Source organism: Pleurodeles waltl, chromosome 2_1, assembly GCF_031143425.1.
Source record: "Pleurodeles waltl isolate 20211129_DDA chromosome 2_1, aPleWal1.hap1.20221129, whole genome shotgun sequence".
NCBI lineage: Eukaryota > Metazoa > Chordata > Amphibia > Caudata > Salamandridae > Pleurodeles > Pleurodeles waltl.
In genome coordinates this window covers 285379287-285523465 of record NC_090438.1, presented here as the reverse complement: position 1 = coordinate 285523465, position 144179 = coordinate 285379287, and the positions used below count along the sequence as shown (strand labels likewise).

The following is a 144179-nucleotide window of genomic DNA, read 5'->3' as shown; positions in this document are numbered from 1 at the left end:
CAAGATCGTTCACAGTGTGGGGGACTAAGTCTGACCCACGGCGAAGGACCCTTGTCACCCCAAATCCGGGTTGAGCTCCGGCTAACTAGCAGTGCCTTATCTCTCCCAAAAGGGAGAGACAATTGGGCAGCCGAGCGCATGACATCTTAGTGCTTCCCAGGGAAGTCGTGGTCACTCAGGTCACAACCAGTTCTCTCATACACAGTGCGATCTCATATATAAATGACAAAAGCAGTTTGAGTTTTAAAGATTGGTTTAATAAAACGACTGCATTTTAGATAACAAGGCGTGAGCCGCAATAACCAGTAGGATTGAAATAGTAACGAGGAGAGTGAAACATAAGAATAATGCTATCATAGTGCAACTAGGTTACGTTCTCTCTCTAAGTTATATTTTGAGCACAGCATGTGAAGCTCTAAGCCTGCCTTTCAGGTTCCCCCGGGAGGAAATCGACCCTCATACCTGAGCAAAAGCCTGTGATCTGGATCAGCATCTGCAACAGGGCAGTCAGCATCTAGTTGTGGGTTCCTGGTCGGAATCTTCCTCTTACATGTACCAGGACTAGAAAGTGTTTTTATAACTAGCACGCCGGTGTTCTAAGAAACGTCCCTACGTAAGAATGTGTACTTTCTACGAACCCTAAAGACTAAACTTCTACCACGTCTATCGGCAATGTACCAGACTGTATCCTTGACTGAAGCACAGAGCGAGCAAGAATGTATTGTTTGAGAACTTCAGTGCTGAAGTAAGCTGAACAGTGTGATAGAAGAAAATAAAACAAGACAGTGAAACTGGTTATTGTAAAATAACAGTGCGAGGCTAAATAAAATGCATCTAGGGCAAAGTGCACAGAGGCCTAATACCTTTAAGCAAACGCGTAGAAAGCTATATTAAAAATGTCCACACTACACTACGAAAGGTACATTTTTAATCAAGCAAGACAGCGAGCTCGTGAAACAATAGATATGTTTGTTGAAAGGCTTAACATGCTTACAAATACTGCAAGTTTAGTGAATTCAATGATGGAGAAGCCATGCGCCTCAGAGTCATTGATGACTGTCTTTCAGACACTTTCAGGAGACTCATGTTGAGAGAGACACTCAGTCTAAAGAAAATATTAATGACTGCAAGAGCCAATGAAAGAGAAAAGCGACAAGCTGCTGATAGGGAATCTGGAACAGCGTAAAAATGAATCAGCACTGGTCAAGAAAACCAAACGCAAGTACAAGGTAGATCCACAGCAGTCAACATCTTCAACAAAGAAAAAGTTATGTTTCCGATGTGGGTTTTTGTTTCCCCATGAAGGTAGATGCCCAGCCATGGAACAGACATGTAGAGGTTGTGGGAAAGAAAACCACTTTATAGCAGTTTGCAAAGCGAAAGAGAAACCAAATAGGTCACAGCGAGAAGGGAAAATGGATGCAAGAAAACACCAGATGCATTCTAACCATGCCCACAAGTGGAAACCTGACAGTCAATTGCCATCAAGCTTACTCTACACAGGTTCTTCAATGTAATTATCAAGCACCAGTGAAAAGAATGGATGTGCCATGATGATGTAGACCAAGAGACCAAAGGCACATGTTGGCTTGGCCACTTGCAAGTTAGAACAGGCAAAGGCAAACCATCAATTTATTTGGACGCTACCCCCAAATTACAATAAAAGTCAATGGTTGCCCCATAACCTTTATTATAGACAGTGGTGCGTCAATTAACATCTTGCAGGTTGAGAACATCAAGAGCCTGTCTCCCATGCCAAGCCTCAACCTATCAAACACGACTGTACACACGTGGGCTGCCTTCAAACAGGTGCAGTCAAAGGTCACTCATATCGACAAGGTGACATAAAGCAGTATCAGTGCAAGCACCAATTCACGTTTTTCAAGGAACTTCGTCTAGTGCGTGCCTGCTCAGTTTTGCCACTGCTGCTGACATGGGACTGACATCTCTCAATTACAACCTTCACACTCAATCTAAATTTATAAGTCGGTTTCAGTCGTTTCATGAACTAGGAAAGCTCAAGACAAGTGTGACTTCACATTAATGAGGACATTCGTCCTACTGAAGCATGACATTGAGTGCTCCACCTGTCCTACGCCATGGGTAATGCCAAAAAAGGACAGTGGAGGTGTGGGGCGTCTGTGTTGATATGCACCAGGCCAACAAAGCAATCAAGAGAGAACGTCATCCTGGTCCATACATAGGTGACATGATCATGCAACTGAACAGGGCCAAAGTCTTCTTCCATCTTGACCTGAAGAACAGATGCCATCAACTTGAGGTGGAAGAAACCTGCAGGTACATTACTACTTTTTTGACTCATGTTGGTGTATTTGGATACAAAAGGTTGAGTTTTGGAGTGTCATCAGCTGCTGAAATATTTCAGGGTGTTTGAGGATGCAAATCATTCATCCTATCACACATGTTTTCAATTACAGTTGTGACATACTGATATTTGGAGTAACGCGAGAGGAGCATGACAAGGCTCTTACACAAGTGTGCTAGTTACTTACGGCTCCAGATCTCACTTTGAGTGCAGCAAAGTGTGAGTTACACAAAACTAAACTTAAATTCTTTGGGCACATATTCTCTGATGGAGGGATGACTCCTGACTCACATAAAGTGCAAGCAGTGTCAGCTACTTGCCCACCACAGGATGCCATCATGCTGCGATCTTTCTTGGGCATGGTCAGTTATTGTTCAAGGTACATTTGTGACTTTGCTACAGTGAGTCCCCCATTTAGGGACTCGACAAACAAAAATGTGATCAAAGATTCAAAATAATAAAGCACACAATTGAGAATGCCACCAAAATGGCCTATTTTGACCCTACCTAATTTATATACTGAGATCACAGTAGATGCAAGCCTGGTGGGGCAGAGAACAATTCTTGCTTAACATAGTGGTCAGCCGAATGCTCAAGAGACTTGCAGCGTATGCCAGTGAAAGCCTGTCTGACACCGAGCATGCCTATTCTCAGCCAGAGTAGTAGTCTGGCTGTAGTGTGGGCTTGCAAACATTTTCATGTGGTTCTATACGAAAACACTAAGGAAAAGTACAGGGTCCCTATGCGAATAGGGAGAGAGATTCAGGGAAATATACAATAAGTAAACAGTACATCACTCTCCTATTAATTCCATAACAAAACTGGTTTTCAAAAAGGCCTTAACTGATATTGTCTTTGAGCAACAGACAGGATTGGACATCTAAGAAAATAGTCACTTTCTCTGATACTTCAGATTCTGAAGGTGAGGGTAGTTCCCATCATTTTGATACATACGGCAATAGACAAGATCAATCTGATTACTATCAGTCCAACACTTGTTTTTTAGGGAACAGAAGACACAACTTCAGACCCAGGTTCCGACAAAATCGAGGGAACAGACCTCCAAATTCAGATCCATCACCCCACTTCTTACAGACCAGGCGCAACCAATATTGGAGAGATTAGACAACATCCCAATCTTCAATTTGAGTACGATTGTTTTAGATAGCGCCTCTGTGCGTCTTTTAGAGAACGGTCTATCATTCGTTCCTAATACACACATCAACAGATTTGAACTTATGAGAAATCTGCAGGCTTTCTTCAGACGTATTTGTCTTAAGAAATACTTCCTTACATCTTCTCCTCCACCAGACCCCAGTAGATCAGGCTTGAAACCGCCATCATCTTTTGTTCCTAGCCTTGAATCCTTAGGCCCAGAAGTGGCCATCTTTGAGAAAGCTGTGGTACAAAAATTTGAGAACATGTTTAAACATATCCCCAAATCCAAGTTCAACCTGAATAAAGAAGAAAATTAAGCCTTACTAAGTTGAAAGGATAACAACAAGAACACGATAAAACCATGTGACAAAGGAGGTGGTATTGTGGTATTGGATATTACACACTACATTGAGAAGATGTTGAATATGCTCTTATGTCCTGAATCCTATAGAGTAATATCTGGTGACCTGGCGCCCCGTATTAAGAGAGAGATTAAGGTCAAGAACAGCAATGCATTAGAGTCGGGTCTTATCTGCAAGAAAGAGTTTGAGATTCTTACTCCTAAACATACTAGATTTCCCATCACATATGGACTTCTCAAGGTACATAAGAACTCTTTAGATCCCCTGTTACGCCCCATTGTCTTCACTATTGGTTCAGCCATTGAACCGTTATCTCAATATGTTGAAACTTTTCTGAAACCGTTATTGATTCAGCTACCCTCTTATGTTCGAGTCACAGGACATTTCATCTCTAAACTTGAAGGACTAGACTTCAACTCTAAACAAGAAATATTGGTCACTATGGACCTAGAGTCCCTGTATACTAACATTCCCCAACAACAGGCACTTGACTGCGTTGAGGCTTTTTTTGCAGACCTAGGTTCAGATCCCCTACATTCATTCATTTTAGAATGTCTTAAGACTGTTCTATTTAACAACTATTTGGAATTCAATGGAACGGTTTACCAACAAATTAAGGGAGTCAGTATGGGCGCTGCTTGCGCTCGCAGTGTAGCAAACTTATATGTTGGAGCCTTTGAGAAGAGACATATCTATAATGAGATTGCTCAGTTTTTTTAAAACATCCATGTATGGTGTAGATACATAGATGACGTCTTCTTTATCTGGAGAGGAGGAGAACAGGAACTGAACGAGTTCTTTTTATGGTTGAACCTCTGCGATGATAATCTAAAATTTACTATCAAGTGGGATTATAATCAGGTAGAGTTTTTAGATGTCTATATTAAACATCTGGATGGACGCCTTTTGGTGTCCCTGTTTACCAAACCCACAGCTCGAAACACCCTCCTACATTATGATAGTTTTCACCCCAGGAGTCAAAGGCAGGCCATTCCCTTCTCCCAGTTTTTGCGTTTGAGAAGGAATTGTACAGAGATGAAAGACTTTGTTAAACATGCAGGGGTCCTTTCCGACAAACTGCGGCAGAGAGGATACCCCATAAAAGTGATTAAAGATTCGCTTGAAAGAGCGAAATATTATAATCGCGAATCACTTTTCCAGGGTAATAAACCTACAAACAGCGACAGGCTGGCATGTGTGATCCATCATTCCAGTTTAAATGATAGAATTCGTAAGATCTTCAATTCAGAGTGGCATATTTTAAATACTAGTGAAGACTCTGTACATCTAGAGAAACCTTTATTTGTATTTAAGAGAAATAAAAACTTGCGCTATATCCTGGTTTGATCTGCGGTTACTTGTTCACAAGAACCGATGCAGAGATCAATTACAGGAATGGATTCCATTAAAGGCAATTTGAAATGTGGCAACTGTCATGCCTGTGAAGCGGCTATTGTTTCAAAAATTGTCATCTATAATGGAAAAACGATTGCCCTCAACACCATGACGAATTGTAGATCCAAAAATGTAATCTACCTTATCCTATGTCTGTGCAATCTAGGATACGTTGGTGCGACATCAAGGGAGTTTAGAGTTAGATTGTCCGAACACAAATCTTCCATTAGAACTCGGAAACCTAATGCTCCCTTAGTTACGCATTTGGTCACATTGAATCACAAGGAAGATGAGACTAGATGGACCATTTTGTTAAAAAATAACTTCAAGGGATGATTTGTTTTCTGAAAAACTTAGAAAAAAGAAGGAGGTGTTTTGGATTTTCTTCTTGGATACTTTTAAAAGGGGTTTGAACGAAGACATCCCTTGGCATAACGCCCTGTGAGTAGTTTGTCAGGCTTGCGATGTCTAGCCACACAAAAGCGGACAGCGAGAGTTACTGTTGAGTACTTGAGCCATGATTTCCCTTACCTTTATAGGTTATTACTTGTATTGAGGTTTTGTGATCACGTTTGAGGTCAGTGCCTCTGTCGGTTTTTGATCAAGCCGGCAGAGTTGCGGCCGCCATTTTTCCTCTCTGAAGGTGGGAACTTGACCGCCATTTTTAGAAGGGGGTCAGCGGTCTAGCTTTTCCCCGGAGCACTTTGTAGGGGGTGCATAATTTCTTTAAAATGCGCGATGTGGCGGACGCGCAGCGGATGTCGACCGACAGGGCGGTGAGCTCTGAAAGTCTGTGACGCTATTTCTCTTACTTTGCTAAAATTTTTAATGCAGATTGATTTTTTGTTTCATGATTTTATGTGATTTTAATGTGACGCTTTTTTTTTATATGTTCATTGCTGGGCGTTGCCGATATTTTTTTATGCTAGCTTTTACACTTTTTAAAAGTGAGGGAAGGGGTCTTACCTTTTACTCACGTTTAGGGTGGGCCGGAGCCGGTTGTTTTGAGGCTGCACAACTCCATCGGTGCCTCTGTCGGTTTTTGATCAAGCCGGCAGAGTTGCGGCGCCATTTTTCCTCTCTGAAGGTGGGAGCTTGACCGCCATTTTTGGAAGGGGGTCAGCGGTCTAGCTTTTCCCCGGAGCACTTTGTATGGGGTGCATAATTTCTTTAAAACGTGCGATGTGGCGGACGCGCAGCGGATGTGGACCGACAGGGCATGTGAGCTCGGAAAGTCTGTGACGCTATTTCTCTTACTTTGTTAAAATTTTTAATGCAGATTGATTTTTTGTTTCATGATTTTATGTGATTTTAATGTGACGCTTTTTTTTTATATGTTCATTGCTGGGCGTTGCCGATATTTTTTTATGCTAGATTTTACACTTTTTAAAAGTGAGGGAGGGGGTCTTACCTTTTACTCACGTTGAGGGTGGGCTGGAGCCGGTTATTTTGAGGCTGCACAACTCCGGTCGGTGCCTCTGTCGGTTTTTGATCAAGCCGGCAGAGTTGCGGCCACCATTTTTCCTCTCTGAAGGTGGGAGCTTGACCGCCATTTTTGGAAGGGGGTCAGCGGTCTAGCTTTTCCCCGGAGCACTTTGTAGGGGGTGCATAATTTCTTTAAAACACGCGATGTGGCGGACGCGCGCAGCGGGCGCACCAAAGGCAAGCCCGTCTGCGCCCGTCCGCGCCAGGTCGTGCCACAGGGCCTCTCCCTGTGTCCCTCCACTTGTTTTGGAGGCCATCAGCCCCAGGATCAGTTACACCTCGGAGGAGGTGCAGGCGCTTAGACCCCATAGGAATAGGGACTGTAGGGTCTGCACAAATCTTAGTCTACACACATGGCTCTGTTCTACTTGTCAATGGGGGTTCCACTCTAAGGCAGAAAGTTCCACACAAGTGCTTAGACCTTCAACAGAGTTTCTCTACACTAACTGTAGATCCTTGGCTGCACATAAATTGGACATTAACATACTTTTAACAGAGTTGAATCCTATGGCGCTGTTCCTTACAGAAACCTGGCTGCACGATGGCTCTAACTTGGATGTTAACTTAGCTCTTCCTCCGGGCTATTAGATCACCAGGGTGGATAGGGGGATCTCCAAAGGGGGCGGAATTGCTATTATATATAAGGAAGGTTCTAACCTAACTCATCAGCCCTTACATTTAGCTGAAGGGGAAGGGATGTCCTCCCTTGCCATCAATCCCAATTTTACTTTATCAGGGATTTTGCTCTACCGTCCTCCGGGCTCCCCAGACAAATTTTTAGAGTCACTTTTAGATTTCAATGCCAATGCCATCTGCTTAAGACCTAATTTCACTATTGTAGGTGATTTTAACATTCATGCCGAGGACCGAGAGTCACCCAATACCAGACGTTTGTTGGATGAGATGGAAGCATTAGGCTTGGCGCAACTGGCAAAGGGCCCCACTCATGAGAAAGGTCACACCATAGACCTTGTTTTTAGTAATTTATCCATTTTAACTTGCAAATTACCTATCCCTTTGGCCTGGACGGATCACTCTCTGATCACTATTGTTCTAGTTATGAATGTTTGGAGAGATAAGTTCAAACCGTCGGCTCAGGTTGGGAGACAATGGAGCAGGCTTAATGCTAGTATATTTTTAGCCACCTTGGAAACTCTCAAACCCCAACTGTTAGATGGCAGGGAGCTTAAAGCTGAGGTTTTCAGTGAGTGGATCATTGATAGCTTGGACAAAGTTCTTCCCAGTAAAAATAAGAGAGGGCCGTGTAGGAAGGCGACCGCTATGTGGTTTACACCCGAACTGTTGATCACTAAAAAGGAGTGCAAAAAACTAGAGAGTGTATGGAGGAAAACCTATGATACAGCAGATAAGGAGGCCTACAAACCAATGCTGGATCCCAGAAACCTAAACATTTCTGAAAAGTAGACAAAATTCTGAATTCAGCAAGGGGTAATTTGTGTAGATCCTACAAGGGTTTCCTACAGAAAATAACAACTGAAAAAAGAAATATTGAAATTGAGGTGAAACAAACAGCATTTTTTCTCTACGTTTTACTCTGTAACTTTTTCCTGCAATGTCAGATTTTTTAAAGCAATATACCGTTACGTCTGCTGGACTCTTCTGGTTGCAGTGGGTTTTCATTCTATACCGGGTATACAGCAATTCATTTGCTGAAATATAGAGTGAAAAATAGCTATCAAGGAAACCTTTGCATTTCCGAAATGGGCACAAGATAAGGTGTTGAGGAGCAGTGGTTATTTGCACATCTCTGAATTCTGGGGTGCCCATACTAGCATGTGAATTAAAGGGCATTCCTCAAATAGACGTCTTTTTTACACACTCTCTTATATTTGTGAGGAAAAAAATGTAGAGAAAGACAAGGGGCAATAACACTTGTTTTGCTATTCTATGTTCCCCCAAGTCTCCCGATAAAAATTATACCTCACTTGTGTGGGTAGGCCTAGCGCCCGCAACAGGAAATGCCCCAAACCACAACGTGGACACATCCCATTTTTTGACAGAAAACAGAGGTGTTTTTTGCAAAGTGCCTACCTGTAGATTTTGGCCTCTAGCTCAGCCGGCACTTAGGGAAATCTACCAAACCTGTGCATTTTTTAAAACTAGCGACCTAGGGGAATCCAAGATGGGGTAACTTGTGGGGCTCTGACCAGGTTCTGTTACCCAGAATCCTTTGCAAACCTCCAAATTTGGCTTAAAAAACACGTTTTCCTCACATTTCGGTGACAGAAAGTTCTGGAATCTGAGAGGAGCCACAAATTTCCTTCCACCCAGCGTTCCCCCAAGTCTCCCGATAAAAATGATACCTCACTTGTGTGGATAGGCCTAGCGCCCGCGACAGGAAATGCCTCAAAACACAACGTGGACACATCCCATTTTTTGACAGAAAACAGAGGTGTTTTTTGCAAAGTGCCTACCTGTAGATTTTGGCCTCTAGCTCAGCCGGCACCTAGGGAAACCTACCAAACCTGTGCATTTTTTCAAACTAGAGACCTAGGGGAATCCAAGATAGGGTGACTTGTGGGGCTCTGACCAGGTTCTGTTACCCAGAATCCTTTGCAAACCTCAAAATGTGGCTAAAAAACACGTTTTCCTCACATTTCGGTGACAGAAAGTTCTGGAATCAGAGAGGAGCCTCAAATTTCCTTCCAACCAGCGTTCCCTCAAGTCTCCCGATAAAAATGGTACCTCACTTGTGTGGGTAGGCCTAGCGCCCAAGAAAGGAAATGGCTCAAAACACAACGAGGACACATCACATTTTTTCACAGAAAACAGAGATGTTTTTTACAAAGTGCCTACCTGTGGATTTTGGCCTCTAGCTCAGCCGGCACCTGGGGAAACCTAGCAAACCAGCACATTTTTTAAAACTAGACACCTAGGAGAATCCAAGATGGGGTGACTTGTGGGGCTCTGACCAGGTTCTGTTACCCAGAATCCTCTACAAACCTCAAAATTTGGCCCCAAAAAAACTATTTCCTCTCGTTTCGGTGACAGAAAGTTCTGGAATCAGAGAGGAGCCTCAAATTTCCTTCCACCCAGCGTTCCCCCAAGTCTCCCGATAAAAATGGTACCTCACTTGTGTGGGTAGGCCAAGCGCCCAAGAAAGGAAATGGCTCAAAACACAACGTGGACACATCAAAATTATCAAATACAAAACTACCTGTTTTTGCAGGGGGGCGCCTGCGTTTTTGATCCTGGGCTCAGCAGCCTTCTAGGGAAACCTACCAAACCCAGACATTTCGCGTGGATCCCCCAATGTTTTCTTACCCATAATCTTCAGTAAACCTTAAATTTAGCTAAAAAAAAGCAAATTTTCCCCACATTTCTGTGTGGGATCACCGCACTGGGACACATTTCATACCACCCAATGTTCCCCTCAGTCTCCCGGTAAAAATGATACCTCATTTGTGTAGGTGGGCCAAGTGCTTGTTAAAGGAAAGAGCCAAAAACATGTCGATATTGAGGGGGAAAAAAGGGGGTCCAAAAGGGCAGTTTGCAAAAAACACATTTTTAGGCTGACAAGTGCAGCAGAATTTTTATCGGTATAGATGAGACAATGCTGGGTGGTAGGAATTTTGTGGATTTCTGCAGATTCCGGAAGGTTCCATCACAAAAACGTGGGAAAAATGTGTGATTTCCAGCAAAGGTGGAGGTTTGCAGGGGATTGTGGGTACAAAAATGGAATCACCCAGATGTTTAGATTTCAGATGTGTCTAGGTCTTGTGGATTTTTCTACATGGCAGCGTCCCAAAGTCCATAAAGTGCAGCCCTCACCATTCCAAGTGGGACGATTTTGAGAGTAAGCCAAGTTCTCATGGCCCAAATGTAAAACTAAAACCCAAAATAATCAAATGCCTTCTTGCTTGCTGTGGGATAAGATGTTTGAGTGCGGGGGAGAGCTGAAAGACTGTTACCCCCTTCAGTTGAGGAGGGGGCGTAACCAGGCCCATACTGGTTGGTAGCCCCCACCCCAATATATATATATATTTTTTTTTCATTCCCTGGCATCTAGTAGACTTTCTGCCCCCGGGGTGTGGATCAGGGGTAATTGCCTCATCTGCCCACTAGTGGGCAGAACAACTTTGGCCCCATTTATTTGGGGTGGGGGTATGGCCATACCCCCACCCTCTTATTTTTGGGAAAAAAACTTCCCTGGCCTCTGGTGGGCTTTCTGCCCCCCCTTGGGGCAGATGGGCCTTCCACAAATAGGCCTATCTGCCCCCAATGGGACGCAGATATGGCCAACAGTAACGTGCTCCCACTGGGAGCAAACCTTACCCAAGGGGCTGCCTCCTTAAAGAAAACACACGCATACACACACACCAATCCCTGGTGCCTAAGTGGTTTCTGGGGGCAGATTGGCCTAACAAAAATTGGCCGATTTGCCCCCAAGCGTGGGCAGAAACGGTCTAAATAAAATTTGCCCTGCAGGGGAGCGACCCTTGCCTAATGGGTCGCTCCCCATCTCTAAAAAAACAAACAAACAAAAAATTAGAACTGGCGCCTAGAGGTTTCGCCCTCCCCCCCCCGGGGCAGACCAGCCTAATAACAATAGGCTGATCTGCCCCCGGTGGGGGGGCAGAAATGGCCTAAAATAAATGTGCCCCCCCAATTCCCCAACCCCCCCCGGGGCAACCCTTGCCTATGGGGTCGCTCCCCTTGCGTGACATTGTCGCAAAAAAAAAAAAATCACTGGTGCCTAGTTGTTTCTGCCCCCCTTGGGGGCAGATTGACCTAAAATTGGCCAATCTGCCCTCAAGGGGGGCAGAAATGGTTTAAATACAATTTGCCCCCCAAGGGAGCGACCCTTGCCTAATGGGTCGCTCCCCATCTCTAAAAAAACAAACAAACATGAAATGGTCTAAATACAATTTCCCCCCCGGGAGCGACCCTTGCCTACAGGGTCGCTCCCCTTGCGTGACATTGGCGCAAAAAAAAGATCCCCGGTGCATAGTGGTTTCTGCCCCTTTTGGGGTCAGATTGACCTAAAATCGGCCGATCTGCCCCCAAAGGCGGCAGAAATGGCCTAAATACAATTTGCCCCTCCAGGGGAGCGACCCTTGCCTAAGGGGTTGCTCACCATCTGTAAAACAACAACAAAATCCCCGGTGCCTAGTGGTTTCTGCCCCACTTGAAGGCAGATCGGCCTAATTAAAATAGGCTGATCTGCCCCCCAGGGGGGCAGAAATGGCCTAAAATAAATTTGCCCCCCAGGGGAACGACCCTTGCCTAAGGGGTCGCTCCCCTTGCGTGAAATTCACGAAGTGTCAACACCAGAGCAGTACGCGGTCTATTGGCGACAAAAATGCAAAAACCCACAACTCTCATAACAACGTAATTTATGCATTGTGCTGATATGTTGTGGTTTTACCATTTGCCTTCCAGAGTTCAACCCTGAAAACGTATTTTTAATATGCTTACAAATACTGTTCCTTTGCAATGTATTGCTGCTGGTTTTCAGAGTGTGTAAGGGTATGGCCCCTTTCCAGGGCCTTCCAGAGACTTTCCCTGCAACATGCCTGGGCGTGGTTCTGGGCTGGGCCAAGACTCTATAAAAGAGAGCCAGCCCAACTCCCAGTGCTCACTATTCAGAGGTCCCGGTGCAGAGCAGCAGCTTCTTCCTGAGCTCCTGTCCCGGCGGCCTATTTAGATCTTCCAGTCTTCTGCCCTTCATCCTTCATTGGTGATCATTGTTCCAGGCGGTAAGACGGTGGTTGGACTGTTCCAACACCGTTATTGAGAATTTTCATATTCTTGGTTTAATTCTTAAATGAGTAAGAGATTACTTGCGCGCTACCATTTCTTGACATTTATATGGTAGTTTACAAATAGGCAAGACCCGCGATTTGTTTCATAAAGGTTTGACTTTGTTATTCATTGCGTGCTACCATTTCTTGACATTGGCATGGTGGCTTAAGAATCGGCAAGACGCGCGATTCGTTTTATGGTGTTTAAACATTGTTGTCCACTGCGCGCTACTATTTCTTGACATTTACATGATGTTTTACGAATTGGCAAGACGTGCAACTCGTTTCATGAGGATTTAACTTTGTTGTTCATTGCGCGCTACCATTTCTTGACATTTACATGGTGGCTTAAGAATCAACAAAAGAAGCGCGATTCGTTTCATTGTACTTTGATCTTGTTATTTATTGTGAGCTGTTATTTCTTGACATTTACATTGTGTTTTACGAATCGGCAAGACACGCGATTCCATTAATGATGATTTGACTTTGATATTCATTGCGTGCTACCATTTCTTGGTATTTTACATGGTGACACTCGAATCGGCAAGACGCACAATTCTCTCCTCGAGTTTATTTCATGTTGTTTATTGTATGCCACTATTCTAAGATATTTATTATGTAATATTCGAGTTGACAAGTTATGTGATTTGTTTCCTGAATCCATATTGTGTTATTCATGGTGCACAATCTTTTTATGGTGTTAACTATATATATATATATACATATATGTATGTATCTGCAATATGCGCAATTTGTGTTGAAACATTTTAAGAGTACACAGAAGGCCAGAGTTTCTAGATGCAATATTGTATGGTCCTAGTATACATTCTCAAAACAGGATTTATATGACTGGTTTAAAATTTTGTCAGAATGTTTTTTGATTCTCATGTAAAGGAAAGTACTTGAATAAGAAAGTTTTCATTTAATTCCCTTACAGGTATCCGGCCATCTTGAAACTTAGTCATTTTAAACTTAACTCTTAGATTGTTCATGTTTTCAGAGTGACTAGGCTTAGAATCATAGTCTAGTATTGATTTCAGGAGATATAATTTTCATATCGTGTGTTCTAACCTTTTTCTTACTACAGGTCTCCTTCCCAGCTGTTCCCTTCCTAATCCCCTCTTCCCCTCTTGAACTCTCTCAGTCTCTGTGATTTATCTATCAGAGTCTTGGAGCTGTTCAGTGGTGGACGTGTTGGGAACGTGCACAGACCCCGAGGATCTGGTGACTCTGACACGAAGCAGAAAAACAAAATGCCCTGGTGTCTAGTGGTTTCTGTCCCCCTTGGGGGCAGATTGGCCTCATAAAAATAGGCCAATGTGCCCCCAAGGGGGGCAGAAATGGCCTAAATGTAATTTGCCCCCTAGGGGAGCGACCCTTGCCTAAAGGGTCGCTCCCCACCTCTAAAAAAAAATAAAAAATAAAAATAATAAAATGAGCCCTGGTGCCTAGCGGTTTATGCCACCCCTGGGGGCAGATCAGCCTAGAAAAGGCCTTAAAAAAAAAATGCACCTCCCCGGAGCGACCCTTGCCCAAGGGGTCACCCCCTTATGCCAATTTCCACTTTCAAAATAAATCCCTGGTGTCTAGTGGGCGTTTCAAAAGCCGGATTGCTTTACAATCCGGGTTTTGAAACGCTGAGAGAGACTTCAAAGGGAAGGAAATTCATTTCCTTCCCTTTGAAGCCTCTCCGGCCTCCTCCACGTGATCGGAAGAGAAATGCTTTCCATTTCTGTAGGAAGTTGGCTCTGTATGTGCTATTTCAAAGTAAGGAATAGCATGCACAGAGTCCAAGGGTTCCCCTTAGAGGTAAAATAGTGGTAAAAATAGATAATACTAATGCTCTATTTTGTGGTAGTGTGGTCGAGCAGTAGGCTTATCCAAGGAGTAGTGTTAAGCATTTGTTGTACATACACATAGGCAATAAATGAGGTACACACACTCAGAGACAAATCCAGCCAATAGGTTTTTGTATAGAAAAATATCTTTTCTTAGTTTATTTTAAGAACCACAGGTTCAAATTCTACATGTAATATCTAATTCGAAAGGTATTGCAGGTAAGTACTTTAGGAACTTTAAATCATAAAAATTGCATGTATACTTTTCAAGTTATTGACAAATAGCTGTTTTAAAAGTGGACACAGTGCAATTTTCACAGTTCCTGGGGGAGGTACGTTTTTGTTAGTTTTACCAGGTAAGTAAGACACTTACAGGGTTCAGTTCTTGGTCCAAGGTAGCCCACCGTTGGGGGTTCAGAGCAACCCCAAAGTCACCACACCAGCAGCTCAGGGCCGGTCAGGTGCAGAGTTCAAAGTGGTGCCCAAAACACATAGGCTAGAATGGAGAGAAGGGGGTGCCCCGGTTCCGGTCTGCTTGCAGGTAAGTACCCGCGTCTTCGGAGGGCAGACCAGGGGGGTTTTGTAGGGCACCGGGGGGGACACAAGTCCACACAGAAATTTCACCCTCAGCGGCGCGGGGGCGGCCGGGTGCAGTGTAGAAACAAGCGTCGGGTTCGCAATGTTAGTCTATGAGAGATCTCGGGATCTCTTCAGCGCTGCAGGCAGGCAAGGGGGGGATTCCTCGGGGAAACCTCCACTTGGGCAAGGGAGAGGGACTCCTGGGGGTCACTTCTCCAGTGAAAGTCCGGTCCTTCAGGTCCTGGGGGCTGCGGGTGCAGGGTCTCTCCCAGGCGTCGGGACTTTGGATTCAAAGAGTCGCGGTCAGGGGAAGCCTCGGGATTCCCTCTGCAGGCGGCACTGTGGGGGCTCAGGGGGGACAGGTTTTGGTACTCACAGTATCAGAGTAGTCCTGGGGTCCCTCCTGAGGTGTTGGATCTCCACCAGCCGAGTCGGGGTCGCCGGGTGCAGTGTTGCAAGTCTCACGCTTCTTGCGGGGAGCTTGCAGGGTTCTTTCAAGGCTGCTGGAAACAAAGTTGCAGCCTTTCTTGGAGCAGGTCCGCTGTCCTCGGGAGTTTCTTGTCTTTTCGAAGCAGGGGCAGTCCTCAGAGGATGTCGAGGTCGCTGGTCCCTTTGGAAGGCGTCGCTGGAGCAGGATCTTTGGAAGGCAGGAGACAGGCCGGTGAGTTTCTGGAGCAAAGGCAGTAGTCGTCTTCTGGTCTTCCTCTGCAGGGGTTTTCAGCTAGGCAGTCCTTCTTCTTGTAGTTGCAGGAATCTAATTTTCTAGCGTTCAGGGTAGCCCTTAAATACTAAATTTAAGGGCGTGTTTAGGTCTGGGGGGTTAGTAGCCAATGGCTACTAGCCCTGAGGGTGGGTACACCCTCTTTGTGCCTCCTCCCAAGGGGAGGGGGTCACAATCCTAACCCTATTGGGGGAATCCTCCATCTGCAAGATGGAGGATTTCTAAAAGTTAGAGTCACCTCAGCTCAGGACACCTTAGGGGCTGTCCTGACTGGCCAGTGACTCCTCCTTGTTATTCTCATTATTTTCTCCGGCCTTGCCGCCAAAAGTGGGGGCCGGGGGCGGGCAACTCCACTAGCTGGAGTGTCCCGCGGTGCTGTGACAAAGGGGTGAGCCTTTGAGGCTCACCGCCAGGTGTTACAGCTCCTGCCTGGGGGAGGTGTTAGCATCTCCACCCAGTGCAGGCTTTGTTACTGGCCTCAGAGTGACAAAGGCACTCTCCCCATGGGGCCAGCAACATGTCTCTAGTGTGGCAGGCTGCTGGAACTAGTCAGCCTACACAGATAGTCGGTTAAGTTTCAGGGGGCACCTCTAAGGTGCCCTCTGGGGTGTATTTTGCAATAAAATGTACACTGGCATCAGTGTGCATTTATTGTGCTGAGAAGTTTGATACCAAACTTCCCAGTTTTCAGTGTAGCCATTATGGTGCTGTGGAGTTCGTGTTTGACAGACTCCCAGACCATATACTCTTATGGCTACCCTGCACTTACAATGTCTAAGGTTTTGTTTAGACACTGTAGGGGTACCATGCTCATGCACTGGTACCCTCACCTATGGTATAGTGCACCCTGCCTTAGGGCTGTAAGGCCTGCTAGAGGGGTGTCTTACCTATACTGCATAGGCAGTGAGAGGCTGGCATGGCACCCTGAGGGGAGTGCCATGTCGACTTACTCGTTTTGTCCTCACTAGCACACACAAGCTGGCAAGCAGGGTGTCTGTGCTGAGTGAGAGGTCTCCAGGGTGGCATAAAACATGCTGCAGCCCTTAGAGACCTTCCTTGGCATCAGGGCCCTTGGTACTAGAAGTACCAGTTACAAGGGACTTATCTGGATGCCAGGGTCTGCCAATTGTGGATACAAAAGTACAGGTTAGGGAAAGAACACTGGTGCTGGGGCCTGGTTAGCAGGCCTCAGCACACTTTCAATTGTAAACATAGCATCAGCAAAGGCAAAAAGTCAGGGGGCAACCATGCCAAGGAGGCATTTCCTTACAATTTCTCTTCCGATTGCGCTGATGGAGGAGGCCTCTGTGATTGTCAGCGCGCGATGCGCGCTGACGTCACCGGGGGGGTGGTGGAAGGGGAAGGGATTCCCCTTCCATCCACGACCAGGGGGTGTGGGTGGGGGGCCCATGGGGGGGAGCGTTAGTGCTCCTCCGAGTTCCCGGGTGCAAGACGAGGTGATCTCGTCCAAGGCACCCGGGAACCGGTGCCTTGGACGAGATCACCTCGTCCAAGGCACCGTAGCGGTTAATTTGTTTGTCTTTGCAGTGTCTTGGTATCTGTTTATATGTTTGTTTTATGTGCACTCGAAAGTCCATGGTCCTTATGTGTTGATTTATATGTTTATCAGTGAAGGTCTTGTGTTTGAGGGTCATCTGAGTGGACAGGTATTGATGGTCTACTTTAGAAATTGTATAGTTTGAAAACAATGATGTATATATACACACGTACCTGTGTTTGGATTAATACATTTTTGAATATCAGTTAAGGCCTTTTTGAAAACCAGTTTTGTTATGGAATTACTAGGAGAGTGATGTACTGTTTACTTATTCTATACGAAAACACTTCACCTTCATTACTGACCACCTAGCACTGCTCAGTTTTCGGAAACTCAAAAGCCAAGATGCCCCCACGCATCAAGAGGTGGGGATTGTAACTGCAAAAGTATGACTGTGCAATCATACACAAACCAGGTAAAGATCAGAACTCTGCTGATTACTTTTAACGAGTACCACTACATCGTCGCAATGTGACATCCAAAACAGCTATGGAGTACATTAACTTCATCATAAGGTCCAGTACACCAGTAGCCCTATCCATTGAACAGATTATTGCTGCCATTAATACTGATAAAAGCATGCTTATCCTCGAAGGCATCAATTCCACTCAGTCGTGGAACAGGGTCACTCAACCTTTTGCTGCCGATGTTGCGTTTCAAAAATGTACAAAATGAACTGTCCGTAACCAAGGAAGGTGTTGTATTGAGAGGCACAAGAATTGTCATACCTGAGAGCCTCAGACAGCAAATCATTTAAGTAGCCTATGAAGGACATCGGGGCATTGTAGCCACCAAAAGGGCCTTAAGAGATAGAGTGCGGTTCCCGCACTTACATTAGCGAGTTGAGAAGGGCCATATGTACGAACACATTTTCCCATTGACACAGAATGGGAAAAACCCTTTGCTACATCTGGCCCTAAGAGTGGCATCTTTGCAACTGCCTTTTCCACAGAGTGCCGCAGCATTCATTGACAATGTCTGTCCTTCCCACACAGGTCTGGGAACGAGTTGCAGTTGATTTCTTTGGGCCCCTAAGAAACAGACATCATCACATGGTAGTCATTGATGAGCACTAGTGTTTTCCATTAGTAGAGGAGCTATCATCAACAACCAATGACAAGGTCATTGAGCAGCGGGACGTCATCTTTGCAGCATGAGGTATTCCTGCCATTTTCAAATCTGACAATAGTCCACTGTTCAATAGCAAAGAATTCAAGGAGGTTCTAATAAGAGTAAATGTCAAGCATTACAAGAGCACACCTCTGTGGCCACAAGCCAATGGTGTCATTGAACTATCAAGGGTGTAGTGTCCTCCCCAGTCTGGATACCCGCCAATGAATACACCACAAATGGAACTATATATTACAAGCCTTTATTTATTTGCATGTAACCGCAGACAACATTCTAATCCTGCATTCACTTCACCATGTTCTAGCAAGTCACAGCTCCACAGAGTTCTTTGTGAGTCAAGAGTTCCATCATTCATACTCACACAACACTACATCTTCCCTCTTAAATAAAAAAAATTTTTTTTTTTTTTTTTTTTTTTTTTACAAATATCTACACAATCATAGCTCTTTGAAAAGCCATCTTGGTGCTTTGATTTCTCATCCCGCTCGTGTCTTCAGAAACTTGGAATCAGCAACAGAAGTGTCCATGTTCTACACTGGCACTGTAGGAGCAACTGCAGTCCGGGGTTTTTCTATTGTTCTTTCTGAACCAGTCTCTATGTTGACATCAGTACCTGACAAATGATGAACCGCCTGTCTAAAATGCAAGGAATCTCGTGTGATGGATTTCTCAGGAAGTTGGGCAGTCACCATTTATCCTTTGCTGCTTACAACATGGAATGGCTTTGCACCAAATTGAGCATCAGACTTACATTTTCTCGACTGACGGACAAGTGCGCAATCTCTTCTTGTGAACACAATCTCTTTTGCATGTCATTCCTTGTCTGTATACGCCTTCATTCTCTTTTTATGATCCAAGTTTTTGTACCAGTTTGTTCTTCAGTCCCCAATCTTGTGTTGGTCCATTGAAGTAACTTGTTTGTCATTGCTCTCCCAAACATCAACACTGCAGAGCTTTCACCTATGCTCAAGAAAGGAGTTGAATAGTAAGCTTGCAGCATAGAATTGAAGACAGTCTTGAGGTGGAGCTTTTGTAATGCAACATGCTGAACAGCTTTCTTTAATGTACTCGTGAAATGTTCAACAAGGCCATTATCCTGCAGCCCAACAAGTGTGCTCTTCTGATTCTTCACATTAAGCAGACGGAGGAAGTCTCTGAAATCTTGCCTATTTTAAGGTAGATCACTGTCAGATTTTAAAATTGCAGGTATGCCCCATGTCGCAAAGATGCCATCTAATCTTACAATGAATCTTTCCTGAGTGATAGATGAGAGATCTTCTAATATTAGAAAACAGGAGTATTCATCCACAGTCACAATCAAGTGATGTCCATTGTCAAGTGGACCTAAAAATTTACCATGCATGCTTTGGCAACTCTGACATGCTTTAGAGGTGTTTTCAATGACAGGCAGTTGCATTGATCGCAGGCCTTTAATTCTCTTTCAACATTTTCATCGAGATGAGGAAACCAAACTTGATCTCAGAGAGCTCGTTTTGTAGCATCGATTCCATGATGTCCTTCTTGGACCACTTCAATAATCTGTTGTTGTAGACTCTCCGGAATGACATTTCTTGAACCCCTCAGAATAATTTTGTGTCATGGACATTTCATCTTTGGTATGTTTAAGCTTCTGGTAGTCACTGTCACTGGTAAGAGGTCGAGTATATTGAAATGTTTATGTAGGCTTCTCCAAGAGCTGATTTATGGCCCAAGCTATGGGCTCCTTGTATTTCCCAAACCAGCAGAGCTTTCTGCAGAGGCCTGTGTAAGCAAAATGTCACTTACCCAGTGTACATCTGTTCGTGGCATTAGTCGCTGCAGATTCACATGCTGTGCATAGTCCGCCGTCTGGTGTTGGGTCGGAGTGTTACAAGTTGTTTTTCTTTGAAGAAGTCTTTTCGAGTCACAAGACCGAGGGACTCCTCCTCTTTGTTTCCATTGCGCATGGGCGTCGACTCCATCTTCGATTGTTTTCCCCGCAGAGGGTGAGGTAGGAGTTGTGTATGTTAGTAATAGTGCCCATGCAATGGAATGAATAAGTATGTACAGAATAAAGGTTAAGGTAATATATTTACAAATGTACAAATGTTGAATACTACTTCCAAACGGCTACAGGCTCCCGGGGAGGCGGGTGGGCGCATGTGAATCTGCAGCGACTAATGCCACGAACAGATGTACACTGGGTAAGTGACATTTTCCGTTCGGTGGCATGTGTAGCTGCAGATACACATGCTGTGCATAGACTAGTAAGCAGTTATCTCCCCAAAAGCGGTGGCTCAGCCTGTAGGAGTGGAAGTAGTTTGAAATAAAGTTCTTAGTACAGCTTGACCTACTGTGGCTTGTTGTGCAGATAGCACGTCTACACAGTAGTGCTTAGTAAATGTGTGAGGCGTAGACCATGTTGCTGCCTTACATATTTCGTTCATTGGAATATTTCCTAAGAAGGCCATGGTAGCGCCTTTCTTTCTGGTTGAGTGTGCCTTTGGTGTAATGGGCAGCTCTCTTTTTGCTTTAAGGTAGCAAGTTTGGATGCACTTAACTATCCATCTGGCTATACCTTGTTTCGATATTGGGTTACCTGTATGAGGTTTTTGGAATGCAATAAATAGTTGTTTTGTTTTCCTAATTAGTTTTGTTCTGTCAATGTAGTACATTAGTGCTCTTTTAATGTCTAATGTATGTAGCGCCCTTTCAGCTATTGAGTCTGGCTGTGGAAAGAACACTGGTAGTTCTGCTGTTTGATTTAAGTGGAACGGTGAGATTACTTTTGGTAAAAATTTTGGATTGGTTCTTAGAACTACCTTATTTTTGTGTATTTGAATAAATGGTTCTTGTATAGTAAACGCCTGAATTTCACTTACTCTTCTTAGAGATGTAATGGCAATGAGAAATGCAACCTTCCACGTTAGGTATTGTATTTCGCAAGAATGCATGGGTTCGAAAGGTGGACCCATGAGTCTTGTTAAGACAATGTTGAGGTTCCATGAAGGAACAGGTGGTGTTCTTGGTGGTATAATTCTCTTTAGGCCTTCCATAAACGCTTTAATGACAGGAATTCTAAACAGTGAGGTTGAATGGGTAATCTGTAGGCATGCAGATATTGCTGCGAGATGTATCTTTATGGAAGAGAAGGCCAGATTTGATTTCTGCAAATGTAGTAAGTATCCTACTACGTCTTTTGGAGATGCATGTAATGGTTGAACTTGATTATTATGGCAGTAGCAAACAAATCTTTTCCATTTACTTGCATAGCAGTGTCTAGTGGATGGCCTTCTAGCTTGTTTTATGACCTCCATACATTCTTGTGTGAGGTTTAAGTGTCCAAACTCTAGGATTTCAGGAGCCAGATTGCTAGATTCAGCGATGCTGGGTTTGGATGCCTGATCTGTTGTTTGTGCTGTGTTAACAGATCTGGTCTGTTGGGTAGTTTGATATGAGGCACTACTGACAGGTCTAGTAGTGTCGTATACCAAGGTTGTCTTGCCCATGTAGGTGCTATTAGTATGAGTTTGAGTTTGTTTTGACTCAATCTGTTTACTAGATATGGAAGGAGAGGGAGAGGGGGAAAAGCGTACGCAAATATCCCTGACCAATTCATCCATAGAGCATTGCCTTGAGACTGCCGGTGTGGGAACCTGGATGCGAAGTTTTGGCATTTTGCGTTCTCTTTTGTCGCAAATAGGTCTATTTGAGGTGTTCCCCAAATTTGGAAATAACTGTTTAGAATTTGGGGGTGAATCTCCCATTCGTGTACCTGTTGATGATCTCGAGAGAGATTGTCTGCTAGTTGATTCTGGATCCCTGGAATAAACTGTGCTATTAGGCGAATGTGGTTGTGAATCGCCCACTGCCATATCTTTTGTGCTAGGAGACACAGCTGTGTTGAGTGTGTTCCCCCCTGTTTGTTTAGATAATACATTGTTGTCATGTTGTCTGTTTTGACAAGAATGTATTTGTGGATTATGATGGGTTGAAATGTTTTCAACGCTAGGAATACTGCCAACAATTCGAGGTGATTTATATGATGCTTTCTTTGATGTACGTCCCATTGTCCTTGGATGCTGTGTTGATTGAGGTGTGCTCCCCACCCTGTCATGGAAGCATCTGTTGTTATCACGTATTGTGGCACTGGGTCTTGGAAAGGCCGCCCTTTGTTTAAATTTATACTGTTCCACCATAGAAGCGAGATGTATGTTTGGCGGTCTATCAACACCAGATCTAGAAGGTGACCCTGTGCATGTGACCATTGTGATGCTAGGCACTGTTGTAAGGGCCTCATGTTCAGTCTTGCGTTTGGGACAATGGTTATGCATGAGGACATCATGCCTAGGAGTTTTAACACCATCTTTGCATGTATCTTTTGTGTCGGATACATGGCCTGTAAAACTTTGTAAAAGTTTTGAACCCTTTGTGGACTTCGAGTGGCTATCCCTTTTGTTGTGTTGATTGTCGCTCCTAAGTATTGCTGTGTTTGGCACGGCAGAATGTGTGATTTTGTATAGTTGATGGAGAAACCCAGTTTGTAGAGGGTTTGTATGACATAATCTGTGTGTTGAGAACACCTTGTTAGGGAGGTGGTCTTGATTAGCCAATCGTCTAAGTAGGGGAACACATGTATTTGCTGTCTTCTGATATGTGCAGCTACTACTGCTAGGCATTTTGTAAAGACTCTTGGTGCGGTTGTAATGCCGAACGGCAACACTTTGAATTGGTAATGTATTCCCTTGAATACGAACCTTAGGTATTTCCTGTGTGAGGGATGTACCGGTATGTGGAAATACGCGTCTTTTAGATCTAAGGTTGTCATGTAGTCTTGTTGTTTCATCAGTGGTAATACGTCTTGTAGCGTGACCATGTTAAAGTGTTCCGATTTGATGTAGGTGTTTAGTGTTCTGAGATCTAAGATTGGTCTCAGTGTCTTGTCTTTTTTTGGTATTAGAAAGTACAGTGAGTAAACTCCTGTGTTCCTCTGTGTAGATGGTACGAATTCTATTGCGTCCTTTTGCAGTAATGCTTGAACTTCCAGTTCTAGAAGGTCTAAATGCTGTTTTGACATATTCTGTGTTTTTGGTGGGACATTTGGAGGGAGTTGGAGAAATTCAATGCAATAACCATGTCGGATAATTGCTAAGACCCAAGTGTCTGTTGTTATCTCCTCCCAAGATTTGTAGAACTGGCTTAGTCTTCCCCCCACTGGTGTTGTGTGAAGGGGTTGAGTGACTTGTAAGTCACTGTTTTGTCTGAGGGGTCTTTGAACTTTGAAATTTTCCCCGGTTTCTAGGGAATTGTCCCCCTCTGTATTGGCCCCAAAAGCCTCCCCTTTGGTACTGTCCCTGATAGGTAGACTGTGTTGTTTGTGAGGTACTGGCTTGTGTGGCTTGACCTCGAAACCCCCCTCTGAAGGTTGTTTTACGAAAGGTCCCGAAAGTGCCTCTGCCCTGCGGGGAATAGAGTGCGCCCATGGCCTTGGCTGTGTCCGTGTCTTTTTTCAATTTCTCAATTGCCGTGTCAACTTCGGGTCCAAACAATTGTTGTTCATTGAACGGCATATTGAGCACTGCCTGTTGTATCTCAGGCTTGAAGCCGGATGTGCGCAACCATGCATGTCTCCTTATGGTTACCGCAGTATTGATTGTTCTTGCAGCTGTATCCGCTGCATCCATAGAGGAACGTATTTGGTTGTTGGAGATATTTTGTCCCTCCTCAACCACTTGTTTTGCCTGTTTCTGGAGTTCTTTGGGTAGATGCTCGATGAGATGCTGCATCTCGTCCCAATGGGCTCTGTCATAACGCGCTAGGAGCGCCTGCGAGTTAGCGATGTGCCACTGGTTTGCAGCTTGTACTGCAACCCTTTTGCCAGCTGCGTCGAACTTGCGGCTCTCTTTGTCCGGTGGTGGTGCGTCGCCTGATGTGTGCGAGTTGGCCCTTTTACGAGCTGCTCCTACTACAACTGAATCTGGTGGCAGTTGTGATGTGATAAAAGCAGGGTCCGTGGGTGGTGCTTTATATTTCTTCTCCACCCTTGGAGTTATCGCTCTGCTTTTGACAGGTTTTTTAAAGATCTGTTTTGCGTGCCTTAGCATTCCTGGGAGCATAGGAAGGCTTTGATAATTGCTATGGGTGGAGGAGAGGGTGTTGAAAAGGAAGTCATCCTCGACAGGCTCTGAGTGTAACGACACGTTATGGAACTCTGCGGCCCTAGCTACCACCTGTGCATACGCTGTACTGTCCTCAGGTGGTGAGGGCTTGGTAGGGTACGCCTCAGGGCTATTGTCTGATACTGGGGCATCATAGAGATCCCACGCATCTTGGTCATCTTGGCTCATGGTGGTATGAGCCGGTGAATGTGACGGAGTCTGTGCTGGTGATGTATGAGTTATTTGTGGTGGAGAGGGTGGTGGAGTTACCTTCTTTACCACTTCTGCTTGTGGTGTCTTTTCATGAGTTTGGAAATCAAGTTTCCTTTTTCTCCTGATTGGGGGAAGAGTGCTGATCTTCCCTGTACCACTTTGTATGAAGATCTGTTTTTGGGTATGGTCTACATCTGTAGTTTGTAACTCTTCTTCAAACCTATGTTTGCGCATTTGGGAGGACAGTGATTGTTCCTCTGAGTACGAACTGGCTGTTGGTTCGGTTGCTGGGCGTTTTGGCACCGAAACGGTCTCTTTGGTTGTTTTCGGCTCCGAGGAGAATTTTCTCTTTTTCGGTGTCGAACTTTCTCGGCGTCGACCATCCTCGGTGCCGCTGTCTCTGGGCCGAGCAGCCTGGGTTCCGCTGTCTCGGTGACGACTTTTTTCAGCAGCACTTTCTCGGTCCCGAGAGTGCTGCGTGCCTGTGTCTCGACCCGAGTCGGACGACCTCGGCACCAGTTCGGCCTTTTTCAGTGCCGATGGACGGTCACCTACTTTATGGGTTGTGCCATGGCCTGCCGGCAGTGGCGTCCCCTGGGCCTTGTCTGTTTTTCCGTGTGGTGCTTGCTTCGACGTTTTACTCACGGTTTCCTTGACGTCGAATTCTTCCGAGTCCGATTCATGGATGGAGAAGGCTGCTTCTTCTTCTCCCTGTTCCTCGAACCCTCGTCGTTCTGTCGGCGTGGACGCCATCTGCAATCTTCTGGCTCTTCGGTCACGGAGCGTTTTCCTCGACCGAAACGCTCGACAGGCCTCACACGTCTCTTCCTTGTGCTCGGGCGACAGGCACAAGTTACAGACCAAATGTTGGTCTGTATATGGATATTTATTGGGGCATTTAGGACAGAATCGGAACGGGGTCCGTTCCATCAGCCTCGATGTTACACGCGGTCGGGCCGACCAGGCCCCGACGGGGGATCGAAATTACCCCGAAGGGCTTCCGGAGCTCTTCACGATTCGGTGTCGATTCTATCTAACCCGATCCCGAGCGAAACAATACCGACGTAGATTTCCGAAGTTCTGACTATTTTTCCGTCCCGAAACACGGAGCGAAAAGGAACACGTCCGAACCCGATGGCGGAAAAAAACCAATCGAAGATGGAGTCGACGCCCATGCGCAATGGAAACAAAGAGGAGGAGTCCCTCGGTCTCGTGACTCGAAAAGACTTCTTCGAAGAAAAACAACTTGTAACACTCCGACCCAACACCAGACGGCGGACTATGCACAGCATGTGTATCTGCAGCTACACATGCCACCGAACACAGAAAAACACATAGTTAAATAAAATGAAATGTTGTACAGCCTTGAATTCACTGGAAACAAACACACAGTTGCATTTCCTTTCCTCCATCTTCACCCAGCACATGCAATGAGAAGTACAGGATCCATTTTAGGACATCCTCATCCATCATCCTTACTTCTCATTATCCCTACTTCTCATCCATCATTCCTACTTCTCACCTCTACTATCCTTCCATCATCCCTACTTCTCATCCATCATACATCATCCTTACTTCTCTTACATCATTCCTACCGTTCAGCCCACATCCTTGCTTCTCATCCCTATTGCTCATCCATCTTCCATCATTCCTACTTCTCATGCATCATCCCTACTCATTCCTCATCACTCAGTCATACCAACACATTTTCAGTTTTGTGAAGCACACCTTCACACTGATTTGGCTGTTGCCAGCCAGAGTTATGAGAGAGAGCTGCATTTTAGTTCACTGAACTTCTCATTTCATGCGCTGGGTGAAGACAGAGGAGATGAAATGCAACTATGTGGTTGTTTCCGGTGAATTCAAGGCTGTACAACATTTCATTTAACTAAGTGTTTTCTGTTTACACAGGTTTCTGCAGAAAGGTCTGCTGGAATGTGAAATACAAGGAGCCCAAAGCTTGGGCCACAAATAGGCTCTTACAGAAAGAGTTATACAAGTCATCTTCAGTTCACCACCATATTCTAGACGTACAGTAAAAATCTTACATTTGAATGTCAGATTTTCTCACACAGGTACTTATACCTCATTTCTTAGCTAAATAGATTTAACCCTAATATGTAACAGATCTCAATGACGTCTACGTGCATGCCACCAGTTGTGTTTTGAATTGCTTATGCTGGTGCCCATCATATCGTGCATCTACTCTTCGTTCTTCTATATAGCCCCATGCTTGTTACAAATGCATATCTTTTTGCATTGGGATTATTAGTGCACGACAATGTGTTTTATATTCATTATATCCATTATATAAATTGTATATTCTAGAATTTTGATAGGAAGAAAGGAAAATAATTCTCATGAGGTTTTGCCAATGACATTTTACAAATGATATTTTTCTCACAGTGGTTTTGAGAACCAACATAAAAGCAGTGTTTTCATGGAGAGAACATTCTGATTTCTAGGGAAGTTGCCTTTCACTTGCAGCAACAGACTGAGAATATCCTGGCATCTATGGAATATAAACTTTCCTTGTGGACAGCTCCCGACCGTCTACCCTTGGCGCTAAGGCACAGAGTCAAGACTGTGCACCCCTCACAATGGGAAACCTTGCCTTGTTAACCACCATTAACCTTGATTTACTAAGAAGGGGATTAATTTAAAGCATTATGTTGTCTGCCTTCATATAATTTATTCTTTGATCATTAATTATGGCTGCACTTATTTTAATATCTGCAATCAATTTTACATGTGCTCTGCAGTAGATTAGCTCCAAATAGAAATTTTCATTTCGGAGTGAAAATGAAAAAAAAAGGAATCCATCAAATGGTATCATTTTATTAGTCTTAGGCATCAAATACAAACTTTACCTATGTAAATTTAGTAGAGATTTGTGGGATAACAGGTTTCCCACTAGGCTCTAGCCTCAAGGCAGACACAAAGACCAGTCATGTCCAAGCCATACAGTGAACTAAGTGGATTTTAGCCACATGATCTGACATTGTCACTACATTGGTCAATATTTGTTGCAGATCTATTCCAGATTAAGCACAGCAGTGGGCTACTCATTGGTGCCTGATCCTGTGCTTCCACCTGGTGGGGGTGAGAGGGAGGGGTTGGATACCACTGCTGTTAGACAATTGGTTGCAATAGGATTATTGAGCGCTGAGAGGGGTGCACTCCCTCCTCCCCCCATTATTGTATCACTTCTACTGTCCCAGACCTTGACAAGTGGGTACAAGGGATGGATAACTACAGTACATACGGTTTATAAGGCAAGAGGTTGTCCACAGAAAAATCGAAAAATAGGGGCCAGATGGTGTTTTCAAAGTGCTTGATATTAAGAGTGGATTATGGAAGAGGAGAGAAAATACCTGTGATTTATGCTAAGGTCCTCAAAATGCTATATTATCCCTTTAATGCAGAGTTTGGAACTGTGTGTGCTGATTTATTTGATTACTCAAAGTAGAATAAAGCATATATATATGGAAAATGTCACTTACCCAGTGTACATCTGTTTGTGGCATGAGACGCAGCATATTCACATGCTGTGCACATCCCGCCATCTAGTGTTGGGCTCGGAGTGTTACAAGTTGTTTTTCTTCGAAGAAGTCTTTTCGAGTCACGAGATCGAGCTCCATTGCGCATGGGCGTCGACTCCATCTTAGATTGTTTTCCCCGCAGAGGGGGAGGTAGGAGTTGTGTATATAGTAATAGTGCCCATGCAATGGAGTAAATATGTAGGTACATAATATGGTTAACAGTGATATATTTACAAATTTACAAATGTTCAAGACCTTTTCTCAACTTAAAACGGCTACAGGCTCCCGGGGAGGTGGGAGGGCGCATGTGAATCTGCAGCATCTCATGCCACGAACAGATGTACACTGGGTAAGTGACATTTTCCGTTCGATGGCATGTGTAGCTGCAGATACATATGCTCTGCATAGACTAGTAAGCAGTTATCTCCCCAAAAGCGGTGGTTCAGCCTGTAGGAGTTGAAGTTGTTTGAAACAAAGTTCGTAGTACTGCTTGTCCTATTGTGGCTTGCTGTGCTGTTAACACATCCACACAGTAATGCTTAGTAAATGTATGAGGCGTAGACCATGTAGCTGCCTTACAGATTTCCGTCATTGGTATGTTTCCTAGAAAGGCCATGGTAGCACCTTTCTGTCTAGTTGAGTGTGCCTTTGGTGTAATAGGCAGTTCTCTTTTTGCTTTTATATAACAGGTTTGAATACATTTAACTATCCATCTGGCAATGCCTTGTTTGGATATTGGATTCCCTGTATGAGGTTTTTGGAAAGCAACAAACAATTGTTTTGTTCTATCAATGTAGTACATTAGTGCCCTTTTGATGTCTAATGTATGTAATGCTCTCTCAGCTACAGAATCTGGTTCTGGAAAGAACACTGGGAGTTCCACTGTTTGATTTAAGTGGAACGGTGATATGACCTTAGGTAAGAATTTTGGATTTGTTCGTAGAACTACTTTATGCTTGTGTATTTGAATAAAGGGTTCTTGTACGGTAAAGGCTTGTATTTCACTTACTCTTCTGAGAGATGTGATAGCTATTAGAAATGCTACTTTCCGTGTTAAGTATTGTATCTCACATGAGTGCATGGGTTCAAAAGGTGGACCCATGAGTCGTGTTAATACAATGTTGAGGTTCCATGAAGGAACTGATGGTGTTCTTGGTGGGATAATTCTTTTCAGACCCTCCATAAATGCTTTTATGACTGGGATTCTGAATAATGAAGTGGAGTGCGTAATTTGCAGATAAGCTGAAATTGCAGTGAGGTGTATTTTTATGGATGAAAAAGCTATCTTTGACTTTTGTAAGTGAAGTAGGTAGCTTACGATATTTTTAGCAGATGCGTGTAATGGTTGAATTTGATTATTGTGGCAGTAATAAACAAATCTTTTCCACTTATTTGCGTAGCAATGTCTTGTGGTTGGTTTTATAGCTTGTTTTATGATCTCCATACATTCTTGTGTAAGGTCTAGGTGTCCGAATTCTAAGATTTCAGGAGCCAAATTGCTAGATTCAGCGATGCTGGATTTGGGTGTCTGATCTGTTGTTTGTGTTGAGTTAACAGATTTGGTCTGTTTGGCAGTTTGATATGAGGCACTACTGAGAGGTCGAGTAGTGTTGTGTACCAAGGTTGTCGTGCCCAAGTTGGTGCTATTAGTATGAGTTTGTTTTGACTCAATTTGTTTACTAGATATGGAAGGAGAGGGGGGAAAAGCGTATGCAAATATCCCTGACCTACTCATCCATAACGCATTGCCTTGAGAGTGAGCCTGTGGGTACCTGAATGCAAAGTTTTGGCATTTTGCGTTTTCTTTTGCTGCAAATAAGTCTATTTGCGGTGCTCCCCATCTTTGGAAGTAAGTCTTTAGTATTTGGGGATGAATTTCCCATTCGTGGATCTGTTGATGATCCCGAGAGAGATTGTCGGCTAACTGGTTTTGAATTCCTGGTATGAACTGCGCTATTAGGCGAATGTGGTTGTGAATCGCTCAATGCCATATCTTTTGTGCTAAGAGACACAACTGTGTCGAGTGTGTCCCTCCTTGTTTGTTCAGATAATACATTGTTGTCTGTTTTGACAAGAATGTGTTTGTGGGTTATTATAGGTTGAAATGCTTTCAACGCTAGAAATACTCCTAGTAGTTCTAAGTGATTTATATGAAGCGGTCTCTGCTGAGTGTCCCATTGTCCTTGGATGCTGTGTTGGTTGAGGTGTGCTCCCCACCCTATCATGGAAGCATCTGTTGTGATTACGTATTGAGGCACTGGGTCTTGAAAAGGCTGCCCTCTGTTTAAGTTTATAGTGTTCCAGCATTGAAGCGAGGTGTATGTTTGGCGGTCTATCAACACTAGATCTTGACGTTTACCCTGTGCTTGTGACCATTGTGATGCTAGGCACTGCTGTAAGGGCCGCATGTGTAATCTTGCGTTTAGGACAATGGCTATGCATGAGGACATCATGCCTAGTAACATCATCACTAATTTTACCGGGCACCTTTGTTTTGGGTGCATGGCTTGTATTACGTTTTGGAATGCCTGTACCCTTTGTGGACTTGGAGTGGCAATCCCTTTTGTTGTGTTGATTGTTGCTCCTAAGTACTGTTGTATCTGACACAGCTGTAGGTGTGATTTGTTGTAGTTGAGTGAGAAACCTAGCTTGTGAAGGGTTTCTATGACATACTTTGTGTGTTGTGAACACCGTTCTTGCGTATTGGTTTTGATTAACCAATCGTCTAGGTACGGGAAGACATGTATTTGCTGCCTTCTGATATGGGCTGCCACTACAGCCAGGCATTTTGTAAAAACTCTTGGCGCTGTTGTTATTCCAAATGGCAACACTTTGAACTGGTAATGTACCCCTTGGATTACAAACCTTAAGTACTTTCTGTGAGGACGACGTATAGGTATATGGAAATACGCATCCTTGAGGTCCAGTGTTGTCATGTAGTCTTGTTGTTTGAGCAATGGGATCACGTCTTGCAGTGTCATCATATGAAAGTGATCTGATTTGATGTAGATGTTTAATGTTCTGAGATCTAAGATGGGTCTTAGAGTTTTGTCTTTTTTAGGTATGAGAAAGTACAGGGAGTAAACTCCTGTTCCTTTCTGCTGTACTACCTCTATTGCATCTTTTTGCAACAACGCTTGGACATTGTAGAAATTCAATGCAATAACCATGTTGGATAATGGCTAGGACCCACGTGTCTGTTATTTCCTCCCAGTTTTTGTAAAAATTGGTTAGTCTCCCCCCCCTCTGGTGTTATGTGTTGGGGATTTGTGACGTTGAAGTCACTGTTTATTTTCTGGTGTTTTGGGGCTCTGGAACTTCCCTTTACTTTTGGGGAATTGTCCCCCTCTGTATTGCCCCCGAAAACTTCCCCTCTGATATTGACTCTAGTAAGTGGGTCTTGTTTGTGAGGTTGAGGCTTCTGTGCTCTGTCCCCGAAACCCCCCTCTAAACTGATTTACGAAATGTGCCTCTGCTCTGTGGGGAGTAGAGTGCACCCATGGCTTTGGCCGTATCTGTGTCCTTTTTAAGTTTTGATAGCAGTGTCCACCTCCGGCCCAAACAACTGCTGTCCGTTAAAAGGCATATTCAGCACCGCTGGTTGAATTTCCGGCTTGAATCCTGAGGTGCGTAGCCATGCGTGTCTCCGTATGGTGACTGCTGTATTTACAGTCCTAGCAGCTGTGTCTGCTGCATCCATTGCTGACCGTATCTGATTGTTAGAGATACTCTGGCCTTCTTCCACCACTTGTTGTGCTCTCTTTTGGAACTCTTTGGGTAGGTGTTCTATGAAATGTTGCATTTCGTCCCAATGAGCCCTATCATATCTAGCCAGCAAGGCCTGTGAGTTGGCAATGCGCCATTGGTGGGCTGCCTGTGCCGCGACCCTTTTCCCCACTGCGTCGAACTTGCAACTTTCCTTGTCTTGTGGTGGTGCATCTCCCGAGGTGTGCGAGTTCGCCCTTTTGCGAGCTGCCCCTACAACCACTGAGTCTGGTGTTAATTCCTGCGTGATGTGCGCAGGGTCTGTTGGTGGCGGTTTGTACTTTTTCTCCACCCTTGGAGTAATGGCCCTGCCTTTCACAGGCTCCTGAAACACCTGTTTTGAGTGTTTCAGCATTCCCGATAACATAGGGAGACTCTGGTACTGGCTATGTGTGCTCGACAGTGTATTAAACAGTAAGTCATCCTCTATTGGTTCTGCGTGCAGGGTGACATTGTGAAACGCAGCTGCTCTTGACACCACCTGTGTGTAGGCAGTACTGTCCTCAGGAGGTGACAGTCTCTCTGGATAACAGTCGGGACTGTTATCTGATACAGGCGCATCATAAAGATCCCATGCGTCAGGGTCATCCTGACTCATTCCTGTATGAGTTGAAGACTGCATCATTGGTGGAGTGGCTACCGGTGATGGTTGTGGTGAGCGTTGTGGTGATGGTGGCAGAGTTATTTGTTTTGCCACCTTTGCTTGTGGTTGCTTGTCTTTATCTTGGAAGGTTTCTTCTTCTTCCAAGTGTTGTTGTCCTGCCAGCGCCATTTGTAGTCTTCTTGCTCTTCGGTCTCTTAGCGTTTTCCTCGACCGAAACGCTCGACAGGCCTCGCAGGTATCCTCTTTGTGTTCGGGAGACAAACACAAATTACAGCCTAGATGCTGATTCGTGTAAGAATTCTTGTTGTGACATTCAGGGCAGAAGCGGAATGGGGTCCGATCCATTAGCCTTGAAGACGCACGAGGTCGGGCCGACCAGGCCCTGCCGGGGAATCGAAAACCCCGAAGGGCCACCGGAGCTCTTCAAAATTCAGTGTCGATCTGTTGTAACTAACCCGATACCGAACGCAAACAATACCGTCAAATTTTCCGAGATTTAACTAACTTTCTGAACCGAAACACGGAGCGAAGAGGAACACGTCCGAACCCGATGGCGGAAAGAAAACAATCTAAGATGGGAGTCGACGCCCATGCGTAATGGAGCCGAAAGGGGAAGAGTCCCTCGATCTCGTGACTCGAAAAGACTTCTTTGAAGAAAAACAACCTGTAACACTCCGAGCCCAACACTAGATGGCGGGATGTGCGCAGCATGTGTATCTGCAGCTACACATGCCATCGAACATATATATATATATATATAGGGTTTGTGGAAGTTTGGAGAGCGTCTCTAATCTTGCGCTGTTCAAGAGCTTAAGACCACAGTATCTCACTTGTCGGTGTCATCCAGGACCCTGGAAAACCATGCAGAAGATACCAAAAACAGAGCGAGGAGAAACAACCTCCGATCTGGGGTTGACAGTCCCTGAGAACCTCCTGGAGACATGGCTATTGTTGTAAATGCCAGCAGATAAACTCTCCATGAGTTTTATGAGCAAAAGAGCCCACAGATCACTAACTACAAGCACCTTTTGATAGCTAAACTACATAGGCACAGGTATAATCATCAAAAATGCACAGGCTGTGGTTCAAGCATTTCAATCTACCTATATTATATTTTTGGGCTATAAGCTCCAGGTCCAGTGGCAGTAGCAATCTCTGGACAGGGACAGTCAAGCAGATGGTAAGGACCATGATGATCCGAGATATGCTCCTAATACCTGGTCACACTCAAAGTCATAATTCTAAGATCATCGTCTTTGAAACCTCAGAGGACACCTGGGACTGGGCAACAGGTGGTGGTGGGTGGGGGGAGGTGGGGGAGTCCCCCTCATGGGGATTAACTGATAAACACAAGAACTCCAGAACACAGCATCAAACCACAAAGACACAAGAAATCGAGGGCAACGAGGATCAGCCCATGGATTGCTGAACTTCACAGAACACCCCCCCCCCCCCCTTTTTCACATGATACTGAGCTAAATCTCCACTCTAACTATGTGCAAGGCTTGCATTTGCCTCCCCATGCAAAGGAAATGAAAGACATGGGGAACACCTGATAACTAACTCTCATGTGCTCATTTTCCTTTTACACCAGCAACAACATATCCATCCTCAAGTTTCTTTCAGGAGCTGTTGGGGTGGCTCATCAAGATTAACACCTAGTTCTAGGGTTCCTTAGTTACTGATGGGGTGAAGATGCATCTGGTGAAGAAGCAGGTGGGGCGATAGCGTTTGTTCACATTCGTTAGTTTGCCACTTCAGCACATACTTTTTCACATGGAGTGCTTGACTCGATTCTTGATGCACGGGTGTAAGGAAATGCCTCCTTGGCATGGTTACCCCCTGACTTTTTGCCTTTGCTGATGCTATGTTTTGAATTGAAAGTGTGCTGAGGCCTGCTAACCAGGCACCAGCACCAGTGTTCTTTCCCTAACCTGTACTTTTGATTCCACAATTGGCACACCCTGGCATCCAGATAAGTCCCTTGTAACTGGTACCTCTGGTACCAAGGGCCCTGATGCCAGGGAAGGTCTCCAAGGGCTGCAGCATGTCTTATGCCACCCTGGAGACCCCTCACTCAGCACAGACACACTGCTTACCAGCTTGTGTGTGCTAGTGAGAACAAAATGAGTAAGTCGACATGGCACTCCCCTCAGGGTGCCATGCCAGCCTCTCACTGCCTATGCAGTATAGGTAAGACACCCCTCTAGCAGGCCTTACAGCCCTAAGGTAGGGTGCACTATACCATAGGTGAGGGTACGAGTGCATGAGCACTGTACCCCTACAGTGTCTAAGCAAAACCTTAGACATTGTAAGTGCAGGGTAGCCATAAGAGTATATGGTCTGGGAGTCTGTTTTACACGAACTCCACAGCACCATAATGGCTACACTGAAAACTGGGAAGTTTGGTATCAAACTTCTCAGCACAATAAATGCACACTGATGCCAGTGTACAATTTATTGTAAAATACACCACAGAGGGCACCTTAGAGGTGCCCCCTGAAACTTAACCGACTATCTGTGTAGGCTGACTGGTTCCAGCAGCCTGCCACACTAGAGACATGTTGCTGGCCCCATGGGGAGAGTGCCTTTGTCACTCTGAGGCCAGTAACAAAGCCTGCACTGGGTGGAGATGCTAACACCTCCCCCAGGCAGGAGCTGTAACACCTGGCGGTGAGCCTCAAAGGCTCACCCCTTTGTCACAGCACCGCAGGACACTCCAGCTTAGTGGAGTTGCCCACCCCCTCCGGCCACGGGCCCCACTTTTGGCGGCAAGGCTGGAGGAAACAAAGAAAACAACAAGGAGGAGTCACTGGCCAGTCAGGACAGCCCCTAAGGTGTCCTGAGCTGAAGTGACTGTAACTTTTAGAAATCCTCCATCTTGCAGATGGAGGATTCCCCCAATAGGATTAGGGATGTGCCCCCCTCCCCTTGGGAGGAGGCACAAAGAGGGTGTACCCACCCTCAGGGCTAGTAGCCATTGGCTACTAACCCCACAGACCTAAACACGCCCTTAAATTTAGTATTTAAGGGCTTCCCTGAACCTAAGATTTTAGATTCCTGCAACTAACAAGAAGAAGGACTGCTGAGCTGAAAAACCCCTGCAGAGGAAGAACAGAAGACACCAACTGCCTTGGCCCCAGACTTACCGGCCTGTCTCCTGCCTTCCAAAGAAACCTGCTCCAGCGACGCTTTCCAAGGGACCAGCGACCTCTGAATCCTCTGAGGACTGCCCTGCTTCGAAAAAGACAAGAAACTCCAGACGACAGCGGCACTGCTCCAAAAGAACTGCAACTTTGTTACAAGGAGCAGATTTAAAGGCCCCTGCAACTCCCCGCAAGAAGCGTGAGACTTGCAACACTGCACCCGGCGACCCCGACTCGACTGGTGGAGAACAACCAACTCAGGGAGGACCCTCCGGCGACTCTACGACCGTGAGTAACCAAAGTTGTCCCCCCTGAGCCCCCACAGCGACGCCTGCAGAGGGAATCCCCAGGCTCCCCCTGACCGCGACTGTCTGAACTCCATTTCCCCGACGGCTGGAAAAGACCCTGCACCCGCAGCCCCCAGCCCCCAAAGAAACGGAACTTCTGTGCAGGAGTGACCCCCAGGAGGCCCTCTCCCTTGCCCAGGTGGTGGCTACCCCGAGGAGCCCCCCCCTTGCCTGCATCGCTGAAGAGACCCCTTGGTCTCCCATTGACTCCTATTGGAAACCCGACGCGTGTTTGCACACTGCACCCGGCCGCCCCCGCGCTGCTGAGGGTGTACTTTCTGTGCTGACTTGTGTCCCCCCCCCGGTGCCCTACAAAACCCCCCTGGTCTGCCCTCCGAAGACGCGGGTACTTACCTGCTGGCAGACTGGAACCGGGGCACCCCCTTCTCTCCATTGAAGCCTATGTGTTTTGGGCACCTCTTTGACCTTTGCACCTGACCGGCCCTGAGCTGCTGGTGTGATAACTTTGGGGTTGTTCTGAACCCCCAACGGTAGGCTACCTTGGACCCAAACCTGAGACTTGTAAGTGATTTACTTACCTGACAAAACTAACAAAAACTTACCTCCCCCAGGAACTGTGAAAATTGCACGGTGTCCACTTTTAAAACAGCTTATTGTGTTTTATGTAAAAAGTATACATGCTAAAGTAATGATTCAAAGTTCCTAGAGTACTTACCTGCAATACCTTTCAAATGAGATATTACAAGTAAAATTTGAACCTGTGGTTCTTAAAATAAACTAAGAAAATATATTTTTCTATAACAAAACCTATTGGCTGGATTTGTCTCCGAGTGTGTACCTCACTTATTGCCTGTGTGTATGTACAACAAATGCTTAACACTACTCCTTGGATAAGCCTACTGCTCGACCACACTACCACAAAATAGAGCATTAGTATTATCTCTTTTTACCACTATTTTACCTCTAAGGGGAACCCTTGGACTCTGTGCATGCCATTCCTTACTTTGAAATAGCACATACAGAGCCAACTTCCTACAACGGGGCAATGCAATACTCTTGCTCACTGTACACAGTCCCGTTTTCATTCACCAATATTTAGTGCTGGGCCCATGCACATTCACTAACCTTACCAAAATGTGCGATTTTACAATAATGCCATGGAACGTTAACAGTCTAAACAACCATACCAACAAGGGGCAAAGCACAATGCAGCAGCCATTCTGATGTTACAAGAACTAACTTACTGGGCAACAAGTATCCTTTTCTCACCAGATATGGGTACAAAAGAACACACCGGAGGGGGTGGCAGTACTCCTACATAAAACCTTCCCCTCGTCTGTGGGTCTACAAAGGACCGCTGTGAAGATAGCTGGCAATTGAAGGCTCGCCACTATAACCTATTTAGTGTCAACATCCCTCCAATGCTTGTCGGCTGAAACTTGACGCCCTCAAACAACTCATCCTCTGGCTACCACAGAGGGCTAGTTATAGGGGACATCTTTAATAGACTCCACAAGCTCTAGAGGGAGGAACTTGGGGGGGGGGGGGGCTCCCAGGGTTGGGAAAGGGGGCACACAACCAGAGTGGGGGAAATGGGATGGGGCGGGGCTCTGTGATGCATGGCAAATATGGAACCCCGATGTTCAACCTTATACACACTTGAGTGGCCCACAAAACAATGTCTCATATAAACCTTTGAATGCTTAGAGAGGTTCTCCTGATGCTGCACCCACTAGAACTTCAGGTCTCGCTGCAGAGCCTGCATATGCCATCTGGCATGCACTACCAACAGAATGCAAGAGGTCATGAGGCCCAGCAGCCACAGTCATTCTCACCAAATTCTAGGATAGAGGCTGAAACATTGGTATCAGATTGAATATCTTGGACTAGCCATTTGAGAGGATAAGCCTGAAACTGCACCATCCAGTACACCTCAGATGAAGGGGAGCATCTGAGAGGGAGTCAGGTGTGATTTAGGCATGTTTATAGTGAACACCAGCAAATGCAGGAGGCCCACTGTAGTCAGGAGGTGGGAGACGACAGCCTGGTATGAACCAGACTTCAACAGCCAGTCGACGAGGTAGGGAAGGCAAGCCCATGACCTGCGCAGATAAGCTACAACCACCGCCATCACCTTGGTGAACTCCCAAAGGGCGCTGGTAAGGCCAAAGGAGAGCATGGTAAACTGAAAAAAGTCATGGCCTACCAAAACAACAAGTAACATCTGGACAGGCAGGATGTGATAAGTGTCCTGCAAGTCCAATGCTACCATCCAGTCTCTTGGGTCCGGGGCAGACAGAACCTGAGCCAGATTGAGCATTTTGAAATTCTCCTTCCTGAGGAAGGGATGGAGGGACTGCAGGGCCAGAATAGACAGTATGCCCTTGTCCTTTTTGGGCACCAGAAAGTAGAAGGAATAACAGCCAGGACTTACTTCTGGCAAAGGGACCATCTCTATGGCTCCACAGGCCAAGAGAGCTGTAACCTCCTCATAGGGAAGTGCCAAGTGATTCCCCCGACATCCGATCGTAGGAGTCTTGAAGGGGAGAGAGTAGGCCCCCCTTCTGACAATCTGCCAAATCCACCTGTCTGACGTGAAGGACTGGGAGCAGGGCAGGTGATGACAAATCCTGCCTTGGATTGGTCTACAGTGGAGAAGTGGCAGACTATGAAGGTTTTTGTGGGGGTTGTGAAGGAGAGAAAGAAAGAGAGTGTGCGTGAGTGTGTGTGTAGGGGTCAGTTGGTGGACTGGCTAGATTTCGGGCAACCTTATACACCAGGACGTTTGATCCAACATCCCAAGCCACTTAGAGGTTGGGCAACATGTGCGGCACAGTGGCTGGAGGTAACTGACGTGGTATGACACCCTTACTGTAGCCACAAAAGGGGCAAACAGAGGTGACCCTGCAAGGCCCAAGGACCTGGCCGTCACCCAATACTCCTTAAAGCACTCAAGCGTTGTGTCTGCTTTATTTCTGAAGAGATGGGTGCCATCAAAGGGCATGTCCATAAGAGTGGATTGGTCATCCCCCGAAAAGCCAGAAGTCCCCAACCAAGCATGGATCCTTAAGGCCACTGTCAATGCAACTGATCTGCCTAGTGAGTCGGTCATATCCATCCCACATTGTATTGGAGTAGAAAGCAAAAGGGGGTAGGGTGGATAGCTCGGCCTCCCCTAGGTGAGAGACTGGAGGAATACCTTTTACGGCCCCACGTTTGCTTGTTATCCCGTGCGACTTTGGATCTTACAACTTGAATATTTGCATAATTCTTATCTAACATCCAGGAGGCTGCAGCAAGCGATAAAGCCTCCAGTGTCCATATGCCCAGAAGAGGAGGGGCATTCCTTTCAAGAAGTCTGACTTGTCCAGTTATTGTTACGTACTGTTGGAGGACATCCTCTAAAAGACAGGAAATACTCAGGAGACAGGTGGAACCCTCACCTAGGGTGGCACTTTTAGAGTACTTGGGGGGGGGACGGGTTGGTGAGCGGGCCCTCAGGGAAAGAATTCATGTATATATAAAAATAAATATATGTGTGTGTGTGTGTGGGGGGGAGAGGCAATTAGTAATGTGCTGTAGGAAGTTGGCTCTGTATGTGGTATTTCAAAGTAAGGAATAGCATGCACAGAGTCCAAGGGTTCCCCTTAGAGGTAAGATAGTGGCAAAAAGAGATAATACTAATGCTCTATTTTGTGGTAGTGTGGTCGAGCAGTAGGCTTATCCAAGGAGTAGTGTTAAGCATTTGTTGTACATACACATAGACAATAAATGAGGTACACACACTCCGAGACAAATCCAGCCAATAGGTTTTGTTATAGAAAAATATCTTTTCTTAGTTTATTTTAAGAACCACAGGTTCAAATTCTACATGTAATATCTCATTCGAAAGGTATTGCAAGTAAGTACTTTAGGAACTTCAAATCATCAAAATTGCATGTATACTTTTCAAGTTATTCACAAATAGCTGTTTTAAAAGTGGACACTTAGTGCAATTTTCACAGTTCCTAGGGGAGGTAAGTATTTGTTAGGTTAACCAGGTAAGTAAGACACTTACAGGGCTTAGTTCTTGGTCCAAGGTAGCCCACCGTTGGGGGTTCAGAGCAACCCCAAAGTCACCACACCAGCAGCTCAGGGCCGGTCAGGTGCAGAGTTCAAAGTGGTGCCCAAAACGCATAGGCTAGAATGGAGAGAAGGGGGTGCCCCGGTTCCGGTCTGCTTGCAGGTAAGTACCCGCGTCTTCGGAGGGCAGACCAGGGGGGTTTTGTAGGGCACCGGGGGGGACACAAGTCCACACAGAAATTTCACCCTCAGCGGCGCGGGGGCGGCCGGGTGCAGTGTAGAAACAAGCGTCGGGTTCGCAATGTTAGTCTATGAGAGATCTCGGGATCTCTTCAGCGCTGCAGGCAGGCAAGGGGGGGATTCCTCGGGGAAACCTCCACTTGGGCAAGGGAGAGGGACTCCTGGGGGTCACTTCTCCAGTGAAAGTCCGGTCCTTCAGGTCCTGGGGGCTGCGGGTGCAGGGTCTCTCCCAGGCGTCGGGACTTTAGGTTCAAAGAGTCGCGGTCAGGGGAGCCTCGGGATTCCCTCTGCAGGCGGCGCTGTGGGGGCTCAGGGGGGACAGGTTTTGGTACTCACAGTATCAGAGTAGTCCTGGGGTCCCTCCTGAGGTGTTGGATCGCCACCAGCCGAGTCGGGGTCGCCGGGTGCAGTGTTGCAAGTCTCACGCTTCTTGCGGGGAGCTTGCAGGGTTCTTTAAAGTTGCTGGAAACAAAGTTGCAGCTTTTCTTGGAGCAGGTCCGCTGTCCTCGGGAGTTTCTTGTCTTTTCGAAGCAGGGGCAGTCCTCAGAGGATGTCGAGGTCGCTGGTCCCTTTGGAAGGCGTCGCTGGAGCAGGATCTTTGGAAGGCAGGAGACAGGCCGGTGAGTTTCTGGAGCCAAGGCAGTTGTCGTCTTCTGGTCTTCCGCTGCAGGGGTTTTCAGCTGGGCAGTCCTTCTTGTAGTTGCAGGAATCTAATTTTCTAGGGTTCAGGGTAGCCCTTAAATACTAAATTTAAGGGCGTGTTTAGGTCTGGGGGGTTAGTAGCCAATGGCTACTAGCCCTGAGGGTGGGTACACCCTTTTTGTGCCTCCTCCCAAGGGGAGGGGGTCACAATCCTAACCCTATTGGGGGAATTCTCCATCTGCAAGATGGAGGATTTCTAAAAGTTAGAGTCACCTCAGCTCAGGACACCTTAGGGGCTGTCCTGACTGGCCAGTGACGACTCCTTGTTTTTCTCATTATCTTCTCCGGCCTTGCCGCCAAAAGTGGGGCCTGGCCGGAGGGGGCGGGCAACTCCACTAGCTGGAGTGTCCTGCTGGGTTGGCACAAAGGAGGTGAGCCTTTGAGGCTCACCGCCAGGTGTGACAATTCCTGCCTGGGGGAGGTGTTAGCATCTCCACCCAGTGCAGGCTTTGTTACTGGCCTCAGAGTGACAAAGGCACTCTCCCCATGGGGCCAGCAACATGTCTCGGTTTGTGGCAGGCTGCTAGAACTAGTCAGCCTACACAGACAGTCGGTTAAGTTTCAGGGGGCACCTCTAAGGTGCCCTCTGTGGTGTATTTTACAATAAAATGTACACTGGCATCAGTGTGCATTTATTGTGCTGAGAAGTTTGATACCAAACTTCCCAGTTTTCAGTGTAGCCATTATGGTGCTGTGGAGTTCGTTTTTGACAGACTCCCAGACCATATACTCTTATGGCTACCCTGCACTTACAATGTCTAAGGTTTTGTTTAGACACTGTAGGGGTACCATGCTCATGCACTGGTACCCTCACCTATGGTATAGTGCACCCTGCCTTAGGGCTGTAAGGCCTGCTAGAGGGGTGACTGACCTATACTTGCATAGGCAGTGAGAGGCTGGCATGGCACCCTGAGGGGAGTGCCATGTCGACTTACTCGTTTTGTTCTCACTAGCACACACAAGCTGGCAAGCAGTGTGTCTGTGCTGAGTGAGAGGTCTCCAGGGTGGCATAAGACATGCTGCAGCCCTTAGAGACCTTCCTTGGCATCAGGGCCCTTGGTACTAGAAGTACCAGTTACAAGGGACTTATCTGGATGCCAGGGTCTGCCAATTGTGGATACAAAAGTACAGGTTTAGGGAAAGAACACTGGTGCTGGGGCCTGGTTAGCAGGCCTCAGCACACTTTCAATTGTAAACATAGCATCAGCAAAGGCAAAAAGTCAGGGGGCAACCATGCCAAGGAGGCATTTCCTTACACAACCCCCCCCCCCCCAAACGAAAGAGGATGAGACTAACCTTTCCCAAGAGAGTCTTCATTTTCTAAGTGGAAGAACCTGGAAAGGCCATCTGCATTGGCATGGGCAGTCCCAGGTCTGTGTTCCACTATAAAGTCCATTCCCTGTAGGGAGATGGACCACCTCAACAGTTTAGGATTTTCACCTTTCATTTGCATCAGCCATTTGAGAGGTCTGTGGTCAGTTTGAACTAGGAAGTGAGTCCCAAAGAGTTATGGTCTCAGCTTCTTCAGGGACCAAACCACAGCAAAGGCCTCCCTCTCAATGGCACTCCAACGCTGCTCCCTGGGGAGTAACCTCCTGCTAATGAAAGCAACAGGCTGGTCAAGGCCATCATCATTTGTTTGGGACAAAACTGCCCCTATCCCATGTTCAGAGGCATCAGTCTGCACAATGAACTGCCTAGAATAATCTGGAGCTTTTAGAACTGGTGCTGAGCACATTGCCTGTTTCAGGGTGTCAAAGGCCTGTTGGCATTCCACAGTCCAGTTCACTTTCTTGGGCATTTTCTTGGAGGTGAGTTCAGTGAGGGCTGTCACAATGGATCCATATCCCTTCACAAACCTCCTGTAATACCCAGTCAAGCCAAGGAATGCCCTGACTTGAGTCTGGGTTTTTGGAGCTACCCAGTCCAGAATAGTCTGGATCTTGGGTTGGAGTGGCTGAACTTGGCCTCCACCTACAAGGTGTCCCAAGTAAACCACAGTTCCCTGCCCTATCTGGCATTTGGATGCCTTGATAGAGAGGCCTGCAGATTGCAGAGCCTTCAAAACCTTCTTCAGGTGGACCAGGTGATCCTGCCAGGTGGAGCTAAAGACAGCAATATCATCAAGATAAGCTGTGCTAAAGGACTCCAAGCCAGCAAGGACTTGATTCACCAACCTTTGGAAGGTGGCAGGGGCATTCTTTAAACCAAAGGGCATAACAGTAAACTGATAATGCCCATCAGGTGTGGAGAATGCTGTTTTCTCTTTTGCTCCAGGTGCCATTTTTATTTGCCAGTACCCTGCTGTCAAGTCAAAGGTACTTAAGAATTTGGCAGCACCTAATTTGTCTATGAGCTCATCAGCTCTTGGAATTGGATGAGCATCTGTCTTGGTGACAGAATTGAGCCCTCTGTAGTCCACACAAAACCTCATCTCTTTCTTTCCATCTTTGGTGTGAGGTTTGGGGACTAAGACCACTGGGCTAGCCCAGGGGCTGTCAGAGCGCTCAATTACTCCCAATTCCAGCATCTTGTGGACTTCCACCTTGATGCTTTCCTTAACATGGTCAGATTGTCTAAAGATTTTGTTCTTGACAGGCATGCTGTCTCCTGTGTCCACATCATGGGTACACAGGTGTGTCTGACCAGGGGTTAAGGAGAAGAGTTCAGGAAACTGTTGTAGGACTCTCCTACAATCAGCTTGCTGTTGGCCAGAGAGGGTGTCTGAGTAGATCACTCCATCTACTGTGCCATCTTTTGGGTCTGATGACAGAAGATCAGGGAGAGGTTCACTCTCTGCCTCCTGATCCTCATCTGTTACCATCAACAGATTGACATCAGCCCTGTCGTGGAAGAGCTTAAGGCGGTTTACATGGATCACCCTCTTGGGGCTCCTGCTTGTGCCCAGGTCCACCAGGTAGGTGACCTGACTCTTCCTTTCTAGTACTGGGTAAGGGCCACTCCATTTGTCCTGGAGTGCCCTGGGAGCCACAGGCTCCAGAACCCAGACTTTCTGCCCTGGTTGGAACTCAACCAGTGCAGCCTTTTGGTCATACCAAAACTTCTGGAGCTGTTGGCTGGCCTCAAGGTTTTTGGTTGCCTTTTCCATGTACTCTGCCATTCTAGAGCGAAGGCCAAGTACATAGTCCACTATGTCCTGTTTAGGCTCATGGAGAGGTCTCTCCCAGCCTTCTTTAACAAGGGCAAGTGGTCCCCTTACAGGATGACCAAACAGAAGTTCAAAGGGTGAGAATCCTACTCCCTTCTGTGGCACCTCTCTGTAAGCGAAAAGCAGACATGGCAAGAGGACATCCCATCTCCTTTTGAGCTTTTCTGGGAGCCCCATGATCATGCCTTTTAATGTCTTGTTGAATCTCTCAACCAAGCCATTAGTTTGTGGATGGTATGGTGTAGTGAATTTATAAGTCACTCCACACTCATTCCACATGTGCTTTAGGTATGCTGACATGAAGTTGGTACCTCTGTCAGACACCACCTCCTTAGGGAAACCCACTCTGGTAAAGATACCAATGAGGGCCTTGGCTACTGCAGGGGCAGTAGTCGACCTAAGGGGAATAGCTTCAGGATACCTGGTAGCATGATCCACTACTACCAGGATATACATATTTCCTGAGGCTGTGGGAGGTTCCAGTGGACCAACTATGTCCACACCCACTCTTTCAAAGGGAACCCCCACCACTGGAAGTGGAATGAGGGGGGCCTTTGGATGCCCACCTGTCTTACCACTGGCTTGACAGGTGGGGCAGGAGAGGCAAAACTCCTTAACCATGTTGGACATATTGGGCCAGTAGAAGTGGTTGACTAACCTCTCCCACGTCTTGGTTTGTCCCAAATGTCCAGCAAGGGGAATGTCATGGGCCAATGTTAGGATGAACTTCCTGAACAGCTGAGGCACTACCACTCTCCTAGTGGCACCAGGTTTGGGGTCTCTGGCCTCAGTGTACAGGAGTCCATCTTCCCAATAGACCCTATGCGTTCCATTTTTCTTGCCTTTGGACTCTTCAGCAGCTTGCTGCCTAAGGCCTTCAAGAGAGGGACAGGTTTCTTGTCCCTTACACAGCTCCTCCCTTGAGGGTCCCCCTGGGCCTAAGAGCTCAACCTGATAAGGTTCAAGCTCCAAAGGCTCAGTTCCCTCAGAGGGCAGAACTTCTTCCTGAGAAGAGAGGTTCCCTTTCTTTTGCTGTGTTGCAGTTGGTTTCCCAGCTGACTTTCCTGTTCTCTTGGTAGGCTGGGCCATTCTTCCAGACTCCAGCTCTACTTGTTCACCCTGTGCCTTGCACTGTGCTCTTGTTTTCACACACACCAGTTCAGGGATACCCAGCATTGCTGCATGGGTTTTTAGTTCTACCTCAGCCCATGCTGAGGACTCCAGGTCATTTCCAAGCAGACAGTCCACTGGGATATTTGAGGAGACCACCACCTGTTTCAGGCCATTGATCCCTCCCCATTCTAAAGTAACCATTGCCATGGGATGTACTTTTCTCTGATTGTCAGCGTTGGTGACTGTGTAAGTTTTTCCAGTCAGGTATTGGCCAGGGGAAACCAGTTTCTCTGTCACCATGGTGACACTGGCACCTGTATCCCTCAGGCCCTCTATTCTAGTCCCATTAATTAAGAGTTGCTGTCTGTATTTTTGCATGTTAGGCGGCCAGACAGCTAGTGTGGCTAAATCCACCCCACCCTCAGAAACTAGAGTAGCTTCAGTGTGGACCCTGATTTGCTCTGGGCACACTGTTGATCCCACTTGGAGACTAGCCATACCAGTGTTACCTGGATGGGAGTTTGGAGTGGAACCTTTCTTGGGACAGGCCTTGTCTCCAGTTTGGTGTCCATGCTGTTTACAGCTATGACACCAGGCCTTTTTGGGATCAAAGTTTTTACCCTTGTACCCATTGTTTTGTGAAGAGGCTCTGGGCCCACCCTCCTGTGCAGGTTTTTGGGGGCCTGTAGAAGACTCTTTACTATTTTTAGTTTTGGTTGTCTCATCACCCTTCCCCTGGGGAGTCTTTGTGACCCCTTTCTTTTGGTCACCCCCTGTTGAAGTCTTGGACACCCTTGTCTTGACCCAATGGTCCGCCTTCTTTCCCAATTCTTGGGGAGAAATTGGTCCTAGGTCTACCAGATGCTGATGCAGTTTATCATTGAAACAATTACTTAACAGGTGTTCTTTCACAAATAAATTGTACAGCCCATCATAATTACTTACACCACTGCCTTGAATCCAACCATCTAGTGTTTTCACTGAGTAGTCAACAAAGTCAACCTAGGTCTGGCTCGAGGATTTTTGAGCCCCCCTGAACCTAATCCTGTACTCCTCAGTGGAGAATCCAAAGCCCTCAATCAGGGTACCCTTCATGAGGTCATAAGATTCTGCATCTTTTCCAGAGAGTGTGAGGAGTCTATCCCTACACTTTCCAGTGAACATTTCCCAAAGGAGAGCACCCCAGTGAGATCTGTTCACTTTTCTGGTTACACAAGCCCTCTCAAAAGCTGTGAACCATTTGGTGATGTCATCACCATCTTCATATTTTGTCACAATCCCTTTGGGGATTTTTAACATGTCAGGAGAATCTCTGACCCTATTTATATTGCTGCCACCATTGATGGGTCCTAGGCCCATCTCTTATCTTTCCCTTTCTATGGCTAGGAGCTGTCTCTCTAAAGCCAATCTTTTGGCCATCCTGGCTAACAGGAGGTCATCTTCACTGAGAGCATCCTCAGTGATTTCAGAAATGTGGGACCCTCCTGTGAGGGACTCACTATTTCTGACTAACACAGTTGGAGACAGGACTTGAGGGATCCTGTTCTCCCTATTTAGGACTGGAGGAGGGACATTGGCCTCCAAGTCACTAATTTCTTCCTCTGTGAGGTCATCATCAGAGGGGTTGGCTTTTTCAAACTCTGCCAACAGCTCCTGGAGCTGAATTTTGGTAGGTCTGGAGCCAATGGTTATTTTTTTGATATTACAGAGAGACCTTAGCTCCCTCATCTTAAGATGGAGGTAAGGTGTGGTGTCGAGTTCCACCACCTGCATCTCTGTATCAGACATTATTCTGCTAAGAGTTGGAATACTTTTTAAAGAATCTAAAACTGTTTCTAGAATCTAATTTCAAACTTTTAACAAACTTTTAAACTCTAAAAGACAATGCTAAACAGGGACTTAACACACAAGGCCCTAGCAGGACTTTTAAGAATTTTGAAAAATTTCAAATTGCAAAAATGAATTTCTAATGACAATTTTGGAATTTGTCGTGTGATCAGGTATTGGCTGAGTAGTCCAGCAAATGCAAAGTCTTGTACCCCACCGCTGATCCACCAATGTAGGAAGTTGGCTCTGTATGTGCTATTTCAAAGTAAGGAATAGCATGCACAGAGTCCAAGGGTTCCCCTTAGAGGTAAGATAGTGGCAAAAAGAGATAATACTAATACTCTATTTTGTGGTAGTGTGGTCGAGCAGTAGGCTTATCCAAGGAGTAGTGTTAAGCATTTGTTGTACATACACATAGACAATAAATGAGGTACACACACTCCGAGACAAATCCAGCCAATAGGTTTTGTTATAGAAAAATATCTTTTCTTAGTTTATTTTAAGAACCACAGGTTCAAATTCTACATGTAATATCTCATTCGAAAGGTATTGCAAGTAAGTACTTTAGGAACTTCAAATCATCAAAATTGCATGTATACTTTTCAAGTTATTCACAAATAGCGGTTTTAAAAGTGGACACTTAGTGCAATTTTCACAGTTCCTAGGGGAGGTAAGTATTTGTTAGGTTAACCAGGTAAGTAAGACACTTACAGGGCTTAGTTCTTGGTCCAAGGTAGCCCACCATTGGGGGTTCAGAGCAACCCCAAAGTCACCACACCAGCAGCTCAGGTCCGGTCAGGTGCAGAGTTCAAAGTGGTGCCCAAAACGCATAGGCTAGAATGGAGAGAAGGGGGTGCCCCGGTTCCGGTCTGCTTGCAGGTAAGTACCCGCGTCTTCGGAGGGCAGACCAGGGGGGTTTTGTAGGGCACCGGGGGGGACACAAGTCCACACAGAAATTTCACCCTCAGCGGCGCGGGGGCGGCCGGGTGCAGAATAGAAACAAGCGTCGGGTTCGCAATGTTAGTCTATGAGAGATCTCGGGATCTCTTCAGCGCTGCAGGCAGGCAAGGGGGGGATTCCTCGGGGAAACCTCCACTTGGGCAAGGGAGAGGGACTCCTGGGGGTCACTTCTCCAGTGAAAGTCCGGTCCTTCGGGTCCTGGGGGCTGCGGGTGCAGGGTCTCTCCCAGGCGTCGGGACTTTAGGTTCAAAGAGTCGCGGTCAGGGGAGCCTCGGGATTCCCTCTGCAGGCGGCGCTGTGGGGGCTCAGGGGGGACAGGTTTTGGTACTCACAGTATCAGAGTAGTCCTGGGGTCCCTCCTGAGGTGTTGGATCGCCACCAGCCGAGTCGGGGTCGCCGGGTGCAGTGTTGCAAGTCTCACGCTTCTTGCGGGGAGCTTGCAGGGTTCTTTAAAGTTGCTGGAAACAAAGTTGCAGCTTTTCTTGGAGCAGGTCCGCTGTCCTCAGGAGTTTCTTGTCTTTTCGAAGCAGGGGCAGTCCTCAGAGGATGTCGAGGTCGCTGGTCCCTTTGGAAGGCGTCGCTGGAGCAGGATCTTTGGAAGGCAGGAGACAGGCCGGTGAGTTTCTGGAGCCAAGGCAGTTGTCGTCTTCTGGTCTTCCGCTGCAGGGGTTTTCAGCTGGGCAGTCCTTCTTCTTGTAGTTGCAGGAATCTAATTTTCTAGGGTTCAGGGTAGCCCTTAAATACTAAATTTAAGGGCGTGTTTAGGTCTGGGGGGTTAGTAGCCAATGGCTACTAGCCCTGAGGGTGGGTACACCCTTTTTGTGCCTCCTCCCAAGGGGAGGGGGTCACAATCCTAACCCTATTGGGGGAATCCTCCATCTGCAAGATGGAGGATTTCTAAAAGTTAGAGTCACCTCAGCTCAGGACACCTTAGGGGCTGTCCTGACTGGCCAGTGACGACTCCTTGTTTTTCTCATTATCTTCTCCGGCCTTGCCGCCAAAAGTGGGGCCTGGCCGGAGGGGGCGGGCAACTCCACTAGCTGGAGTGTCCTGCTGGGTTGGCACAAAGGAGGTGAGCCTTTGAGGCTCACCGCCAGGTGTGACAATTCCTGCCTGGGGGAGGTGTTAGCATCTCCACCCAGTGCAGGCTTTGTTACTGGCCTCAGAGTGACAAAGGCACTCTCCCCATGGGGCCAGCAACATGTCTCGGTTTGTGGCAGGCTGCTAGAACTAGTCAGCCTACACAGACAGTCGGTTAAGTTTCAGGGGGCACCTCTAAGGTGCCCTCTGTGGTGTATTTTACAATAAAATGTACACTGGCATCAGTGTGCATTTATTGTGCTGAGAAGTTTGATACCAAACTTCCCAGTTTTCAGTGTAGCCATTATGGTGCTGTGGAGTTCGTGTTTGACAGACTCCCAGACCATATACTCTTATGGCTACCCTGCACTTACAATGTCTAAGGTTTTGTTTAGACACTGTAGGGGTACCATGCTCATGCACTGGTACCCTCACCTATGGTATAGTGCACCCTGCCTTAGGGCTGTAAGGCCTGCTAGAGGGGTGACTGACCTATACTTGCATAGGCAGTGAGAGGCTGGCATGGCACCCCTGAGGGGAGTGCCATGTCGACTTACTCGTTTTGTTCTCACTAGCACACACAAGCTGGCAAGCAGTGTGTCTGTGCTGAGTGAGAGGTCTCCAGGGTGGCATAAGACATGCTGCAGCCCTTAGAGACCTTCCTTGGCATCAGGGCCCTTGGTACTAGAAGTACCAGTTACAAGGGACTTATCTGGATGCCAGGGTCTGCCAATTGTGGATACAAAAGTACAGGTTTAGGGAAAGAACACTGGTGCTGGGGCCTGGTTAGCAGGCCTCAGCACACTTTCAATTGTAAACATAGCATCAGCAAAGGCAAAAAGTCAGGGGGCAACCATGCCAAGGAGGCATTTCCTTACATGTGCTCATCAAGATACATTGGAAGTACTAGAACTCTCCCCGAAGCCCCCCCCCCCAAAGTAGTGGAGATCAGCAACTGAATAGTGCCCAAAACACGATAGGCCCATATATATGTGGCAAGAAGGTGCACCCAAAAAAACATTGTAGAAGATTGGTGTTGGGGGGGGGGTGGTGGGTGCAGTATATGGTGGGACTATCTTGCTTTAACAGGATGTGTAAAATAGTGTACATTGTATGCAGACTGTCACTATATTTCCACTGCTACTGCACTGTTTATTTTGATGTGTTAAAAAAATAAATTACAACAAAAAAAACATTGTTGTGCTACTATTTATACTCTTTGATCATTTATGATCACTACATTTATTTTAGTATTATTACAATGCAAAAGTTTCAGATAAAACCGGCACAGGCCAGTACTGAGAGCATCTTACATTTTATTCAGCTGCTTTTAGTGAGGCTTTGCTGAAGTTCATAACAAATATGTAGAATAAACGCAGTTAAGTTCATCAAAAGAGTTCCTTCGCTCTTTTTAGGTTATTTGGGGATTCACTTCCTCTCTACATTTTCTCTTTCTCCCAGCCATTTCTTGTCATCACCATTAGATCCTCTGAAAACAAGAGATGCCGAGCTACTGGCTCGATTCCTTATAGTGGTACTCTTCACCAGTCACCAACTTACTACTCCATGTTAGGGATGTTCCTCTCCTTTGGTTTACTTTAATAAGCCTTACATATTTGTTTTCCCTGTCCAAACTATACCCAACAATATCACCTTTGGTGAGTCCAGTGATGAAACAAACACTCATGTGAGATCACCACCAATCCTGCAGCATGCAAATCAGCACTTGCTAGTGGCCACAGCCCTCACCTCAGGTCGCAGCTGTAGGGACCTCAGCATCTCTTTTCTGAGGGTTGCTGGGGCTGAGAATGGTCTCATGGTGGAGTCATCTGCCGTCATCTCTACGTCGATGACCGCTTCTCCCTCATTCTCTGCTCATATTGTCAGTACCTCCGCTGCCGCCCTCCTCAGCGGCAACGATCCATGTCCATGCCGCCTTCCTTTGGTATTCAGGATTCTCCATGTCACTCTGCCCACTTCCTAATATGAGCTTTCGGCATCTTCTTTCTCGTTTTCATCTCCTCCAGCCAGCCCTTGTGACGAAGTCATGCAGTCACTGTTTCCCTCCATGTGCAGTAGAGGTGTAATCTCTGGCCTCAGCTGGCCCTTTACGTCGGCCATGTTGGAAAGGTCACAATTACTTCCATTACATACGTTTCATACAGGTTTTGCACTAGATTGGCTGAAGGCAAAAAATAATTCAAATTTATTGTGTGTTCATGGTATTGGTGAAACAGAAAAAAGAACCAGACTAAAAGCATGTGTCTGACCGGTATTGTTGTATCACCATTACTTTCAAAACACAAACTCTGGGTAAGTTCAGAAGAGACTCCTTGTGGAACACCACCTGTTTTCCCTTCTCAAGTTTGTATGCTTGCATCAAGGACAAGGGAAAACTACCAGGTTCAAGCCAGTCAACAGGGACTAGAATTATTGAGATGTTGCCTTTGTGTTTAAGTCTTATGAAGGTTTGTTCTGAGATATGATGCGAAATGGATGAGAGATGCCTGCCTGGGACAAACCCTGGACGTTTTTACCGGTAAGCTTTATAAAATAAGAAAATCAGACACTGGGATATAACTGTTCTCTATCTCTAACGAAACTGCACAATACTTTAAATTATCTCCACTTTTGGAACATTTTGAGTAGGTTTATCAAACTGGGCCAATGTTTTTAACAAAAGTGATTGAGAAGAATTATAGAGGCCCTACTAGCCACCTCAAGAGGAGAAAGTTTAACAGTGACCAGTTTAACTTCTGGTTGCATATAAATCAGATGCAAATATTGCTTTCTCTCAGCAGCTCTTTTATTTAAAAAAAACAAAAAAAAAAACAAGTTAATAGACTTTTAAATCAGTTACAACATGCTGGGCAGACCTACAAGGTCGAACCAAGGAACTGATAAATTTATATGCAGGCAACATTAAACAATGTTTGGTATAGTATCAGGGATACCTGTTCAGAATGTCCTCCATTTGGAGTGAGGTGGCTGTAAAAAGAACTTGTAAGCAAGTCCTACATACAAATGATAAAGAAATGGTATTTCAACAGATAAATACATACAAATATGTATTGTAGAACATATTTAAATTAATAACTGTTTGCTGCTACATTTACATAGTGATACTGGATTAAACCTCTTAACATCCATTTGCTTTCCTCTGGAACACCTAGTCCGGTTTGGACCTATCTGAAAAAGTATAGTGTGTTGGGATCAATACCTGTTTTGCAGGTTAGAGCTTCAATAGTCCAGTAAATGGAAAATTCAACTAAAACTTCTTATATTGTGCGATTCTGACCTAAATGAATAGTATGCAGTAGTTGCAATCATGTCCCAAAAGAGGTCATCAAGATGAACACAAAACACACGTGTATTACTCTTTATATGACTAAAAAGTAAAGTCTTGCTAACAAAACATTGCCTAGCAGAATATCCAATGTACAGTTTTCCAAACAACACTTAAAATGTGTATAACCCGTTGGTTAAGGAAAATGACATGTTGTGAATCAGCATAATTTGCCGGCATGGTAGTAGTCCTTAGAAAAGGAGGCAGCCAACAGCCTTCGTTCTTTTCACATCAAAGCTGACAAATGAGGTTAGTGTTGGTTTTCAAAGAAAAAAATCCATACATGTGATTATGCAAGCAATTGTAGGACAGAAAAAAAATAAGTGCCTAGGCTGTAAATTAATGAAATGTTTAATTTAACGCTCTTCAAAGACTTGAAAACGAATAGTACTACTCAGTAGCACTTCACAAGGCAATGACAATCTTTAATATAGCTGAAGTGTTCAGCTATTCTAGTTAAAGCAATGAGCAACAAGTCCCAAAACCAATGCAGGCCAACAAAGCCAATAACATTACAAGAAAAGGGTTCCCCATACACCCTGAGAAAATTAATTTCCATAAAGGTAGCTATATATATATTTTTTTTTTTAAACAAAAATGTTTAACTTAAGTGGTCAACTGCAACATTGTTTAATGTAAGAAAGAACAAATACAATTTCACAGCATAATTGTATCAATAAGTTACACTGCATTGCCTTTTTTGTTTTTGTTTTTTTACAATTCAGTCATTTTTCATTAACAGTGTACAAAGAAGGTCCTTAGTCATTTATTTTTGTTATAAAGTCTGGAAGATCAATATAAATACTGTTCCAGAAAAATAAAAAAGTGTTTACATCTCAAACTGCAAGGTTTTCACCAAGTCCTTTCCTATTATCTTCTGTAAAAATCTTAACGGCGCAAAGGTTCAAGTTTTCGTAACTTCAGTGATGAGTTGGGTGAAAAAGTAGCTTGGCTTGAAATAGAATCCTCCAAATCTGGGGGCTGGAACAAAACTCTACCACGATGATTAAATACATAAAAGGACGGATGATTCCGCAATGTATCAAATGTTCTATGAAGGATGAAGAAAACAGATTTAGAGACAGCAAAACCCAATATAGTAAACTATTAAGCTTTACAGACGAATACTATTGTGCAATAGAAAAGGCAGTGACTATACTGAATTATAGCTAGATAACAGTGAAAAACAGGGGGTTTTTAACAGAAGGATTAGGAGTGACATCTACACGTCAACAAAAATGAAGCTCAAGTTGTCTAAATCGTCACTCAGAAGCCAGAGATGTAATTTACTGTTACAGTAAAGAATTTTTATCCCAAATCATCTGTACCAGCTAGCTTTCAACAGTTATGCTGGCTTAGAGAAGTAATACAAAACACGGCCTCACATGCCTCAGCCCCTGCCTTGTGTTACTTGCGGTTTCCTGTACCTACCTCTGGACATTCCCTCCCCCCCCGAAACACACAAAACTATGAAAAATCAGGCATCATGGAACATTAACTTCAACATTACTTTCTCCTCCCAGAGTCAAACATTAAAAAAAAAAAAAAAGTTTTTCTTCCACCCAACTTCTCCAAACATTATTTAAAAGAACACCTGGACCCCTACTACCCTCTGAAGATTCCCTTGCCCTCTTAGCCAAGAGCCATGCTCTCTAATGGAGGAAAAAGCCAGCACTCTGCAGGCGGGCTTTCCTGAGTACATGGCTGACATGTCTTGGAATTCTCTGCTATATCATGGATATCATAAAAGAGGTAAAGAACTTTTGTTTTCCTCTACTGTGGCATAGGAGGAGTGAAGAGTTCGATTTATAATCCTGCAGTCATTCATGCTGCTGGTTCCCAGTGAGGGTCATCATACAAGTAGTGGTTTTTCTAAAAATTATTTTTTGAAACCAGTTACATGTAATTATAGTTTTGCAGCTTAAATATATTTTTCTCAATTCTGCGATCTAGTGGTTGGGATAACAGGTGCCTTGTTTAGTAAAACTTTCCTAGGTTAGTGAGTGGGGGAGGCCGACATAAGGGGAGCCCTTGTATGAGACAGGCCATCACCCCAAAATGTCCAGGTAGGTGTTCGCCATATTAGACGTTTTCCATTTATTTTCTCAGTGAACCTCCACAAATGGGGAGGCAGGAGGGTGGTGTGTACGAATCTAGAAGTGTTTCAAGCTTCAAAACCATAATTGATACTTTTTTCTTTGCAGCATGAAGTCTCTTCTACATTCACATGTGTTGCATGGATTATGTAGCAGTGTTACCTCCCTGGGGGAGGGGGGTTGGGGGATTTTTTTTTTGTAGTAATGCTTGACCTACTGCGACCTTTTTCTGAAAGTCTATATCTACGTAGTAAGGTTTTTGTGACTATGTTCCTAGGACCATGTAGCTTCTCTGCAAATTTGCTTGGACACAGCCATAAATACAATAGTAGCTAATTTTTTCCTTTAGGAATTCACCCTTAGTTTGTCGCTTAAGGACGCATTAGCTACAGAATAACAATCCAATAAGCAATCCATCTAGCAATAAGGTTCTTTGCAACAACCATCCCCTGGGGGCCTGTGTAAGACGTCCTATAAAGAAATTATTGTTTTTTCTGACGTCTTCAGTAGCTTGTATGAAGTACATAGCCGGCCTTCTGATATCTAATGTGTGCAGGGCTCTCAGCTGTGTTTGATAGTTTCTGGAACAATGACTGTATTGTAATAGTTTGATTCATGTGAAAAGGTGATAGGACTTTTTTAATTTTTTTTTATTTGGGTCAGACCTCATAACTATCTTGTCTTTGTGTAACAATGCAAAGGGTTCTTGCACCGCAATTGCCTGATACTCACTAACCATCCCTAATGATGTAAAGGCCTCTAGAAACAGTACTTAAGGCCTCAAAGGATTCCATCATCAATCCTGCTGTTATCAATCTGTTGTCTTAACAACGTTAGATATCTGTTCCATTTAAATAGAAAACATTTCCTAGTGGATGGTCTCCTTGCCTCTTGTAATAGTTCATTTTACTTTGGGCAACAGTAAATTCTGGAAAGGTTGCTAATTCAGGAGCCACATCCTCAACTATAGATTTCCCCCGGGTTTGGGTGAAATACCATTCCCTACTAACTTGTTAGGGTGTCCTTGTGTATTAACATTTTTAACATGAAGCTTTGAAAGTTGTAGAAGGTGTGAGAACCAAGGCTGCCATGGCTAACATGGTCATATCAGGATCATTGTGAGGTTGGATATTGTGAACTTTTCTAGAATTGTTTAAATCAATGGTATTGGGAGAAAAGGGTACACAAATATCCCATATCAACTGATCGGCAGAGCATTACAGATTGTGGGGGTAGTGGCTTGATGAAACGGACTAGCATTTGTGATTCTTTCATTTGGAAATAGAGTGACTTGCGGTTTACCCCCAGTTGTCTAAAGCAGAATTAAAGACAGGAATTTGCAGAGCCCTCCCCCCTTCAACCACCCCCAAAAGATTGTTTTGCTCTTTTCAGGTATTCTTGAGATGATGTCATGAGCTCTTCTTCAATGTCATCCCAATAGTGATGTGAATGACTATTTACAAGGCCATTATAATTGGCTATGTGCCATTCTTTGGCTGCTGCTATTAGATTTTACTTTTAACTTCTTCTAGTCTCTTGCTTTCTTTAGCAGACAGAGACCTATGGATGCTGGTGACATGGTCCTTGTCGCCTCAACAGGTCCCCGAATATATTTTGGATCCATGGCGGGTGAGATATATATATTCAAACATCTAACGTGGGTGAATATATATATATTAAAAAATCTCTAACCTGCTGTTCTGTACTTAGTAGCATAGTTAAGAACTGAATGGAGTCTCCTTTTCAACTAACCCTTGGTACACTGTGATGCAATCTGGGGAGATGGCCTCACAGAGTATGTGTCTGTCTCCTCTTTTGTTGTCTGCCTTGATATCTTCCGACAAATTTTCTCCCTCTGACATGTGAAACCCCATGTTCTCGGAGTCTACTTGAGTGAGTTAAAGATTTCCCCAACCCAACACCAACACCCCCAAGTCTGTCATGTTTAATTTCCTGTTCTGGTTTCTATTCTGTAGTCAATGTTGTCTTTTAATCCCTAGCCCTTTGATTGTTTATGTGAAGGTATGCTTTTCTCAACAGCTTTCTTTCTCCGGGTTAGACCCTCTATTTTAGCCTCCAAAGCCCTCTTCTTCCTCTCAACTTCAATCATGTTAGAAGTTTTACTGTTCACTAGGGACTTTCCTTTGAAAATCGCCTGTCCCTACTTGGTCCCTGATCGTAATACTATGTAGAGAATATGTCCTTCAGTGCCTCCTTACCAACACTTTTCTTTCGCTTTGAAGTCTTGAGCTCCTTTAACTGCTGTATTTTTGTGCATCTTTATTTTCTGTGGTGTCGTTTCGCTTGAGGGCTTTTGCTTCAGAGCTCTAAGCAGTATCTTGAGTGTCTTGTGTGTACCCCTTGGAGAGTTTACAGACAAGGGACACTGTAGGTTTATAGTCACTTTCTATGACCTCCATTGTGTCTTTGACGTCTGTCTTTATGTTTCCCCTAAACTTCTTCGGCCTCAACATCCTTGTCGGAGAGAGACATTCCCTCTATCTCTATCGATAAAGCACTCCTCATGCTGATTTTCCAACTCAGACAACCCACCACATCTGCTGAAATCCAATGTGCTCGAAGGATTTTGTCAAAGTGTTACAGGGATTTTTGACTTTAAAAACCAGTATAGGAAGCAATTACCCTAACTGATGGTATCTACGGAGGCAAACCAGACTGGGTGTTCGTCGTTCAGGGTCAACAATCAGCGGCAGTTTGAGCAGAATTTGAAGATCATGCTAATGCTCTAAAATTGTGTCAGGAAACCACAGGGATTCCACTTGGATTTGTTATTCTCAGACTACACAAACTTTCCCCAACGAAACCCCCCAAAAATCTTCTCTCCAGCATCGACTCTGACGATCTGCAAGTGCCTTCCGGCTCTTCTTTGTGATATTGAAGACTATCTTCGAATTGGTCTATGTACCTCCGTACCAAACAGTGGGGGAAAAAAAATATATAACCTAGCAGTGGCATTGTGAGATTACAGCAGACATCATACAAGGGCTCCACTTATGTCAACCCCCAGTCCCTAAATGTGCAAAGCATGTGTATCTAGAAGAGATTTTGTGCTGCAAATTGAGTCCTTACTACTGCTTCACTAGAGGAGGAGAGGAAACAGTAAGATCTGATGGTAGAGGAGGGAGAGTAAGACTATTAAGAAGGTCCAGTGACCCATTCAGTTTAGGAGTGGAAGCTAGCCAAGTGATCTGGATCAGATACAAAGAATGAATAGACACAGGAGGAAACATGAAAGGCAGATTGATGGGAAACAAAGTAGTACAAAGGAGTGCAGAAAGCAGATGAGTGCACAACATAATTGACAGAATCAAAAAAACACAGTGTAAAGTAACAAATGGCAGAGCTGGAGAAAGTTAGAAGTGGTAAGGCATAATCTAATAGACAGCAAAAGCAAAGCTGGCTTGATTTGGCATAAATGAAGCAGAATTGGTAGAACGGAAGGCTTTTGAATCAGTAGCAAAGGCAAAGCAGTGGTAATGAGGAACAGGCTGGTAGGAGGCAAAAAGTACAAAGTAAAGAAGTAAATTACTTTAAAGAGTTTTAGTAGTTGTCTGCTCCTCCTGTCCCTCACATCTATGAATAGATGTGCACACCATCCATTCTACTAATAACATGCCCTTGCCACCCCAACAACAAACTAAAAAAGGTCAAGGCTCTATCCAATGTCAATGTACTTTTAATGACCTAGGGTCTTCTGTCCTTTCCCACAAGCCTTATGGTCCATGTACTCAATGTTGTTTCATATTGCCCAACACTTAAGACACATGCACATTTATTGGAAGAGAAACAATGGAATTGAACAGTTACAAAAGAACACTAACTCCAGAAAGCCATCAACAACTGAATTAAATTCCAATTATACCCTAGTGCCTATGAAGTTGGTCTTCACTATTTCATGTTTTATTAGTAGCATAAAATGTAGAACCTCATTGAACTGGGCGTATTTGCAAACAGCAGTGTTGCAATTTACCTATGGTGTATCTTCCAGGGTACACTTCATTCTTACGCAACACGTCTAAATACATCTAACAAGCCTGCATGGGCAATGAACGCTCTAGAGATGACTTTCACCAGATATGGTGGTAAAACAATTAACTGGTTTATATTGCTGATATATAGGGCACTGTAGCACATTAGAGCTCTTCAAACCTGTGGTACACGTATCATTCATTTGACCCCATTTGTGGGTCTGAGGAACAATGTAAACCGATTGATATATATTTAAAAAAAAAAAGTGAGACTACTTTTGGTAAAAAAAAAAAAAAAATATGCACGCACACGCACACACACACACACACACACACACACACACACACGTAAGAAAAAAACGCCATGGCTCACTGACGATGCTTGAAACAATGCAGTGTTGTCACTAAAATATTACTTTCCATATTAATGTTTGCAGTGTACTTGAATGCAATATTTGAAAAACGTTCTCATTAGAACACAAAGATGTAAGAAATATGTTTAGGTGCTGGATGGGCCCTATGTGGAGTAACTATTTAGACCTTCGAGGAAGGCCTTAATGGCATGTATTCTAAATGTACCTGTATTAAGGCAATCCTGTTTTCTGAACTATTGTTACTTAATACAATGTTCTACGACAGCTTCAATTGGCTTATGTATCTACACAGTTGTAAGTAAATGATTTCTATTTAGCTGCTTAACATGCCTTTAACAGCAAGTGACTGTCTATACACTTAACTATAAGAATGAGAATTCAAGGATTTAAATAGCTAATTACTAGTCTGAATGCTCTTTGTTCAGGATGCAAGAAGTGACCCTGCCACCTACTAGGCAAGTCTAGTAGATGCAGTTATTTATGAATGAGTTCACTTTTAGAAGACTTAGGGTCAGATGTAGCAAAGGGTTTTTCCCATTCTGTGTCAATGGGAAAATGTGTTCGTACATATGGCCCATAATTAGAGTGTTCACTGTGCCCAAGAGGATGCAACTATTATCACTGTCCTCTGGGACTTCCAAATTTTGTGAATGAAATATTGAGATATGGCAGAATGCTATTTTTGGTTTTAGGCAGAGTGAGTGGGTGGAGAATACGGGGGCAGGGAGGTGGGTTGTCCTCAACTAATGCATTATCTTAGGACTGTGGGAGTGTTAACTGGGACTTGTAACCATGACATTCACTTCTTGTTTGTTGACAAACTAGCTCAGTGGTGTGGCCCACTTTTGAAAGAATGTCTGGAGTACATGTGTTTTATCTCCCATTTGTGTTGCTTAAAGATTAATGCTTAATGGATTTACAAATCTCACAGCAAACCCATCAAATGTGGTGGAGAGATCAGTGAAATTAAGGCATTTTGAGTGTTTTCATTTGCTAATAAGCGAAGGCCATCCAAAGCAGCTAGAAAGGCAAGTTCAGCAGTCCGGTTTGGAAAGAAACTAAACTGAGAATCTGCTAATATACTGCAGGCTTTGAGGAAGTTAAGTTGTGTGACCGCATACACCTGCAAGACCACTGAAAGAAGATTAATAGGGTGGCAAAAGGAAGCTAGAAGAGTTGAGTTGGCCCTTTCCAGTAGAAGAGCACCACCTTTTTCGGTCTCGCCTACTAAACAGTGCATGTGCAGTCTAATGCGGGGAGTGGGCATAGAGCCCGCCCATTGCTTAACATTGCTTATAATTGACTGGCTTTATGGTTACTCATGTGCTTGCTTCTTATTTATTAAGGTCTTCACTGTGATTTATAATATTTGTGTATCTTTCCCTAATCTATACCACTTATTTTTTAGTATTGTTAGATAGCCCAGGTATAGTGGGGTTACCTAGGCCTTCCCCCATGGTTATGGATATTTGTGGGTTTGCATCTTTTTAGATGCAGGGGATTGATTATAAACAAGCTTATTGTTTCAGGTGTTATAGAATCAAGTAAGGATTGTCCCACTCTGTCGATCTTCAGACTCCTAAAATTAAATAAAACTATTTACGATATGTCGGAACAAATACTGTAAACTATACGGAAGCACAAATAGACTATTGGAACACCTGTCCCTTCTAAGCAGAGAACAAGTGCCACATCACCTCAAATGTCCATAAAGTAGAGAAATTGAAGCAACTAAAGAAGAACATAAAAAGCCAGCTTCAGGCACAGGTTCTTCTGAAACATTTGAAGAACAACACTATCCCTGTAGGTCTTCAAGTAAAAAATATCCCGATTATTTTTGTTTTTGATAAAACACATTTGTCACAGTTTAGTGGTGTTGTTACAAAACGCAGCCAAGATTGGTTGGCTCTCTCTATAGAGACCGCTTTATGAATCAGTGAGTCTGAATTGAAAGAAATAAAATCTTTAGAACAAGAAATTGCACAGGATCAAACAATTCAGGCTGTGCAACAACTTTAGAGTCCGTAGGTAAAGTTATAGCCGAATTTAAGATTCGTACAGTGAACCAAAAAACTACAAAAACTGCGAGAGAGAAACAATTTTTAAATATAGGAAGTTTATCCCTTCCTCAAAGCAGACTTTTACAAATTCAATAATACAAGTAATTTGAATTTACAACAACAAACTAGATCATGAAGGAGATTATTACATTTTCAGATACCTCCTCCGGTTCAGAACAAGAACCCTCTGTACAATCCACTCCAAAATTTCAATATTCAGGAGCCCAACCTTTTTTCAACAGAGGGTCTAGGAAGAGCCCACTATCAGGAACAAGGAATGGGCCATTATCAAGAACAGGGGGAGTTCCGCACAAGGAGGAGAACGTTCAAATGGTAAATAAGCCAAACCAAGGGAAGGACATTGTTCCTATCTATAATTTGAGTCATATGCTCTCAGAAGCTGAGTCAAATATCGAGTAAAGGTTTGTCCGTTGTTCCTGCTAAAATCCAAGACCCATGTGATATAAAAACAGAAATTTTTAAAATTGTTCGTAAAATTGGACGCTGCACTGTTTTTTGCTGAGCGGACTAGTATTATAGACACCGCATCAGTAGAAGAAAATTTTAGTGGACTAAAATTAAAATCCACATTTTGTCCAGATAAGAGTACTCTGCCACAGGAAGTACACATTTTTGAAGACATGGTCTTGAGAGAACTTGACCTACTAAACAACATTTCTTTCTTTAAACATAACTGTACTCTGAATGAATTGACAGTTATACAGACATTGTCCCACAATTACATCATTATCAAACCAGCTGATAAGAGGTGTGATCGTAGTGTGGGACAAGACTAGGTATGAAAACAAGGTACTAAGACAACTCAGTAATCACGATCATTACCGGTCTATTCCAGAAGACCCTACAGAATGTTTACAAGGTATCATTAGCAAGGCTACAAATGAGGCATTATTGAGTGGTTGGCTATGTAAAAAGGAGTTTGACTTCCTCAATCAGAGTGATAAACATACACCTAGGTTATACATTCTACCCAAGATCCATAAAGATCTCAACAATCCACCAGGTAGACCTATAATCTCGGCACGTGGATAGATTCTAGAACCACTCCCCCAATACGTGGATACTTTCTTAAAACCATTTGTGTTGAGCACTCTGGCTTACGTACGTGACTCCATGGACATGATAAATAAACTTAAAGGGACTCATTTTATTGAGCAAACAAAAATACTAGATATTGAAGCTCTTTATACTAACATTCCACAAGATGAGGTCCTGGAAGTAATGAGAACTTTTTTTTGGAGTCCAGGACGCTACCACACAAGGTTTCCATATCATTTATTTTGACCCTCGCTTCACCTTGTCTCAAAAGTAATTTCTTTACTTTTGGGGATGATTTATATCCACAAATAAAAGGCGCAGCGATGAGTTGTAGCTTTGCCCCAGATATTGCTAATTTATTCATGGATTGTGTTGAGAGGCGGTGGACTTATGATAACAACCCGTTCTGAATAAATGTCACAATGGCTCAGATACACTGATGACATCTTTGTGATATGGGAAGGTGATAAGGAGTTACTCTCCACCTTCCACTTGTGGCTCAATCAACACCCGATTTTAGGTTTACCATGAACAGTGATTCCAGACTTATCAACTTTCTGGACCTTTGGATACAGTCAAGGGAGGGACATATTGAAGTGAACTAATACACAAAACCTACAGATAGGAACACACTCATTTTTCCAGCAGTCATCCCCGCACCCTGAAGGAGAATTTACTGTATGGCCAGTTTCTTCATATTCAAAGAAATTGTACAGAACCAAGGAATGAGGGTAACATCCATTCTAGATAAAATGGAAGCCAGATTAATTGCAAAATATGGTACAGCCAGATACGGGTTGAATGATTGAAATTAAATATGGTCCCTGATACAATGTTAAACATCTTAATGCTATAGATATGCAAATGGCCTGGGTTGTTCACACATTTCCATTACCCTATAGGGTTGTTCTGATATACTGTTTGATTTCTTTGCAAATGTCCATGTTATGTATATATTTCCTAATCGCCTGAATGGGTTAGGCTTGATATAACCCTGAATATCACTTCAGATACATACATGTTCTTAGTGGTTATATATGCTAAATACCCTATTGGGTTTGTCTGATGTTAGTTTTAATATTCTCTGCTGAATTGGCAGGGTGTCTCTAATAGTTACATAAATGATCTGTCAGTGTCAATACTGGTGAGGTCAACACTCGTTCCCCAAATACCATCATGGTATCCAACTGAAGTTCTCACATTCTAATGGGTAAACGCTTAGCCAAATAGGGCTGACATTATAAATGCTGAGATAGTGTAATTACCGATGAGGCTTACACTCACTTCCAGCACCATAACCTTGTCCATTTCTTATAACTGTAGGTCCCTTTCTGGTCTTCTTTCATTTTTAGTGTTTAATGCTTGGTTGGATACGACCGCCTGTCAGAGCTGGTTGGCGCCTCACAAGAGGAGTTACTTTCCGCAAGCGCCTTCCGTGACCCTTGTTTAAATGTGTTGGCCAACATACGCAACCATTGGATTTGCTCTCATTTTCCCAGTGTCTTAACTATGTACACATTTTTCATGAAGTGATAACTTTCCCACAGACTTGTCAAATATGTCCGCCAACCAATACGGGCCAGTGATAGATAGGAGCAGCTCCCCTTCGCTTGGTTAGAGTCCTTTAGAACCGCAGAGCATTTAAATATGGCCACTGCACATACATGAGCGTCGCAGCCTCTAATGAGCAGCTGCATTCCAGAACCACGCCGGATTTGTGTATGCCGGAGTTTCCTTTAGCAAAGCACAGGCGTATTTCAGGCTCTGCAAGTTATGTACCTGTATAAACACAGTTTCGTAGTAAGAAATTTCTCTCACTTTTGAGTTATACTCATAGTTCTTTTTAATAGCTAGAGGCATATTTCAAAACTTATGGGACATCTTTGTTTACTTGATGTGTACAACCCAGGTTCCCCCTAAATATCTTGGGGTCTGCGTCGGGAATTGAGCAATTACGCCTTACTGCACTTACATAGATACTGTGGCCACCTCACACACGTGAGCATTGCGCTGCAGCCCCTAATGAACAGCTGCATTCCAGAACTACGCCAGACTTGTGTATGCCGGAGTTTCCTTCAGCAAGGCACAGACGTATTTCAAGCTTCACAAGTTTTGGGCCTGTATAATCACAGTTTCGAAGTAAGAAATTTCTTTCACTTTTGAGTTACACACACAGATCTTTTTAATAGTTAGAGGCATATTTTAAAACCTACGGGACATGTTTGTTCATTTGATATGTACAATCAGGTTCCCCCTAAATACCTTGGAGTTCGAGTCGTAATTTGAGCCATCACACCGCCTTCCTGCGCCTACACAGATACATGATTTCAAAGAATTTTACTGGGTCTCTGTTGGCTGTTTATTGGACCTCATACGAGATGTCACTGCATGTACTGTGTACACATTTTTGGACACAAATAAACCAAGAAGATTACAAGGAAGAAGAACCAATATTGTGCTACAGTTTTACTGTGTATCTAAAAGTGTGCTTTCAAACATTATCATATGTTTAACGATCTACTTACCATGCTATACAAAGTTTTCTTGATTGAGTGGACATGTTGTGTATCCTTGTGATACATACATTTTTTGTCTTTTGGTAGTAAGACAATTGGGCCACATTGCACCACCATATACTGATCTACGCTTACTCTCAGACACTTGTGGGAAGTGCATTGCTGTTACCATGACTACCTATTCTTATTGCCGAACATCAGACTGGCGTTGCAGGCCACGGTTGTTGCATGCAGCGATGTCCACGGAATGGGAGCAGGCTGCGACGTCAGTGCGGTCATCGCTGAAGTCGTTCCTGACATCACTGAAGATGGAAAACTACATAAACGCAAGCTGGTGAAGTCTTTGTTGGTCCTGAGACTTCAAAACAGGAGGCAAGCTCAATCTAAGCCCTTGGAGAGCACTTTTGGGGAAGGCACAATCCTTGCAGCAAAGTCAGAGGCCAGCAGGACAGCAGTCCTTCTCTTCAAAGTGGTCCAGATGAGCCCTTTGGGCAGACAGGCAGCTCCTCTGACAGAGTTCAGGTGTAGATCCTGAAATGTCTGATTTGGTAGGGTCAGAGACCCAGTTTATATTCCCAAAAATGCCTTAGAAGTGGGGGAACTGGGCGTGGCTATGGGCGTCAAGATGGCGGTCGCACTCTAGGAGTGCTCCGGACCCCTCCGTCATCCGCCCTGTTAGGGCCGGCCACCCAGAGAAGTTTCTGGGTCCCGGCCAGCTCCCCGTGAGTTGGGGGAGCGGCAGGGGCGAGCAGTTGGCCGGAGCCCCACGCAGGAGATCTGGGGGTGTGTCAGGCCTCGTGGGCTGGGCCCGGCGCCTGGGGCCTGCGGGAGAGGCCCGCGGGCTTGCAGCGTGCCCGCCCGGGGAGCGGCAGCCTCCCGGGCGGTGCAGAAGCACTTCCCGAGTGGCGCCCCGTGTTGGTGGGGTACCGGGAGCAGAGATCGGGCTGCAGATACTCGCCTCCCCTGGGTGGGGGAGGCAGCAAGGAAACCTGCCCGGGCCACGGGAGGCTGCCTGAGCCGCAGCCGGTGAGTGAAGGGCCGGATGGTGGAGGGGTTGAGGCCCGTGCCGCGTGTGTGGTCGGGCCTCTCCGTGCAGTTTGCCAGGCCTTGTCGTCTGCGCCCGGTGAGTTGGGCCGGCGGCCCCCCTAGGAGTGGGGGGCTTCCCGAGCAGCGCGGCCAGAGGGAGGGGCAGGAGGACCATGCCCGCTCCCACGCGGCCGCCATGTGGCGGAGAGAGAGTGCGGTGGAGGCCCCAGGGGGCGCCTGGACTTCTCTTCCCCTTTCCTCAAACCCTCCCCTCCCGGAGCGAGGACGGGGGCTGGGGTTGAGGGCCGTTCGTGGACTGGCGAGTGGGGGCCGGCGCTGCGGGGTGCTGTCGGGCCCCTGACGCTTTGAGGCCCGGTGCCCCCCTGGACATATGAGGGCCCCGCCGGAGCAGTGCAGAATTGGGGGCTGCCGGTCTGGCCCGGGACCAAGGGCCCTTAGGCCCACAGTTGAGTGGAAAGGAAGGTGCAGTGGTGGTGCATTTGGGCAGCAGATCAGCTGTAGCGCCCTGAAGATGCTGGTGTGGAGAGAGGCGCAGGGATGAGCAGGGCAGCAAGTGCTGCGAGAAGAGAAACGTGGCTGTTGCCAGAGACCGGAGTCTGGACCCACGCCCGTCGGATTGGTGCCAGCACCCAGAGAGATCTGCGGCCACCCAAACCGTCCCAGAGTGGGGGGGGCGCCCTTGGCAAGCATCTTTTGTGGACCCCAGTGAGCCGGGTCTGACACTGTGGTGGCCCCCGGGGCTCAGACTTAGGGCCCTGGGAGCAGCTTGGCACATTTCGCGGTTACGGGTCCGAAGACGGCGATGGGGAAGGACAAAGCAAGTAAGCAACCTCCGGCGTCCCAGGAGCGTATTGACCAGTTTGCCAAACAGACATCCCTGTGGGAGGTGGGTGCCGCGACCCCCGAGGCGACAGCGGCCGATGGGGTCCACACCATTCTACAGGCCACCCAATCCTCACAGTTGGCTGTCGAGACCAAAGTCGGAGAGGTGCGTGAAGACGTGGGCCTTCTGCAGCAAGATTTGCAAACCGCGGTGGGTCGTATCAAGGAGGTGGAAGACCGCGTTTCTCAGGCCGAAGACGAGATTACAAATCTTAAAGTCAAGGTTGCGCAGTTGCAAACGCATCCAGGTAAGCTACATCACAGAGCGGAGGACGCAGAAAATCGAGCCAGGCACAATAACTTTAGTTTTGTGGGATTTCCCGAAGACGCAGAGGAAAGATGCGCAATTGACTTCTTGGAGAGCTGGATAAAGTTGTGGGTCCCCGCCCAGAAACTCCCCCTGGTTCGCCATTGAACACACAAGCTTAGAGCCCTAGTGCCCTGGCCCCCGGAGGCCAATGATCGCGCAAGAGTGCAGTCGTACCTTCACTGGGACAACCATAAGATCCTCATATTCCCCGACTATACCCGGGAGGTGCAGGCCAGGAGGCGATCCTATGAAGGGGTCAAACAGAAGCCCCGGGCGATGCAGTTGACCTATATGCTCCTTTTCCCCACTCGGCTCAAGGGTCTCCTCAACGGAAAATCCTTCTTCTTTGAGTCCCTGGAGGCGGCTTGGGACTGGCTTACGGAGGAGCACCGGATGGCCCGGAGGAACTCTCCTAGGTTGGGCGGGGAGAGGCGGGCACCCACTCCCACCGGCTTCCCGGGGGAGGGGAGGGAGGGTGCAGGTGGACCCGGTCCCGCCGAGGCAGAGCGGGCGGCCTGAGGGTTGACAGAGGACGAGGCGACGCCAGAGGGCCTTGGCGGCGAGGGTCAGGTGTCGGCCCAGGAGGGCGAACGCCTCAGCTAGTCCCCTCAGATTTCTTGTGGCTGATCCCTCGGGGCTCTGTGCTGAAGGAGAGGGTACGGGCGTCGATGTCTGTGCGACATTGGACTTGGAGCGGCAAAGGTCTGTATTGCAATTCCCCGACATGCAGGAGGGGTCCACCACTCCACGCTTACTGTTGACCCTCTGTATTCACAGTTTTGGGTGACAGATGCTTCGGGGTTGGAAGTATGGGGAGGGGGCAGTTGGGGGCTGGTTGGGATTGTTCATACATCGTTGCCTATGGTTGGGCGCATATGTTTTTCTATGTTTGGTCCATTGGTCACAAAGGGAGGCTAAAGTAAGGGCACTACACGGGAATCTGTCACACAAGTACCTACGCTGGAACAGTCTAAACGGGTCCTCTCATGGAACGTAAATAGGCTCTTAGATAAAAATTAAACGGTCCGCGTTTTTTTCCTCTATCCGCAGGTCTATCCAGTCTGTGGTTCTGCTCCAGGAAACCCATCTGTTGGGTATTAGGTGCCCGGTGCTTATATGGGGGGGTACGACAGTCTATCATGCTGGATTTTCCAGGGGCTCGAGAGGAGTGGCGATCTTGCTGCACTGTTCCTTGCCGCTGGTGGTAGCAGATTCCCGGGCTGACCCGCAGGTGGTGTCCGGTTTGCTTGGAGGGCACCTGATTAATCTTCCGAGTGTTTTTCTTGGTGTCCCTTGGGGAGGTGATGGCAGGACTTCCCGCGGGTCTGAGTGCTGGGAGGGGATTTTAACTCTGTTGTGCACCCAGAGGTTGATGTCACTGGGCCCCCGTCCTCGAGTTGCAGGGTGGGAGCGTCCGGTATGCGAAGATGGATGGGCGGTCTGGGTCTTTGCGACGTGTGGTGGGTTTGGCACCCCCGTTTACAGCAGTATACCCATACGTCAGTGGCGCACCACACTCGCGCACAAATTTATCTTTTTCTAGCACCCGCCTTCGACGTACCCCGATTCACGGGAGTGGAGATCCTCCCTCATGGGGTATCGGATCAGGCACCACTTCTCCTTTGTTTAGACGGAGGGAGCCCTGGCCAACAACCGATGTGGCGACTCAACGCCTGGTGTCTGCAGGACGGCGAGTACGCCCAGGAATTGGGCGATCAGCTCTCCGAGTTTTCTACGCATAACTTGGGATTCGTGGCGTCACCGGGCATCCTTTGGGGGGCCTGTAAGGCCACAGTCAGGGGGCAGGCCAGGCAGCTCCTCCGAGCAAGGGAGTGCGCACGCAACCATAACATTTCGGTACTTGAGGTGAGGGCTGTGCCTGGAAGGCCAAATTGACAGGTCGGCGGGTGTGGAGGTCACATGGCAGCTGGCCCTGGTCCGTGAGGAAATTAAACATATAACGCTGGAGACCGCAAAACATGTGTGACGAGCCTCTGTAGCCCGTGTGTACGGGTGGGGGGACAAAAATGGCAAGCTCTTGCACTGGATTGCGACCAGACCGATGGTAGACAGGGTGGTAGACAGGGTGGTAGACAGGGTGGTCCCGGAGATAGTCGACAACTCAGGTGCTGTTTCGCGGACCCAGAGTGAGATTGCGCAGAGCTTCACTGTCTATTACCGCCCCCATATTGCTCCTCAATACAGAGCTCAAAATGTTCTCCCAGTATTGGCCCAGAGACTGAAGAGGGTGCTGCCTGCGTTGGTTCCCCAGGACCAGTGCGGTTTCATGCCTGCCAGAAGTACTCAGCACTGTATTAGGCGCTTGCACGTGACTGGCTCACAGGGCCCTTCTTACCCCTCCGCTGGCACTTCTGTTGGTGGACTTTGAAAAGGCATTCGACACGGTAGACTGGTCGTACCTAAGCTGCGTTCTTGCAAGGATGGGGCTCGGGCCACGGTTCTGTGTTTTAGTGGGCCTCCTTTATTCTACTCGGTCAGCCCGGGTGCAGGTCAACGGGCTGTCTCAAATTGGTTCCCCATTTGCAGGGGGACCCGCCAGGGTTGTCCCCTTTCCCGCTCCTCTTCGGTCTGGTGATGGAGCTGCTGGCGAAACTAATTCAGGAGGACACTCTGGTTGAAGGATGGTCGTGGCCCACCGGGAGGGAGGACCGTATAGCGTTGTATGCAGACGATGTCCTTCTGTAGCTGGCTAATCCGGCCAGCAGTGGTCCCAGGGTACTGCAGCTTTTGGGACTGTTCACAGAGGCGTCAGGTCTGGTGGTTAATCCTAGTAAATCTTTATTGATCCCGCTCAATCACTCTAGGGATTGTTATGACTGGCAGCACAGCATTCCTATTAAACAAAACAGCTTCCGGTACTTGGGGATCCAAATAGCTCTGTTGCAGGAGTTGGCATGGGCTTTGAATGTCAAGCCTCTAACCAGGCGGGTCAGGGAAGACCTCCAAAGAAGGAGATCCCTTCCGCTCAACACCCTCGGGCGGATTGCACTATATAAGATTATGGTACTCCCCTGGTTCCTTTACTTACTTCAAAACTTCCCCTATCATGTTCCCAAACGGTGGTTCGCCGACATGGAGGCAGCAGCGCGACAGTTTTTGTGGCATGGATCTCGTCCGCGCCTGGCGCTTCAGGTCTGTCAGCGGGATGTCTATGAGGGTGGCCTGGGGATGTCCAATCTTTACCTTTAGCACCTGGCGATGCACCTGCTGGTAATTAACGACAGGCTGGGGGGTGGATAGACAGACCCCGCATATCAGCTGGAGCTCCTGACTGTCTGTTTCCCTGACTTGTTCAGGATGCTCTACGGGGAGCCTGTGCCACGTGGGATTCCCGAAGTGACAAGGGTGGTGCTTACAGGGTGGAAGGTGGCGCAGCGAGCGGCGGGGTGGTGGTGGTGGCTTACCCAACAAACCCCATTATGGCAGGGTGCTTGGCTGAGGGAAGTCTCGGTGCTCCAGGGGTTCCATAAGTGGGATCTTATTGGGATATCTTCAGTCGGAGACATCTGGGCGGGCACACACATGTGGTCCTCCCAGGAACTTCAACAGCAATTCTCGCTCAGCCAGACCCAGTTCCATATGCACTTACAGCTCATGCCCTTCAGGTGCACCTCCAGGCTGGTTCGGTTCACCCAGAATTCAACCCTGTAGAATACAAGACAATTATGGGACACCTAGGCAAAGGAGGGGTAGCGCGTATATATCGCATGTTGATCACTAATACATCGCATCCACTTGATAAGCTTCGAGCAAGATGGGAGCACTGTGTGGGTCCGATGACGGAGGAGGACTGGAGAGACGCCCTGATGGCACCAAGACTGTTGACAATGACCTCACGACTGAGATTGGTGCAGACATATTTTCTTCATGCAGCGTACCTCTCCCCCAGAAGGCTGCACACAGCCGGCCTTAGGCGGCAAGCGGGGTGCCCACGGTGTGCGTGCCAGTCTGCAGACTTTTTTTTTTATATGGTATGGACATGTCCTGATATCACTGCTTACTGGTGTGCAGTGTTAGCAGAGGTGTCCAGAGTTTTGTGGGAGGAGATTGAGCCCACCCCCCTTACCCATCCTGCTGGGAGTGCTCGAGGGAGTGGGCTCCAGCAGGGCAGAGCGCACCTTTGTAGGAATGGCTTGTTTGACGGGCAAAAGGGATATTGCCTCAGGCTGGAGAGCGGAGTCGGCCCCTGCGCTGGCGAAGTGGCCCTGCGGGATGGACTGGTGCGCCTCCCAAGAAAAAACTGGTTTATGAAGCACGGGGTTGTCCGGCTAAATATGAGCGGTTGTGGGGAGATGGATGGGATCCTGGGAGGACGACACGGGGCGTGATCCCTTGGTGTGAGCTGGGGAGGTGCACCTAAGACTTTATGGAGATTATAAGTCCAGTGAATACGACTTATCTGTGTAGTGTTCTATCGGAGGAGGTAAATTGTGACCAGTGGTGTTATGCTGTGTTGTCTTTTGGTTCTGCAATAAAATCAATAAAGCAGTTTTAATAAAAAAAAAAAAAAGTGGGGGACCTTCAAAGAGTTGTTTTGAAGTGCACAAGGTCGCCTTTCAGCCCAGTCCTGTCTGCCTGGATCACTGTGGGGGGTTATCAGTCCTTTATGTGAGGGAATGCCACTGGCCTTTGAAATGTAAGAGAGCCCCTCCATCCTTCCTTTCCAGGGAGACCCATCCAGTATGCAGCTGTGACAGAGTGTCTTATGTTTATGGCTGCCTGGGTGAAATGCACAAGGGGAGCTGTCAACCAACACAGACCAGACGTGGATTGGAGACAGGCTGTAAGGCACAGATGGTAGTAAGTGCAGAGAAATGCCCTCTTTCTAAAATAGCAAAATTTAAGTTTCTAAAATAGTAATATTAAATCCAACTTCACCAATGAGCAGGTTTTTCTATTACCATTCTGGCAATACTAAACATGACATGGCTACTCCTTTCAGATCGGAATCTACCACTAAAAAGTATGAGGGTAGTTCTTATGCTAGTCTATTAGAGGAGCAGGCCTCACAGTAGTAGAAAACAAATATGAGTTTTTCACTACCAGGACATGTAAAACACATAAGTACATGTCCTGCCTTTTACTTACATAGCACCCTACCCTAAGGGTTACCTAGGGCCTACTTTGGGGTGACTTACATGTATAAAATTGAAGTTTAAGGCTTGGCAAGTAGTTTAAATTCTAAGTCGAAAAGTTGCAGTTAAACTGCACACACAGGCCTTGCAATGACAGGCCTGAGACATGGTTAAGTGGCTACTTACGTGAGTGGCACAAAGTGCGGCATGCCAACTAGTAGCATTTAATTTATAGGCCCTGGGCACATGTAGAGCACTTTAGTGGTAAATTAAATATGCCAATTGGGTTGTAACCAATGTTACCATGTTTAGGAGAGAGAGCAGTGGTAATGTGCGCAAAGTCCTAAAACCAGCAAAAACAGTGTCAGAAAAGCAGAGGGAGGCAGGCAAGCAAAAAGTTGAGGAACGACCACCCTTAGGCTGTCAGGTCTAACAGTACTCCCCTAGAATGCATGCATTTTTCAGGTTCCTCCCTATTGTGCTTCTCTTCCTTTCTTCACAATGCAGTCTATTGCAAGTGTGGTTCTTTCCTATCTCTCTCCTCTCAGTGCTGCTTTCTCACCCGTATGCTTCTCCACTCCCATGTTGCTCTCACCCGATGCCCCCCAAGTTGCTTCAAGCACGATTAGTATTGCTTCCCCTCACCCGCTTTGTCTGTGATGTGTCACCCACTTCACCCATGTGCTGCATCCTTGCCTCTCCATCTGTATTGCACCTCAAGAAAAAAAAAAAAAAATTTAAAAAAAAAGGATTGTTGATCCGAGTGGATGGTGCATACTCCCACCAAATGAGGCAAGATGCTTTTTTCCTTATTTAGCCATGCACCACAGCATTATGGTGTGGTGCACAACTAAAATGCACTGGCAAAGCCAACAGATCCCAAAAGCAAGACCTCTTGGCTTAAGCAGTTCCGGGACAATGCCCATCTTTATGTAAGCTATAATGAGGTGTCAGAGCGTTGGGCAAAATCACCCAGTTTCGGTATAGATTTAATAGATCTAGAATGGAAAGGGCATCCGGATTTGCATTGCTTCATTACTGGGAGTGAGGAAGAATTATCCTTAAGTTTAAACGCAAGTATTTGTTAGAGTCCCTTCGAGAAAGTAGAACTAGCAACACATGGTCCAATTTTTGAGATTTTGGTCATAAATAAATCACTTAATTCTTCACAGAAGGTGTTAGAATTATGGGAAGGTAGGACATTGCTACAAAGTTTTTATAGTTGTAAAAACTTATTTTTGGAGTGTTGAACGCTAGTAAACTACAGTTATACAAGCAGGTTTTCCTGGCTGCCTTGATTAGTTTTGTAAACAAGGAGCTCTTCTAACGCATTTTGTCTGAACCAGGGGGCGGATTTACCTGCAGAACACTGTTGTACAAGTATCCCGGAGGCTATGTTATTAAGGGCATCAGTTGTGGTAGATAAATAATTTAGATCTAACCTATTGACTTTCAGCATTAGTTACGAAACCTATGACGAGTAGTTCGAACGGATGGCTGGTTGGATAACAAGGGAGAGAAGGCTGTAGGATGTTTGGTCTACATGTTAATAGTGACTGGGTCAGGCGGAAGAAATGGCCTGCAAATGGAATATACACTTTCCGGTAAATGAGTAAGTCTAATATATGTGGTGCTGAGCGCATCGCAGACTTCATATATTGTTGAAACAAGCAAGGCAAAAGCAGAGAAACAAGATTACTAGACTGAAGGCCATTTTAGTTGTCCATTCGAATGTTCAGGTCCCAAACAATAAACAGAAAAGGTTTTAAGGTAGTGAATTCAACTAGAACGTCAGCAAAGGCCTTAAACGGGGAAGTTGGGGGCTCAATCAACATGCATGGAGATCATTAAATATATCCTTAATAATAATTTCTGAATCTATTAGAGAAGGAAGGCCAGTGCAAGCACTGGCAACCAGTAGGTCTTACTTATGAGAGACCTATTAGCTTTGACTTTTTTAGTTAGAAATGCTGCACAGCAGCAGGGCTGTGGCTGAAAGGAATAAAAAAGCGCTGTGACGTGGTCAAGTCACTCGGCCATGCTGCACAGCAGCTGTGCTACTCTACAACATGGGTAAAAAAACAACGTTGACAAAGGCAAACAGATGTAGTGTATTTGGCTTTGTTAAATTTTTTTGTGACTGGATGGGAGGTGCAAGCAACATGGAACAGAGTGGGAGGGTGTGAGCAACAACACAACAAGGTTCCCAGCTAATAAAGTTAGGAAAAAAGTGCTACGCCACTGCTGGCAACACAATAGCACTTTTTTTCGTTATGGCAGTTGAGAACAGGACAGACAGTCAGTGGGAGGGGGCAAGCAACACGAGCGACACTAAGAGGGGCAGCAAGACAGACCGGAGGAGGATGGAATGAGGGCACCTTAAGAACTATGTCTGAGTAAGTGGGCCTGTTTGCGGGAGTGAGTGAGTGCCAGTGGGTGTATGGCTGTCTGCGCACTATGCTTGTGAGTGCATGTGCTTATGAGTGTTTTTGTCTATGGTTGAGTGTACAAGCATGGGTTTGTATTCTGGACGGGATTGTGTGCATGCGCATTTTGGTTGTATGCTTTACGTGTGCGCCTGTGTGTGTGTTTACGTGTGTGTGTGTTTACGTGTGTGTGTGTTTACGTGTACGTGTGTGTGTGTGTTTACGTGTACGTGTGTGTGTGTGTGTGTGTGTGTGTCAACCCGTACTCAGGGTGGGCTAGAGAGATCTGCCTTCAATGAGAAGACAGTGCAGTCGTCCAGCTCTAAGGACACCTGCCTGTATGTATGTATCCCCCTGCAGTTGCATCCCTTCGGTCACTTTATTTCAAACCGGTATGGGTACAGGAAGTAGACACCATGTTAAAAATCGATAAAACTTGTCCACCGCTACATGAAGAAGGTTGGGTCAGAAGACTGTCAGGACACAGTGGGAGGACACAAGCAACAATGTGGCAGGGTGCTGCAGGCAATAAAAGTTATACAAAAAAGTGGACTGGCCAAATCAACGATGCAGTGCCGGGGAGAGGGACTGCAAACATATGCATTATTATGGAGAGCTATAACTAAACTAAAAAGTACCTTGTGTATGACAGTTAAAGAACACTACGCAAGGAGCACAAACACTAAGAGAAAAATGAAACAAGCACGTGTTGAACAATGAGAAGCAAATAAATGAGAACGCAAGTGAAGCCAACCAATGGTAAGGAATGGGTGAGCTAAAATGTCTCACAGGTGACGCCTCGGGCAAGACCTAAAAAGGTACTGCCTTGGATATAAATATGGCGACCACGCCTTCTCTTTTTTCACCTTCTCTATTTAGGTTTACAGCGGGATGGGAGGGCGGTGAGGTTTCCGTAATAAATGTTTTTAACCTAGGTTTAAGCAAAGCTTCTGTGACAAAGCACTTCTAAAGAAAGATCTTAAATAATGTCACCTATTTTGATGGTATGAAGAGAGATGAACGGATTGTGCTTTTATCTCTGGCAGAAACACAAAAGTGAGCAGATATCCATTTCTTTGCAATTTCACATGAGTAACAAATATTTAGATTGGTGGATGTGTTTGAGGAACTATTCTATTCTACCTATAGTTGGTATGAAAACTACAGGAGGCATGCTTGTTTGCCCCAAAAAAGGAATCAAGAAAGGAAGCTGTTTGTGGATCATTTTGGACTTAACTGGATTGAGTCCATAAGATAAACTGTTGTCAGTTATTGCACATGCCAAGGTGGTCTACCCAATGATTAGACCGCTGAGACTGCAACTCTCTGCAGGAAACCGGTGCTGCCATGTGTAGAAAGAAGGAAAATTGTGAAGTGTGGTTGAAAGTATATATAAAAAAAATTAAGAGCCAGAAACAGGAACAAGTACAAAATGGAAAACCCTGGAAGTCGAAAGCATTCAAGTCAAAGCATTCAAATTTTAAGCAAAGTACACAGTTCAGTGAATTTCTAGTTTTTTTTTGTTCATGCACCACATATCCCTCTGTTCCTTACCACTAACCTCTTATTTACAGGCAACTCGGGGGAGCCCACAGGGCTTCCTACAGCTAGGCACTGTGCTCAGCCTGCCACATGCAGCCATCTTCTGCAACTCATGGCCTTCGACCTAGCGCACTAAGGGTTGGAGGCAGGGCCTGGCCACAGCGAAGCCTGTACTCAACCCACAGTGGGCGACCAAACCCTGCAGTTCACAGCATTTGCTGTGATGATCGCAGGGCCAGGCTGTCAAACCATCACATTCAGCCAACCCCAACCTTGCATGCAAGCGAAGGCCATGAGAAGCAGGGGCTGGCTAAGCACCACTGTAGTGTACTGATTTTTATTTATTTTTTTAATCATTTTTCCTTCAGGATTTGTGAACCCTGTGCCAGATATAACAGTCTATAGCACAGAAGATACTGGTACTGGTACAGTGTGTGGTTACACCTATGATGTTGCACCTTATACTGGGTCCAGCCAACCCTTATTAGATAGTGTTCCAATAGCTAGGTAGTCAGGGCTCTCTAGTGAGCAGCCAAGACTTATCTAGGACGAGTGTGAAGCACTTGCAATACCACAGTAGACAATAATTTATCACACTTGAAAGGAAACACAGTGTTGCAAAAATAAAGGTACTTCATTACAGGAACACCAAACTAGATTACTATAGGCAAGGCAAACCCCCTTTTGGAGGCAGAGATGAGACTGTCCTTGCACAGGTAGAGCACTGGGGCCGGGACTACTTGGAGCCTAAGGATCCCTCGGAGAAGGAGTGAACAAGCCTTGGTTGCTGCAAGAGTCACAGTGCACAGGTGTTCTGTCTTGGAGGAAGAGGCAAGGGCTCACTGTCTCCCAAGTTGGAGAGAAGGCAGAGAGGACCAAGAGGACCCTTCAGAACCACCACCTGTGTTGGAGAATCTTCAACGGTCCAGACGGCAGCAGATCTCAGAAGCCAGACATCATTGCCTTAGGTGCCTGCAGATGCAGGGAAGTGACTTTTTCACTCCAACGGAGATTCCTTCTTGCTTCTTTGGTGCAAGTTAAGAACTGCCGATCCCAGAGAATTCACAGCCCTGGAAATGCTGCAGGTTGCCGACAGGCGTGGCGGAAAGAATGTTGCAAGGAGAGGTTGTCTTGGCGTTGCAGTCTTGCTCAGTTCCTGTGAAGTCCAGCAGCGGTTCCGGTGGCTGGGAGTAGAATAGGTTGTTGCAGAGGAGTCATGGTGGAGACTTGCACACTGCATTTGGGGACCCACCCGCATGGGAGTCCCTAAATAGCCTAAAAAGGGGCTTGGTCACTTTGCGAGGTGACCACCTATCGGAGGGGGTCACTGACATAATTTGCCTAACCTGACAAGTCAGATGCTCCCAAGGGCCTCTGGCCCATCTTGTTTTCAAGATGGTATAATCAAGTGGCCTCCTGGAGGAGCTCTGGGCACCACCCTTTGGGGAGAGGTGTGATGGACATGGACATGGGCATGGCCACTCCCCTTTCCTTTGTGCAGAGTTTCGTGTCAGAGCACAGACTGGGGGGCCCTGCACTGGTGCAAACTGGATTACCCAAAGAGGGCACCAAATGTGCCCTTCAAAGCAAACTGGTGGCGTGGGGAGGTTACCCCTCCCTAGCCTTTTAACAACTATTTCCAAGGGAGAGGAGGATGCACCCCTCTCCCACAGGAAATCCTTTGTTCTGCTTTCCCCTGCTTTAGCTGGTCAAGCAGTAGGAAGGCAGAATACTGCATGAGGGGCTGCAGCAGAGTAGGCTTCTAGCAGACCCTGGAAGACTGGTAGAGGCAATACTGGGGGTCCTCTAAGGGGCCCCCAGAGTGCATGGAATCATGCCACCAATACTGGCATCCCTATTGAAGTAAGATACCGACATGTTTGATATCAAACATACCTAGGTTCTGAGTTACCATTATGTAGCTGGACCACAGGTAGCGACCTATGGCTAGTACATCACTAAAATAGCTTCCCTGCACTTGCAAAGTCGAGGGAATTGGAACTGGAGTTCGTAGAGGCACCTCTGCACTTGCTGGGGTGCGCACACACACGGGGACCTGCATCCTGCCCTTAGGGCTGGAAGGGCCTACCATAAGGGTGAGTGTCCTGGTGTAGTGGCTAGCAGTGGAAGGGTGCATGCACCTTTTCACATAGGCTGCAAATGGCAGGCCTGCAGACAAGTTTGCATGGGCTTCCATAGGTGCATTATACATGCTGCACCCTATGGAAGACCCCTGGTGTACTAATGCCCTGGGTACTTAAATACCATATACTGGGGACTTGCAAGAGTACACCAGTATGCCAATTGTGGGATATAAAGAGTACCAAGACAACCATATTTAAAGGAGAGCGCACAATCACTGGGGTCGAGGTTAGAAGGCTCCCAATGGAAACAGCCTAAGAACACTGAAAACGGCCAAAAACTGGGGGTAACCGTGCCAAAAAGAAGGACTTTCTTAACCTAATGATGAAAAGCAATCCAGGTATTCACTAAATGTGAAGGTGAAGCCTTGAGTGGGCTACAAGTCGTGTGGATTCTATTATATATTTATTACAGATTTCATTTCATTACTGTCCTCCTGCTCTTAGTGTTTTTTTCTGATATCTCATCTTTCAAATCAGTCTGCTGAATTGAAACAATTGCACGTATGGGGTTATGTTTTTAGATTTGGTTTCCCCATCACTGCCTTTCAACACCTGCTCCTCTGGCAGTGCTCAGCACGCTGTTTGGTGCCAGAAGACATCTGCAAATCTCAAAGCTGTTTAAGGCTTCCTGTTCAGTGTTTTTTTCAACTATAGTTCATCCTCATTTCAAGCATGTAACATGAGCATGAAGTAAGATAATGTGAAGTTGCTTGCGACAAGCATACCAGGGCCCAAAAGCAGGTAGGCAATTACGTTTAAAAAAAGAAAAGTGTCATAAATGTGACCTTAAATCAAGTAGTAAACAGTCCTAATAAAATTCTTCCCCATCCACAGCATCTGTTTACCCCAATTGAATATGAATTAGGTGGCTGGAGTGAATTGTGGTTGTTTCATTCAGCTATTTAGCCCCTAAATTTAAAACAGTGGTTCATATAGTGGACAACGGTTCTAGGTATACCAGCTTTTGGAATGTGTCCTCTCCTTAGGAATTGCTTTTTTGAGAGGTGGGATGGATATTCTCTTCAGTACTTATGGTTTTCAATGGACATCTACTGAAGGAAAGGTTACCTGTAATCCTAGTTCCCCCTTCAGTGAAATCACCAATTAAATCATATGCATGTCTGGGAAACCCTCATCAAAAGCCTAAACAGGATACTCAAGGCCTGAGAGTCAAGGTGACCAGGTGGATCATACACTTGGAAATATTGGACCTAAAGGACAATGTGTTTATTGGGCAATACAAACTGCACAATTTTAACAGAATGACTGAAAAGAATCATCTTGCTGACAACTGACCGGCTTTATCAATCTACTAGCTGCTTCAGCACATCAAATATAGATCCTATAGCTCTGGGCCACTTGTTTTAGGATCTTGTCGTTAGGGTGGTATCCAAGTCTTTGGGGAACCAAACAGTCTTTGTGCAGGCCCAAACTATATGAGGGAAGTTGTCCTTGCTCCTTTCCAGCCATTATGCTCTCCTGCTTTGGACTGGAATCTAGTTGTTTTGAGCAGAATCTAGAGTCTCTTTAATTTTACTACTGAAAAATAATTATTTGAAAACAGCTGGACCCACATTTAGTTATAGATTATACTCTGTCCACAGCCATCCATTTTGATTTTTATAAACCTCAAACCATCCCTGGGGAGACCTATCAGTGGCCCGAGCTACTTAGACATCTCTGCAACTAGATGACATCACTATCCCCACAGCAGCCTAAGGAGTGCTGGTAGCATCATTATTGACCCTAGTGGACAGGATTAAGGACTAATAACTGGAGATTATCAGTCCTGACTACATACCAAATATTCACTCCAGGGCCATGAAATACCATCCATAACAAAAGCAGAAGCACTGCAGAGTACACAGTCAAACGAAATCCAGTATTAATCCACTTTTACTAGCCATGCAATACCAAAACGGACACGCAGCTTATGGGTGGAGAAATTAACCACACAGCTGGCACTCCAGAACACTATTAGTGCCCATCCTTATAGATGTGAACCATCATACTTCTATTAAATAAATGCTACACAACTCAGACATAACCATATAAAAATGACTCATGTACACAATACATAGATCTGGGTCTCTCTCCCGCCAATGCCCCTCCACTCCAGACTCAGAGTGGGCAACCTAACTGCTGCACTAAGTACGGGATATTGACTGAAAAGTATGACAAAAGCATAAATACAATATGTTACTTGCACTGCAAATTATAATTGACAGCTAGCTACAACCATGATCTGTGAATCTATCACAGGACCTCCTCCATCACACTGTTAAATGATGTGTTCAGAAATTTAAAAAAACAGTTCCCATACAGGATAACAATAAAAACCTTCTTCCAACCTCACACTCCTCCCATTGAGTAGAGTGCTACCTCAATAAAAATGTGCCTGGGTGCTATGAAATGTAATACGAAGAGCTGAATAAATACAATGCAATAGTGGTGTCAAACACTTCCTTAAAAGCGCATTGCCAGCTTCCAGTGATCCAACTATGCTGCCTTTCTTTCCTCTCACATTTTAAATGAAGTTTGTATTTTTCAGTTCAGTTATCCTAAACTAGTGGGTATTTTAGAATGAAACTGCGTCTTTAAGGAAAGAAATGAAATTCGGTCAACACTGCCTTCTAATATTAGGATACTAAAAAATAGAATTTTATTTTCAAGATGTGACTATCGTAAGTGTTAACTGTAAATATCAAATAACGATTTGGGATGCAGAGTGTGGACGAATATTCACTGCCTACCATCAATGGAGATCCACTGAATGAGAACCCTCATTATGGTAAACAAGATGCTCTTCCAAATCAGTCATACCCACTAGTCCGGAGTACGATGCAAAGTCTGTATGTAGTCGAGGTCCATGACAAACATGCATTGACAAAGTCAATAAGTCTTTTCTTTGGGACCCGTTAGCTTCGTCAACAGTTTTTGGGGATGCTGTACAGCATCTTAGATGCTTTGCAGCATGGCCAAAGACTGAAAGTTAAATAATAATAATAATAATATCATCAACACCACAAAAAAAGAAATGGAGAAGATGAACAGCATTTAAAATGACGCAAGCACTTTGCCTTTGTTTACCGATCAGCGTTTGATCGATAAATAAAATGGAAAAAAGTGTTTTTTGTTTTTTTAAAGTGGGTGGGGGAAAAAAACAAGGGAGGAAGCAGCATCGAGGTGCAGTTGGGGAGAAAACAGGGTTGGGGAAGCAACACTGGGGACACGGGTGGGGACAGAGAAAAGCAAACCAGAGAAAGCAATGTGGAGCGTTGGGGGGGAGAAAGCAAGAAGGCTAGGGAGAGAGCAATCTGGAGCTGGGAGAAGAAGCACACAAATTAAAGCAATCATGGAGGGTCGCAGGGGAGGCACACATGAGCAGAGTTCAAAGGGGAAGAGAACACTATGGCAGCTGAGAATCACATGCGCTCTCAGAGTACTTATGGCTATAGAAAAAAGTAGTTCCTTAAAAGTGAGCTGTGGAAGGATACAATTGAAGAGTCCAGCAGAAGAACATAAGTAAATCGGACACGATCCAGGTGAGGGACAGACACGATAGAAAAGGCAAGCCATTGAATATGAAGCAGACAAACGAGAAGGACAGTAGAGCCAAGCAATGCTAGGCTGCAAGACCCTATGTTCTTGGTAAGTCCACAAAATGTCTTTTGCAACCAGACAGGTGCACTCTGTTAGGTTAGACCTAAAAATGCTTGGTTATTTTGCCCATGTGGCTATAATTTGTGGAGGATTAATATTAAAGAGGAGAGAGTATTGGATCTGGAAAAACCCACTCCACTTGCGGAACTATGAAATTTTCACTTGTCTGTAGAGCTTGTATATCCATTTTTTAAATTCCTACATTTTAGATTTACTTTCACAGATAGGGATGTGCAACCAAGGGAGCCCTCTTCCCTCTTCCAGACCTCACCAATGTGCAGCTCTACAGGTGCTTATGTCACACCTACATGACTCGCTACCCATGGCTTAGGGTGCGGCGCTACCATTACAGAATTAATGATAGAATGCCTATTTCAACAGTCCCAGAACATTATGGAGAGAGTGCCTTAACAGTAAGATTAATGAACATTACAACAAGATCAATAGAGAGCAGGAAAATGAGTACAAGGCTGGCGCAAGCAGACCAAAACCACAGGAAATAAGCTGGCAGGCCTAGCCCAGAACTCTGTATACTTTACTGATGTGTAGATTACACAGGGAGACATACTGCTGGAACAGCATATCACATTATAACAAATTAGAATGGTATAACTTGGTTAAGCTAAAATGAAAATGAAGTGCTCTTTTTCAACATAATCTACCATTCTGTTGGTTGCAAAATGGTCAAATAAGTTCACTCACAGAAAATGAAAACATAGCTAGAAATATGACAACTAGTATACTTATAGCATACACTGATAAAAAGAAAGCATACTTATTTTTTAGTTCCGAAGTTGCATCCATGTCTTTAAATTCTCCTGCGATGTGTACAATTCCATAGCAGCTCACTATAAAAGCCAATAGTGTTTGAAGAACTATCTGCAAGATTAAACAAAGTGAACATTTAGGGCTGCACAGTAAAGCCATCACACACAAATATAAGCCCTCACTTATAATTTCCAATCAATTTTTATGGCAGCAGCCAAGTGATTTTGGTATTCGAACAGAAAAATGGTTCCCAAAATTAAAATCACAAATGTCATACACGCAACTGAGACAAAGTAATTTGAAAAGAAAAAAACAAAAAAAAAACAGGATGAACCAAGGAATTCAATAATGGGAATCCTAATATAACAATGCAGGAACTTTATGGATCAAATCTGTTTATTACATTTTTCAGTTATAGAACATCGCACATGCACTACATCACAGAATGCAGGAACTTTAAACCCAGAAACTGGTATTTGTTTTCCAATGCGCAAAAGCCAAGTAACAAATCTGAATCATGAGGTTTGCAGGTATTTTACGGAGTTAGAAACACCTGGAGAGTAGTCAAACATGAGGACGACCGTAAACTTAACAGCAGCCCTGTGGTATTGAAGGTGAACTCTGTTACTGTTTGTCATGTTCCTTTCTGCAGTATGTACATTAGCTGTCTGGTCGGGAACACTACATGAGAAAGTCGACTACTACACTTACTTTTAATATTCCACTAACCAACATCCCTCATCCTCTTGCTGTCCAGGACCCACCATACTACAACTTTACGACTGATCCAAACACGCATTTGTAATGCAATGGGACTTGCATTTGCTCGAGTTAGAACTATTTGTGTTGTAAACTCCTAACCGGACTTTCCTTGTCACATAAATTGAAAAAGAAAACTAAAACAGTTTCACATAAGCAAGCCAATTCAAAGCGCTACGCCACGAGTGTGAAGGAGAATCACAAAAGGAAAAACAAAAGTTCACTCGCAGTCAAACGTATCAGCAAAAGTGCAATTAGCCATGTAACAAGGTCAATGGCCAAGGCGATAACAAGACTGCCCCAAGGAAGGACAAACGTAAAGTGTTTACTAATGATGATAAAGGATTTTTAAAAGGCAAGCCCACGAACAAGTGATGGTGATGGGTGTGAGGTTGGATTGTTTAAAAACCCAAATAGATAACACGTAGAAAAAGCAGCGCTTCCGCCCTGCTAAGCTCAACCTAAAAATTGTGCTGCTTAGTTAAGAAAAGCTGTCGGAAAGGTAGAACAACATATCATGCACACACAAAACCATCAATAGTCACCAGACAAGGAGCATACTTCTTTTCTTCACAGGTAATGAATGCAGAATCTATCATTTGGTATCCAATTCTTCCTTGACTCCTACTTCGGAGCCCAGGCGGGTTGATTCTATCCAGCGGGTTCTGCACTGCCCTGGAACAAACTGTACTCATACACCACCCGTCCATGCGCTGGAATGAGATCCTCACCTAGTGTAGGACATTGCTCTGGCACAAGACATTTCAGCCAAACTTCTAGTCATATTTCCTTACTTTTAAATGAAACCGGTATCTGGTTCAGCCAAAATAGAAAACTCTACATACTGCAACCCTTGACAGTCAGACTTGTGAGCCACACTCTAAAGGTGCTGTTTTACAATCACAAGTGTGCACACTCTCTAAAACACTTCACCTTCAAGTGCACACAATCTCTTATCCACTCCACATTTCAGGAGCCTATGTGAGAGTGCAAACTTTCTAATATGTTTTATTAATAATTTTAATATTTTACTGTATAGTGAATTAACATACAAAAATGGGTGACTTTTGGAAATGGTAGCCATAATTCATTTCTGTTCTTAGTTGAGCAAAAATACTAACTAAACGTTGTGGTTATTTTTCATAGTTGCTAGATGGTTTAATAGACGTGTACACAGCTACCCCTAGTGGGTTGCTGCGTTATGTCTTACAAGGCCATGTTTAACCAAGTTCCTGCATAAGTTGAATGTTCTTTTGACTGAAATTGTCACTAACACGTAGTTTCTTCCTCGAGGATGGAAGTAGATGATACTTTGTAAGAAGTTTCTTCCTGAGAAGAAAAGTTTAGACGAGGTGGAACAAGGGAGCCACAGATGAGATGGAAGAGGAAAAGTTACTGTTATGAAAAATGTCCTGGTTGACGTAGAGGTTATAACATTTAGGTTATCAATTAGAGCTGCTATTGATTGAATCATAACTACCCCATGTACTGACCAATCATAAACCTTTTGAAGATTAGTAGAACAAGCTGGGTAGGATTTTCCTACAGAAAAGATGACGCAAGACTCCATGATGAGATTCGAGGGAGAAAGGAGATTGTGTATCCAAGAGTTTCTGTTGATGGTGCGAGTCATACGAGCAGTGTCGGTTTAGCTGTTGAAAGGCCCGATCTTCTGAAGTCATACCTGATTGTGTCCCTTTGCTGAAGTAGACTACATGTTGTTCTATGGGTAATGTATAAAATCGTAATGATAGGTCTCTTTTGCTTTGCAGGTACCAGCTGCAATTTATAATTTGACTGCTGCATATTAATAATGTTTTCTTATAATAACCTTAGATAGTATGTTTTTCCTAAATTTGTGTTCCTAAATTCTTTTACATGAAAGCCAACATGTTGATGCCAATTCGTGGTTAGTGAAGGTATTAACTTCAAAGGCTCAAGATTTATGTTGACACTTTGATTGTTTGTACTAATGCATACTTTGCCATTGTTACTGATTCTGGTGTTGTTAATCAGTGTTATTTTGAAGATTATTTGCTTGATTGTTTTGATTAAATTCATATATATATATATATATATATATATATATATATATATATATATATATATATATATATATATATATATATAGGACGTTCTAATCAGCTGCTATTGATTCTATATGCTTATCACTTGCGTTTGAGAGTTCTTTTCGTGACATTAGCATTGTTAATCTAGGGAAATAAATTCATAATTCTTCTTAATAAACTAGTGTGGTCATTGACTAAGGTTTGGAATTCTAAATGTGTCATTTAATGTTGAAAGTCGCATTACTCACTGATGACATCCTCTCAATCCTATGTCACGTCCATCCAATGACCTCTTGTGCAAAATCCACTATTCAATTAAGTAACAGCTAGGATTTCGTAGCGCTGCAGAACCTACACTGGCACTCCTTTGCTATGCTGTTTGGTTCCTAGAAATAGCCCATATATACAATAGCATTTATGGTATTTGAGGAAAGGACCAGAATCAAAACCAGGAGGGCAAAGATAAATTGGCCTGGGGATCCTTTGTCAACAATGGAACACTCCATGGGAATCAAATGACAATACTGAATTGGTTTGTCTTTGTTTTCTACTGGCACGATTTCAAACGGCAGAAGTTGGCTGCCATCAATGTTAGCGTTTTGTGTGATACCTCTGGGTTCCATTCTAGCACCTATACGCTTCAAAATGTACTTTGAGATCAATGTGCCCAGGCACAAGAACAGCATTACACCACTAGAGTGGTGACTCACTCTAGTGGTGTAATTCTCAATCCAGGATACCATAGCTCTGTGACATGTAATAATTAAGTGTGGATGACTAATAATTCTCTGCATCTCAACATCCCCCGCCACCCCCACTCAAAAAAAACAAAAAATAAATTAAAAAAACCCACACGACAATTTATACTCTTCTCACCTAAATTCGAAAGCATGTCCGACCCAGGAAGGGGTTCTCTCTTCCACAAAGATCTTCTTGGGCTATTTTTATGTTACATTTCATACACAGAGCCTCAAAAATCGCCAAGCTCTCACCTACAGACTTTAAAGGAAATTAAGTCTATTCTTACCAACTCAAATCTACAGCAAGTGCCCCAAGTGTGCCTTACCTAGACTTTGGAAAAGCAATTTGGCCAGATGTACCACAATCCAAATGCACAGCTGCTGTTGCACCGCCGATGTTTTTTGCCGTCCTACCTTTAACGTTATTGCCGTCCTCGTGCCCCTCTCGAGTCCTTGCATGAGAATACTGCTGAACTGCACTCAAGCGGCTTAGTGCGATAAGGATTCTTATGTAGAACTTGTTTAGCTTTAAAGTTGAAGTGTACAGTGTTATTCTTTGAATGTCGGAGCTTTCCTCGTGTAGCCTCTGAATCAGTTTACTGCTGGCTGACTGAGGCTCAGGTTGCACTAGCTGTGGGCTCTGTTGCTTTGGACTTGAATAAAGGACTTTATAAAAACTTACCTGCTCTGCTTTCTCGTACATCGCTTTTACCATTCATGGACTTGCAACAGCCACCTTCCAAGCCACCACAATACTAGTCGTTTCTTTATATGATCACACATTCTTCATGCTTTTGGCAGGCTACCTTTTCAGACACTCCAAGTTGAAACAGGGACATGTCAAACAAAAACGCTCTAACGTCTCGCTACGCCCTATTACCTCACAAACCTACTTAAACTCTCTGGCAAAAAAGCTATGAAACAAGGATACATGGTTACTAAATAGCCAGAGAACAGAATACTATAATTTCATTATGAACTCACAAATGTCTTGAAACTGGGCTAGAATGTGAGGTCTGTCAACGTGTCGAGATGCTATATAGCAGCCCATCTCATACGTCACCAAGATGCCACCATTGTTGCTTCTTTTGCTACTGTTTAAATGTGTACAAAAGTGCATTTACAAAACCAAGCTGCTCAACAACAAATGGCAGCTACCTAACACTCCACAGGGGGTGGAATGTGAAACTGAGGAGAAGACAACACAGGCGAGCCACAGAGGAGCCACAGAGGAGCTTGAGGCGTGTGCCGAATAAGGAATATAAAAAAATAAATAAAAAAAACACAACGTATGACATGGGGAAGGAAGGAAGGAGCAACACAAAGTAATTGGGGTGACTGGATATTGGGCGGCGAGGAAGCACACAAGGGGGGGGGGTCACAAGCAGGCCTGCACGCTCATGGAGTGTCAAAGAAAAAAAATAATTAGTTCCTCAAATGCAAACCGTGGGAAGACACAAGCCATTCAAAAGGATAGTAAGAGGGACTAACAAAAGAGAAAGAAAAGCCACTGATTAAGCAAGCAAATGAGTGACAAAAGTCGTCCAATGGTAAGCAAAGGGTTGGCCATAAGCACACTGTACAAATTGGTATGATTCACAAGAACTATATCCTGAACATCTGAAACTGTACACAAGCCCTAACAAGTCTTAATTTGAAAAGGATGACAGGTGTAAATATGCACAAACTGAACGTCACCTGCCCCGCTTCCTATGATTAGCAAACAATTCCAAACCGGGAATTTTGAATACATTTGCTTTCATTAAACCACAAACTCCAACAGTGTCAAGTTCATGCCATTTCCTAACCACCGTACGACAGTGTGGACAGGTAGTAACGTACAAGGTTATCCCAAGGTACCCTCACTGCCACCAAGAGGCTAAGAGAAAGCAGATGCCTATGTGCGCGAAATTCTGAAAAGTTTACAAACAATTGTATGTATGCATGTTTATATTAAATGCGTTTCAGTTCTATCATTAACTATATAGTGTTTTAGTCCTAAACTATAATTGAGTAGACAGCAACCAAGAGAGCTGAGTGACACAGAAGTTGCGTGTAACCATGAGCATAAACTGTCAGATGCAAAACAGCAGACAGTAGTTCTGAGGAAAACATTTCTGTTTACTACTACGAAGAAAGAGCCATATGAAGGCACATAAATTAAAGAGCATCTCAGAATTAACCCTTAAACGTAAATACCAACTAATTGCTACAATGGAACCCAGTAACAAACTCCAGTATCAAAATGGTTACTTACTTGTAGGAGTCATTTTGTAGCTTGAATTTTCTGCTTTTACATATTCAGCATTATACTGTCATCTAGTGGCTTGGTAACAAACTGTCTTAGTCCCTTCATGCTGTTTTCTTTTTAGGTTGAGCATAAGCGTACAACCTAGTGTATACTTTTAGTATACTTATTATGGCTTAAAGCGATTTCATTTGGTGGTTGTAGTGTCCTTTAAATATTTTTCCTCGTTAGTGGCCAGTTCTGCCTTTTTCTTCCTCCTTTTTCTGTTTCAGAGCAGTGACCAACTACTGTATCATTTTACTTTGCTTTCTTTATCTATTGCTGTGAGGGACTATTTGTTATATCTTTGGTGTTACCCTGTCACTGTGGGGGTTTTAGGCTGGTAGCTGCCTGTGTTTTATTGTAGCATTCCGTTCCTCACACCTCCTCCCATGTCGCCGACATTTGTTTTGGCTTTATTCCAGGGCTGTCCTTGTTTACCTATGGCTCCTAAAATATGCTTATTTTATCAAGGAAACACCCGGTTGCTTAGCTCACTGCTCACGAAAGCCACAATATGCCCTTTCTGGCAGAATGTAGCTAAACCTAGAAGCAATTATGTGAAACTTGCTTAGCCTCGCATTGCAACTCGAGTCTCTCTGTCCAGGGCCCCTCTCTGCCAGCACTCTGGGCATCGCACACTGGGCATTTCTTAGCTCCTTTATTGGGGCATTAAATCTTATCAGACGGCTCTGCTTCTTGAATTGTGAGGCAAGAATGCTTGCAAGACTTTTCATTCTGTTAAAATAAAAATAAAATACTTTTCCAGCCTTATTTTCTAATTTCTGTTCAGACGTTTACAGAGGTAGTGCAGTCGTCTTTTAGTCGCTCCTCAAGGGCTTGTGATTTCTTATGTCAGTACCTGCCAGTGACCACCAAAACATGGCAGGAAAAGACTAAATTATGAGACAGGAGTATCCAATTTATGCGGCAAGTAAAGTCCAGTTCTGCATTTACAATGCCAATAGCTCTAACTCAAGAAAATGCAAGACCTATTGCATTGCAAATGTTTGTTTTATGTTGTGGGTGTTAAGTCTAACATTTGGTTTCAACTTCAGGTTCTTTTTTCCCCTTCTCAAATGTCTGGTTCCTCTCCTATAGCTCATTCAGTTCCAAATTCACCTGCTTTTCAAGGGGCGGGAGGGTTGCAGGTGAATCCAGAAAATTGTTAATGCTGCTAAACTGCTTTTCGAGGGAAGTAAACATTTTGTTTCGCAGTGTGTATATTTTCTGGATTCACATGCCATACAATGATTTTGTAGGGGTATTCTATTTCCTTGAGACAATAGGTTGAAATTAATACGTATTGGCCAACAAGCGTTTTAGTGCATTTTGTCCCACTTGTGCTTCCTTGATGGCTTGGATAGCCATCCAGTCTTTGTGAAGGTGTGTACAGAAGACCATGTGGCAGATGCGCAAATGTGGTTTATGTACATGCTAGCAATGAAAATTAGGATTGTTCCCTTTTTCTTTCACACAGTGTGCCCTAGGATATTCTCCCATGGCTTCTCCTGGTGCCTTGTAGCATGTTTAGCTTGTCTAGCCTGGCCAGCTTATGACAGTTCCCTTGGAGACTGGACGAGACTTCTTGTTTGGTCAAAGGAAATGAAGACTTGGTTGTCTTTCCTGACTGCTTTTCTTTTCTGTATGCAATACAAGACTGTCCTAACATCTAATGTATGAATAACCTTTTCCACTTGTGATCTTAGCTATTGAAAAAAAACACAGCTAAGTATATGGCCTATTTGACATAAGTCATAAATCACCTTTGGGAGAAACTGCAGGTAATTCCCATTACTACTCTGTATTTGCATGCAAGGTTCCTGTGTTGTTAAGGCCTGTAATTCACAAAGTCTCTGTAGCGATGTGATGGCAATTTAGAAAGTTGTCTTAAGTACTACCGACACATGTTGTGCATGGGTTTAAGGATGGCTTCATGAGTGGTCAGCACTAGATTAAAGTTCCACATTAGAGTTGAGCTGATCGAGTGAGAATTCTCTCTGCAGCTTCCAGGAACTCCTTTGTATTACTCCCTTTGTGTACGCCACTATGACTGACAGATGTACCTTAAGTGAGGTGTAGTCCGTCACCCAAAAGATGAGTGAGGCACCTTACAACACTAGTATCTTGTGCATAGCTTTCACTAAGCCCTTTCCTCCAACTCTGTTCCACTATGGGATTTATAACTTTTTTAGGACCTCCATGGACCATATAGGTAGGTCCAGGTGACAAAACTCTAGGTCTTCAGGAACAATGCAGCCAAACTCGAGGTACCTGTTTCCAGATGGTACACCTGACCCTTTTGTGTTGTTCGCCAGTACTAAGGAATTGGCAGCTAAAAAATCCTGTTCTGTGACATCTCCACCAGGTTAGAAAACCATGTTTTACCCACTGAGCTGCTTTCAAGATTAGGCATTGTAACTGGTTTGTATTCCCCTAGTAGTAGTGGGATCAGAGGAACTGGAGGAAAAGAGCAGGCACATTTCCCCCCTGCCCATTCTATTGATAGGGCATTCCCTAGTGACCAATGGCATGGATAATTGGATGTAAAGCTTTGGCAATTTGTGTTCTATTGATTAGAAAAGAGGTCCATGTGTGCAGTTCCTCATTTCTGCAATAATTTCCTCACTAGTTCGTTTTGTTTTTTTTTGTTCCCACCTATGTGAGGAGTTTACCTGCCTGATTAGCCTGTTCAAGCTTTTGTGTTCTGCATACCAGCCAGGTGTATTCTCATTAGTTATTGTTTTCTTGTGTGCTCTCTCTGCGACTACCACTAGATAATCCCCAATTCCCAGTTGCCTATGGCCATTGCTGTTGCAGTCACTGCTGAAGTGGTCTCATGTGATGTCTTACAAGGGCTATTATGGGTATGCAAGATGCCAGCATGCACATTAGCTTCCCCGCAGTCCTCAATACCAGATGTTGATACGTCTGGTAGAGGTGACTGTTAGTCCTGGCGTCTTTTCTGTGGTTTTCCCGCTACCCTTTTGCCTTCAATCCTCCTGTCTGCTGACTTTGCTGTTTTGCTGGGTTTAGGATTCTGCACACTTTACCACTGCTAACCAGTGCTAAAGTGCACTCTCTAAGACATGGTAGAATTGGCTCATACCCAATTGGTATATTTAATTTACTTGCAAGTCTCTAGTAAATTGGAACTACATGTGCCCAGGGTACTGAAAATTAAATGCTACTAGTGGGCCTGCAGTACTGATTGTGCCACCCTCTTAAGTGCACTTTAAACATGCCTGAGGCCTGCCACTGCAGCCAGTGTGTAAAGTTTTAAACTACCATTTCAACCTGCCCAAGAAAGCTATTGGCATGCTCAGACCTTCCTTTTTAATACAGGAGTCACTCCTAGGCCAGGCCTGGACAGAAAAAAAAATATATATATAGGACATGTACTTTGAGTTTTACATGTCCCACTATTGACAAACCCTTAATTATTATATATATATATTTTTTTTTTTTACTACTGCAAGGACTACCTCTGCCATGCAATAACATTGGAGTTACCTTATTACATTAATGAGCTGTAATTTCCAAAAGGAAACAGGTATTAAGTTCATGGTTGGTGTATTTGGAATTGTAATGAAAAATCCTAACTTATAGTGAAGTCAGATTTTAAATTACAATTTTGAAAACTATACTTTTAGAAAGTTGGCATTTTCCAGCCTCAGCCATTTGAGGGCTGCAGCCCTTTTTGAGTGACATGACAGGGTGTGGTTGACAGTCGAGCTTTATGTATTTCTCAATCCAGGCAATGGACTTCATACCCCCTGTACTTAGTATGGAGCCAGAGCAAGGAAGGCAGGATACCTGTGCACTTAAAATGTCAGGCATCTAGAAGCTTCTCCCACTTAAAAAGGCACAACTGGGTATAAATACACCAACTCTTTAGTACACTTCTGGATCCTAGGATACTCTGCCAGGAAGAACTGCTGTCCTGCTGAAGACTGCCACGCTGCTGGACTGCTGTGCTGACTTGCTGGTCTCTCGCCTGGGTGACTAGGCAGATGGCTGGCCTCCTGACTTCAGCCTCGGGGACAGAAGGCTTCAACCACCTCAACCCCAGCACCTGGACTCCGCTATCTGAGTCTACCTTGCCAAGTGGTGCCACCCAGGTCCAGGACCCTTAGAAGGGGGTCTAAGGTGTTCTGCAAGTCTCTGTGGAAACCAATGCATCCTCATTGCAGCGCAGTGCATCCTTGGTGCAGGCCCTTGCATCCCTTGTTGATGGCAGCCTCAACAATTCTAGACTCCACATTGCAGCCTCTCAGTTCCTCAGAAGCGACGCACAGCTCCAACTGTGCAGCACATCCTCAATGCCAAATTCGCATCACAAGTCCTTGTCAACCAAATTCTTGCGATGACCCAGAACCTCTCATAGTAGCCTCGCTGCATCTTGGAACCCATGCATTGTTTAGGCTGCATGACTTGGACCCTCACAAACACTGCACGCAAGGATTTAAGGTACTTTGTTCAGTGGGCCTAACCAGGTACCTGAAGCCAGTTCGCGCCCCATCATGGTCAGCCTGAACTCATGACTGTGCCCTGTCCGGCATGACCAAATAACCACAGTTGGCGCTTTGTTCTTTTTGGTGTTATTTTTCACAGAAATCTTTAAACTTACGTATTTCTGGTTTTACGGACTGGACATTTTTTTGTTTTGGTCTTGTTTCACTTCTTTAAAAATTCTATATTTTTATAACCACACGTGGTATCCTTGTGTGGTGTTCTCACTTTTATTGATTGAATTGTTGCACAAATACTTTACACTTTGCCTCCAAGTTAAGCCTGGTTGCCCTATGCCAAGCAACGAGAGGGATGAGCACAGGTTAATTTAGGGTTGGCCTGTACGTCACCCCGACAAGGATTGTGGTTGCTGCTTGACCAGGGCTCAAACCTCCGTGAACCAACAACTCAATTTTTCTCAGCAATCTTGGTCGGTCAGTTCCTGGGCACCCGGTCACCGGGAAGGCTTTGACCTCCCAACAAATTTAGCAAAATCTTTCCATTTCTGGAATTGGGGATGATTTCTTTAAGTTGAGGTAGAAACCTAATTTGTGGAGTGTCTATTACTACCTGTATGTTATCCTTGCACCATTTGTACAATTTTGCCTTCACCAGTTAATTGTTGAACTAGGGTATACATGCATGTCCTACCCCTGGATGGGTGCTGCTCCTACAAGGTACTTTTGTGAAAACTCTTGAAATGAACATTATCCCAAAAGATAGAACCCTGAACTGGTAAAGTACCTTTTCTGTGATGAACCGTAGAGCTTTCCCTACACGCTGTTCATTGGTATACACAAGAATGCATTCTTAAGGTCACCTGTAGCCATACAGCCCCCTCTTTTCAGACGTTGGGGTGACCTTCTGCAATGTCTTCACTCTCAACCTTTGCGCCTTTTATAAATTTGTTCAGCACCCATTGGTCTAGTATGATTCTAAGTGTCTTGAATGGTTTTGGTACAAAAAAGTAAACGGAGTAGACTCTTTGGTTCTTTTCTTCTGTTGATACCATTTCTATTGCTTTCTTATTTAAGAGGTCTGTGACCTTTTGGTGCAGACATAGCTGTTCTTTGCTGCAGTTTTCTTTGTTTTGACTGTATAATGTTTTCTAGCTAGCTCTTTGCATTAACCAAGTTGCAGTGGGTTTAAAATCAAATTAACTGGGGCTATATTCACCATCCACTCCTGGGCCAGACCTCTGATGCTGCCTTCACCAGCTGTTCTATGTAGAACGACCACTACTGGTAAGTCGCTTGCTGGAGAGTCAAGACACCCAAGGGGCCGTTCCTCTTCCTCTGGTTTGCTCACAAAGGGTGTGTCTCGATTGAGAGCAGTATTGTCACTGCAAAGGTGTACCACTTTGCATGTTGTAAAGAAATGGCTCCCTGTTGCAGTTACCCCCCATTTTTTGGCTGATACTGATGCTGACTTGACTGAGAAGTGTGCTGGGACCCTGCTAAACAGGCCCCAGCACCAGTGTTCTTTCACCTAAAATGTACCTTTGTTTCCACAATTGGCACAACCCTGGCACCTAGGTAAGTCCCTTGTAACTGGTACCCCTGGTACCAAGGGCCCTGATGCCAGGGAAGGTCTCTAAGGGCTGCAGCATGTCTTATGCCACCCTGGGGACCCCTCACTCAGCACAGACACACTGCTTGCCAGCTTGTGTGTGCTGGTGGGGAGAAAATGACTAAGTCGACATGGCACTCCCCTCAGGGTGTCATGCCAACCTCACACTGCCTATGGCATAGGTAAGTCACCCCTCTAACAGGCCTTACAGCCCTAAGGCAGGGTGCACTATACCACAGGTGAGGGCATAGGTGCATGAGCACTATGCCCCTACAGTGTCTAAGCAAAACGTTAGACATTGTAAGTGCAGGGTCGCCATAAGAGTATATGGTCTGGGAGTCTGTCAAAAACGAACTCCACAGCTCCATAATGGCTGCACTGAATACTGGGAAGTTTAGTATCAAACTTCTCAGAATAATAAACCCACACTGATGCCAGTGTTGGATTTATTAAAAAATGCACACAGAGGGCATCTTAGAGATACCCCCTGTATTTTACCCAATTGTTCAGTGCAGGACTGACTGGTCTCTGCCAGCCTGCTGCTGAGAGACGAGTTTCTGACCCCATGCGGTGAGAGCCTTTGTGCTCTCTGATGACAGAAACAAAGCCTGCTCTGGGTGGAGGTGCTTCACACCTCCCCCCTGCAGGAACTGTAACACCTAGCAGTGAGCTTCAAAGGCTCAAGCTTCGTGTTACAATGCCCCAGGGCACTCCAGCTAGTGGAGATGCCCGCCTCCTGGACCCAGCCCCCACTTTTGGCGGCAGGTCCAGGACAGATAATGAGAAAAACAAGGAGGAGTCACTGGCCAGTCAGGACAGCCCCTAAGGTGTCCTGAGCTGAGGTGACTGACTTTTAGAAATCCTCCATCTTGTAGAAGGAGGACTCCCACAATAAGGATAGGATGTGACACCCCCCCTCCCCCCTTCGGAGGAGGCACAAAGAGGGTGTACCCACCCTCAGGGCTAGTAGCCATTGGCTACTAACCCCCCAGACCTAAACACGCCCTTAAATTTAGTATTTAAGGGCTCCCCAGAACCTAAGAATTTAGATTCCTGCAACTTACAAGAAGAAGAGGACTGCTGAGCTGAAAACCCCTGCAGAAGAAGAAAGAAGACACCAACTGCTTTGGCCCCAGTTTTACCGGCCTGTCTCCTGCCTTCCAAAGAAACCTGCTCCAGCGACGCTTTCCCCAGGACCAGCGACCTCTGAATCCTCAGAGGACTGCCCTGCTTCAAGAAAGACTAGAAACTCCTGAGGACAGCGGCCCTGTTCCAAAAAGACTGCAACTTTGTTTCAGAGGAGCAGATTTAAAGACCCCTGCAATCCCCGCTAGAAGCGTGAGACTTGCAACACTGCACCCGGCGACCCCGACTCGACTGGTGGAGAACCAACACCTCAGGGAGGACCCTCCGGCGACTCCGAGACCGTGAGTAACCAAAGTTGTCCCCCCTGAGCCCCCACAGCGACGCCTGCAGAGGGAATCCCGAGGCTCCCCCTGACCGCGACTGCCTGACTCTAACATCCCGACGGCTGGAAAAGACCCTGCACCCGCAGCCCCCAGCACCTGAAGGATCGGAACTCCAGTGCAGGAGCGACCCCCAGGAGACCCTCTCCTTTGCCCAGGTGGTGGCTACCCTGAGGAGCCCCCCCCTTGCCTGCCTGCACCGCTGAAGAGACCCCTTGGTCTCCCATTGACTCCCATTGGAAACCCGACGCTTGTTTGCACACTGCACCCGGCCGCCCCGCGCTGCTGAGGGTGTACTTTTTGTGTGGACTTGTGTCCCCCCCGGTGCCCTACAAAACCCCCCTGGTCTGCCCTCCGAAGATGCGGGTACTTACCTGCTGGCAGACCGGAACCGGGGCACCCCCTTCTCTCCATTGAAGCCTATGTGTTTTGGGCACCACTTTGAACTCTACACCTGACCGACCCTGAGCTGCTGGTGTGGTGACTTTGGGGTTGCTCTGAACCCCCAACGGTGGGCTACCTTGAACCCCAATCTTAACCCCGTAGGTGGTTTACTTACCTGCAAAAACTAACATTACTTTACCTCCCCCAGGAACTGTGAAAATTGCACTGTGTCCACTTTTAAAACAGTTAAATGTGTTTTATGTAAAAAGTATATATGCTATTGTAATTATTCAAAGTTCCTAAAGTACTTACCTGCAATACCTTTCAAATGATATTACATGTAGAATTTGAACCTGTGGTTCTTAAAATAAACTAAGAAAAGATTTTTCTATACAAAAACCTATTGGCCTGGAATTGTCTCTGAGTGTGTGTTCCTCATTTATTGCCTGTGTGTATGTAAAACAAATGCTTAACACTACTCCTTTGATAAGCCTACTGCTCGACCACACTACCACAAAATAGAGCATTAGTATTCTCTTTTTGCCACTATCTTACCTCTAAGGGGAACCCTTGGACTCTGTGCATGCTATTCCTTACTTTGAAATAGTTCATACAGAGCCAACTTCCTACACATGTGATGCGATGTCCAGGGTTCTGAACCTCCCCTTATAGCTTTTCTTTTCGTGGATGTAACCCCTCCTCAAAAAGGACTTCTGAAATTCAAGGACCCCATTGCGTTTACTGCTCTCAATAGCCTTTATGCATTTTAGCATAGCTTACACCGTGGTGCCAAATAAGCTCACTTTGTAAAAGGAATCTAAAACAGATGCCTGCACCTCCTGTTTAAAACGTGGCACTTTTAAGCACATGTGCCTTCTAAGAGTGGTGGCCCAGAGGCTTGCATCTAAATTAGACACTCTTTGCCAGTCGTGCCTGCCCAGAGTTGTGGCTGCACGCAGCTGTATATTAGCTGTGTCGGCAGCGTCAAGTGCAGAGTTTAGGCCGATGTTTGCAATGGTTTTGGGCTTTCCTGAATGAGTCTCTTTGCCCTCTTCCCGTATTGCTCATGAAGGTGCTAAATCAGGTCCTCAATTTTGTCCCACTGCTGATGGCCAAAGAGGTTCAACTGCACACCAGAATTGGCAAAGCACCAGTGAGCTGCTGCTACTCTTCATTTTGGTGTCCACCATGTCCATTTGTTTGCTTTTTTATTTGTATTTTTTTTAAATCAGGAGGAAACCGTATGACAGTGGGTGCACTTGCCATTTCATGTACCGTCATAATTATGAGGAAGTCTGCAGTCACTTTGCCCTTGTTGTAAGGGGGTTCCTGGGTAGAGTGACTGTACTGCTCTACCTTTGACTGAAGTTGGTTCTCTTAGAGCCTCCCATTCTTGAACCAGGAGACTGGGCCGGACTAGCTCTTTTTTCGGTAAGAGTAGCAATGTTTCAAAAAGATAACATGAATCAACCCGTTAGCCTTCCAGCTGCCCCTCATGTTTCTGCTGACATCTTTATTAGGTTGTATACAGAAAATATCAGCCACTGATAATGGTTTGGATGGGTAGAACTCAAGCCCTTCTGTAGGGGAATATGTATAGAGATCCAGCCACACCTCTGTAGCTCCCCTTTCCTGTAAAGATTCATGCTCAAGTTGTCGCAATCCACTCCCACTCCCCCCCCCCACCTTGAGATTCAAAGAACCCCTCTCCTGCCTCTTCCTGGGGCTCTGACACAGTTGGAGGCTCCAGCTCGGTCAGTTATTCTTCACTAGTTTTCTCTCTTACTGGTTTGGGAGGGATTTGAGAGGCTTTAAGGAAATCTAACTCATTCTTACTTGTCAGTAGGGCCTCTATTTCAGTCTTGATGTGTAATTTCTTCCTTTCAAAGTCGGGGGCCTTTTATTAATCATCAAGCATTGCAGAGTTTCCATTTGGCATCAATATCATTTTGCAAGACTCCTTATCCTTCCCACACTCTTGATGGTGAAATAACACCCAGCATGTAAATCCAAAAAATATTCACATTGTAAAATTAAGGTTTACATGCAGAGCCACTGGAACTCTGCAGCTTCAGCTTCCTCACAATTATGGATTTGCCACAATTCAACATCTGCCACATCATTTTCAGTTTTTGCCCAAAACGTCTGTTTCTAGCTCAAACCGATCAAATAAAACTAAAAATGCTGCAATGAGTTTTACTGTGCACTGAAAGGCCCTTTGCAAAACTAGACTGGTCAACTTTCACTTTCCTAGTGCTGAATTTGAGTATCTAAGTATTACTAATGAGGTGGAACCTATGTCAAGACTGTTAATAGAGGTAAAAAAAAAAAAGAAAGACTAACAGTAGTACGGTGTCAAAATGTGCCCAATTCAGTCTAATAATTTGCCTTGTCCAGCAGCATAATTTACCCAACACAGCAACATAATTTCAGTCCCTCTGTGTATATGTTGCGTAGTCAGGCCAATTTATCCTCAGTAAGCAGAGAGAATTAGAGTCCTTTCACTTGTTACTTTAGGTGAGTGGCAGTGCCATCAAATCAAACAGAAGATGATGAGCACAACATTCCTTCCTATGTTGTTATAAATGGCATTACTCAAATAAGTGGAGGAGTGAGGTCAGTACTGCTGGAACATTGACATTTTGTTGCTTTAGAGTAGTCACTATATTGATCAATTAAAAAAAGAAAAGAAAAACAGTTAAGTACTTTCTACTAATAGTACTTACTCTTTCTTAATAGGAGCATGAGCAGCTTGTCAAAAATAAACAAATCACAGTTAAAAAGTCAATAGGACTCGCTTTATAATGTGAGCGGCAAGCATTACCCTTTGGCGATGCTTGATTGTTAAGTATTGTATAAAAAAGTAAAGAAAAACACTGGCTGAAAGTAAACATCTTAAAGAATATCAAAACCGTACAATGAATACAGTATTTTCAATCTTTATAAATGGCCTGCTTTATTTTTAAACTACTATTGACTCTGGAAAGTAAACATAATTCAAAAAGAAAAAGGAAGTGCCACAATTTAAAGGAAAATGCTATGGTATGATTTACTTTGCTTAGGAATAAAAACAAACATTTTGGTCGAGCCATTTGGACCTATGCGTGGCCGAGGGAGCAGATTTATGAGCCTCAAAAAGAAGCTTCTTTACTGTATGTAAGGAAATGCCTCCTTGGCATAGTTACCCCCTGACTTTTTGCCTTTGCTGATGCCAAGTTATGACTTGAAAGTGTGCCGAGGCCTGCTAACCAGGCCCCAGCACCAGTGTTCTTTCCCTAAAACGGTACCTTTGTCTCCACAATTGGCACACCCTGGCAATCAGGTAAGTCCCTTGTGACTGGTACCCCTGGCACCAAGGGCCCTGATGCCAGGGAAGGTGTCTAAGGGCTGCAGCATGTCTTATGCCACCCTAGAGACCCCTCACTCAGCACAGACACACTGCTTACCAGCTTGTGTGTGCTAGTGAGAACAAAATGAGTAAGTCGACATGGCACTCCCCTCAGGGTGCCATGCCAGCCTCTCACTGCCTATGCAGTATAGGTAAGACACCCCTCTAGCAGGCCTTACAGCCCTAAGGCAGGGTGCACTATACCATAGGTGAGGGTACCAGTGCATGAGCACTGTGCCCCTACAGTGTCTAAGCAAAACCTTAGACATTGTAAGTGCAGGGTAGCCATAAGAGTATATGGTCTGGGAGTCTGTTTTACACGAACTCCACAGCACCATAATGGCTACACTGAAAACTGAGAAGTTTGGTATCAAACTTCTCAGCACAATAAATGCACACTGATGCCAGTGTACATTTTATTGTAAAAATACACCACAGAGGGCACCTTAGAGGTGCCCCCTGAAACTTAACCGACTATCTGTGTAGGCTGACTGGTTCCAGCAGCCTGCCACACTAGAGGCATGTTGCTTGCCCCATGGGGAGAGTGCCTTTGTCACTCTGAGGCCAGTAACAAAGCCTGCACTGGGTGGAGATGCTAACACCTCCCCCAGGCAGGAGCTGTAACACCTGGCGGTGAGCCTCAAAGGCTCACCCCTTTGTCACAGCACAGCAGGGAACTCCAGCTTAGTGGAGTTGCCCGCCCCCTCTGGCCACGGCCCCCACTTTTGGCGGCAAGGCTGGAGGGAACAAAGAAAGCAACAAGGAGGAGTCACTGGCCAGTCAGGACAGCCCCTAAGGTGTCCTGAGCTGAGGTGACTAACTTTTAGAAATCCTCCATCTTGCAGATGGAGGATTCCCCCAATAGGATTAGGGATGTGACCCCCTCCCCTTGGGAGGAGGCACAAAGAGGGTGTACTCACCCTCAGGGCTAGTAGCCATTGGCTACTAACCCCCCAGACCTAAACACGCCCTTAAATTTAGTATTTAAGGGCTCTCCCTGAACCTAGAAACTAGATTCCTGCAACAACAAGAAGAAGGACTGCCTAGCTGAAAACCCCTGCAGAGGAAGACCAGAAGACAACAACTGCCTTGGCTCCAGAAACTCACCGGCCTGTCTCCTGCCTTCCAAAGAACTCTGCTCCAGCGACGCCTTCCAAAGGGACCAGCGACCTCTGAATCCTCTGAGGACTGCCCTGCTTCGACGACGACAAGAAACTCCCGAGGACAGCGGACCTGCTCCAAAAAGACTGCAACTTTATCCAAAGGAGCAGCTTTAAAGAACCCTGCAATCTCCCCGCAAGAAGCGTGAGACTTGCAACACTGCACCCGGCGACCCCGACTCGGCTGGTGGAGAACCAACACCTCAGGGAGGACCCCGGACTACTCTACGACTGTGAGTACCAAAACCTGTCCCCCCTGAGCCCCCACAGCGCCGCCTGCAGAGGGAATCCCGAGGCTTCCCCTGACCGCGACTCTCTGAAACCTAAGTCCCGACGCCTGGAAAAGACCCTGCACCCGCAGCCCCCAGGACCTGAAGGACCGGACTTTCACCGCAGAAGTGACCCCCAGGAGTCCCTCTCCCTTGCCCAAGTGGAGGTTTCCCCGAGGAAGCCCCCCCTTGCCTGCCTGCAGCGCTGAAGAGATCCCTTGATCTCTCATTGACTTCCATTGCGAACCCGACGCTTGTTCTAACACTGCACCCGGCCGCCCCCGCGCCGCTGAGGGTGACATTTCTGTGTGGGCTTGTGTCCCCCCCGGTGCCCTACAAAACCCCCCTGGTCTGCCCTCCGAAGACGCGGGTACTTACCTGCTGGCAGACTGGAACCGGGGCACCCCCTTCTCTCCATTGAAGCCTATGCGTTTGGGCACCACTTTGAACTCTGCACCTGACCGGCCCTGAGCTGCTGGTGTGGTAACTTTGGGGTTGCTCTGAACCCCCAACGGTGGGCTACCTTGGACCAAGAACTGAACCCTGTAAGTGTCTTACTTACCTGGTAAAACTAACAAAAACTTACCTCCCCCAGGAACTGTGAAAATTGCACTAAGTGTCCACTTTTAAAATAGCTATTTGTGAATAACTTGAAAAGTATACATGCAATTGAAATGATTCAAAGTTCCTAATGTACTTACCTGCAATACCTTTCAAACAAGATATTACATGTTAAATTTGAACCTGTGGTTCTTAAAATAAACTAAGAAAAGTTATTTTTCTATAACAAAACCTATTGGCTGGATTTGTCTCGGAGTGTGTGTACCTCATTTATTGTCTATGTGTATGTACAACAAATGGTTAACACTACTCCTTGGATAAGCCTACTGCTCGACCACACTACCACAAAATAGAGCATTAGTATTATCTCTTTTTACCACTATTTTACCTCTAAGGGGAACCCTTGGACTCTGTGCATGCTATTCCTTACTTTGAAATAGCACATACAGAGCCAACTTCCTACACATACAAACTAGTTTCTGCAATTCAGAAAATTAGCCAGCTGATCATCAAGAGGAGGGTCGGATATTTCTTGTAATCGCTGGTTACTGTCAGTGGATTCCAAAGGTTTTCTTAGTCTCAAAACTTTAATAAGTTTGACACAGTGATGTTCAAGATCCATTTGAAGATGAATACTCTGATGCAGTTAAGAAACTGCAAGAGAGTTTGTGTCATGACTGCACTCAGGATGCTTGTTTACAACTTGACATTTTTTGTTTTGTTCTGTCTTGAGAGAAATGGATATGCACTTTCAATTCTTACACAGAAACATGGAAGTTTAATGTGCCCAGTGATCCATCTTTCTGTTGTATTGGATCCAGAAGCTGTAAGTCTTCCAGGGTGTTGTAAATTGGTTGCAGCTGTTTGCATCGCCATTGAATAAAGTGAGGGAAATGACATAGGGTCATACTTTAATTGAAAATGTCACACATTCGGTTGAGATTCTTTTGAGCAGAAGAGGAACAAACCATACAACAGTCGACTGATCAGTCAGAAGACGGACTCCTTTTGAGCAGATTGTCCTTGCAGCTGAGAACATCTCTGTAGAAGCAATGTTTTAAACCCAGTGACACTGCTTCCTATTTCAGACAAGAGTTGAAAAGATAGGGGAAATTATGAGACTGGTGATGAACCAGACCATAACTGCACAGAGGTGACCGAGTTGTATATAAAACTAAGACCAGATAGCAGAGAAACACTGTTGTAAATGTCTCATTTGACATGGTTTGTTGATGGCTCTTGTCTGAGACACAAATACGGAGCTATGAGAGTTGCCTATACAGTATGTTCCATTTCTGAGACTTTACAAGGATCCTGTGTGTTAAACATAAATTCAGCACAAAAGGTAGAATTGGTTGCATTGATTAGAGCCCGCTGCTAAGAGGAGAGTTTGGATGCAACTGTTTACACATACAGCCAGCATGGTTTTGCAGTTGTCCAGGATTATGATCACAGAGGGGTTTTATGACATCCTCAAGAGCCCCTATAAAAAACAGCTATAAAAAAAGCGAAACTAAATTGCCCGTTGTCCAGCATATTGCCCATTAAAGTGGAAAATAAATGATCAAGCTTAGATATAACTATGCGGAGCAAGAGGCATAATATTGTGCATTACAGGATGAGAGAGTTGGACGTGAGTATGAAAGTGGAGAATTGAGCACCCAATACAGAATGCACAAAATGGGAAAGGTTTCTTTACATACTCAATGCAGATTTCTTTGAGCGAACAGAGATCTACAGAGGGAGTTTTGGGGGTGGGGGGGTGGATGCCCCAGAAAATGAGAAGACAAAATTAGAGAAACTAGGCTACAATAAAAATGATCAGGATGTGTACATGAACGCTGAGCAGAAATATGTTTTGCCTGATTCAATGTTATACTAAATGTGCAAATATTTGCACAACAGTTCTCCTGCGGGTAGGGATAATCTGACTAGAACATTTTAAAAGTACTGGGAAAATACTGGATTTTCAAATGTTGCTGAAGCTGTTTGTAGTCAGTATCTGGTATGTGATTTGAATAGGCAAGGCAAGTGAAGTGAATAGTTACTGTTATGAATCATATAGGCAAATCAGAAGCCCCAATTATAAGACAGCAAGCGGAGTTAATTGAGAAACCAAACTGCAATGGTTTAAAGTACATCTTGGTAGTTAGCTGCCTGTTTTCCAAACAGATTGAGAAGTATCCCACCAGGGATCAGACAGTATTACAGTTGCCAAACTGCTGTTGAGGGAATTAATGCCTAGATTTGGACTTCCTACTTCTATTTAAACTGAACATGAAAATCATTTTAAGAATTAGATTTTGCAAGTAGTCTGCACAGTATTTGAGAACAGGGATTAACCCTAACCATGTTACGAGGAAGAGGGTGGGACAGGGATTTTTCTTAAAAACCCTAGAGCTCTCACCTCAAGGGGATTGTGTTATTGCTTATGAATATCATATTGCTTTGAACGTGAAGAGTTAGAAATAAAATACTTCTTTCTTATAAAAGTATCTGACTGGACACAAATTATTGAGAGTTTATGTGCACATTGAGCTATGAGTCGTGTTCACCCACCTTCCCAATTCCAAACCCCCACCTCTTCCAAGAGGGTGCCCTTTGACTGATCATCCACAGGTACCACTGTGAGTAAAGTGCAGAAGGGGTACTCTGCTCAGTTGCTCAGGATCCACAGTAGGTCAGGCCCCAGGACATCAGGAGTAAAAGGCTTTAACCACCCCAGTTGGGCCCAGTGGCCCTCTGTAGGGGTTCGGACACCTCCTTTAAGCAAACAATATCTTTGAAACAACCATGTACGCACCGTCTCTGAAGTGTTATAAAAATAAAGCTGAAAAGCCTGAGCTTGTGATGTCACCAGATATCCAAAAGGGTAATGCAACAGCAACACGAAGAATTGTGTTTCACAGAGAATAATGTAAATAAAAACTGAATTTGAAATTGAACACCTTGAAATAAAAGGCACTTACCTCATTAACTGAAAAAGAAAATGTTTATGAACTGCTATGGCAGTGTCTTTTTTTAGCCTAATATGTCCTTCCTTTTAAAGCTAATACAGGCAGACTTGTAATTGTAGCATCTCCTGTTTTTTCCCCTCAGCCAACTGGAAGAGTGTTCTGGTCTTCACACTATGCCTGTTTACATGCGTAGAGGGAGATGCACAAAGGTTGAGACCAACATTGGGGAGAAGTGAGAAGCACATGGTCAAAAAAAGCAATATGGTACACAGGGAAGAAATACAAATGAGAGAGAGAGAGAAACACTGATGGGATGTGGGGGTACAGAAGCACACGACAGACAGCTAGAAAACCAATGTACTCTTTAGTGTTTCAGCAGGAAAAAAAGTAGTTCCCAAAAAGTGAGCAGTGAACGACACAAGTAAAGAAGGTATACTCCAGGAAAGGAACACACACGATGGACAAGTCAAGCCATCAAATAGGAAACAAGAAAAAGTCATGCAGCCGACCAATGGGCAATTTCAAACCTACTGTAAATGCGGTCATAAGATGGCAATATGCATTTTTCAATCCGACAGCAAATACATTTTAAAGGAGTAAAAATGAAAAACAATCAAGTAAGGAATCTTTCTTCTGTCCCCTTTCTTCTTTTGTTTCTTATTCCTTAACTGGAAGGAAGCAAAACTTAACAGCACAGACTAGAAAAGAAAAAAAGGGTGAGGGATCAAGAAATTTCAGGATAAGAGCACCCCGGGCATCACACAATCACAATGTGAACCGTCGTGGAGGGGGCAATGGTACAGCTCGCCCACTGTGCGTTTTGGCTAGAGCCTCAAAAGCATAAGGATCTACAACAGGAAGCAGATCATGCTGGGGCACGTGTTCATTATTGCGGGGGCAGGGGTGTGGGGGGTTGTAACAAGGTGGACAAGCTGAGGTATCTGTATCTGGGATTGTGGTCATGTGTAAAATGGTTGGGGGGGTGCAAAATATATAAATAAAAGGATGGGTGCCTGTGTAGGTCCAGTCAGTTAGTGCTTTAGGACCTGAAGGAGCGCATCCACCAATTTGGAGGAAGGTCTCAGCTCTGTTCTTAACATTGTAGATGACTCCCTAGTGTGAAGCCGCCAGGTACGTTGACATGATCGCGAGCGAGAGAGCGAGTGTGTGGATGGGGGGAGGGGGGGGGGCGTGTGGGTGGGTGCTTGGGGGAGGCACCAGTGACTGAGAATGCATATCTTGGCTGTGGCGAGTGACATGTGTAAGAGTCGGACTTGAAGGCAGGAGAAGTCTGGTGAGTCTGTGGGATCATGTAAAAAGATCAGAGGTTGGAGAAGTGTTATAGTGACTGGGTGGGTCTCACACAAAGTAGACCAAACCTCATCCCAAAAAGATTGTATTGAGGGCAGTCACAGAGAATATGTAGTACATAACAATGAGTAGCACCAACAGTTCAAGTGTGTCAGAAGGCCTGCAACCCCTTAGTCTCATGGGGGATCAGGGCCAGACATGTAAAGTTTTGAAAAGACAGAATTTCAAGCGTGCCTCCCATGCCCCACAGTTAAGCGCCTCCATTTAATGCAGTGGGTATGGAGGAGATAGAGGGAAAACGTTGGCGGGTAAAAAAACTGTAGTAGCTAGACATCATCCCACAGAAGCAGCCCCATGTCCTCAGATAAGAGATCAAGGGGGAGGAGGGGGAGAACTTAATGGTACAGGGTAACGCATCCAGGCGACTGGTAAGACAACGCCATAGACAGGGCCGGCCTTAGCACTGGCAGCGCCCTGTCCCACAATGTTTGTTGGTGCCCTCACCCCATTAACCACCTCCCCCACAGATTCACTAACTACCACCCTTTAACAGTGCCCCTAAAGTCTCTTTAACCATTCACTCTCAGATGCATTTGTTTAGTTTTGTGGCGCCATTCATTACAGTGTAGGGTGTCAGAGCACTTTACATTGCACACACATTACATAGAGAATTAATTATAAGTGTGTAAATCACTGTATATGAAATATTACATAAGACAGAGGACTACAAGGTATAAGAGTCACATGTCATCCATACTGGTAGACTGTATAGTTTAAGTGTGCTTGGTCTTGAGAAGGACAAACTCAGAATTTAAAACATATCATGGTTTGAGGTTCTCTTTAATAAGAATTGATTTATACCCAAATGAACCTTTTTTGCTACATTAGGATAAGGAAAAAATGGGGCAAAAAATAATAATGCTCTAATCTATACCTTGCTGTTTGCATGCAGCTCTCCGATGACAGTTAATAGCTTACTATTCTGTTAGGATTTTCACTTAGAAGCTGTAAGTAACAAAAGGACTTCTGTAGCAAAAGCAGTAACCCGCTGACCTATTTGCGTTACATGCACTTTGTGATTTGCATGCTACATGTTCTTTGCAGGAGGCATAATAACCTCCTGCACTGCCTTGAAACTTACACTATAAAAAACTCTGAACTCTATCCAGGCAAAACATTAAATCACCATTTATCTTGACATTTGTATTGTTGCCTGAAAATTGCTGGAGGCAAGGAACGCTGCAGCAGGGGTTTTTAAAACTCATATACTTGCAGACATGGCACCCCCTCCCAAAGTCAGCACCTGGTGCAGTGGCACTGATCGCACCGCCCTAGAGCTGGCCTGGCTGGTAATGCACACCACATTTCCCAGTCCAGTACCAACACCGCCCCCTCTGGTTAGAACAGGCTGGTATTACCCAACGAGGGCACATGTTCTTGAAGAAGAGGATCCACTCCTAAAAATGAATAGGCTCACCGTAACAACCTTGTCACCACTTTCTTCTTATGCCACCATCTTCATTAGTTTAAATCAAAAGTCTGCTCTACCAACTTGATTGTAACTGCAAAAAACATAACTTAGCTAGAAGGGAATATGACTAATACTTTCCTTTACATGGGCGTCTAAACAAAAACAGTGATACAACTAGCAAACTTGTTTTTATAGGACAATAATCAACTCTGACAACTTTGTTTTAAAGGTTACGCCATATCTATCAGTCTATCACACTAGGTGTATGCTATTAACCTCAGTACATGACTGACCACACAAAAATCATTTAAATACATACTCCCAAAGTAACAGCAGAACTATGTAGGTACGTCCCATGAAGCATAGGTATGAAATGTATCTCTTTCTATGCACAAGACATACATTTTCACTGGGGAAGAAATGATTTAACGGCTATTAATACCACGGACAGGTAGACATTAAATCACAATAAGTACAGATAGGATTATGGCAGCCTGGTGCTTACAGTCAATCAGAAATACAGGCACTGTTGCTTAAGTGAACAGGAAAAAAAAAAAAAAAAAAAACGAACAAAATGAAAACAAGAAAAGTGACATTTGTTCACGGGTTAAGAGAGAAAAGAAGATGGGATATTGTCATGAATAGGCAAGGCTTACTGAATCATGAGATATTGAAAGTTTGAGGGTCTCAACAACTTTTCTGCTCCTATTGCCCTGCCCCTTAAAATTTGCCTTGTGACTGTCCTCATGTACACTCACGACTCTCACAAGGTCCACCAACCTCCTGATTAAAGTTTACATCAACTCCTCCCTCTAAATCTTCAGGTGAAGTGAATCTCACCACCACTACTCTAGTTCCACTTTCTCCATCTTCTGTCTTAATAGCATTTTAAGAAAGTTTACTCACTTTCATCACTAGTAAATTTAGACTAATCAGCACAGTGGGGGAGAGCCTTCATTTTTACACAGTCCCCAATAGAAATCTTAAAGAACTTAACTTTTGACTCTGGGCAAAATGTATTTAGCTTTTTTATCTGCTGGAATTCTACCTTCACACACCATGAACCATTACCACCACAAACCATTCCCATGATCAAACCCCTTTATTCCCACCCAACCAGGGCTCAACATAGCACATGGCACACAATCCTTAATTCCAAAGGAGAGTCCCCTGTTGAACCACATGGAGACATGCAGATATGTATCTGCTCTCTTCAATCTAAATCATTTGTCTTGCAAACTTGATACCCTCTTTCAGTCGTATTCAATTGTTCTACTGCAGCATTCATTTCAGAGTCGCTGTGAGTAATGTAAATAAATTGTTCTCATCAATGCTTCAAGAAGGATGTGCTTGGGGGCATGGCCTGCCGGAACATGAAGTGAGACACTCCAGACGAGCTCTGGATCCTGAAGCCCCAAAACACTTAAATAGCGAGAATGGGAACACATACCACCATCCAGGAAGCCAGTCAACATTGGTGGGGTCCTGGGCATCTGTGCAGAGCTTCAGTGTACACGCTTTCATGACCCGAGATGGAGTATGGAGCGGCGGGACGCCACCATTTGAGGAGCCCGTGGATCCCGGTAGGCCTGTTGGAGGCAGGTGGTGCGGGACCCGGCCGGCCCAGCAAGACAGCTGCCAGGCCTGCGGGGATCCAAGCCAGGGACAGAACGATCTCCCCCTCTCCCCATGGTGCCTGCTAAATACTGTAGGCGCTGTGGGAAGGGTGCTCTAAGGATCCGCTGGCCCATGAGACTGAAGAAACACAGGGCGCAGCATGGCGGATCGCTTCCTGCATGGCCTACGGAGACTGCGCCTCGCTGCCAAAGGAGGCTCGCCCCCCACCCTGACACTGATCAGGCACCTGAGAGCGAGCTGCGGGCCATGCCCAAGAGGGCTGGGGCGCCTCTGGTTGGCTACGACAACTGCCTCTCCCTCCACCCCATCATCCCCACGCCCCACCGGGGATTGGTAAGAGAATGGAAGGGTGGGCTGCTCATTCTGTGCTGCTTGCCCCAACATGGAGGCTACCCCTGGGGGGGCCAGGGCCTAGAAGACTAAGAACATGAGAATGCAATGCAGTGAGGCAATACATACTGGCTTGCAAGCGCTGCATCTTGCTGCTGCTAGAGCCCTCTTCCTCCCGCCCCAAGACAGCTGAAGCACCAGGTGTCCCACCATACACTCTATCCATCACGGGCACCCTAAGAGACTGGTTCTGGACCCCGGGAACTTAAACTGCATTCCCCAATGACCTGGAGGGGATACAACTGAGGTCTGACCCACCATGATCCCACACACACCTCATCCCACAGTGGGGGTCCACATGCAGATTGGTGGGACCTGGTGCTGGGCCCCCTGCAGGATTCTGGGGGAGCCTGATCAGTGAGATTTGGAGGACCTACTTAGCTATAGAGACACTTTCACTACCCAAGCAGACGCCATCTAACCCAGCTCATGGGTTATCGCCAGAATTACCCCAAGCGGAACCAGGCGCCCTAATTGTTCCTCCGCAAAAGGGAGGAGAGTCGGAGGAAGACAGATATATCCCTCATATCACCAGAGGTCTGCTTCCCGGACCACCCATTCATGGAGTCTTCTGGGAGGCCTCGGTGGCCAGAGGAGGTCCTCCTGGTGCAAAGAGACCACAGCACACTCGCTAACTGTAGGGCGGAAACCTTTTGGGCCATGCCCCACAGCAGACTGACCAAAGCTAAATTGGAGACCACAACCAAAGACCCCGCGTTACCTGCACTGTGGAGTAAATTACTGCTACAGAATATAGAAAGTTCAAAAACCCTTAGAGGATGCATCGCAAGCTTTTGCTCAGGAAGCTCCCGTCACACAAGCGTATATGGACAAGTTTCTGATTACATTCCGGGAGAAGATAGGCTCTCTCAAGACCAAATTCAAATCCTGCTTGCAGGTGGTCAGACGGGATGTTGATGGTTTGGATGAAAGGCTCAATGATATGGATCAGACAGTGGACACAAAAACAGAGGAAATGAGATGTTCACGCGACAAGTCGCAACCCTAGAAGAGGGCTACCTGAACCTTCAAAGCATGAAGATTTCGAAAAATCGAAGCAGGAGAAACAATATTAGAATCTGTGGGATCCCCAAAGGTATGGAGGGTTCAAATATCCTGTCCTTTGTGGCAGACCTGCTGCATGCTATTCAAGGGGACCTGGACTTCGTCCTCCCTCCCCCCAAAACACGGCCCTTAAGGTAACTGGTAATCCTGGGCACCCTGATCAACCACTGGACATTCTCACCCGAATACATTTCTTTGTGGAAAAAGAAGAAATCCTCCAAGCCTCAAGGAGCAGATCTCCTCTACAAAAGGTCACACCATCCTTTTCCAAGATATTGCCCCCTCCACCCTGAGAAGGCGCAGGGATTTCCAACAGGTCACGACCCAACTCTGAGAACTCCACATGCCATACGGCTGGGGTCATCTATTCACTCATCTTTGGCTGGGAGGGCAAGAAACCGTTCTTGCAGTCCCAGAGTGAAGTTCAAAACTTGATGGGCCAGCAGCCAGCCTATCTAGAACCAGCTTTGCGGAACCCAGCTCACCGGGTGGAGAGACACCGCGGCGAATGCAATGTGGCGACCTCCCGCTCAAAAAAAAAAAAAAAAAACGAGATCGCCAGGTACAGTAAGCTAAACAAGACATTATCCAGCACCTAAAAAACCTGGGGTCGTCACTGGTGCGGTCCTTGGATCCTACAGCTTCCACCTAACGGTGCCACCATCTGCTGCTCCAGCCCCCGCTGCCTCTTGGTCTCCCCGGTGAGATATGCCTCACACTGCCACTGGAGACGTCTGCCAGCAAAGGCTACCTAGCCATATGCTCACAATACAGTACTGGAACATTTCCCAGGTGTCCACTCAGGTGACAGGTCTCCAGCCCCACCCTTGACTCTTGCCATGTGAGAGGAAGGCAGTGAGAGACCTGGCAGTTCGACACACCCTAAACATGGAGGACCTCAGGGGCACAAGAGCCTCTGCATAGACTAATTGTATCTCTGATTTGACCCGCTCCCACATTCCGGAGCCTAAGGGAGTGACAACCCTGGGATGGTCGCTGACGAGCAGCGCTGCCCACCCACACATCTGGACATGCAGTTTGGGCCCAGGTGCCTCATGGTTTGCTACTGTTCTATTCAGCACACAACACTGACTTGGTTCTACTATGTATTGTGATGGTACACTAAAACATCCCTCCGAACATCACTTCTACACACGGGGTGCCCATTTAAACCACAGACTGAGAAGGCTGCTCCTAAAGGCTTACTGATACTTGCTTGCCCCCCCTTTACCTCCAGTCCGGGGCTGACCCCTATCATGCTCAATGCATACCCACTTCCTAGCCACACACTGATGAGTGTTACAGAAACTAAATTCAAGCTGAACGTGAAGGGACTCAATTCACCAAATAAACGGTAACAAATATGTAGCTATATCTTGCAACATGACCCTGATGTCATATTTCTACAAGAAACGCACCTCCTACAGCAGGCTACCCCATGCATGTCACACCCTAAATACCCCGTACAATACTGGGCGTCCAATACTACTAAAACTGCCAGGGTAGCAACCTTCTACAAAGCATCCTTTGCCACCAAACCTACCACCATAGTCAGGGATGGGGAGGGTCACTAGCTAATGCTTACCCTAAAGTGTGGCAGCCGCACCCTTACACTTGCTAACATCTATGCCCCCCAACAGAGCCCAGGACACCATCCTCTGTACTCTGCTCAAGACTCTTCTATCACAGGTGAAGGGGGACACTGTGCTGGGATGAGACTTTAATTTAGCCTGGCATCCCGTTAGACCAAGGCGCGCCCCCTTATTAGGGAACAGGAGCAATGTCTGCTGCCCTAAAAAGAGAGATTGAAAGCTTGGGCTTTGTAGACGCCTGGAGAAACCGACACCCTGAAGAATATTGCTTTTTTCCTCACATGTACACCAATCAACTCATGCATTGGCTACTTTTTCATCACACGCTACCTTTTACCTACACTGACATCATGCATAATCTCAGACATCTTTATTTCCGACCATGCCCATTTGAACTTGTATGGAAGCGGATTTAGGACTATCTGCCGCCCATCCCCCTGTTGGACTCTCCACACTTATATCTTGCGGAGCCATTTAGATATTGAGATTCTCTGTACTTCTATAACCAACTATTTCACTGGAAACATAACCCCTGATGTTTCTCCACATAATATATGGGATGGATTTAAAGCCACCATAAGGGGCAAGATTACCTCTCTTGCAATGGCTAGGGGGCAAGAAGCAGCTATATTAGAGAAGGACCTGGCGGCTGATATTAAGCAGCTAGAACACCAAGACCAGGCCCAACCATCCAGACGCATTAAGGACAACTGGCCCTACTGAGAGGCAAGCTCAGCTCTGTTCGTACTAATAAAGCGGAACGCCAGCTACTGGCATTGAAACAACGGTACTACAAAGAGGGAAATAATGTTGGGGCTATCTTGGCACAAACAGACTACAATGGGCGCAGGCGTATATACTGGGTTACAGATAGAACCAGGCTGATGGGCTATGACGGATGTGGCGAAACGTCAAGCCTTTAGCGACTATCACCAAACTCTCCACACAAGCAAGAAGGTCTCACCAAATGCCATAGCGCAATATCTGCATTGTCAAGCCCCTTGTAGGAAGTTGGCTCTGTATGTGCTATTTCAAAGTAAGGAATAGCATGCACAGAGTCCAAGGGTTCCCCTTAGAGGTAAAATAGTGGTAAAAAGAGATAATACTAATGCTCTATTTTGTAGTAGTGTGGTCGAGCAGTAGGCTTATCCAAGGAGTAGTGTTAAGCATTTGTTGTACATACACATAGACAATAAATGAGGTACACACACTCAGAGACAAATCCAGCCAATAGGTTTTGTTATAGAAAAATATCTTTTCTTAGTTTATTTTAAGAACCACAGGTTCAAATTTAACATGTAATATCTTGTTTGAAAGGTATTGCAGGTAAGTACATTAGGAACTTTGAATCATTTCAATTGCATGTATACTTTTCAAGTTATTCACAAATAGCTATTTTAAAAGTGGACACAGTGCAATTTTCACAGTTCCTGGGGGAGGTAAGTTTTTGTTAGTTTTACCAGGTAAGTAAGACACTTACAGGGTTCAGTTCTTGGTCCAAGGTAGCCCACCGTTGGGGGTTCAGAGCAACCCCAAAGTTACCACACCAGCAGCTCAGGGCCGGTCAGGTGCAGAGTTCAAAGTGGTGCCCAAAACGCATAGGCTTCAATGGAGAGAAGGGGGTGTCCCGGTTCCAGTCTGCCAGCAGGTAAGTACCCGCGTCTTCGGAGGGCAGACCAGGGGGGTTTTGTAGGGCACCGGGGGGGACACAAGCCCACACAGAAATTTCACCCTCATCGGCGCGGGGGCGGCCGGGTGCAGTGTTAGAACAAGCGTCGGGTTCGCAATGGAAGTCAATGAGAGATCAAGGGATCTCTTCAGCGCTGCAGGCAGGCAAGGGGGGGCTTCCTCGGGGAAACCTCCACTTGGGCAAGGGAGAGGGACTCCTGGGGGTCACTTCTGCAGTGAAAGTCCGGTCCTTCAGGTCCTGGGGGCTGCGGGTGCAGGGTCTTTTCCAGGCGTCGGGACTTAGGTTTCAGAGAGTCGCGGTCAGGGGAAGCCTCGGGATTCCCTCTGCAGGCGGCGCTGTGGGGGATCAGGGGGGACAGGTTTTGGTACTCACAGTTGTAGAGTAGTCCGGGGGTCCTCCCTGAGGTGTTGGTTCTCCACCAGCCGAGTCGGGGTCGCCGGGTGCAGTGTTGCAAGTCTCACGCTTCTTGCGGGGAGATTGCAGGGTTCTTTAAAGCTGCTTCTTTGGATAAAGTTGCAGTCTTTTTGGAGCAGGTCCGCTGTCCTCGGGAGTTTCTTGTCGTCGTCGAAGCAGGGCAGTCCTCAGAGGATTCAGAGGTCGCTGGTCCCTTTGGAAGGCGTCGCTGGAGCAGAGTTTCTTTGGAAGGCAGGAGACAGGCCGGTGAGTTTCTGGAGCCAAGGCAGTTGTTGTCTTCTGGTCTTCCTCTGCAGGGGTTTTCAGCTAGGCAGTCCTTCTTGTAGTTGCAGGAATCTAGTTTCTAGGTTCAGGGAGAGCCCTTAAATACTAAATTTAAGGGCGTGTTTAGGTCTGGGGGGTTAGTAGCCAATGGCTACTAGCCCTGAGGGTGGGTACACCCTCTTTGTGCCTCCTCCCAAGGGGAGGGGGTCACATCCCTAATCCTATTGGGGGAATCATCCATCTGCAAGATGGAGGATTTCTAAAAGTTAGAGTCACCTCAGCTCAGGACACCTTAGGGGCTGTCCTGACTGGCCAGTGACGACTCCTTGTTATTCTCATTATTTTCTCCGGCCTTGCCGCCAAAAGTGGGGGCCGGGCAACTCCACTAGCTGGAGTGTCCTGCGGTGCTGTGACAAAGGGGTGAGCCTTTGAGGCTCACCGCCAGGTGTTACAGCTCCTGCCTGGGGGAGGTGTTAGCATCTCCACCCAGTGCAGGCTTTGTTACTGGCCTCAGAGTGACAAAGGCACTCTCCCCATGGGGCCAGCAACATGTCTCTAGTGTGGCAGGCTGCTGGAACCAGTCAGCCTACACAGATAGTCGGTTAAGTTTCAGGGGGCACCTCTAAGGTGCCCTCTGTGGTGTACTTTACAATAAAATGTACACTGGCATCAGTGTGCATTTATTGTGCTGAGAAGTTTGATACCAAACTTCCCAGTTTTCAGTGTAGCCATTATGGTGCTGTGGAGTTCGTGTAAAACAGACTCCCAGACCATATACTCTTATGGCTACCCTGCACTTACAATGTCTAAGGTTTTGCTTAGACACTGTAGGGGCACAGTGCTCATGCACTGGTACCCTCACCTATGGTATAGTGCACCCTGCCTTAGGGCTGTAAGGCCTGCTAGAGGGGTGTCTTACCTATACTGCATAGGCAGTGAGAGGCTGACATGGCACCCTGAGGGGAGTGCCATGTCGACTTACTCATTTTGTTCTCACTAGCACACACAAGCTGGTAAGCAGTGTGTCTGTGCTGAGTGAGGGGTCTCTAGGGTGGCATAATACATGCTGCAGCCCTTAGAGACCTTCCCTGGCATCAGGGCCCTTGGTACCAGAGGTACCAGTTACAAGGGACTTATCTGGGTGCCAGGGTGTGCCAATTGTGGAATCAAAAGTACAGGTTAGGGAAAGAACACTGGTGCTGGGGCCTGGTTAGCAGGCCTCAGCACACTTTCAATTCAAAACATAGCATCAGCAAAGGCAAAAAGTCAGGGGGTAACCATGCCAAGGAGGCATTTCCTTACACAACCCCCCCCCAAACGAAAGAGGATGAGACTAACCTTTCCCAAGAGAGTCTTCATTTTCTAAGTGGAAGAACCTGGAAAGGCCATCTGCATTGGCATGGGCAGTTCCAGGTCTGTGTTCCACTATAAAGTCCATTCCCTGTAGGGAGATGGACCACCTCAACAGTTTTGGATTTTCACCTTTCATTTGCATCAGCCATCTGAGAGGTCTGTGGTCAGTCTGAACTAGGAAGTGAGTACCAAAGAGGTATGGTCTCAGCTTCTTCAGGGACCAAACCACAGCAAAGGCCTCCCTCTCAATGGCACTCCAACGCTGCTCCCTGGGAAGTAACCTCCTGCTAATGAAAGCAACAGGCTGGTCAAGGCCATCATCATTTGTTTGGGACAAAACTGCCCCTATCCCATGTTCAGAGGCATCTGTTTGCACAATGAACTGCTTGGAGTAATCTGGAGCTTTTAGAACTGGTGCTGTGCACATAGCTTGTTTCAGGGTGTCAAAGGCCGGTTGGCATTCTACAGTCCAGTTTACTTTCTTGGGCATTTTCTTGGAGGTGAGTTCTGTGAGGGCTGTCACAATGGATCCATATCCCTTCACAAACCTCCTGTAGTACCCAGTCAAGCCAAGGAATGCCCTGACTTGAGTCTGGGTTTTTGGAGCTGCCCAGTCCAGAATAGTCTGGATCTTAGGCTGGAGTGGCTGAACTTGGCCTCCACCTACAAGGTGTCCCAAGTAAACCACAGTTCCCTGCCCTATCTGGCATTTGGATGCCTTGATAGAGAGGCCTGCAGATTGCAGAGCCTTCAAAACCTTCTTCAGGTGGACCAGGTGATCCTGCCAGGTGGAGCTGAAGACAGCAATATCATCAAGATAAGCTGCACTAAAGGATTCCAGCCCCGCAAGGACTTGATTCACCAACCTTTGGAAGGTGGCAGGGGCATTCTTTAAACCAAAGGGCATAACAGTGAACTGATAATGCCCATCAGGTGTGGAGAATGCTGTCTTTTCTTTTGCTCCAGGGGCAATTTTGATTTGCCAGTACCCTGCTGTTAAGTCAAAGGTACTTAAGAATTTGGCAGCCCCTAATTTGTCTATTAGCTCATCAGCTCTAGGAATGGGATGGGCATCTGTCTTGGTGACAGAGTTGAGACCTCTGTAGTCCACACAAAACCTCATCTCTCTCTTTCCTTCTTTGGTGTGAGGTTTGGGGACTAAGACCACTGGGCTAGCCCAGGGGCTGTCAGAGTACTCAATTACTCCCAATTCCAGCATCTTGTGGACTTCCACCTTGATGCTTTCCTTAACTTGGTCAGACTGTCTAAATATTTTGTTTTTGACAGGCATGCTGTCTCCTGTGTCCACATCATGGGTACACAGGTGTGTCTGACCAGGGGTTAGGGAAAAGAGTTCAGCAAACTGCTGCAGGACCTTCCTGCAGTCAGACTGCTGTTGGCTAGAGAGGGTGTCTGAGTAGATCACTCCATCTACTGAGCCATCTTTAGGGTCTGATGAGAGGAGATCAGGGAGAGGTTCACTCTCGGCTTCCTGGTCCTCATCTGTTACCATCAACAGATTTACATCAGCCCGGTCATGGAAGAGCTTAAGGCGGTTCACATGGATCACCCTCTTGGGGCTCCTGCTTGTGCCCAGGTCCACCAGGTAGGTGACCTGACTCTTCCTCTCTAGTACTGGGCAAGGGCCACTCCATTCGTCCTGAAGTGCCCTGGGAGCCACAGGCTCCAGAACCCAGACTTTCTGCCCTGGTTGAAATTCAACCAGTGCAGCCTTTTGGTCATACCACAACTTCTGGAGTTGTTGGCTGGCCTCAAGGTTTTTACTTGCCTTTTCCATGTACTCTGCCATCCTTGAGCGAAGGCCAAGTACATAGTCCACTATGTCTTGTTTAGGCTCATGAAGAGGTCTCTCCCAGCCTTCTTTAACAAGAGCAAGTGGTCCCCTTACAGGGTGGCCAAACAGAAGTTCAAAGGGTGAGAATCCTACTCCCTTCTGAGGCACCTCTCTGTAAGCGAAAAGCAGACATGGCAGGAGGACATCCCATCTCCTTTTGAGTTTTTCTGGGAGCCCCATGATCATGCCCTTTAATGTCTTGTTGAATCTCTCAACAAGGCCATTAGTTTGTGGATGATATGGTGTAGTGAATTTGTAAGTCACTCCACACTCATTCCACATGTGTTTTAGGTATGCTGACATGAAGTTGGTACCTCTGTCAGACACCACCTCCTTAGGGAAACCCACTCTGGTAAAGATACCAATGAGGGCCTTGGCTACTGCAGGGGCAGTAGTCGACCTAAGGGGAATAGCTTCAGGATACCTAGTAGCATGATCCACTACTACTAGGATGTACATATTTCCTGAGGCTGTGGGAGGTTCTAGTGGACCAACTATGTCCACACCCACTCTTTCAAAGGGGACCCCCACCACTGGAAGTGGAATGAGGGGGGCCTTTGGATGCCCACCTGTCTTACCACTGGATTGACAGGTGGGGCAGGAGAGGCAAAACTCCTTAACCTTCTGGGACATATTGGGCCAGTAGAAGTGGTTGACTAACCTCTCCCACGTCTTGGTTTGTCCCAAATGCCCAGCAAGGGGAATATCATGGGCTAAGGTCAGAATAAACTCTCTGAAACCCTGAGGCACTACCACTCTCCTAGTGGCACCAGGTTTGGGATCTCTTGCCTCAGTGTACAGGAGTCCATCTTCCCACTAGACCCTATGTGTTCCATTTTTCTTGCCTTTGGACTCTTCAGCAGCTTGCTGCCTAAGGCCTTCAAGAGAGGGACAGGTTTCTTGTCCCTTACACAACTCTTCCCTTGAGGGTCCCCCTGGGCCCAAGAGCTCAACCTGATAAGGTTCCAGCTCCATAGGCTCAGTTCCCTCAGAGGGCAGAACTTCTTCCTGAGAAGAGAGGTTCTCTTTTTGGTGTTGTGTTACAGCTGGTTTCCCAGCTGACTTTCCTTTTCTCTTGGTAGGCTGGGCCATTTTTCCAGACTCCAGCTCTACTTTTTCACCCTGTGCCTTGCACTGTGCCCTAGTCTTGACACACACCAGTTCAGGGATACCCAGCATGGCTGCATGGGTTTTCAGTTCTACCTCAGCCCATGCTGAGGACTCCAGGTCATTTCCAAGCAAACAGTCTACTGGGATATTTGAGGAGACCACCACCTGTTTCAGGCCATTGACCCCTCCCCACTCTAAAGTTACCATTGCCATGGGATGTACTTTAGTCTGATTGTCAGCATTGGTGACAGGATAGGTTTGTCCAGTCAGGTATTGGCCAGGGGAAACCAGTTTCTCTGTCACCATGGTGACACTGGCCCCTGTATCCCTCAGGCCCTCTACACTTGTCCCATTAATTAAGAGCTGCTGCCTGTATTTTTGCATGTTAGGGGGCCAGGCAGCCAGTGTGGCTAAATCCACCCCACCCTCAGAGACTAATGTAGCTTCAGTGTGACACCTGATTTGCTCTGGGCACACTGTTGATCCCACTTGGAGACTGGCCATTCCAGTTTTAGCTGGATGGGAGTTAGAAGTGGTATCTTTCTTGGGACAGGCCTTGTCTCCAGTTTGGTGTCCAGACTGACTACAGTTTCGACACCAGGCCTTTTTGGGATCAAAGTTTTTATCCTTGTACCCAGGATTGTTTTGTGAAGAGGCTCCGGGCCCACCCTCCTGTGCAGGTTTTTGGGGGCCTGTAGAAGACTCTTTACTAATTTTATTTTTGGCTGTCTCACCACCTTTCCCCTGGGGAGGTTTTGTGACCCCTTTCTTTTGGTCACCCCCTTTGGAAGTTTTGGACACCCTAGTCTTGACCCAATGGTCCGCCTTCTTTCCCAATTATTGGGGAGAAATTGGTCCTAGGTCCACCAGATGCTGATGCAGTTTATCATTGAAACAATTACTTAATAGGTGTTCTTTCACAAATAAATTGTACAGCCCATCATAATCATTTACACCATTTCCTTGAATCCAACCATCTAGTGTTTTTACTGAGTAGTCTACAAAGTCAACCCAGGTCTGGCTCGAGGATTTTTGAGCCCCCCTGAATCTAATCCTATACTCCTCAGTGGAGAATCCAAAGCCCTCAATCAGGGTACCCTTCATGAGGTCATAAGATTCTGCATCTTTTTTAGAGAGTGTGAGGAGTCTATCCCTACACTTTCCTGTGAACATTTCCCAAAGGAGAGCACCCCAGTGAGATTTGTTCACTTTTCTGGTTTCACAAGCCCTCTCAAAAGCTGTGAACCATTTGGTGATGTCATCACCATCTTCATATTTAGTTACAATCCCTTTGGGGATTTTCAACATGTCAGGAGAATCTCTGACCCTAGTTATGTTGCTGCCACCATTGATGGGTCCTAGGCCCATCTCTCGTCTTTCCCTTTCTATGGCTAGGATCTGTTTTTCCAAAGCCAATCTTTTGGCCATCCTGGCTAACTGGATGTCCTCTTCACTGGAGTTATCCTCAGTGATTTCAGAGAGGCTGGACCCTCCTGTGAGGGAGCCAGCATCTCTGACTATTATTTTTGGAGTCCGGGCTTGAGAGGCCCTGTTCTCCCTGGATAGGACTGGTGGAGGGGATTCTTCCTCCAGTTCACTATCATCCTCCTCTGTGTTATCCACAGAGGGGTTGGCTCTATCATACTCTGCCAACAGCTCCTGGAGCTGTGCTTTGGTAGGTCTGGAGCCCATTGTTATTTTTCTTATGTTACAGAGTGACCTTAGCTCTCTCATCTGGAGATGGAGGTAAGGTGTGGTGTCGAGTTCCACCACATTCACATCTGTGCTAGACATTATGCTTCTAAAAGTTGGAATACTTTTTAAGAATCTAAAACTAGTTCTAGAATCTAATTCAAACTTTTACCAAACTTTTAAACTCTAAAAGAAATGCTAAACAGGATCTAACACAAGGCCCTAGCAGGTCTTTTAAGAATTTAGAAAACTTTTCAAATTGCAAAAATCAATTTCTAATGACAATTTTGGAATTTGTCGTGTGATCAGGTATTGGCTGAGTAGTCCAGCAAATGCAAAGTCTTGTACCCCACCGCTGATCCACCAATGTAGGAAGTTGGCTCTGTATGTGCTATTTCAAAGTAAGGAATAGCATGCACAGAGTCCAAGGGTTCCACTTAGAGGTAAAATAGTGGTAAAAAGAGATAATACTAATGCTCTATTTTGTGGTAGTGTGGTCGAGCAGTAGGCTTATCCAAGGAGTAGTGTTAAGCATTTGTTGTACATACACATAGACAATAAATGAGGTACACACACTCAGAGACAAATCCAGCCAATAGGTTTTGTTATAGAAAAATATCTTTTCTTAGTTTATTTTAAGAACCACAGGTTCAGATTTATCATGTAATATCTTGTTTGAAAGGTATTGCAGGTAAGTACATTAGGAACTTTGAATCATTTCAATTGCATGTATACTTTTCAAGTTATTCACAAATAGCTATTTTAAAAGTGGACACAGTGCAATTTTCACAGTTCCTGGGGGAGGTAAGTTTTTGTTAGTTTTACCAGGTAAGTAAGACACTTACAGGGTTCAGTTCTTGGTCCAAGGTAGCCCACCGTTGGGGGTTCAGAGCAACCCCAAAGTTACCACACCAGCAGCTCAGGGCCGGTCAGGTGCAGAGTTCAAAGTGGTGCCCAAAACGCATAGGCTTCAATGGAGAGAAGGGGGTGTCCCGGTTCCAGTCTGCCAGCAGGTAAGTACCCGCGTCTTCGGAGGGCAGACCAGGGGGGTTTTGTAGGGCACCGGGGGGGACACAAGCCCACACAGAAATTTCACCCTCAGCGGCGCGGGGCGGCCGGGTGCAGTGTTAGAACAAGCGTCGGGTTCGCAATGGAAGTCAATGAGAGATCAAGGGATCTCTTCAGCGCTGCAGGCAGGCAAGGGGGGGCTTCCTCGGGGAAACCTCCACTTGGGCAAGGGAGAGGGACTCCTGGGGGGTCACTTCTGCAGTGAAAGTCCGGTCCTTCAGGTCCTGGGGGCTGCGGGTGCAGGGTCTTTTCCAGGCGTCGGGACTTAGGTTTCAGAGAGTCGCGGTCAGGGGAAGCCTCGGGATTCCCTCTGCAGGCGGCGCTGTGGGGGCTCAGGGGGGACAGGTTTTGGTACTCACAGTCGTAGAGTAGTCCGGGGGTCCTCCCTGAGGTGTTGGTTCTCCACCAGCCGAGTCGGGGTCGCCGGGTGCAGTGTTGCAAGTCTCACGCTTCTTGCGGGGAGATTGCAGGGTTCTTTAAAGCTGCTTCTTTGGATAAAGTTGCAGTCTTTTTGGAGCAGGTCCGCTGTCCTCGGGAGTTTCTTGTCGTCGTTGAAGCAGGGCAGTCCTCAGAGGATTCAGAGGTCGCTGGTCCCTTTGGAAGGCGTCGCTGGAGCAGAGTTTCTTTGGAAGGCAGGAGACAGGCCGGTGAGTTTCTGGAGCCAAGGCAGTTGTTGTCTTCTGGTCTTCCTCTGCAGGGGTTTTCAGCTAGGCAGTCCTTCTTGTAGTTGCAGGAATCTAGTTTCTAGGTTCAGGGAGAGCCCTTAAATACTAAATTTAAGGGCGTGTTTAGGTCTGGGGGGTTAGTAGCCAATGGCTACTAGCCCTGAGGGTGGGTACACCCTCTTTGTGCCTCCTCCCAAGGGGAGGGGGTCACATCCCTAATCCTTTTGGGGGAATCCTCCATCTGCAAGATGGAGGATTTCTAAAAGTTAGAGTCACCTCAGCTCAGGACACCTTAGGGGCTGTCCTGACTGGCCAGTGACTCCTCCTTGTTATTCTCATTATTTTCTCCGGCCTTGCCGCCAAAAGTGGGGGCCGGGGCCGGAGGGGGCGGGCAACTCCACTAGCTGGAGTGTCCTGCGGTGCTGTGACAAAGGGGTGAGCCTTTGAGGCTCACCGCCAGGTGTTACAGCTCCTGCCTGGGGGAGGTGTTAGCATCTCCACCCAGTGCAGGCTTTGTTACTGGCCTCAGAGTGACAAAGGCACTCTCCCCATGGGGCCAGCAACATGTCTCTAGTGTGGCAGGCTGCTGGAACCAGTCAGCCTACACAGATAGTCGGTTAAGTTTCAGGGGGCACCTCTAAGGTGCCCTCTGTGGTGTACTTTACAATAAAATGTACACTGGCATCAGTGTGCATTTATTGTGCTGAGAAGTTTGATACCAAACTTCCCAGTTTTCAGTGTAGCCATTATGGTGCTGTGGAGTTCGTGTAAAACAGACTCCCAGACCATATACTCTTATGGCTACCCTGCACTTACAATGTCTAAGGTTTTGCTTAGACACTGTAGGGGCACAGTGCTCATGCACTGGTACCCTCACCTATGGTATAGTGCACCCTGCCTTAGGGGTGTCTTACCTATACTGCATAGGCAGTGAGAGGCTGGCATGGCACCCTGAGGGGAGTGCCATGTCGACTTACTCATTTTGTTCTCACTAGCACACACAAGCTGGTAAGCAGTGTGTCTGTGCTGAGTGAGGGGTCTCTAGGGTGGCATAATACATGCTGCAGCCCTTAGAGACCTTCCCTGGCATCAGGGCCCTTGGTACCAGAGGTACCAGTTACAAGGGACTTATCTGGGTGCCAGGGTGTGCCAATTGTGGAATCAAAAGTACAGGTTAGGGAAAGAACACTGGTGCTGGGGCCTGGTTAGCAGGCCTCAGCACACTTTCAATTCAAAACATAGCATCAGCAAAGGCAAAAAGTCAGGGGGTAACCATGCCAAGGAGGCATTTCCTTACACCCCTATTACACCTGACAAGCTCCCAGATGCCAAGGTGGGACTTCCCTTGGGTAAGTCACCAGGCCCATGTGTTGAGCCAGTGGCCTTCTTTCACCTCTTTTTACGGCAACTGCATATGCTGGCCCTCTACAATTTCTTTACCCATACATTGGGTCTCACTCCCACTATGTCCGAAGCAGAAATAACTTTGATACCGAAGCCGGGTAGAGACCTGACTTATCTGTGTTTCCTTTCACCCCATAGCACTCTTGAACACGGACATTAAGCTCTTAACAAAAGTATGGGCCAACAGATTAATCTCATACCTCCCAGGCCCAATTCATACTGACCAAGTGGGCTTCATTCTTAACTGGCAGTGGGCAGACAATATCAGACGGATAGCACACCTAATGGAGAAGGCACATCGCCATGCTATACCAGCATGTCTTCTTTCCCTTGAGAAAGAGATGGCCCTTGATAGAGTAAGCTGGTCCTTTCTGCAGGCAGTCCTTAATAAAATAGGCCTTGACCCCACAATGATCAACAGGATCACGGCATCCTACACATCTCCCATGGTGTGGATTTGTGTTAACAGAAGCCTATCACATCCCATTTATATCCAAATGGGAAACTGGACAGGGTTGCCCTCTGTCCCCCCTCCTCTTCTCCTTAGTGGTGGAACCTTTGGCAGCCACCATACGTCAGTCAGCAGACATAGCAGGAATCCCGTTTAGTGCAGATGATCTTTTACTGACTCCCCTATCGATGAGTGCCGGCACTGGGCCATATCCTATCCTACGAACCTTTGAGGACGTTTCGGGCTTTAAAATCAACCTAGCTAAATCCCAAACCCTTAATCTTATGATCCTGCCACAAATGCTACCCTCCTTACGAGCCCTTATTCCATTTCAATGGGCTCAAGACCACATGCTATATTTGGGTCGCTTTGTTACCCCTACTTTGTCAACTCGGTCAGCCCGCAACTGGATGGTCTGCTAGAATACCTCAGACGACAGAGGCCGCTCCAGGTCACCTGGCTAGGCCAACAATGCTGCTGTCAAAATGTCCCTACTCCCTAAAATACTATATCTGTTTCGGAGCCTTCCCACGTCCATCCCACCAGAGGGGATAATGCGTCTACAGAGTGACATACGTTCCTTTGTTTTCTTTGAGGAAAGCGCCCCACATTCTCTAACCGTAACTTGATGCTACCCCGAAACAGAGGTAGACTTGGGTGCCCCAATCTTCTGGAGTACTATTGGGCGTCCCATCTTCATTTCAATTTGGAATGGCTGAAGTGCAAGAGTGACCACACTGGCTCAACATGGACCGTGCCGTGCCGGCCTCTGCAGGACATAACATGGCTCCCTAAAAATGTGCAACACCACAGCGAATATATGGCCACCCCCACAATAACAGTCATTGAGATCTGGGACTCCCTGACGCAAAAAAGTGGCCTTACCACGTTCCCTGTCGTACCCCCAAAGACAGGTTCAAAGTAGCCACTATCAAATTGTTTGCTCAGTGCTGGCAGGAAAATAAAATACCAGAAACAACAAGGCTCCAATACTACCGGCTCCACCATTGGGCCCTCCTATCTGACAATAAACAGTGGGCGACACAAGCTAACTGCCTTTGAATCATTAATCATGTCATACTCACGGTCCCGGGGACTTATCTCAAGTACTTATCAGGTATTACAAAACTCAGGCCCTGTAACCACCCATCCCTACCAGGCCCAATGGCACTGAGATCTAGGCACAGATCTCACTAGAAGGCAATGGGAACGAGACTGGGCAGACATTCCTAAAAACCTTAAAAGCATACCAAATGGCATATAAAGTTATGACATGCTGGTATCTTACTCCCACCCACCTTCATGCTATAGTCCCATCATCATCCCCCCAAATACTGGACATGCAATACATCTCAGGGTGATTTCCTTTACATATGGTGGGCATGCCCAAACATAACTACTTTCTGGAAGTAAGTACTTAGCCACATAAAAGCGAACATAGGATACCCTCTCCCGGACACCCCCGACATAACACTATTAGGGATCAGACCCCACTCCTTGCACCAAATGGCAAATAGGGAGTGGTGACTAATTTTCCACGTTAGGCGCAGCCAAGCAACTCATATCGCTTTATTAGAAGCAGTTACAAAAACTTCATATAAAAGAAGGGCATTCAAATACATGAAACCCAAAATAGAGTAGCTTTCAAATTACTTACATCTACTGGCAAAGTTTCATCTTCCTTTTCTGTTAACCGCATATATGAACGATCTGCATAAAAAAAAAGAAAGCCCATCAATTACATTACTCAAGACAATTTGTACGTAACTGGCCTATAAACTACACAATTGAGTTTTAAGAATGCCAAGGATTATTCAAAAGCAATGGCAGGTGGAACAGGTTTTTGATTTTAACTATGGGGATGCCTGAAACACTTTCAATGTATTCTTAGTCCAAAACTGAGAACTAGGGATAAACCAATAAGATTTTTAATGGAATATCAGCTAGTGTAGCCCACATTTAGTACAAGACATTCACCCCAACCCCCCAGAAGTGATGCACACTAGCTATAGTTGAAAAACGTTAAACTTGAAAGGGACAATGACTCAATGAGGTCCTTCATGAATAAGGCAATTGTCGGCGGTATACAGGGTGATTTATAACAACTCACTGGTGAACACTAATTTATCAAGCGACTTGAAATAAACAATATCCCATGACATAGAATTCACTGCTTGCTTTTTTTTGCAAGAATGCACTACATATAGTCTGCCAAACCGCTGAAAAACAAACTACATTATTTACATCCTTAGCGTTTTACATCATAGTCACTAGAGCACTTTTGAGGCTAGGCAGGGAAGAAGCCAGGGGTAGAGATGGGAAATATGACAAGTAGCCTTATTTTATGGAAAACACTGTGGTCTTCTTGCAACTCAAACCTGGACAACGACAAGCTCCGAGCAGTAGGTGAGGCTCGAAAGACGTAGTTTCCTGGAGCAGTGCTCGATTATTATGAGTACTTTTTTTTTTAAAAGATCACACAAGAGTCTAAAAGCTCAAACGGTACAGGAAGCTGTAGCCAATATAGTATTATTTCTCAGTATGGTGGTAAAGGTAAATTACCTTTAAAATGAGGTTTCCACACAAGATGTGTGATAATGTAACATCAGATAGAACTGAAATATAGCCATTACAGAGTGAAAACGGGCATTTTCCCTATTCAGCAAGCCAACCTTGATGAAACGAAGGGAAACAAGCATTTGCAATGCAATAGGTCTTTGCTTGAGTTAGCGCTACTGGCATTGTAAATGCTTAACTGGACTTTTCTTGCCACATAAATTGCTCAACCCTGCCGCATACTTTGGTCCTCTTTGCCACATAATTCCAGTGGCCCTGCATATAACTAAAGCACTTCAATTTACCTTCTTCCTCTATCTGCTGCAAAAAATGAAAAATATAACTATAATTTAGAATTATTATTTTGGGGTCCCCCTAACCTAGTGTGGGGACCCAAAGATGGCCTAAAAAGCGCATGTCATACTAAACGTTTTAATGGTGGTCCCATTGTCCTAGGACCACCACATGATGAATTATGGTCAAAAAAAATGTGTAAAAGGAATGCCCGCAAAGCATTATGGGACGAGTTTCCAAATGCAGCACTAGCATTATGGGACGAGTTTCAGAGTGCAGCGCATAATAATGTATCTTGACTGTAATGCTCAGATCAGCCCCTAGAGGATACCACAATAAAAAATAGCGTTTGGAAGAAACATGATCATGTAACCATACAGTCAGCCCCTAGAAAGCATAACTACATGAAAAGAGAATGGCAGAAAGTAATGCAGAGTAACCATATATTTAGCCCCTATAGGGCCTAGTTCCTTATACATTTTCAGGCCTAGCGGGTCTATTGCAATAATATTACAAACAAGGCCCTTATAAACACAAAGTACTCACAGCCGTAAAACATGGTGGGAGAGGTTACAATTTTGCCCCCCAACAACCTAGTGTGAAGACCCAGAGATGACCTAGACAGAAAGAGTGGGTCACGCTAAATGGTTTGGTGGTGTGCCCATTGTTCTAGAACGACCAAAGGCTTAGTTATGGGCCAAAATGTTTTGTAAAAGGAATGCTCTGCAAAGCATAATAGGGCAAGTTTCCAGAGTGTAGTGAATATTGTAGTATCTGCTCTCCCGCTGTGCTGGGAGTGCTGTGTTGAGGATTTCTGTGTTTTGTCTGTTTAAAATGCACCAGGTTATATATATTTTTTCACTGCTAAACTTGTACATAAGTGGTACTCATGTAAAGCGCTCTTCTGATCAAGTTGGCGCTATATGAAACTTGCTAAAATTTTTTTTTAGAAAATTAACAAAAATAAATAAAAAAATAAAAATAAAAAAAATAACTCCAGCTTGCAGCCTTTGGGGGAGGGGGGGGGAGAGTCAGATACCCACAAAGAAATAGGGCATGCCCAAAAAACAAGGAAGAGGAGGAAACAACATACAGGCACGAGCGGAGAGGCAAACAGGAAAAGTAGTGCACCACACTAAGGTATATGGCCGATCGTGCAACAATCCATATAACAGGGTCAGTCTCCAAGGAGGATACAAAGCAGCCTCAAAGCGGGACAAACAAAGCATTTACCTATGAAATCAAGGGAATTCTGAAAGGCAGACAAAGGAAGGAATGAAAGCGAAGGCCTTGAGATAGGCTTAGTGAAAGCCCACAGAAGCAGATTACAACATGTCAAAGACAGCGCATGTGCGCTGCCTAGGCTCAACCTAAAAACGAAGGTATCACATTTGTCTAAGCAGCGGATCCTATTACGAAGACAATTCAGTTACATGATAGAACTGGAGGCCCATCTGTTTGGCTAAATGTACCATAGCTGTCCACACTTCACATTTACTGTTAAGGGGCATCAGACAAGATAATCTTTTAGAATAGCTTTAGATATCAAATACATATGGGTGGAAAGTAAATGCAGAACAATATACTGTTCATCCCCACGAATACAGAGGCAAGAGACACTTGTTAGACAACCTTAGAAATAGACAGTGGATGTCGAGGAACAGCAAATAGATGACTACCTTAAGGTAGCTTTAATTAGCTGCAGATGTGATAATCAATTTGAGGACATTAACAAGAGATGCAGTATCAGAATTCTTGATCACTTCCATTTTTACACTTTGCAGAGTTAAATTTTGAATTGACCAGTTTCAAGAAAAGTATATTGCAGACTTTCCCAATTTTAAATGAGCAAGTTCGTTTTCATACCTGTGTCACAGCATCTCATCCTTCTTTAACCACTTCCACATATTAAACATCAGGTTAGTAAACTTTGCTACAAATTCAGCACACCACCCCATGCATAAGCATAACTGCTCTTTACTGTTGGGACAGAGGGCGTGCTTTAAACACATTTTCAATTTTCCCCATCTCAGTCAAAATGGTGACCCTGATAATCCAAACCAGTTTTATCTATTTTGGACATTTCACCCTTGACTGCGAGTACACATTTTAAAAACCTGCTCAAATATTTGGTCATGCTCCTCCCAACTCTTTCCCTAAAGCAGAGGTCTCCAAACTTTTTAACGCTGCGCCCCCCCCCCCCCCCCAGTGGAAAAATAAAAATCATTGGGCCCCCCTCAGAATTTTTCACAATTATTATATAAACATGGCAATGTTTAAATATGTCTAAACCTATTTAAACATTGCAGTTAAGTACTGATACCTTTTTATAACTGCAATAACATGCTTCTGCTTAAAACAAAAGCCTGTTATCTGTATAATATTTATTTTGGCCAGAGTCTGGGGCCCCCCCTGGGATCACTTCAGGCCCCCCTAGGGGGGCCCGCCTCCCAGTTTGAAGACCTCTGCCCTAAAGTAAGATGTCATCTTTTAAGTGTGAAACATTATTGGTCTCACCAAGCAACCGATGAACTGCCCGCTTGAATAAGGCCAACACTAAATTAAAGGGCATGCAACAGAAAGTTTAAGGCCCTTTCAAACCTATTATTTTAGTATATATTTGTGAAATAAATCAAATATTTCGTCATTTTTGTATTTGTTTTATGAATGCTTGTTTCTGTATTTTTGTGCATTGTTTTGTAGTTCTAACCATTAATAAGAATGCTTTAGCTGGGGTCCACGGACTTCAAACAGCTAAGAACCACTGATCTATGCCCTTCACTTCCAGTTGTTTTATATCCTGAGACATAATTAAACTGGTTGGCTATTTCTAAGACTTTTTTCTAAAGTTTTGTCTTTTGTTATCAACAGTGTCCTTTGTCATTAAAATACAAGACAGGGCAGAAAGCGAACTAACTGGCAACTGTCATTCTGCAAACAACATTCCAACGAAGAATTCTGTATTGCACCACCAGAGAAATAGCTGGCACAACTAACAAGGCTGATGCTGCAACAGCATACTACAAAGTACTTGGACAATTCAGCTATAAACGTGTATTACATAAATGATTATTAATTGCATTGGGTAAAGTAGAAATTTTTCAAATAGTGCAAAAAAAAAAAAAAAACTTGACATACAAAACACGAAGAGTCAAACGGTGAACAACTTAATCCTAAATGTCCAATTTGAAGAGCAAGGGGAATTACTTAAGATGCTTAATTATATAAGGAGTTCCTTTGAGAAAAATCTTTCCATGCCCCTACTAGGGCCACGTTAGATTTTTGTAGATGGGGACTGTCTTGGGCTTGTGACTAGACAGCAATGGTTTGGTGAGTGCAAGAAAAACCTGTGGGTGAAGCTAGAATTAGGTCACAGGAGAATTGAGCAATGTTGCACTAATAGGAAGCATACCCAAAATGTATTTCTGTGCTCGGCAAAGTCGACAGTACAGGAAGTATTTTGGAAGCTTGTAGGGTAAGAACAGAGAGTCTTTGGTATGACACAACCTTAACTGCAGCTATTTTTGGAGGCACCCAGTAGAAAAGATTTAGTTAGTTCTTGAAATGGCAATAGCCCTGCAAGCCAGAAATATGACTGAGTGCATAGCTGTAGACTTGCTGCAACTTAAGCACATTAGCAGTAAATCCTGTGAAGACAGCATACTGTCACCCAAGATTTTGTGAGGCAGCTGAAGTAGAAGGATCGTTTTTAATCGAAAGTAGGTTGTAGAATTCAATGTAACACACATTATGAAAGAAGAGGAATGATGGCTTCCTTGAAGGCCCTTAACTAGAGGGAGCAGACCAAAGTTGTGCTACTAAAGAAGCCAAATCGGCTGGTTAGAATTGCTGAAGAGGAGCGAAAAATAATACGTTGGTTTGAGTTAGGGCCTTGGAAGGATGGAGTGCTAGCCCTGCAGAGATAAAAGTCAGGTTTTAAGGATTCAAATCATGTGCATATTTTGGGCTACCTAGTACCTAATGCGATAATCGAAGACAAGGTTTTAAGATCAGATTAGTGAATTAGTTTGAGGACGTTTAAGAAGCCAAACTTTGACCAGGTCAGAAGGGTCACAGCTAAGCTCGACTAAATCTACTTATTTTTTAGCATTACACTGGAGTGTTCTACCTATCAGATAAATTACTTCACTGTGACTTTTTCCAGAAATCACATAAGATTTCTTGAACTGCAGCGTGCTCAGTCTGATTGCTTAAGTGAATTCAAAAATTTCGCCCACAATACGATTAGTGAGGACCAAGGCAGTATTTACGGGAAGTGCAGTTTTACAACATTTTGACTTATCTAGATTATGAGTCAAGGTAGAGATTATAACTGTACTATATAATACCACCATCCTTTCTGTCCATACAGGTTCAATAACGAAGGAACCAATTAAAGTTTTCTTCCTAGAATCACTTAAACAGGTTTGCCAGGCCTTTAAGAACCATTTATTATGTGTCAGTTCAGCCAAGATTGTTTTAGTATCAAATTATTTTTCCTAATACTCCATGAATGTCAGTATGGCTAACACATGCATCCAACATATGGTTAAGAGACGTTAGATAGGAACCCATCATCATAAACACTTGCGAACTGACACTAAAAATAAACAGCAAGTCTTAGAAAAGTGGGCCACTAGCCCAACTTGTCTTGGTACAACAAACCCTTCGGAAGCCCCCACCAAAAAAAACAAAAAACTGGACGAGGTAAGATTGTAACTAAAGGCATCCATTACTGGAGACGATGGGTGAGCTATTATGACAGCGTCTAGATGGAAAAGGTATCTCTCACCAGAGGTGTGGAATTCAATAAAATATCTACTTGTCCATGGGACAGGTTGTTACTTAAATCTACTTGTCCGGTTAAAAAAAAAAATTAAAACACAACTTGTCCCTTTGGTGCCATGTAGTGCTGCGACAAATTATGTCAGCGATCTCATTATTTAAGGGCACTGGTGACAGCCTCTCGGATTATCCTAGGGCTACTACTACAGTAGTGCTTAAATACTTGCAATTTCAACCTCTACTATAGCAAATTTCCTTATTTTGCCACCTTTCCGCAGATCTACAGATTGGGGCAGGAGGAAGCATTAAGTATTAGTTCCAGGACTGGAATGCCTATGAGTCTGGAAACCTACTAACTTGCATGTTTTAAGGATTTTCACCAGCTCCTCTTTAATCTTTTCCCATAATGAGAAGAGTTGAACATTTACTCCTGACAATGGCAAAAGTAGAAGTTCTTTGAGGGTTGGGAAAAAAGTGGTTGGAGAGAAAGTGAACTTGTAAACGCTCAATAGATTTTCACACAAGCAAATCTACACATACATATTTGCTTGTGCTAAAATACACTTCACAAATATTTTTTCAGAATACTATTTCTTGGTCTACTTCTATACGTTCTTGTGAGTTCACGAAAACCACTAATACAAAGACATGAACCATGGATGTACTTTTGTGACTTTCTATAAGAATTGGGCCCCTAATTAGGTCTGGCATTAACGAAAACATTTTGTTTTTTATTAAACTTCTATTTCTCTTTCTCGGTATCGGCTGGCTTTATTATGAGTGATTTCATTCTACTCTTCCACAAGGAGAATATTAGCACACAAAGTAGTTTTGTTTAGTGCCAGGAACTACTGTGGCAATCAGCAGCGGAATGAAACTGGGGGGGGTGGGAGGGGATCCTGGAAAGAACATCGAGGCTCCCTCCCCCAGACTCAGGGCAGGTGCCGTGCTGAGGGGGACTGTGATACCTTTGCTACTCCTCTGGTGCCAATGTGTACTTTTGAGACCAAAGACGTTTTTTTCTTTTTGCCAGTGCTTGTAACAATAATCTTGTTGAAAATGGTTACACTGATTTTTCCATTACGAATATTTTTTGGAAATACTAGAATGCATCAATATATTTTACTAAATGATACGTCAAAGAAATGGCACCTACAATTTCACAGTGATTTAGAAAAACATTTTCTTCCTTACCTGCATTTTTTCTTAACATTTCATTTTGAAAGCAGCGATTCATCAATCTTGCTTACAACCGTTTTTAACAAGATTATGAGAAACATGAAAATAAACAAGCACTGGCAAAGTCAACCAACCTGACATTTTTGGTTTTGTCAAAGCGTGTTTTGTCATGGCTTTTGTAACACTTCATTGTAGTGGGAGCTGCCAAGCCCTCAATATTGTAACAAACATTGGCAAAGAGCAAAAAAAAAAAAAAAACAGAAGTGGTCTCAAAAAGCACACATTGCCACACTAGTTCCTGGCACTGAATAAAACTACTTTGTGTACCTATATGCCCCCTGTGGAAGAGCAGAATTCTATCACTCACAGTAAAACCAGCTGATAGCTAGAGAAAGAGTGAAAGAAAGAAATAGAATTTTAATAAAAACAAAATGTCTTGGTTAACACCAGACCCAATTAGGGGCCCAATTCTTAAAGAAAAAGTCAGTACCATGCTATGTCTTTGCATTAGTGGCTGTAATTAATTCACAAGAATTTACAGAAGTAGAACAGGAAACTGTACTCCTAGAAAATATTTAACTATTTTTTAGCACAAGCAATTATGCATGTGTAGATTTGCTTATGAGAGAATCTATTGAGCATTGACAAGTTCACTTTTCCTCCAACCATTTTTTTCCACCAACCCTTGAAGAAGTTCCACTCCTGCTGTTGTAAGGAGTAAATTTCCAGTCTCCCTCAGTATGGGAAATGATTAGAGAAGAGCTAGTGAAAATCCTTAAAACATGCAAGTTAGCAGGTTTGCACAAACTCAAAGGCATTCCAGCCCTGGAACTATTGCTTACTACCTCCACCAGCCCCAGTATGTAGATCCACAGAAAGGTGTCAAAATAAGAAAATTGCTATAGTAGAAATTGAAATTACTAGTATTCAAGTCCTATTGTAGTATTGGCCCTGACATAATCAGAGAGGCTATTATCAGAGCTTTTGTATAATGAGATTGCTGCCATAATTTGTCTCTGCAGTACATGGCACCAAAGGGGCAAGTAGATTTTTTTTTTTACAGGACAAGTATATTTAAGAAGCAACCATGGACAAGTGGTTATATTATAAAACTTCACCTCCCTGGATATACTAAACTGAAACATTCACATGTGGTAAAGTTCCACTTTCTACATTTTAAAGTCTTTATCATGTTCTTATATTTTGTTTGGTGTGTAATTTGCAACCTAAATAATCTAAACATTCTACATGTTCTTTGGCACTTGGGGGAGGGGGGGGTGTGTGAAAGGGGGGAAATGAGCCAGACCATTGGCTTGCGGTTGGCTCATCTGTAAAGTCATTTCAACACATGGACACAGTTGACAAGCGTGCTGTACCCAACTTTCCAAGGGGACCAGGCTCTCTCTGCCCTCCAGAAGCATCACCAATGGACCATCGCACTGGCAGAGTTTGCCAGGGTGGGTGGCTGCTGCTTATTCTGCAACTTAAAAGTGCTTCTTCTGTTTCTGTCCACTTTGCTGAGACTTCTCTCCGTGTATGCAATACTTTCTGATACTCGTGGAGGGCCCAGCTGAATTTACAAATTGTCCCGTCTTGTTCTTGTCTCCCTTATTAGTCCAGTTCTTAGCAACAACCCTTTGAAGCAGCTGCTATGGACCTCCCATCTGATCTTGATTTCATCCTGCTCTTAATTCTCTGTCTGGTGATCAGGCTCCCAGTTCTGATATGAATGTAGAGTCCTTGACCCACACTCTAATGCAATGGTCTCCAAACTTTTTAATGCTGTTCTCCCCCCACCCCCATTTGAAAAATAAAAATCATTGGGGCCCCCCTCAGAATTTTTCACAATAATTTTATAAAGATGCCAATGTTTAAATATGTCCAGACCTATTCAAACATTGCACTTTAGTACTGTTACCTTTTTTTTAAATGCAATAACATGCTTCTGCTTAAAACAAAACCCTGTTTTCACTGTATCAGTCAGGTGTTCTTGGTGATGTGAAAGTACAGACATGTTAGGGGTACCTCACATCCTGACATTAGGTGTGAGACTGTCACCCACATCATCTAATCTGCCTTATTAATGTGTTTAAGTTTGATATCTAGTGGAGGCTGGGGTGAGTAGAAGGTGAAAAAGCCACTTACCTTAATGTTTCCCTGACAGTTTGCCATGGGTATTTAAGTGTTCAGAAACATAATCAAAATGTTGCTTTTGCATTCTCTCCATAAAAGACTGGGTAGGGGCAATACCCTTGAAACCATGCAAAAGGGCATCAATTTACTGTTGAACAAGGACATAAAGCACAGTCTAAACGAAGCATACCTAGAGGCTCTCTTAAAGCCCAGTGCATAAAAAGTAAATAAATGTAATATAAAAAAAAAAAAATAGTAAATACATGCATTGATAGAGTAGAAGGGTACGGCTGCACCTCGGAAGTATCCATAAAACTGACCCTTAGTCCTTGTATTTTGACTTTCAGTCCTGAATTTTCTTTTTATTTAATAGTCCTATCCTGAATTTGCCTCCATGCCAGGTGGTCACCATACTGGTATGCCAATGTTCAGTTAATTTTAGGCAGAATGAAACGGGATCTGCTTGCACACGGGGTGAGAACTAAATACACGAGGCTTTAAAAATGTATGATTCCGAAATCGCCAATAGTCTTTGTGCTGGTTTAGTCCTACACACTGAGCGGCCGATAAAGCAACCCAAGAATGCAGATGAGTTTTGGTCTAGAAGGGGACATTTTAATGGTATTAGCCTGGAAGTTAGCTCGATCATAACTAACTAAGCGCATTATAAGCTTGTGCTGTAGCTAATTATTTAGCGTCTGGATAAATGCCCATCAGCCCCAATTCGTGCTGCTAGCTGTTTGATGTGAATGATGAATTGCCCTGTGATGAAAGTTAACTGTAGGACTGTCACTATTTAAGTCAGGAATTGAACAGTATCTTTTTCCGTTATCTGTAGGACTGTCACTATTAAGGCAGGGTTTTAACTGAGTATATGTTTCCGATTGAGGGACCAGACGTTAGCATTTCTGGCGGAAGCTGAATGTTAAGTTATTAACGAACACAATGTGGAAATCGTGGCACACTTTATGTCAGAGTTTAAATTTAATTTTAACTGTAAGTGTTACTACTCTGTATTAGAATTCAAGTGTAGGAGTTCTGTTAGGCGACATATTCCCATGCAAATCTGCATCATTCTACGTGCCCTCTAACTTTGGAAGAACATTCTTTAATACCAGATTTCACCCTCATTGGGAAGCCAAAGGTGCGATAGGCCCAACCTATTCTGTGACCCCCCCCCCCCTAATATAAATATGCGCAGCCGCCACCCCTCCCCCAACATTAGTCTGTGATCTTTAACCCCAATGGCGTTCCCCGGTTATAACCACCCTCTCTCCCCTCGCTACAGCAGCCTACGAGGGCAGCCCTTTCTCAGGCTCTTCCGGCACGCTGTGCACCAAAACACCTGCTGTACACGCGGATCCCTGGCCACAGGTGTCTATCTGTCGGTGCTTGGTAGTCTGGGCTTCACAAACCGAGCACTGCACCGGGTAGCGACTTTCACCTGCCACCCCTCTCCGCACCCCGGCTTCCACTCTACTAATTCCCCGGCACTCACGCTGGGCTGCAGAAAAAGCTGCGTGCGCTAAAGCGAACAAGCCGAGGCCCACCAGCCCCTTCCAGAGCGAGGACGCCATGATAAGCTGCTGCAGCCTCTCCCCGAGGCCTGGCCTGCTCCGCCGCCGCGCGCTCTGATGGCGTCACTAGTAGTGGGCGGTGCTCTGATGGCGTCACTATTTCTTTATGCATATTTCTATAGCACAAATGTTTACCAAAGGAGTGCTTTACAATAGATGTATATTGTTACATAGATAGTATAGTGTTTTTCGAAAATACCAAATAAAGTTACATAGGCTCTAAAATGACAGCTCGTTACAGAGTATGGAAACAAGCACTACAGTAAGTATATACAGCAGCAAAACATTTGTAAGCACTTGATTACCCAAAGGTGCTAGAAATCTTTACAGTAGGCATATGTCGTTAAACGGATAGTTATAAAGGGTTAAAAAAATACCGAATAAAGTTGAAATAAAAAAGTAATAACAAAGGTGTACACAGCAGTCAGCTGCCAAGTTTTCAGATTGCTTGTGTGTGACATTTTTATGGTTTCACTGTACTTATGAGTGACATTCGACGGCCAGATGTGTGACATTTAGAGTGACACTTTCTCTGGAGTAAAACCAGACAATGAAGTCCATAGGAACGGATAAATACTACAAATTATACCCTTTTGAGCAACGAGGAACTCTAAAAACATCCTGATAATGATACATGTAGTACTTGCCAACCCTCTTCACATTATTGATAATGACATGATTGTGTTGGACATATCGCTTTGTGATGTCTATTTTACAATTGATCCACCAATTGTCTGTGATTTACGCTAAGCCGTTGTTCAATAAAAAGATTTCCCCAAAAATCCTGAAACTGCTGCAGAGCACCTGAACTGAAAGGACACTATTGATCACAAGACGTTTTTTTTATTTTTATAAATAGGTGTACTTTGTACGCTGGTATTTGTATGCCCATTATAATAGGATAAGAGAAAACTACTAGTCCCACCATGCAAAGTGTTTAGGATTAAAAAGGCAGGATTCACAGTGTTACAATTCACAGGAAGCAGCTGAGGATCGCCCATATTACAGTACTTGGTGTGTTAGCGCGTTTGTCCTTATTTGTACTTCAATGTTTAATTTATAAGGGGGGGACGCGTTAGAGGTTCGATAGACCTTTTAACTACGCTTAGAGTGATTCCACCATGAGTCTCAAATTTACTACAATTTCAACATCATATTCAATAAACATAATCTCAATTTAGCTAACACACTGATCACTAAACATTCAAGAGTCACCGTACAAATCAGTAGCCAGAATAACTGTGCAATGGAAATAGCATACATCTAGGTTCAGTAAATGAGCAACATCAATTCAATTGTTATTAATAACTTGTTAGCATTCTCTGGGTATCCCTAACCAGCCTTCTGATTAGAATAGCATGTTTGGGCTCCATGCAAAAACAATTTAGTCAACGTTAATTTGGAAAACATCTAACTATGGCTCTATCAAAATTAACGGTTGGTACCTAGAAACAAAGAACATAGGCGGTCATTACAACATTGGCTGTAAAAGGCGCTTACCGCCGTGCAGAAGACCGGCAACACACCGCCGCGGTCGCGGAATCCGCCACAGCTATTATGACCCACATCTCGGAATTTGCCAAAATCTAGACACCCACACAAGTCTGCCACACCAAAGGTCAGTGGTAAACTGGCGAAAACAAAACCTCCACCGTCACGCCAACAGAAATACGCCCACACTATCACGTCACACGAATCCACGCGGCGGTCTTTCAACCGAGGTATTCCATTGGCGGTACACACCGCGCGCTCAAAATACACACACACTTACAAAACACAGCCACATTGGACAATTCGAAATACATACACCTGATACACATACACACACCACTCCCACACACCCAATACAATATAAAACACACACCCACAAACCGTTACGACAACAAATCACGAACGAAGGCCAGAGATAGACACCTACATCAACAATACAAGCATCCACAGGCACACAACACCATCACCCACAGAACTTCCACGCACCGCACACTACACACCACTACATATCAGTACACTTATCACCCCACACATCACCCACACCACCCCATGGCATGGCAACGACACCCCAGGTTCTCGGAGGAGGAGCTCAGGGTCATGGTGGAGGAAATCATCCGGGTAGAGCCACAGCTATTCGGATCACAGGTGCAGCACACCTCAATTGCAAGGAAGATGGAGCTATGGCGAAGAATAGTGGACAGGGTCAACGCAGTGGGACAGCACACAAGAAATCGGGAGGACATCAGGAAGAGGTGGAACGACCTACGGGGGAAGGTGCATTCCGTGGTCTCAAGACACCACCTGGCAGTTCAGCGGACTGGCGGCGGACCCCCACCTCCTCCCCCCCAGCTAACAACATGGGAGGAGCAGGTCTTGGCGATTCTGCATCCTGAGGACCTCGCAGGAGTAGCTGAAGGAATGGACTCTGGTAAGTCAAATCCTAACTATTACATCCCCCACCCTACCTGCATGCCAACACATACCCCCACCCTCACCCTCACCCCCATCACTCTGACTCCTCACAAATGTCCCAACATCACAAACCACACATCCCAAGACCAAGCCCTGCATGCAACAACAAAGCATGGATACCCATCACTAAAGCATGCCCACTGCACATACCCATACACCCTCCTAAACCATCATCACACAAGGACCCACACAGGAATGCAAGCACTGGGGTACACAGTGACCCACCAATAGCACACCATGCCACACACAGATGTAATAAACATCCTTTTATAACCCTGCAGGACCCCTACCCAACGTCACCGGACAGGAGTGTCCACACATGTCCACACCACCAACCGAAGAGAGGAGGCCACTGCCAGCACCAGCCCAGCTGCCTAGGAGGCCACCGCCAGCACAAGCCCCGCTGCCCAGGAGGCCACCGCCAGTGCACAAGCCCCGCTGGGCCATGAAGGACCGCCAGCAGCTGAGTCACTGCAAAGGAGACAAGCACCGCTGAACAGGGCACCGCCGCCTCAAGCACCACTGAACAGGGCACCGCCGCATCAAGCACTGCTGAACAGGGCACCGGCGCATCAAGCACCGCTGAACAGGGCACCGCCGCATCAAGCACCCCTGAACAGGGCACCGCCGCCTCAAGCACCGCTGAACAGGGCACCGCCGAACAGGGCACCGCTGCGTCAAGCACCGCTGAACAGGGCACCGCCACCTCAAGCACCGCCGCATCAAGCACCGCTGAACAGGGCACCGCTGCCTCAAGCACCACAGAACAGGGCACCGCCGCCTCAAGAAACGCTGAACAGGGCACCGCAGCATCAAGCACTGCTGAACAGGGCACCGCCGCCTCAAGCAACGCTGGCCCATGAGCGCCTAGGGCACTGACGCTACTAAGTCCGTCACAGGCAGAATGAAGCACTCTGGGCACCATGCCCCCTCCAGAACCAGTGGAGAGATCCATCCACTACCTCTGTCCTTAGCAGGACGAAGCACTCTGGGCATCATGCCCCCTCCAGAACCAGTGGAGAGATACACCCACTACCTCTGTCCTTAGCAGGATGAAGCACTCTGGGCACCATGCCCACTCCAGAACCAGTGGAGAGATCCATCCACTACCTCTGTCCTTAGCAGGATGAAGCACTCTGGGCACCATGCCCCCTCCAGAACCAGTGGAGACTGTTATCCACTTGAGAGACTGTGGCTTTGCACTCCCCAGGATTGCACAGTGGGCAACCCACCCACTGTACAGACTTGAGAGACTGTGGCTTTGCACTCCCCAGGATGGAAGAGTGGGCAACCCACCCACTGTAGAGACTTGAGAGACTGTGGCTTTGCACTCCCCTGGACAACACAGTGGGCAAACCACCCACTGTAGAGACTTGAGAGACTGTGGCTTTGCACTCCCCAGGATGGAAGCGTGGGCAACCCACCCAATGTAGAGACTTGAGAGACTGTGGCTTTGCACTCACCAGGACAACACAGTGGGCAAACCACCCACTGGAGAGACTTGAGAGACTGTGGCTTTGCACTCCCCAGGATAAAGCAGTGGGCAAACCACCCACTGGAGAGACTTGAGAGACTGTGGCTTTGCACTCCCCAGGATGGAAGAGTGGGCAACCCACCCACTGTAGAGACTTGAGAGACTGTGGCTTTGTACTCACCAGGATTGCACAGTGGGCATGTGGCCCTCTCGTGGATTTGGCGTTGTGCACTCAAGCGGATGAGGTGCCCCCCCTTTCCCTCCCCCTGAGGTGCCTGTTTTATTGGTATCTGATGCCCCTGCATTGTTCTCTCCATCATGGTCGGGGATCTTGTGTGGCCTCGCCCATACCGTGTGGGCCCAGTGTTCCACAGACTTAATTGGAGCACTACCTGGACTACTATGCTTGGTATATATTTTGTACATGGTGTATATATATATTTTTGCCTACTTGATTTTAATATATTACAATGGTTACACTCATTTTCTATTGTCTTTGCATTCTTCCGGGCGGGGTTGCAGGGTGTAACTGTGATGTATCAATATGTATTAGTGTGTGTGTTGTAGTGGGTGAGGGTGGGGGAGTTGCATGTGTGTGTCCCTGTTTTTTCCTTCCCCCCTCCCCTGTGTCGTAGGTGCAGTACTCACCGTGGTCTTCGCCGCCGGCGTTCGTGCTCCTGGTAGAGGAGCAGGAAGACAATCGCAGGGAGAATTTGGAGTTCCGGGTCCATGGTGTCCTCGTCCCTCGTGGGGTGTGTAGAGGCGAGCGTTTTCCCTTCGGAATCCTGTTTCCGCTGTGTTTTTATCCGCTGTGAATCCGCCCCGGAAAAGGTGGCGGATTGGCCTGTTGTGATACTGTGGGCGGTACATTGTCCTCCACCTGTCTGTTGGCGGTGACCACCGCACTGTTTGTTTGTACCGCCGTGGTGGTCGGAGTGTTAAAGTGGCTGTCTTTGTTGGCGGTTTCCGCCACGGTCATAATTGCAAAATGTTTACCGCCGGCCTGTTGGCGGTCTTACCGCCGCTTTAACACCGACCGCCAGGGTTGTAATGACCACCATAGTCTGCAACAAAAACAATAGCATTTGTTATACTTCTTCTGAGTATAAATCCACAACCTGCGATCATTTCGGTCAGCATCATCAACAGGAGCAAAGTCTAAGGGATCAGCATTCAGCATCAGAGTTTAGACACTAAAGTTAAAAATAGAAATAAATCATCAGGAACTGTTCAGCTCCTCAAACACAATAGCATGAGAACACCTCCCCTCTGTGCAGTCAGGCTAAGTTAAAATCGCCTAAAGAACTTCCCACATTGTCATTGGTCAGCGAAACGTACGTTTACAATTAGTCCAATAAGGATAAAACCCCAAATCTAAAATATAACGAAACTATCTTTCACATGTCGATGATTAGCTCCTCTTCTCCTGTTCAAATCGTCAGACCCGTCAGGTAACATTTTTGTATCCGTCCGTACTCTAGTCAGTGCATCCATTGTTAGCTCCTGGAAACATTGCTGTCTCACGCATCAAACTATACAGTGTAACAACTACAAGATATTCTAGCAGGCAATTCTCATGAGAAAGTTAAAGACATCTGCTAACGTTTGGTCAACACAGTGGGAACAATACATGTGTTCATTTTTCTGGACATATGTCCCCACGACTTTATTAAACAGTACAGCTTAATATGAGGCTATGCAGACTAGGCCCAAACCTCGCTAGTTTAAGGCTTACAATTAACAAACAAATACATAACATGTAATCATTAACACAACACATTACTAAATTTTTCTTAATGCAGGCACTCCAATGAATACTAATATGCATTTAATAAAAGCATTACATATTTAATGGCGGCCACTCAAGTGAGCACCTTTTCCAAATCACACATTATTTTCTATATTAGTCAAATTCTATGCACATTCTTAATCCAAATTACATAAAATCATTAGTAATAAATTCAGCCTTCACAATCCTTCCTCTGATGACTAAATATGTCATCACACTTTACATCATCCCCTACAAATTTTGTTCATTTAAAATTTGCTTTCCCTATAACTTTTATTTCTTCTATCCCTTTTCGAGTTTTCCCTAAATTGCTTTTCCATTTTAATTTCTTCCCTCCTCTGATCATTTTTCAATTACGACATTTTAATGACATGAAACAATTTGTTAATCCCCCATGCTCCAATTATACAAATCACAATAATCAATATTATCTGTTTTATTTTCAAAATTATTCCTTTCCCTAGCTTGCCCATCCAATTTACCACAGAAGCAAGACCTTAGCAAACATTTTCCCAAACTCCAGGTTCTTTCAGCTCTTTCAAATCAGCGCTGTCATTAGTCAGATTCTTAATAAGGCTTCTAATTTCTTTACTATTGTTAGGTATATATGAGCAACAATGTTGCGAGTTCAGCTTTTTACAGACTCCCCCCTCCTTTGCTAAAAGGATGTCTAACGCAAGGCGGTTCTGAAGAGTCATAGATCCTACTGCAGCCATTTTTATATCCATTAGGATCATGGCTCCTGAAAAATTTGCCAGCATGTTATCCACAATAGTAGATAACTTTCGAATTTTCAAAGAATTCAGAATAACTCCTACTGAAGGAATTATTGCTCCAAATATGTCTCCAACTTTTCCAGAATAAGATTCTTGCTTTTGCCTAACATGATTTAATTCAGTCATTTTAGGTATTTTACTCAGATTCTCAAGTTGATAAATCTTTGGGAAAACTACCCCCAAGTAACATGTGCCATACCATCCTCTTGGAAGACGGTAATATACATATGGTCCACAGACATAATAAACCCCTGGAATTGCTGGGTCTTGTCCATTTAACATGAACGTCCCTTTACTCTGAAACAAAAACACATGTCTGCGTTCACTCGTTCCCACAAACAACATCAGTTCTAGATTTAGGCCTATATACACAAAGCTTTCCTACATGCTGCACATCTAAAGCTAACCTTCCTTGTGTCTTTATGTCACTAAATGCATGATCATTTCTAAATGTCCTTTTAGCTAAAGCAGGAAGCAGCTGAGGATCGCCCATATCACAGTCCTTGGTGTGTTAGCGCGTTGGTCCTTATTTGGTCTTTAATGTTTAATTTATAAGGGGGAGACGCCTTAGAGGTTCGATAGACCTTTTGACTACGCTTAGAGTGATTTCACCTTAAGTCTAAAATTTACTACAATTTCAACATCATATTTAATAAACATAATCAAATATTCATTGGAGTCAGTAATATTTACACATCATGACCTGTAAGATCACGAATGACCACACCTTTATGTAAAAGTTTGAAAGTTTATTTTCCTATATTAACAATGCTAATGTCACGTATATTAATCTCAAAACCAACTGATAAACATATAAGAACAACATCGGTTGACCAAACCTTCTAAAGAATCTCAATTTAGCTAACACACTGATCACTAAACATTTAACTCCATTTAACATGAACGTCCCTTTACTCTGAAACAAAACCACATGTCTGCGTTCACTCGTTCCCACAAACAACGTCAGTTCTAGATTTAGGCCTAAATACACAAAGCTTTCCTACATGTCGCACATCTAAAGCTAACCTTCCTTGTGTCTTTATGTCACTAAATGCATAATCATTTCTAAATCATCATTTCTAAATGTCCTTTTAT

The 144179-nt window shown here is 45.3% G+C and overlaps 1 protein-coding gene across 1 annotated transcript; it reads right to left on the bottom strand.

Moving 5' to 3' along the window:
- Nucleotides 1-51970: 51970 nt before the first annotated feature.
- On the bottom strand, nt 51971-136658 carry MMGT1 (membrane magnesium transporter 1). Its single transcript, XM_069212485.1, has 4 exons — nt 136504-136658; nt 125716-125768; nt 82512-82615; nt 51971-53583 (listed from the first exon to the last, which is right to left on the bottom strand). The coding sequence occupies exons 1-4, from the start codon at nt 136580-136582 to the stop codon at nt 53421-53423; spliced, it is 399 nt and encodes a 132-aa protein (XP_069068586.1). The 5' UTR covers nt 136583-136658; the 3' UTR covers nt 51971-53420.
- Between the last annotated feature and the right edge of the window lie 7521 nt (nt 136659-144179).

Coding starts and splice junctions, on each gene's coding strand:
- MMGT1 (XM_069212485.1), bottom strand. CDS start 136,582: ATGGCGTCCTCGCTCTGGAAGGGGCTGGTGGGCCTCGGCTTGTTCGCT. Junction 125,769..136,503: donor AGCTTTTTCTGCAGCCCAGC/GTGAGTGCCGGG, acceptor TTTTTTATGCAG/ATCGTTCATATATGCGGTTA. Junction 82,616..125,715: donor ATGAAACTTTGCCAGTAGAT/GTAAGTAATTTG, acceptor TTAATCTTGCAG/ATAGTTCTTCAAACACTATT.